This window comes from Malaya genurostris, chromosome 1 (genome assembly GCF_030247185.1).
Source record: "Malaya genurostris strain Urasoe2022 chromosome 1, Malgen_1.1, whole genome shotgun sequence".
NCBI classification, from domain to species: Eukaryota; Metazoa; Arthropoda; class Insecta; order Diptera; family Culicidae; genus Malaya; species Malaya genurostris.
The window spans coordinates 113,168,996-113,313,174 of NC_080570.1; the positions used below are offsets into that span (position 1 = coordinate 113,168,996).

The 144,179-nt window shown below is 38.6% G+C and overlaps 2 protein-coding genes across 2 annotated transcripts; both read right to left on the bottom strand.

Annotated features, from left to right (window-relative positions):
- Window positions 1-4,651: 4,651 nt before the first annotated feature.
- Window positions 4,652-73,578, bottom strand: LOC131425433 (zinc finger protein 1). The gene is made up of 5 exons (XM_058587351.1): window positions 72,233-73,578; window positions 42,435-42,541; window positions 41,800-42,357; window positions 8,723-11,177; window positions 4,652-8,013 (listed from the first exon to the last, which is right to left on the bottom strand). The coding sequence occupies exons 1-5, from the start codon at window positions 72,306-72,308 to the stop codon at window positions 7,814-7,816; spliced, it is 3,396 nt and encodes a 1,131-aa protein (XP_058443334.1). The 5' UTR covers window positions 72,309-73,578; the 3' UTR covers window positions 4,652-7,813.
- Window positions 73,579-129,527: 55,949 nt separating this feature from the next.
- LOC131427516 (uncharacterized) lies at window positions 129,528-134,108 on the bottom strand. Its single transcript, XM_058590781.1, has one exon. The coding sequence runs from the start codon at window positions 134,106-134,108 to the stop codon at window positions 129,528-129,530; it is 4,581 nt and encodes a 1,526-aa protein (XP_058446764.1).
- Between the last annotated feature and the right edge of the window lie 10,071 nt (window positions 134,109-144,179).

The window sequence follows — 144,179 nt, forward strand, 5'->3', positions numbered from 1 at the left end:
GTTGTTTTCGTATTCACGACATCCAGTTATGTCTCTGACATTACCCACCCGCCTTTTTTATTGATTCATCTAAATCAATTTCATCCCCTTCAAAGTAATCCCTTCCTGACAAAATTCTTTTATTTCAACGTTTTTTAAGTTCTCGAAGCATGTCAAATAGTCCTCCTGTGGTATGGCTTTCAGCGCCTTCTTCGATTCGGCGATTATCTCATCAATCGAATCGAAACGCGTTCCCCGATGTAGTCTTGAGCTCGGAGAACAACCAGAAGTCACACGGAGCCATATCGGGCGGGTATGGTGGTTATTGAACAATATTTATTGATTTTTTTTTGCGAAAAGCTCACAAGTGAAAACAACACGATAGATCTTTCCTCGATTTGTTTAACGGCCTGTCAGTTGATGTTGATGGCCTACCGGAACGCTATTTGTTTTCAACGCAGTTTTTGCCTTCTTTGAACATTTCGTACCAATTAAATGTTGTTGTTTTTGATAGGGCTTGGTCTCCGTAAGTCTTCAGGAAGATGTTCAGGTTTATTAACCTAAATATTTATTCATAGCAAATGGTGGAGATTTTGGGTTTAGAACAAAGATTTTCCGTTAAAATCACCTGTCAAAGCACACCCATGGACCCTTACTCCCCCTTTTTTTTCAAGGTCAAGGCCAACAGAACATTATCGGTGTAATCTTAATAAAACCTAATCAAAGATCCAAGTAAAGAGATTGTGACCCTTATTATCGGTATCACTTAATGGCAGAAATCAAATGAAATTAATGTAGGCCCTTATTACGGAAGTCACCCCACGCTATCAACATTTCGTCGAAAAAAAGTTTTTTTTTCACTATTAGGCTTTCTGACAGCCCACTTACAACCACAAATGCAAATGAGATTGGTTTATTTTCATCAGGAAACGCATACATTAAACACGATTCAGACGATCAATCAACTTCGGTCGACGTCCAGATTAATTTTAGCCGAATATCGCTCACGTATCCGACGTTAAAATGTTCCGTGAACTTGACTAGTTTTCCTTTAGTCTTTTCATATGAATTGCTTACAATTAATGTTGTTGTTCCGTATTTAGGTGATAGTTGCTTGATGCTGCGTGTGAATCGCTTTTACATATTGTTTTGTTTTCATCAGGAAATGTGTTGGCCATCCATTTTTCAGTAGGGCTGCCATTCAATTTTCACCGGGCATAGAAACCTCAATAGGAATCGTTACGCTGTACATCATACTGGTAATAGGTAAAATCAAGAGCAGGGTTGCTGAAATTCGCCTCACGCAACTCATTAACGTTCATCGCCTGCGAACGATTCAAGAACGGAGACAGCAAAGCATGTAATGCCGGACGAGGCAAAAGCTATGCTCAATATGTGACTGCCTGAGCGACTCGCAAGAGAGAAGAGATCTTGCTTCTTCATGCTGGTTGCTATTCCGCCGTGAGCCATTCTCTACCATTTCAAGAGCAGGTATCATCAGGCACGAGTAGCGCTTACATTGAGTCAATTTTTGACTCACTGTGAGTCAAAATGCCAGCAATCATGAATGCAAGTGTACGAAAAAAATTGAAGACAAAAATTAGCGATGCGATGGAAGCAATTTTTTATTTTGCTTAGTTTAATTGTCTCGTAGATATTGCCCTGATAAAAAGTGTGCGTTGAACATCACAAATTAGCTTGGAAAACTTAAAACGTAATATCATTACTTTTTATTGGAAGATGGCGAAACGATTGGGTTGGATAGAAATTAAACTGATAAATAAAACTAATAGTCCACTTCAAAACGTCGTTTAAAATCGTATACTAATGTACATATAATGTACTTCCTACTGCAATAAAACTAATGAAACAGTTGATTCAGATATCACCGAATACTATTCTCACGTTCGTACTCCGTGCTGTTGAAATTTTGCGGCAAGTAATGGCAGATAGATTTTAAAAAAGCTGGAGTTGAATCACCTGAGGACAATCACTTTTGTAAAGTGAAAATTTTGCAGTTTATATGGCTTATATAAGAAATAAAATAAAAGGAATTATTTTCCACATATAACTGTAGCAACACTTTTGATTCTCTTTCGGGTTGGTTTGATATTTATTTTATTTATGATTTTGAAAATGGACTGAAATATTTACAGTGATATTTTTTGAAATCACATATGATTATGAATGATCAAGTCCAATACGCAATATCAATATGCAATGCAAATAGAGTGACAAAAATACAGTCTGAATATTGATTATAGAGGCAAGTCTAATCTTTTAATTCCAGGAATGATTTATTTTCTCATGGTTTTATTATATTAAACACAATTTAACACTTCTTCGCATAGATTTGATTTATAGAAGTAATAGGAGTGCAGGGTTTTCCATCAACGCTTGATCCTGCTGAGAAGCCATGTTACTGTGGCAAGCATGCTTCTGCAAAAACCAAAGCAATTAAGAAGAATAGCTAACAAAGAAATAATAATTACTAACTAAATACTCATTCAGCATCTTTTACCATACATCTACGCAAATTATCGATTAGAATAACTGTACTACGATCAGGAAAGTAAGACTTTTAAATTAAGAATCACGGTTGTGGTTCCGGCCAACTGCCACAGGATGTCGAAGCATTTTGTAAAACGCAACATAAAATTGAAGGAATAGATGTTCCATTGAAATTTGCTTTTGCATTTTTGTATCGCCTTATTAACTTAGTCCTATTTTAATGCATTCATAAATTTTTGCATTTAATATTATCATTTTTGGAGTTTCACAAAACTTTTGCCTCATAAGTTTTTTTTTCCAAAAGCAAACAGCAAAATAATAACGTAATGTGATATCAGTTGAGAAATTGATGAGCTGAAATCAAATTAATTTAAAATCTGATATTGCTGTCAAAAATGTATTGAAAATAAATTATTCTACAATTGACTCCCGAAGTGATCGGTTTAGCTTTTTTTTTTAAAAAAAAAGAACCTCCGCTAGAAGAAATTGTAAATTCAACTTCATAACATTTTACAATATTCATATTACAGAGGAAACGATTTCAATTTGAAAAATAGCACAATCCGCGTGGTTTATCGATTTGTCTGATAGTGCGATTTAGAATTTTTGTTATCACACATTCAGTTTTGAAACTACTCATTGTATTATTTACCTTAAAACTATGTTGAGCAAAAAAATTTTTACGTGTATACTTCAAGGATCACATACAAAGAGTCCAAATGAAATATAATTCTGTTATCACATAATCAGGAGATAATAGGAGAATATAGGATCAAGAAAAAAAAATTATGCATTTAATTCCACTTTATTTAACTTCACTAATGTCACGAGACAGATAATTTTGTTGTGTTTGATTGTATGATACTTGATTTTTAGATATTTATTTCGTTATTGGAAACTGCGGAAGGTCTTCATTGCACGATTATCCATGACACAGTTTCCAACATAATAGAAATATCATTCTTCAGTAAAATCTTATGTTGGCCTCCAAATTAGTGCCTTATACAAAATTATAGAAGTTCTATTTCGGTTTTAGTTTCTATTATATTGTAGCTCTAACGCCCTGTATATTGAATGTGACGGAATTATTTGGTGTTTATGGTTCTTCTAGTATTTGTACGAACTAATAGTGTTTATCATCAAAGTTGGTCTCAATCTTTTTGGTAGTTGACTTGGTTCGACACAACTTGTCTCGAAGTCAATACAAATACTATTAGTTTATTATGAATGATTAACATGAAATTAAAAGCAATTATTAGTGTCATCACATATGTTTATAATTATTAAGGTAACGATCGTCGAATGGCTTTGTAATCGGTATATAAGTAGTTTCACGATCATGAGAAACAATAATAATTGACAAAAACTTGGGACTATTACATCTCAGGCATAATAAACAACCCTACATTCGACCGAATGAAAAATACCAATTTGTCATTTCGAATGAGGTATAATTTGTTTGAAAATGTCGAACTCGTTTGAAACACAAAATGAATTTATTATAGAACTACGGAATAGGAGTGAAAGTTACATATTTACGACACACAAAAACGCTCCATTAATAACCCTTTACAGTTTGATGATTAATCAATAACATATTCTGGCAGGTATCAAAGTTGTCCCTAATGCTACAAATCACGATTGAAGTATAGCAAACACCGAAGAAATGTGCAGTGAAGACAATTCAAAAAGATTCGACATCTTTCTTATAAGCTTTATACAGGAATAAAATTTTATCCTGGGCGGTCATTCAGTTGTACCGCCATACGTCGCAGAGAACGAATCACCGTGAGTAGAAAATTCGACTCAACGCGAGTCATCATCACCACCGAATAGCTTTCTACCTAAATGCTTCGAAACGAACTCACTGCGAGCGAACAGAGTGCATATATGATGCTTGCTTGCTTTGCCAAGCGGTTCAATTCTCTGAGTGGAAGGAAAGAATGAATAAGGCAGACACGGAATATATACAAACTGATCGCCGCACGGGTAGAGCATCGCCGGTGAAGAGAATAGTTCACGAGTAATGTTTCATTGATAGGATCAGCAACCTTGATCAAGAGAAGTGAAATGTAAGTGAAGTGGAAGTGAGAACGATTGTAAGGGCCAATTATTGTAAGGTATTTACACATTTTCGGATTCATGAATAAAACCAGAAAAATTTTCATAATTATTTTATATTTGTATATATATAATATATTTTTTAATTTTTTCATATACTTAGGGACATACTTTTTGTTCTCCGGTCTCCTCTTTCTTCAGAGTTACATTTACCGTCATATTGGCAAAACACGTGAAAAACTTGAATGTGTTGCTTCGTTTCCGCATTTTACCGTTCTTGTTTCTAGTGGCGTGTTTGGTTTTACTCTGAGTTTCACAAGAATAATAGTTCTTTTCTTTTCATTTTGGGAAACGCTACCTCCTCTTATTTTTTGGCACAAATTGCACACTAATTAGTAAGTGAACTAATCTTTGGAAGAATGAAATAATAAAACTCTTTATAAAGTTAATACAAGTTTTCAACGGGATGCTATGAACTAAAAAAAATATTACATGTACAGTCAAAATAAATCTTAGGCTAAACTAGAATTACAGTTGAATTTTTGGCTTTGGTTCTACCTTCTAGTAGGCTCTTATTTTTCTGTACAGAGAATTTTGAAAACAATGGTCAAAATCATATTAAGAGCACTAAAAATTTCTTTGGATTGCTAGCTTTAGGTCCGAAAACTGTGTTTTTGTTTTTTGTACAAACAATTTACTCGGCTGAAACTTAAATGTATGGATGCTTAAGGTCTAACTAACTACAGTAGAAATGAATTAAAACATGCTTAAAAAGAAGCATCCATCAAAGTGAGCGCTGAAGTTCGGGAGAAATTCGTTGTTTAGGAAACCCGGTTTAGCTGATATTCAGTTGTAAAAAAACATGGATAAACGCTTGAGCAAACTTGTTAAATAAGGCAAAGCTAACTACGATTGGTACAATAACTGATACTTCCACCACTACCAGCACAGCAGGTGTGCTGTCGGACGTTTCGCTGCACGGTGAAACGGCTCGCGTTGTTAAGCGTTTGCGTTAGGTTCGTATCTTGGCTGCACAATATTTTTTTGTCGGAGTTTTGACCCAAGCCGCGTTTTCGTCGTTTCGAATTTATTTTGTATATTTATTGTCTGGTAACAAGATTTCTTTCTGTTGCTGTTTCATTCAACAGCTATAAGAATGCGTATTGTAATTTGTCTAAAGTAGTTCGATACTTTTGGCTCGCGGAAAAAATTTTCTTGCTCGAGAGTTTTTCTCCGTCAATCAGCTCCATTGAATCTATCTTCTTTTTTAATGGAATGGTTATCTGTTATTTTTCTTGCTTTGACAGTAGTTTTTTTTTAATTTTACGATTATTCGTAGAAATATTTAACAGTACATTATCTTTAAATATAATATTTTGTGAGTTTTCATCTTTTGCCTTTTCTTAAGTCATAGTTCAATAACTAAATAATGTTCAATAATAGTATTTAGTAGTAATAATAAAAATAGCAATTCAAGTTAATGTTAATTTAAAAGACACTTGTTTTACACCCGCCAGTTTTCCGCACGGGACGAACCTTGGGCAATACGTTTGCTAAATTAACAGTTTCGTTGTTCGCTCGGTTAGGCTATTTCTTAATTTTGTAGTCTGCACATTGTAAAAAAGATTTCAATATAACTCGATGTATTATTTTCCATGTTCTCAACCAGCTTTTCACGACGAATACGCCTTACAAATGTATAATACAGCTTAAGATGATACTTTACATTACTCTTGTTGTGTTGTTTGTTCTTTGCGCACATATTTACAAACATACGGTATGACAGAAACATAATAAATTTGCATTGTATTTTTTTACACTTGCTTGAAAAAAGTTCAAACGTGTTGTTGTTGTTTTTTCCTAATTTTCGCCAGCGCCAAGACCTGCTTTGATTTGTGAGCATATCTGAAACCATAATGTGATGTCGATCGAAGTCTGACTTTTGCCGACTAGTTTTGAACTATTTTCTACAATAGTTTGATGTAATTCTCGATGATTTTCATAAATTTTGCATTTGTCGAAGGAAAGTTGCTATAGGATGAAATTTTAGATTTAGGAATTGTGAAGTAGGGATCGATTAATAATTTGGAAGAAAAAGTTTGGGAAAGAATGTTTACTTTGTGTTAGCGTTCTGGAAAGTTTGAAAATTTAATTATTAATACATTTTAAAGGTTAAATTTACTTTATTGTATTGTCTTGTTAACACCGTGTGGTCCAAAATGCGTATATGTTTGTCTGGTTTTCTACTAGTTCACTTAGGGATAGTTGCGTAGGTTGCGTAGACATAAAATAAAATTAATCAAACGAAAATTGCTAGACCCAGCCTTTGATGACGCGTTTTATTTGAATTTTGTAAAATAACTTCCTTTTGCTCTCTGGTATGGCAACAGAATTCACTTGAGTATTTTACAGGTTGCATGCACTACTAGTACACCTGCTGCGGTGTAATATAATGCGATGCAGCTTACTGACTACATTACTTAAATGTTACTAAAAAATAAGTAATCCGGAAATTGTAACAGATTAAGTTTTATACGCTACACGAAATCCTTACCGAAGGGAATGAGATTCAAGTTGCTTGCTTAAGAGTTTTCCTTCTTTTTTTAAATTATAAAACTGATCTTGTGCAGATCTGCTTTTAAGAAACGCTAGGTAAAGGAATTAAATGCACAGCTTCTCTAAAACGTTCGACGCAAAACATCGCCTAGTCGTTCATGATACTAACGAAATAATTGTAACTGGGATCAGTTCACTGCTGATTGTTTTGTTTTCGTATTTTCAAATTTTAAGTACGATGATTCGTTGACTTCTGCTGAGAATCGCGCCAAAAATACCTCGAAAATCTTATTAACCAATATTCAACACTAACTATTCGAAGACCTTGTTGATAAGGATTCTTCTGTGGAGCTATTACAGTAGATATATACAGCTTTGTTCAGTGCACGCCACCAAGCCCGCTTCCGTAGCCTAGAAAATTTGGGTTTAGATAACTGTCTACAAGTAGGCGCCGATCAAAGTATGATACTGGTGGAAATGGTACAGTTGGCGGTCCAGTACCCAACGCAGGAGGCGGCGGTGGAGGTGGAGGTGGCGGTGGTGGCCCTGGAAAGCCTAACGAAACAACTGATCCGGCACGACGTCCACGTCGTCCAGGTCGGTGCTGCTGTGGAAGCTGATGTTGCGCGAGGCCCGATGGAACGCCCATCGTCGAGTACACACCGTTCATGGCCGGGGACGGAACTTCCCGTCCCTGGTCCTCATCTTATTTACCTTCCCTGTACGGTTTGCAGTACGAGTATCGGTGGTTCATATGCTGGCTGTACGAGCCAGAATGGGAGAACCGCTTGAGACACTTACAGCATTGGAAGGGTTTCTCGCCGCTGTGCAGCCGTTTGTGTTCCGTCAGATGGTGCTTGTGCTTGAACGCCTTCGGACATTCCACGCACTTATACGGGCGTTGCCCTGTAATAATAGATGGAAAGGGAAAATATGTTATAATTTTGAAAGACTATTTTGGGCAAATAAAATTTTGTTTAGATAAATGAAAAACATATTGAAAAAATCATTTAAAAACATATTAAGCAAATTGTGGAACGGATTCTAAGATGTTTCCCACACTGTCGAACATTGCGGTCGTAATCGCGTGCACCGACGTGAATCCGAAAGTATCGTTCCGAAGGACGGAAATAATATCAATGAAACATACTCTGAATACGTCGTCGAAAGAATCACTAATCGCGCGAAGCTTGTTTACAACCTCGCAAACGACGGTGACGTCGACGGAATGCTGTTGTTAGTAAGTGACATGTTCAGGTCAGCTTCTTATCAGTAGTCAGAGGTTGTGCTCCAGTTTCTACACATCCCAATAAATATTTGCTCCGTGACTACCCAATTTGAGAAAGGCATTAGTATTTTAATTTGGCGATTGGAAAAAAAGAAGCAATTTTCAATCGTAATATTAAAAATGTAATGACTACTTGATAAATTTAAGAACTCCGGGAGATTTGTTAACATCCTCGAGAAATTTAGATTCTTAGATTTAGAAAGACGCCAAAACAGTATGTCATGTCATCGGACAGTTTCTGATAGGATTCAACAAGTCTTATTAGAATTACAAATTTCATTCCAATCTCATCAAAAGAATAGAAAATTTAAACCAAACTACACCTACCTGAATGTTCATATTTATGCCGCTGTAGTGAGCTGTGCTTGCTGAATGCCTTATCGCACTGATCGCACACGTACTGTCCTTCGGCATCCGGTTGCTCTTTGGGACCATGGTTTGCCGTCGAATAGAGCACACGTTTCGGGACGTTCAGCATCGATTGCATCTGGAGAAGCTTCTGTTCGTCGTAGGGGGTTTGCTGGTTGTGCAGCTTAACGGCCGCTTCGTATTGCTCCAGATCACGCCATGCTCGCTTTTCCGCTCCGGGACTTAGACTTTCGGCGCGTACCGGAGCTCGGGCAATTTCCGGTGAAAATTGCTGCAGAAGTCTATCCATTCCGGCGAAACCACTTGCCGTTGGGGTCAGTGGCGGGTAGTTGGGAATAGCCGGTGGTCGAATCTGTTGCTGACGTGGATGAACAGCTGCTTCGTTTGGAGAGGGAGTTTGACGAATCCGAATTTCGGTGGAAAATTGATTGTACGGATAGAATCCTTTGTATGGCGTTGAGCTACGGGAAGATTTTACGCTGAGATTCATTGCTTCGTCTAGTAGCGCTGCACTGTCCGGTTGAGTCAATGGAGCTGTTCCATAGCGAGGAGAATTTGATGGAATAGAGTCTGCTTTCTTAATCGACAAATCCAGCGGTTGCTCGGCTTCAGCTGGCTGTCCAAGCGTTTGAATTCCTGCAGGATAGAGCATAGATCCTTCGGCTTCCGTCGCTACTGGAGGTCGCACATTGATCAGATTACCCATTTTTCGTTCTCGCGATCGGTTGTTTTGGAACCACACCTGCACAACCCGTGCTTCCATACCGACTCTTTTGGCAATCATCTGGAACTCTTCCCTATTGGGTTTGTTGTTCAAAGCGTAATATTTTTTCAATTCATTCTGTTGTTCCTCGGAAATTGCTGTGCGCACACGAACTTTCCCACTTCGTTCGGAAGCCAACTTGGAACCGTCGAAATCACCATCGTCTTCACTGCCGCTGTTCATCGGTAGATAGTTATTCGCTGCTACGGCCGCCGCTGCCGCCATCTGGTTATGGAACATCAAAGACTGACACAAGACTTGCTCATGCTGCACTAACTCCGCTTGGTGGTTGAATGTGGCTTTACATTGTTGGCACTGAAGTACTGGAGCCTCACATTTTGCGTTCTTTTCAGTCTCTGTTGGTTCTTTAGATTCTTGCTTAACTGCAAACACCGGCGACGGTGGATTAACCATACACGGACTCGGATTGTCCGTGTCAATGTTGAGCTCTGGGGAAGCGGTTTCAGGACGTTCGACCTTGATCTGATCGTTTGCTACGGTGGCAGATGTGATCGGTGGTCGGTGAGTGATTTGATCTCCAGCGGACATACGATGAGCAACATCGAGAATTTTCTGTTTCATATCATCGAGAATATTCCGGTAATCGTTGTCACGTGCTGCCATCTGCGGGAATTGCGATTGTTGCCGTTCTTCTCTTTCATCAGGTGAATTCCGAATCGAATGTAAATTGCTAGAAGCAACAGTGTTCTCGTTCCCATCGTCTTCATCGTCATCGTCTTCGTCCACTTTGATGTCCTTCCTGTCGGACTCATCCGGCAGCTCTTCGTGAGTATATTCATCGTCATCAACATCCATCACTAATTTGGGCTCTTCCTCCTCAGTTCCATCTTCTACTATTTCGTCAATCATATCTTCCGCATCGGAATGAGCACTGGGAGATTTAGTAGTCCGTTGAACATCCTGACTTAGGCCAGCGTTCAGTTGTTGCTGGGTTTTCAGAAGCAGTGACTCCATCGATTCCGCTTTGGGAGCTGATCCTGCGGCACCGGCTGCCGAGAGCTCCAGCAAACGCTGTATACTATAGGGACTGAATGCTGGATTGCTCGGGTTTAGGGCGGCCATCGGATAGAACGGATTGTGGAAGGAAGCTAGGAAAGCAGCGTTCATAGCTTCGTAGTTTGGCGGGTACTTCGGTAGCATGGGAAGAAAATTGTTGACATTTGCGTTGCTGTTGCTGCTGCTTGGATTGTGCCCGTTCGAAAGTTGACCGTTGCTTAATCCAGCCGCTGCTGGACTACCTCCAGGCAAATACGATCCGGATCGGCGGTTATGTTTTTCCGATTTTCCGCCTACTGTGCCATTGTTGTTGTTACTATGATTATTGTTATTGTTGTTGGCAACAGTGGCACTATTATTGTTCAGTTTGAGTCCCATGCTAATACACTTCTTTGAGGTCATGTGACTCGAGTAGGAACCCGAGTGCGAGAAACGCTTGCCGCAGTTTGTACACGCGAACGGCTTCTCCCCAGAATGTATACGAACGTGTTCCTTCAGGTGATGTTTGAACTTGAATGCCTTATCACAGTCGGTGCATTTGAATTTTCGAAGTAGTGTCGATTCGTCGTGGGAGATCATGTGACGCTGGAGCCGGTACACGTTGGCGAACTGCTTGTGGCATACTTTGCAGCTCTATAGAGGGAGGGGAAGAGAAAGAGAAAGAGAATCGAAAGAAAAAAAAAGTTGGTAAGTGAATTTGGTTAGCTGTCAGAAATGTCTAAAAACGTTTTTGATTTATAAACCGCTATCTTCACATGCTTTTAAAAAGAGGCCGGCTGGAGGAAGACCAGATCGTTTAATCGTCGCTACACGGATGAAAAAACCTGCTCTAATTTCCTGCCAAGGCCCTGATTAGCAGTAGGGTTTATGCAAGGAAAGAAACGGTGAGAACAAGTACCTACTAGGCGTGGATGTGCGGTATTTGAGAGCAGTAGAGTGAGGTCGGTTTATTTATAAAAAAGCGATTTGTTTTGAAAGATTCCGAGAGGTGCGAGAGAAGGAATATATTGTGCGCGTTGTACGCGGTAATTTTGAACTGTGGCTGTAAAGAGGATGCGGTATACAGCGAAAAAAAAATACCTCGAACGCGAACTGATTGATTGGTTTATGATGGAAATTTTATATGAACCAAGCGATAGTAATATTACCGGACCGCTTTCAAGCACGCGTGAAATGCACCCATGTGTGTACGACGCTTGGTTGACCGGGTTGATTCAGGGTGTCGATGATAGGCCCACAACGCACAGCGCTACGGGATTGTGTGCTCAGATCGATGATCAAATGGACGGGAAAATGTAATAAAATTCATACAATAAAAAAAATCCGAGAGGAAAAATACTTTTTACGAATATCTGGTGCGCAAACTACCGCAACGCAGCAATGCGCCAGTAATTTCCGTTTGCAATCAAAATATTTTTGTTTTTACACGTTCGATTTTTGTATGTTGTAAATTAAACAAGCTGGTCCCGTTGGTTGTTGGTCCATCAACCGACACCGTACAGGAAGGAGGTGGAGGAAGCGAACACAAAATGAATGGAGCGGCCATTATTCTCGATAAAGTGCCACGATGAACCGGCGACGAGTGACTTCAATCAAACCATCATCCATCGGGCAATGTTTGAGGGGAAAAAAAGGGTGCAAGAACCTGTAAGGTAAAAATATGTTCCAGTCAGCGTCTGCGAGACAAAGCAGATGTGAGTCGTTTTTCTTAAATGCTTTTTATTCTTTGCTCGGCCGTCTTGTTTTGCTCTTCAAGAACTTTTTTTTATAAATAAATATCCATGATATATGGAACATGGCGTGAGCACGGTTGCTGCCGGTGCTCGTGTTCGTGTCGCACCTTTTTCTTATGCTGATTTCGTCCGAAACGGTGTTACGGAACAGTTAGCTTTCATAAATGCTCCAGACCGAAGTAGCACAGCACGAACAGTGTTGCCATGTTTTCGTGCTTGTGTCATATTTTTCGAGTGCTGTTCTAATTATGGTTCACGCCGTAGACAACTGCTAGTTTTGCCATGTCAGATTTCGATGTTTGGCCTCCGATAGATTCTGGATACTAGGAATCAAAAGCAAACAAAAAATCATCCAGAAAGAAAGTGACATTCTTAGAATTTTTGTTTGGTTTGTAGTATTCCAGTGGCTTTATCCGTTATGAGTGACTAGTCACTCAATTTCATAAAAAATGCAATATTAAATAATATTACATCAAAACAGAAAAATGTGCATTACCTAAAACATTGAGGGATCTCAACTCGAAATTTCAGTTCTTTGAAATTTAATTTTAATAACGTATTTTCACTTATATTTGAGTACATTTCACTAAACATTAAGTTCTTGAAACCCAAAATATACTGTTTCGCAAATTGTATTAGAATAGAAAAAAATCGTTCAATGTTTTGTCTCATACCAGGCCGTGTTTATAGATTTATTGGACGTTAGACCAAAATGTTCCAACAATCCATAATAAAGTGATCTGTGTGGGACTAAAATTAAACGGGTTTGAAACATTCCTGATTGACTTCTTACTGGATATAATTGAAAACTTTCATACCCATAAGAATCACATTTTTGATTAAAATGGCGAACAATGTGGTTAGGTTTTTTTCACTCAAATATTTGAAAACTCAACGTTTACTCTATAACGCATGAGTAAATGTGAGAGAACTCATAACTCAAGTTAATTTCAATCAAATCCGAACTCAAATGTTGACAGATTGCTTCAGTTTATGTATTTGAATAATCGCAACTCAAATTTTAAATTATGTCCAATGAGCGTGCGGTAGCTTGGGATAGCGCCTACTCTTTTTTTTAATAAATATAACCAGTTTATCTTCTATTTGAAGTATAAATTACATCACTGCAATGTTTCTTAATGCTGGATCTTTTCGATAATCTTTTCCGTGAGAAACAGTTTTGTTTATCATCCAGCGAGGCTTGGAAGATTATTGGTTCACTAATCGTTCTTTTGTCCTTCAATTCATGTTTTTTTTGTGAGTTATTTTTGTTTTTAGTCGATGTTTTATTGACACAAATGTAGTATTTTATTATAATCAAATATTGTTTCTGAAGCTATCGTAGTATTTTTCATCAATTTTTATCCCAAAATTTCAAACAGTAATCTCATTGACTTTTATAAGGAGTGTATCGAAAAGTAGTTAGCAACATTGATTATTGAATAAAAAAGCGAAAAAAAAACATATTTTGACATCAGTTTTCGATATATTGTAGAATAATTACATTTTTATGCATTACACTGATTATATTGAAGAAAATCCTAGTTTTTGTGAAACGCTCGCACTTTGGACTTGACATTCTTCATTAAATTCTGCACAGTTACTTTTGTGACTTTCCTGGTGGCAGCTGTCCAGTTTTTTTCGAACTCCTGCATGTTTTGGGACACTTTATCTTCCTTCCGCAAGTGCCGCTTGACAATTGCCCAATACCTTTCAATTGGCAGAAGATCCGGGCAGTTCGGTGGGTTGATGTCCTTTTCCACGAATTGTACATTATTTTTTGACAATCACTGTAGAACGGAGTTGGTGTAGTGGGCTGAAGTCAAATCCGGCAGAAGACAGGAGGAGCCTTATGCTTTCTGTACAGTAGCAGCATTCTCTTCTTCAAACATTCTTCCTCGTACACCTTTCACCCGTTTTGCAATTTCGTTGTACGTGACACCACTTTCTGAGCACCAAGTGTGCAGAATTTTCTTTCGCGTTTCCGGATCAATTCGACTCATCATTGAAACGATCAACCGTACCGAAACCAATCGATTGCGCAGCTGTTATTGACATGTAAACAAACATGTCACCGCAAAACACGCTGCAAAAAATTAAGCCATTTCCGAGTAATAAACAGTTATGTTAGAATGTTGCTAACTACTTATCGATACACTCCTTACCACCCAATGAAGGTATTTTATTTTCATAAAAGCAAAGCCTTGGTATTACATTCCTGTAGTGGAATTTGACCTTCTGTTTCAACAGACTTCGCAGCCGATTCAGAGTGTACAGAACCATTGCATCGCTGAAATGTATTTAAAAAAACACACTTGAAAAATGTGTCGATTTTTAGCAGTGCATGATTGCGTTCTGAACAAAATTTACACTAACCTTGTGTATCGTTAGTGCTAAAGAATGAAGAGATACGAAAACAAAGGAGCACTAATCAGTGAGTTAAGCTCACCTGCTAAACATTTTCAGTAGCATCACTGAGCGAGTTGAGTAACTGGACAACCATTTGGAAAGAGAAAACATCGCAGTGTCAAGCAATCAGTATATGAGCGCTGAGCGCACGTCAAATATTAGAACCCACTGAGAGATGGTTTGTGAGTTGTGATTAGATGTGTTTATACATCAACAAATACTTTGGATTGACAATAATATTATCACGCATTTTGTTTTCATAAATCTACTGCATTTGGAAATATGACGTCAAAGTCAAGTTCTTTATGTCTAATGTTCTACTTCAGCTAATTTCTGTTCATTTTTGCTAGCTTAGTTGTACAAAATATTGCCTGTACATTTTTCATAAGGCGCAGAATGGTTATTATAAGCCATTCATGTTTTCAAGAGTCTCGTCCTCTACCGATGAAATCCGTAGCGGCATGTCCTTCGATGCAGTAGCCCTATGTGTCAATATACTATATAGTATATAGTATATTGACACATATCTCCAACCCTACCTCTCCGGAACTACCGTTAGGTATTACTTCGGGGTATATACTTAATGGTGTGGTGATCGAAAGATGGGAGAGCGCAAGCTTGCAGATCTCACGAAGATTAGAATTGAGTGCACGCATCATATTTTGAGTAAGATTTTGCAGAAAAAAACACCGGACAAAAAACATGAACGCGAGCGCACGTTGGAAACGTGTTACGGCATGCTGATGCGGATTCGGGTAGCCTTGTGGTGTTGGTTTGGAACTTTTGAATTATTCACTATTACACTCCAGACATCAGGCTTGGATCAATGATTACATGCCAGAGTACAAAATGAGTTCCCGTCAATGGACTGAAGCTAGTACGAGTGCTTCCAAGTGGACTAGGAAGGTTCAATGGGTCGGAAAAAATCAAGAACAAAATCAAAATGTGAGCGGTTGTAGCACAAAATCTTCTCGAAACGGCCTTACATGAAGCAAAAAAAATCTTTTAAAACAATGTACCGGTGCACCGCTATCAAAAATAAAATCAACGATTTAAGGGCTCCAATTGCTTCGCCATCCATCGCATTCGCCAGATTTGGCTCTCTCGGATTATAATCTGTTCGTAAAAAAATCATCTGCGCAAGGAGAGTTTCGACGTCTCGAAGGAATATTATGTAGATCTTTCTAAAACTTTACTTTTCGTACGGGATCAACAAGTTGAAAAATTGCTGGAGAAATGTTTTGAAATAAATTTTCTTTTCACTCCAACCTAATACTTCTTATCCACGTTTTGTTTACCTTTCTTTATAGAAAGGTAATAGAATTGCCTGAAAAAAAAAACAACTTTCGACTCGGATACCGTTATATACCATTCGACTCAGCTCGACGAGATCGGAAAATATCTGTATGTATGTGTGTGCGCCCTTTTTAAAGGTATTTTTACCTCTTCATGCTGATTTTATGCTAGTTCGAAAGCTACTATTGGATCATTGATCAAGTTTGAACATCAAATGGCTGTCACTTTTGGTACCAGAGCTATAATGGTATAAGTGACGTAGCCGACAAAACGCTTTGTTTTTTTACCGCCCAATTTAAACTTTAGCCAATTTTGGCTTAACCGATTTTAATAAGTCTAGGCTCTTTTGAAAGCTACTATTGAATGGTTGTTACTTCCGATCTGAAGATATAATAGTTTAAGTGATGTAACCGACTAACCGCACATTTAGCATCAGCTAAATGTTCTCGAAGATGACTCAATGAATTTCGATAAACTTAGGCTTATTTGAAAGCCAACAATGTTGATCAAATTTGGAAGGGTTATGGCGAACAATTCCGGTTCGAGAGATGTAATGATTTATGTGACGTAACCAACAACTACCAGTATTTTTAATGCACCAAAATTTTTCGGAGATGGAAGAATCGATTTCGAAAGACTCGGACTGGTTTGAAAACTACCATTAGGTTATTAGATAAGCTCACAATACTAATGATCGCAGTATAATCTTATAAATGTTTTAATGAGAGTATTCAATAGTAAGAGAAAGGCATTTTAATACCACTAGGTAAATTTAAATGGTTTTTTATCATCAGTTCTAAATTTTGGGTGATTTTAAATGTTTCGCTAAAGTAATGTTTGCATGTCGTATGATGGAGTTATCCATCCTTTTTTTCAATCTCTAGATCTCTAGTCTGCAGTATGAAAAATAGCTCCAAATCACCAGAGTGTAGCATAAAAATCCAGACCTTGGGGCACTCCAGAGATGTACTTGAAACTGAATGGAACTTTTGACGGGTTCTTATTTATGTGCAATTAAACTGATCAAATTTAAAAAAGACCGAATAAATATATGAGCATAATATAAAAAATTGCCGTTCCTACACACTTAAAAAAATCCTTGTGATTTTACATCTTATTAGATGCACATAAATGGAGCGTCGCAGTTCACGCAAATTCACGTGGAAGAACATTTGATATTGTGTCTAAAACTCCATGACATGAATTTCGTTGAAATAAAAAAAAGAATACTGATAGCAACCGCCGCGACTTGAACCGAAAACCATTGGATCCCATGTACGTCTGTTAATCGACTGAACCACATAATGCAAGTTACAGTCGAAACCAGCAAAATTCAAGCTAATCTAACATTAAGTCAATACAAATGAAATTTTCCGTCATTTGACAAATTAGGTCTATATGAATTATATCGTATGAGGAATTAGGTCACCTGTATTATTAAAATTTTTTTGATGTGTAATCTGAGACAAGTTTGGCTTGGGCTTTACTTGAACGAAGGACGTTATGATGGCACTTTTCAAAACCAATGTTTCTCTCGCGGCAGTCGATTGCCCAGATATTGAACGGATTATAATCATGTAATATTGATAAATGATTATCCAACTAATGTCATATATCACAATCAATTTCACATCAGACCAGATATAGAATTATATTAGTGATTGCATTATATGGTGTGTTCTCTTGCAAGAAGGATGCCACAGGGGTATGAATGCTGAATTGAACGTATAATTTCTACCTAATGGTATACGAATTACGATAATTCAGATGGTTACAAATACTGATGATTCATTGTTTATCATACCAATAAAACTTAGTCATTTCGTTTGTCGAAGTCCATTTCTAGATATTATTCCTTTGTTCCGTAATATTTTTTCACGTTCTACTTTAATTTTTTTTGTTCAGCACCTGTGAACAAACATTTTGAGACTAGAACGAATTTTATGCTAGCTGAGCACTCAAATTTACATTTTGGACTGACTGTTCCGGTAGTGATCAACAAAATCTGCGATCAAAATTGAGTAAGCGAAGCACATTTAGACTATCTGCTCATCACAACGTCCATTTTGGAACCAGAAGAAACATATTACGAGTTTATCTTTCCAACTTATTTTCTTGTTCTGTAGCATATGAAAACCGGTTTACCAAAAAAATACTCATCATGGCTGGAAATACACACTTTCCATTCACTCCGAATGCTCCATATTTTTTGGTTGTGACTGGTTATTAATATTCGCCCTTTTCCCCATGCATCGCACCAGGAATCATTTCCGTCCAGTTCATTGCGCACCTGCAATCGAGTCTACTGCCTTCCATTCAACCGAAACCGAAGGAGACGAGGGTAATATTTTTTTCCAATACGACTTTATGGAAGCAGCAAAAAAAAAAGAAATGGAAAAGAAAATGAAGCGTTTCAAAATAAACTTCGATCGTTCCCCGGTAAACGGTGATGTTTCGTAAGATTTTCCCTACGTATTGGAAGTCTTCATATTTTCATCGTTTTTCAACAAAAAAAATATACATTCTCTGCAGGAGGGTACTAGTATAAGGAATTAACTAGTGAGTCTTACAGATCCGCTAACAACTTTGATAAAAATTCAAATTCAAATAAAATTCTATCCGAATGTATTTATTATTTTTTAACACACATCTTTTTGCTCTGAATGTTTCCAGTTTGACAAGGTCTAACGGGGCAAGGCCATGTCGCCGATTCTACATTGTGACAGCTTTAGTGCATAATATGTTGACTGGACTGACAAACTTAGGTGTTTTCGAATTTCCATTGCAGTGGGCCGAACGATGTCAGATTCCCACGCTCCGGGTTTTCTATTTATGAAATGATTTATACGTCCCCCGGAACGTCCACCGGACGTCACTTCACTGGCTCGGCTCGGAGTTGCATTGAACTAAGCCCTTAAATCAATAAAAATCAGAAATGCAAGATCACACGAATGAAATTTGTGGAACTCACGTGTCCCCTCTGGCCGTTTTCTGTCATGCTCGGTAAAAACTCTAGACGGCCCCATTCCTCGCCCCGCGAAACCTTTCGGTGTGGGGAGGCCACCGGTATAATAGTTTTCCGCAAATGATTTAAGCGTTTTACCACCACTCGAAGCACCCGGTGTCAATTATTTTTCGCTGCCTAATTTCCCACCCAGCCAGGGAGAAGGAAAAATGGAGTCCGCCTGTCATAAATAATGCGATATTTTGTAAATAATCGTAGCACATAATCATAATTAAGTAAATATTAGGCAAATAAATTTGTTTTTGTTTCCTCCTTCGATGCTCTCGGGGTGTCCACGAGCGCAGCACACGGCGTTAGGTAACCGATGACAGGAGAGCGCCGACGAGCTGCAAACGACTATAAAAATATTCCGAGAAAAAATCCTTTTCTTCCGTCCGACTCGCATCTATCGCAGTCTATCAGTTGCTGTTTGCTGCCGTGTGTGTGTGCGTTTTAGAAAAAAAAAAGAAAATGAGATAGGGAAAGTTACGAGCTGGATTTTTTTCACAGCTTACACCAAGCTCGTCATTATAAATCAATGCTTCCTTCTCGGTTCCACTGCAGTCGTTGGCCACAGCAAAACACCTGTCCGCGGTTGGTGAAATAAGGTTAGCCAACCACAACCGTTGCTTTTTAAGTTTATGCCCAATTTTTCGTCTGAGTTGAATTAAAAGATGGTTGAATAATGTTCCCAGGCGAATTTTATAGTTTGAGGCAAAATCAGAAACTAGTGTTTGAAGTAAAGATAATAATCCATATTGGGGTCGACTCAAAACAGCGTCTGATCCGGAGAGGACAGCTCTGATCTACTACTTCAGCGTTCAACACTATTTTGATTGATTAGCTCTTCGCATTTACATTTCCTGGAAATCTATCTTGTTCGAAGTGACAATTAGTTTAAATCACTGACTGATTACACCCTGAATAATCGGTTGATTCACAGAATTGTGTTTCGCCAAACGATCCATTTTATTGAATAAGTTAATTATTGAAAATATCAATTCCAAACAAACCATTTTCAAGGCATATTCAGCAGCTCTTTGGGGGATTATTAGTAAAACTGATCCTGTAAAAAACGTTTAAGTTTTATTTATTCGAGCAATCTTTATGTTAAATTTTAAACTATCTAAACTATCTAATCTATCTATAATCATACTATTTTTCCTATATTTGAAACGACAGTTTCTGTTATAATTCCCAGATTCAAATTCTCAAACTGTCATAAATTAGGCTTCTAGAGCAAGATCGCTATAGAACTAAAACTATAACGATCCATAATAGAACTAAAACTGAAACAAACGTATCCCCAGCTAGCCATTCTAGTTTTATTTATTCGAACAGTTCTGCTGTTAAATTTAAAACTGGTATACGTTGCCGTTCTATTTTTGTATTTTTGAAACAAGATTAAAACGCTTCTGGGGCTGCCAGTTTTTCTTGTTATAATTTCTAGATGTAAACTTTAAAACTGACATAAATTATGCCCTTAGGGCATATTCAGTAGTGTTCTAGTTCTAGATGCATAATTTATGTCAGTTTTAAAATTTAAATCTGGATATTATAACAAGAAAAACTGGCAGCCCCAGCAGTGTTTCACTCGTGTTTCAAGTATAGAAAAAAAAGAATGACAGCGTATGTCAGTTTTCGATTTGACAGTAGAACTGTTCAAATAAATGACACTAAAATGGCTTGCTGGGGATACGTTTGTTCCACAGTTTCAGTTTGATTATAAATCTCGCATATGAAACTTACAGTTGCTGAATTTGCTCTAAGAATTCAACAGCCTAAAATTTTAGATGGGAGAAGCAAAAGAGAATTGGAATTGGAACAAATCCCAGCAAGCCTTTTCGCTTGTATTTATTCGAACAGTTCTAAAGTCAAATTCAAAACTCATAGCTGATATACACTACTGTCCTTTTTTGTCAGTATTTCAAAGCTGCTGGAATTGCTAATTTTTTTTTGCTTGATACCGAACCTAATCCAATTTCCACTCTAATTGCTATAGAGCCGTTGCTTTGAACCTAGTTTCGAACAGTACTGAACAGAAAGTCGGATAAATTTTGAAACAGATTTTTATATCGGTTTCGCTCACTCCGCCGCAGTTTAGTGCGAACCCAACTCAGTTTTGTGAAAAAATATTTGTTCGAAGGAACTACTCGAGGTAGACTTCATACGAAGTAGTGAAAAATGGTACACTGATACAAATGTGCACGATCGATTCATATGTAAACAGCACTTCAATTCAATATGCTTTTTCATTTCAATACATAATCAAAGCGATTTGTTTCAAGATATCATGTGCAAATTTACTAAGATGCGAGATTAGATTATTTTCCACTTAGCTTTGATGTGTTTTTCTAGTGAAAATGAGTATAGCACAAATGCATGTGCAAAACACTTGTTTCAATTGAAATCTAAGTGAAAAGCAATGTGATATTCGTATGAAATTCATATAGAATTTAGAAGTAACGATATATCTTATCGTTTTGATGTGCATTTCAGATAAAAATAGCACGATTTCCTCCAAATATCAACAGTTCTTACACTCATTTTATGAGTTAAGTGTATATTTTCATGACTTTCAAGTGTTTTACAAGTAGTGATAGTTCAAATGCTTTGCACATGATGCTAGCGTGCAAATTATTTTCAGTGTAGCTATTGTGGAGCTGACTTGAAACCACCAAGTTATTTTTGAAAAAGGATCAGGAAATTGAAGTAGAAAGCGATCGATTGTATTTGAAAGAAAAAAAAATCATGATTAAATTTGAACCTGTAACCTTCTCCAAATTGTTCTGCCAACTGAATTGGATAAAATACAACGTTGAAAGCAAACCGAGGGAACAGAACTCCGTACAGGATAATACGCAGTATCAGTCATGCCATATCATGTCAGTAAGTTTTCGCTGGGAAGTGAAAAAAATAGGCTCTCAAAGTTATTCGTTTGTAAGTTTATTCACTTCTTCGAATTTGAATAAGACAGATTCGATTGCTAGCTCAAGCTTAACCGGAATAAATAAGAGCTTTACCTAATTAGAGCCTAGTTTATCTAATACAAACCTGAATCAAGTCGCCATTGCCACTCTATCTCTCTTTCGCTCTGAAAAAAAAAGAACCGGAAACAACGCGTTCTTTCCTAGTCGCTTGGTATCGACAGTGTCAAGATAAACAAAACCGAGGTGAGACCACTGTTTTTTTGCTATGTAGGCGTATCGAAACCCGTCAATCGCAGCAAGCCTGGCTGAGGGGAAAACGATAACAAGCTGATAACGTTGTCCAGTGACCAAGCCGGCCATGTATACACCGTAAGTGGTGGCGTGTAAATAATAAACACACAAAAAAAGCCAATTGACTGCCGACCACGCTCAAAATCAGGGGGCGGAGAGAAACTCACTTGCACTGAAGCGTAAGCGGTTTTTTTTCTCGATGCCTGCTTCGATAAAGAAAATCTCCTACTACCAACGAAGGTTGGAACAGCAGAACTCCCTCAGGTTGGGGTTTAGTGCCGGTTGCGTCCCTTGCCGATGGTTTAGAAACGTAACCGGTCACGGTTATCATCATAAACCATTTCACCGAAAATAGAGGGCCGGGGTGGTCTGCAAATTGTGTGCGGGTGAATTTTGACAGCCAGACGTATCGCAGTTGAATGACAGTTTGCCCTGGTTGTTGTAAATCATACGGTCTAGCAAGCTGGACTGTCCGAGAACAAAATTATCGCACGACATTAGAACGACCGCGCAAGAGTTTCCGAGAGAACAAGCTTCATGAAAAAGAGAAAATGATAATCATAACAATAATCGTAAAAAATATTTATTAATATATAAACAATCCGTTACGTCCCTTTATTCACGTCAACGTTTTTTTTTTCTCTCGTGGTGCACAGACTCACTGTTTGTGTATCATGGGACGGTGATCTGCCTGGAGGACAAAATATTGTTGCGACCCCTTCCTTCGCGTGGACTCACTGTACAAATAAAGAGTCGCCACCGCCGGTCATAGTCGTCAGCTTCAATGAAATGTGAAGGTGAAATGGCCAGACCGAAGTTCTTCTCTGGACGAAACGATATGAGAATTCGTCAATAAAAAAATAACACACACACCATCTCCAGTCAATTGCTCGAGGCGTTACGGCTATTTGGATTTCTTATCCGAATTCACCGTTAGGCGTTTGGGCTATTTGCTGTTTATTTTAGTGGATTTGGGATCATTTGTGTTGGGGATTTTCACCCGCAACTGATCAATTCAGCAATTGCTTCTAAACATCATTCTTGGAAGGATGATATGTGTGTTGATATCCAGAAACGAATTTTCCATAAACAAAGCGAACATTAATAATTGTTCGTGTCTATCGAATCAACCGAGCGCAGTATGTCATGACCACGCAGAAGTACATAACATACAAACGGCTTATGCATGACAACATGTTTCCGTGGTTACGTGGGGATAGTACTAGATTCACAGTACCAACCACAAACTTGGCTCTCCGTGGGGATTCGGAAATGGCTTCGTTTCCAGCCGGCCCCGACAGTAATCGTCAATTAAAAACTCATTCGTCTAATTAACTGAAACCCCATCATGGCGGGTATATATTTTTTTTCGTTTGTGTTTGTCATACTGCGATTCTTTGTTTGCCACCGGGCGGTAACGCGGGCGCGGTCATCACAATCCTCGCTGGCCGCCAAGATGGGGGGTACCTTCGAGGAAGCTTTCCGTTGCTTGCTGCCGCACACATACCAAGCTTTTGATTGAATTAAATTGCTACCAGTTAACGGACGCGTTTTAATTGAGCAGAATTTCGTTCGGTGACCTCATCGCGGTGGAACAGCACAGCAAGAATTGCGAGGTACATAATGATTCGTTGTCGGTCAGTTCTTCATCGATGGTCGCATTCCAACAACTCGGTGCGATCAATCTTCTGCACGGGAGTCGAGTAAAAACTGACGCAGCAGCACAGCAAAGGGTGATTTAGAATGGCTTCCAGACTTCCAGACATGATCAAATGCTTGCTTTTCTCCTGACTTAATTAATTTTAATTATGGTTCTCATCCTCCTGCAACATAACTCGTTTTTTTTTAATTCTCGCTAGCGTACCCGCAATGCTGGTCAGTGGTCAGCATTAATTTAATCGCTCGTAGCTGTTCAGCTACGTTTGTATCTTGTCGGGATCGACGCCACCATTGATCGGACACGGCTGCAAATCGCTGGATTTTACCCGACCGGCGTGGTCTGATCGTATTTCAACCCATGAGGGTCGCACACCGCACTCGCGGGACCGACCACACATCAGCGAAAGAAGCACGAAAAACACACACACACACAACCATCCACGGAGAAGTTAATGAATTTTCATTTTTAATTTATTATTGAGTGATTTATTTATCGCTTCGCTTCTCTTCATTCTTCATCACGAAAACCTTTGCCCAATGTGTACGAAGTCTCTTCTTCGGTGCTGTTTCACGGCGCAGACATAACCTCGCAAGTAACAGGGGAAAAGATGGCCATTCAGACACATATGGCTGCTTGCCGTGTTCGTCGCTCTGTGTTGGTGTCTATCGTTCTGAAAGATGTCTGATAAATAAGAGCACACAAGAAAAGGTCTGATTCACTTTCAAGGATACATTAATCTTCGTTTTTTCGCCTTCTCCGCTCACCACAAGCCAACAAACCTGAGCCCTCTGACTCATGTGGCCGTGTTTTGCCGTGTCGGTCGGCCATCTTGAATGGTGTATTTTGCTTAAGGTGATCTTTCCGGATTCGGGACCACCCACGGCCATTGTTTGTTGTTTGCTTCGGTGGTGATAAGAGAACCCGAAACTTCAGGCTAATATGTTTCCGATGAATCATCGGTGATTTGCCTAGCAAATCAAGAAAAATTACGCATTCATCCCTACCGACCGTGCGATAAACAGAACAAAATGCTTATTGATGAGAAAGTTGTAAACAAAAGGCCCGAGAACGATCGAATCGAAAGTCAACAGACAGCTCAAATGAGGTTATCTCGGTGCTCGGTTCTTCGGTACAGCGACCGTTCATGGCCACCTTTTCCGTACTTACCCAGAGAAGTTGATCGACTGATATGACGTCGCTTACGTTGCCCGAAAATGTTTGTTTCCCGTTTCAGCTGGGTCAGTGTTTGGGTATTTATAAACAAGAGTGAATCAATTGCGCCGGTGAAACGTGGTGTGGCACAGTACGGCTCTTATCTTATCGAAGTTCGTAAATTTCCCTGAAAATCCCATCACACCGCGAAACAAAGATGCACTTGACAAGTAATATTCCCTGCATCGGAAAATGTATGAAACAACGCCGCAAGGCAAGGCAAGGCAAGCAAACCGAACATCAGATGCTAATGAAAAAATTCCTTCGCGATCTTATACCGACCGCAAAACTGGATCGTGATGGGGCGGTTCCGAGACAGCGAGTGGACGGCAGCAAACTGAGTGTCGACATGAGTCGAGCTGGGCTCCCGCATTCCTGGTTCTCGTTCGCGTTTCTGTTTTGTAATTAGACAGTCGCATTCCGGGGCTGTACAACTACTTGAACTAAACGACAGCCTGCGGCCAACCGAACCGAGCGCATCGCCGTACTGAAGAAGATAAAAAATCGTGGAAAAATGGTTTTCCGCGCGCGCTCTGTCCACGGGAATAGAAAATATAGGAATTCTTCGGATTCCGTTCAAGTCAATGAGAAACCCCATAACGGTAGCGATTAGTATGGAACTTTCAAATTTACCAGCGCATATTTAGACAGCGTCGGAAATCACTCGACGCGGTGCGAATATTTTCCTGACCGCCCAATCTGCTGCAACGTCAAAGCTTTCAAACTAATCACCCCAGTTTATCTGGTTCTGTCAATTTATCAGAAATTCGTACTGAACTAGGGAGAAAACAAACGAACAATCGTAATACATATAGGATTGCATCAAATGTTACAAAGGAATACGGTGCGTGGCATGCCAAAAGACGGTACACGGTTCAGCCAAAATGCTCACTTTTCCTGAAAATAGGAATGCACCCGATGGCGTTGTGCGTGCGTGCGCGCGAAAGGTACAACGCGACCGACTGTGTACCTATCGTAAATATTTTTAGATCGATTACGGTTTGTCTCTAATCCAAGCTACGGTTCGACGAAGACGACGACGACGACGAGGTGCGACGAGAAATGTGGGCCAATAAAAAGCAACAAATTTCAATCTCCCAATTTAGTTTAATTCATTACTGCGCCTACTGCGCTCTGCGGACTGATAGGGATAGGTGACGACGGCGCACGGTCGGGCAAAGAACGGTCGTCACGAGCGTCGATAAAGCCACAGCGCAACGGTAGACAGTTTTTGGTGGGTAGAATCGAGCACTGATGGGAATGTATCGGGAATCAGAACGCGTTTGGTGTATTCCGATTTCGGGGAAAGAATTCGAACAGGATAGAAGAAACTGTGGAAAGCTGCGGTTTGTAGAAGCGGCGGAAACCTGGGGAGATGATGTTCAGATATGCGTAGAGAACCTATAATTAGCCTCGAGAGTGTCTCTATTGGAGAAATAGTCTAGAAAGAAATTCTTCTTCTAGAAGCAAAGAAAGAAACAGTCAAACAAAGGATTAAATCCGATTTACCAGTAGCACTTCGGGAACTTGGGTTGAGCATATTTTCGTTACAAAGTATCTTCAGGACAGCGAGCAATGCGTGAACCGCTTAGACAATCTCACGATTGTCTTTTGTTTTGATTCGATCGTATCCGAAGATGATCCGAGAAAAACAAGCTTAGAATTCTTTGTCGATTGCCACCCACTTAGACAATCTCATCTCATTCACGAATTACCGCGGCTATCAGTGTTCCGTTGGACGTGTTACACACTCGTTGACACTGACATCTTACACCGGGCGTCATTGTACCACCTGTCATATTCGTCATGACGAGCAGGCGATCACTTTCGTAGGTTACGGTTGCGTGAGCCGGCTAAACGTTTATCCCCAATTTATAATTCAGCAGATTTCACCACCTGCTAGGGAACTTTCACTCTCGCACAGTTTCAATCTATTCACTGGCCCCGTCATTCGTACGCTGTATATCTCACCAGCCCCCTCCCGCCCGGGGTAAGCATAAAACGCCTCGTATGGGTGCTCTTTTTTCACTTCACACCTCGCGCTAATTATTACCACTTTTAATTATAAACAGACCCAGCGAGGATTCCACGCGGCCGACTGTGGCGGCGGAACAGCGCCACATGCGACACTACGGTCGATCAAACGCTGCACTGCACACTAGGGAAGCTCCAAAATACAGCTAAGTGAAAAGTGTTAACAAAAATATGAACACTTTCCGTACAGAGCCGCGATCGTCAACCCACAAGGTGTGACGGTACAAATGAGCTCGATGAAGTAAACTTTGATTAATCAGCCGCCGGAAAAAGACCCGGCTTGAACTTCAACTTCAGTGTTTTTTCTCGTTCCGTCCACCCCTTGGGAATACGATCACTGTTTGCACCGGCCGGTCCGCCAGCAAATGGGACGTTTGATGAAAAATTGATTACGCGAGAAAATTGTTATAATGAGCTGCAACCGGGGATGGATTGTTTACATCGACTCACACACACCAGGTGCGGTAGCTTTTGTTTCTACTACATACGAATCGTGATTGGGGCATTGTTGTTGTTGTTGGGGGTGACAGATGGCTTAAATCCGGCGTCAACGATGTATCGAAACTGCGGGTCATGGCCCACACCGAACCGAGAATAATATCGTTGAATGATAAATAGGACAAATTTTTTAGAGTCTATTTAAAGACAGCCTCTATGGAACACAACCCAGTAGTCCGGTAATTAAAATATAGATGCTCATTTTGAAATTTGATTTGAGCTGCAGCTGCTTTCTGGTTCACTTAAATTTTGAACTTAATTTTAGGTTTAAAAAAAATAGTTTCAGAACTTGGATTCAGACTATAGTTCCAGAATACAGATTTAATAGTTAACACTAATACCGTTTTCGTTTATTGATCAGAGCAGCCCGAAAGCTGACCCAGAGTCGCCCAAACAAGGTTTGATATGTTTCGGACAACCGATTTTCCAATCGCGTAGTTTCGCTCTGAAAATTTTCTCGGGTCGCACCACGCATTCATGCAAGTTTGTTTATTTTTTCTTTTTTTCATGAGTTGTTGTTTAGGGCGCGTACCACGTGTTGGTTTTACTCGGAGTCAGAGTCGCCGGCGTCTAGGTTCAAAAGCGAAAACGGTATAAAACTCTGGAACAGAATCGTAACTCTGGAACTTGATTTTTGTAATTGGTTTCTTGACTAGATTATGGAACTAAATTTAGTGTTTTGATTTAAGTTTAGGATTCGTATACAGATTTCTTGAATTTATATCTTAAAACAGAACTCAAGATATAATTTCTAGATCGATATTTTAGATCTGAATTCCGAACCAGAATTTTGAAACTGACTTCTGAACCAGAATTTAATTCCTGAAAGTTCAAAATTTATTTCTTAAATTCAGTTTCTGAGCTCCTTTCCAGAGTTTAGATTCAGCATGCTGGAATTGAATTCGGAAACTGGATTCCGGAGCTTGATGTTTACTGAACTGAATTCAGTTCTAAAATTAAATTCGGAACCATTATTATTATATCGTTTATTTATCCCCGGTTTTAACCTAATTCTGGTCGTTCACCGGGTTGCTTTTCGGAACCAGAATTTGTCGGATTCAGAAAATGAGTTCAGTTCCAGAATTTCAAACTTAAATTATAAACTGAATTCTAGATCTGGATTCCCAACCTGAATTTTGCTAATGAATTCGATGGCTTTGCAGATTCCGAATTTTGTTCTTTAATTTAGTTCCAGTCATAATTTAGTATAGATGCACCGTTACAATTCTGGAAGTGGAGCAGAAGAACTTGCAAAATTCGCGCAATCAATCAACTAATTCGAATAATTATTGATATTCGGTAGTGTGAAAGAAGCATGTTAGTTTTGTTCGTACTCACGTTCTCCAGTTATGATACTGACATTACCCAGGTAACCAGTAAGCACTAATAATGGCATTGAAATAGCCTTTTATAAGCACCAAAAATGTTTATAGTTCTATATCTGCAATCTGAAAGCTTATTTGTTGTAATTCAATAAGAATTCAGCTTTCAGAATGCACACCAGCCATAAATAAGCATTATCTATGAATAGCCGTATATTCAGCCAAAGTTGATCTTACTTCAGCCTCTAGTGCGATTGAAATGCCAATTAGCGATTATTTGCTGTTATAATTTGGCATTAGTATGTGCTTATTGGTTACCGGAGTATGCACGGCTCTTTTTTTGGTGCGTTTTCATTTACGAAATAAAAATCATTGCCGCCTTTCTTGAATTATGATTCATCAATCATTGATCGTTTGGATAGAAATTTATGGTTTTTTAAAGATGTCAAATGCAAAATCCAACAAGACTGTTTCAAAACCGTTCAATGTTGATTCTAAAACGATTCTAATTCTCATAAAATCAATCGGATCGGATACAACAGTTTTGCTTCAGCTCTAAGAAGTAATACCACAAGTAGTTCAAAAAATTGTTCAATACTGCTGTTATAGCGACGCGAAAGCTCGAAGCGATCTATTCTGATCTTACCTTTAAAGTCAATCTATCGAACGGAGACAGCAGAGCTCACTCTAAATTATGGTTTTCGCATATGAGATGACTAGTGGAACTGAGCCAAATGGGGGAACCGTTATCCTAATCAAATCTCGTACGAAACCTTTTGTTGCACTACCTATGGAAGCTCTAAATATGCTCAAATATGAGTGTTTATCAAAATTGGTTGAGTGATCTTCGAGACCGTTCAGCCGATAAAAATTTGTGGTTAGTCAGTTACGTCACTATATTGCTATATTAGAGATCCTTCTGCCTTCCTGAAACTTTCAATGCGGTATTGCGTTCACAAGAATTCATCGGAACGCATTAAAAACCACATGACTTTGGTGACATTAGAACCCGTATAACTCCGAAAATACCCTTAAAACAATTTTCTAAGTTTTTTGACACAAATCACATAGCTTTATGAATCCACTCAAAAAAGCGTAACTATTGATAACCGAATAAAATAAATACTGTACTACTACTGTGATGGTGACGTATTTTTATACAGGGATCACAGAAGAAGATCACATGAAGAAAAACGCATTAAAAACTTCGATCCTTTTTAGGGTCAAATTGGTCCCGAAGAACTGGTTCCGATATTTTCCGATATATTATTATAACTGCACTCTTAACGTAACAACGATAATTTTCACTTTAAACTTGTCTTCGTTCATTGCAGAATTCACTTTTTTAAGAATGACCCGTTCGGCATTTACATCCACTTGGTTCCGAGAAGTTTTTAGAATATTAAGCATCATAAAATGCAATTCATGTATTTCAGACATGTAACACAAACCGGATAGCAATCTGATGTTCTAAGTCAGTTGTCGTATGTTCGAGCCCCGACCTGGAAGGATTCTTAGTGTCAGTAGGAAATGCAATGGTTCCGGGTTGCGAAATCTGTTGCAACAGAAAGTCAAATTCCACAAAAGGCTTTGCTGATAATACAGGCAGACTTTTTTTGATTCTAGTGTATAGGAAAAATATGGAGTGTGGGCACCATTTGATTTGTTTCAAAAGTTTTTCTTGAAAATTCTTCTACGCAACGTTTTAGTTAATCAGTGTTATCGATTTCTGATTTTTTTTTTTGAAAATGCTCATCGAAAGCTTTTCCGTCGAATGGGTTATTTCGTCAAATAGGTTATTTAGCCGAATATATCATTTAACCGAATAGATTATTCCGTTGATGTTCATTGAACTCAAAATTTCTGGATAACCATAAAAACTGATTGTAACTTTTCATCGGTGTTTAACTGGCTCGTTTATCCGTTCTACTTATAGCTAGGTTTCTTTGCTTTGTTAAGTTCGAATAAGTGGCAGTGAAGTTGGACGCATTCTTATATTTTTCCCTTGCGTTCAGTTAACGGAAAAGTGCCGTCAAATTTGCCTGGTTAAAACATCAAACCAAATGCTTTCGAGAGAGCCCACTTTTCGAAAAAAAATTCTATCGCCCCACGACCAAAGGGCCTAACTACAAATGACAGTCTCTCTTTCGCGAATTACCGGATTTTATATTTGATACTCGACTGTTCGCATGATTTTCAAGTCAAAACCAAGAGATTTCGATTAATATTGGAGACTTTTGAAGAAATTTCTATCGTGGCTTCGTAATAAGCGAAAGAGAAAGTAAACAACGAAAGGCTTTCGTTAGACGGAATAATAGATTGTATTCTATATTTAAAACTAATATATATTTCAGATGTACGAATGAGGGTCAATAAAGTGGTGTGAGAACCATCATCCTCCATTTGTCTCTATATGAAAACAATTTCAATGCGAATTTGAGAAGATTGCGTGCTTCGGCGGAAATACCCTTTCGACAAAATGGCTCTTCCGAAGAAAATGTGTTTTTGATGAAATGGCTTTTGGTGAAATGACCCTGACCGTTTTTGCTCGTTTTTGAAAGCAGGCTTCTTCCATGAAACTCTTGTCTAATCTTCAGTTGCCACTAGTACTCAAACTTGAATTCTTAGTGAATTAGAAACTAGATCCTATACAGAAGTTAAAATTTGATAATATGGCGGCCATATGCCAAATTACGATTGGATTATACATGTATTTATATGTTATAGTTCCACGAAATTCACGAAACACTTAGTCTAACTTTTGGTTGACATGCGAGACATCATTCACAACAAATTGAACGTTCATAGGTAATAAATTAGGAATTTTCGAATACTCGAAACACAACAGAATTACATAACTCACCATGACGTCACCTCGATGATGCCGGCTTGGAGTTTACCGCTGAACCCTGTCGGGTTGGTGACATACTTCCACCAGAACATTTTTCCACGGAGTAGTCAAACCCCGGCATGAAATAATGCAGCATCGCGTCGTAAAACTTGATTTACACGACAAACGGATTGTTTTCCGTCACGGTAGCCGCTGGTAGCGCGCTGTTTTGGCATCCGAAATTCGGACGAGCTGCCGAAATGTTTGGCTTTCTCGAAGATGTATTTATCAAAACAAACACGCGACTACGGATATGAAATTAAAGTTTATATAAAAAGAACGCCCATCGCAATAAAGGTTTAAAATTGTACAGAGACAGCGGAGGACTGTAGAGGTGTTGGTGGTGGTTCTGATGATGGCGGCGGTTAGACCGTTTGACGGGTAGCTCACTGGATAGTTTGCGAAAAACTCGCGGTGGAATCCGACGGTGATGGAAAAAATGGCATCGCCGGAAATCCTGATTAACTTTAGCTTTCGGTTTTTGTTTCGTTTGATTGTGCGACTTGGACCAAAACCAGATACCCAAGCGAGACGACCGAGGACGAAACGAGATGTGCGCCTGCCATTTTTATGGGATTTTTATTGAAATGTTTCGGCCAATTCTTCCGTTGCGATAATTATTCAGTCCTTTGCAGTGAACTTTGCCTCATTGTTGGCTGGTCTGAAGCAAGCAAATCAACCGACAAGCGGAAGTGTTTCCAGCTTGGTCGGAAAACACAAGCACCGGGGAGAACGAGCGAAGCTTCCTCTTATTTATGATACAGTATTAAGCTGACAAACGATTAGGTCGTACGCGATTCAGCACAATTATTTTCCTTTGATCAATCTGTGTGCGTAATCAGACGAATTTCGGTCAGAAACGCGCAATCTGGCAGCTTCGGGAATATAACTAAGAAACCGCAACACCGTTGGATAAACCGAAACATTCTATTTTGACTGCAAAAAAATAATCACTTGCTTGAATCTGAAGATACCGAAATTACGATATCCGAATTGTGTTCGAAAAACGTTGTGAACTCTTTAATGAATTTTAAACAGTTGCGCAAGCTGATGTCAATAATCGAAACCACTAGGATAGAACCTAAACCTAATGAATCTGTAGCTTGATCAGCTACGTTTGTGAAATACGAGCTTTATTTATAAACCCAATATCGATAACCGTCGTACACGGAATACTGTTGGTTATGGAAACCGAAGGTGAAGGAGTAAGATGCCACCAAAAAGAACTTAACGAAACTCGTTGCCAACGGACCGATTCGATTGCTGTCCGGTCCGGTCCGGTGTGTCGTTCCACAAGCCAGCCACACCCAGTATGGGGAACTGACGCGAAACTGGCGGTTCTTCCATGTTACACATCACAGTAGGCGACGATATGTGACAGGTCAACCAGTAGTGATCGAACGGGTGGCCATTTATACCTACGACGTGCAAATATACATGCAGAATCGGTAATTCGTTGACCCGGTTCTGTCAGAGATGAAACGAGAGGGCCCAGTAGCAGGAAGGTAATGCAAAATTAAACAAGATGGAAGAAAGGTGATTTGTGATCATCATCAACCTATCGGCGAAGGAATTTCCTCTCCGATGCTGACTAATCGTACTCGTTTCGTGGAAATCGAGTGCCCCAAAACAAAAACAACTATTGATGGAAGCGGATCGCGGACATTGTGCGTGACTATTGCTTGCCTTCGTTGAACACAACGAAGTGGCGTTTCGGGCGGAGTGGAAGCACTTAAAAGTGTTTATTAAAAATTAAATTAGACCATTCTCAGACTACGCGGGGTGTAGTAACCGTCGGCCATTTATGTTTGGGACCCCGGCACACGGAGGTAATGCTGGCAGCATCGATGGGCGGACGGGCGATGAGCGGACTGGAAATAATCATCATAAAGGCAGTAAAATATTTTTCCATCTCCTCAAAATGATTATTGTTCTTGTGCGATGGAAAGAGCACGGAAACTTATATGAAGCGCGAAATGTTGAATGCGTTTTCTGACGTTCATCTTCGAAAAACTTCTCTGCGCTTCACTCGGGGGGCCATCAATTTTTAAGGGATTTTTATGTGAATCAAACTGTTTGTTCTCGTTCGGGTTACGGTGAAGTGTGCCTTTCGATCTTGGGAAAGAAAATGCAGGCAAAAAAAAAAACTTGGAGAAGCAATGATGCCGAAGAAAAATATGGCCTTAACGAATCGAGCGAACGATCTTTTTGGTCGGCCATAATCGACCTCTGGTTTGGTTATTCGGACGGACTGGAAAGGAAATTTAAATCATTTTTAACAGTAATCGTCCTGAACTGGCCTCGCCAGCTGCCTCATTGAGCGATTAGAGATGAACGATTGCCTGCCACGGTGGTGATACTTTGTTTCGTCTAGTTTTGGTGGATCTCACGTTAATGTCCACCGATGTTGAACAACGGCAGTTAAAAGGCCACTTCGGAGTTCGAGATAGAATCAAGCTACCGAACAAGAAAAACTGAAACATTCCAGCAAACTTTTTTTGTTTGTTAGGGAAGTTTGCCGAGTAGCGTCGACCACACAAATTATGGCAAATAGTAATAAATCTTTATATCGTTATCGCTTGGAAGATGCTAGGTCGGTTTTTTACTCCGCATTCGGGTGTCGCAGTGTGTCCCCGCCATTGCCAACGGGCTACTGCGTATAGGTAGTTGAAGAATGCCGTTTGTTTTTGTCACGAATTGTAACATGAGCTGTACGAGTGGCGGTTCGTTTTCTGAAGACGTTGTTGTTTATGGTAACGGTATCCATACTCGTCTGTGGTCCTTCATTCATCTTATAACGTGAGTTCGCTAGCTCGAGTGAAATTTACTATCTTCTTTAAAGCGTTTAAATGGCAAGATGATGATGAGTTTGTTCGAAGTTTTTGTGGTACCAAACTCAGGAGTTTCGAATTTTTTACACCTTTTATGCAAATAGCATACTGACATCGATTACAGCGCAATCCATCGATTGTAGGTCGAGAAATTGATAAAACTCTCGACTCTTCATATGAGATATGTGCCTTCACTTATAATTCATGTCAACAAGTCGAAACAGGCTTGTCACGTGTTGTTTTAATTCAGTAATCATTTGCCTATCTGTGCGTACAGTAAACAATATCAGCGATAATCGTCACTTCCGCCAGTTGTAAAGCTAAGATTTTTGTGTGCAAAAAATTTACTTACTCCCATGAAAATTAATCATGGTTCGAAAATGCGTCGTATTTCTTTCAAAGCTCGTAACTCCAATTTTCTACCCGGTTATCACTTCGAACCCTCTGCCTCAAGTGATGTGATAGATTGCTTAATAGATTAATGGTAAGGCAAAAATCAGACATTGAAAAGCAAAACCTACTGAAAATGTTTACTTGATCCTGAAGCATGTTCATTTAATAATCGTGTTGTTTTACCCACCAGCTGATAGAGAATTAAACATAACATAAAAATAAAGATAATGAGCCGAAAATTGACATCATAAGAGACTAAGCACGGCTACGCCTTTCATTTGACAAACATCAATGTTACATTTTGTTTGAATGTATTCTTACATATTTGATGTGACCGTTGTTGCTAGAATAATATTCCAAGAGCTAGCGTAAACCAAAAAATAAATTCGATTGTGAATTTGGAGGTAGAGAGAGGTTTTTAAGAGATTTGATTCACACGTGTTTTTTCATGCAGTTCGTTTAGGTGTTTAAATTCTTTTCACAAATTCAAAACTGGAGCAATGAACGCAAGTAAACACGTTATTTTAGGCGTCGTCGTTTTTCAAAACCTTAATATTTTAATTGTTAATGATTCTGATTAGAAGAAGTTCGTCGTGCTTTTCACTGAATTTATGTTGCAAAAATTAACATCGTTGCAGAAACACACCTGAAGTTATACCCAACAACGTCAAGTGCGTTACGTTTATATTTCAGCGAAATCAGTCCAAATAGATCATGATCCGAGAAGTTTTATTCATGGTGTATTATCATAAAATGAAAATATATTATTTTCCCTTAAATCATGACTCGTTTTGCTCATTTTTAGAATCTGAATTTCACCCGTGTTATACAGTAAGCTATGACTTGAACGAAGTAGTATAATTTTTTTTCCTGAGAATTATATATTTATCTGGTTGAGTTCAATCAAGAGAGTAAATTTCGTATAAAAAACATGGCTTTCGAAAAAAGGTCTTCCGATGATATGGCTCTGACTGAGGCATACGTGTGAAAAACCACATACATTTTTGTTCATTTTCAATTACAAATTTTATACCATCCGCGCTAGTATCACAATGAAATCTATAATTTAGATAGGAAACAAAGACTATCCATTTGATTAGGGTTGTATTGAAAGCAGGTTTTAAAACTCATTGAAACAGTCAGAAACTTCATCATTTAATGTTATTATCAGAAGTAAAAAACGTTAAAAAAATTGACCTCATATAACAAATAACATTTAAAAGTTTTTATCCAGTCATCGATCTCCAGACGGACTATGATCCATCGGATTACTTTTGAGATGTGACTTACTCCATCTCCAGAATAGCTAAAGACAGGATAGTTTCATGGTTTTGGGAAAAAAGAGAGAGAGCAGATTGAATTTCTACTTCTAGGGGAAGAATTTTTCGCAAACTTCATTTTCACCGGTGTTCGGTAGTAATTTCAGTTTTATCTTCGATTTACAACGTGTGAGCTAATCAAATTTGGTTTATTTACAATTTGGTTTCATCTACACACTTAAATTTTATAGCTGAATCTCGGCGAAAAATGTCGAGATTTCCACTGCCGTGTGCTCGTTAATCGTCTCGGTGAAACGTATAATTACTTAGAATCTCGGCAAACCCAGATTTCGTAATTGTCGGTAATTGCCGAAATTGTCAGTAATTTCCGAAATTGTCAGAATAAAATTTAATATCAGCTCGGCAAAAACGCACAGAAAAAGAAATCATAAATTTGCCGAGATTTGAATAGCCGAGTACTCGGCAAACATTAAAACAACTGAAATTCTCGGTATTTTTCATTTGACAGATAATTTGCGTTTATCGAGACTTTAGGATTCGGAAAGACTATAAATTACCGAGATCTTCGTCGCTTTTGAAAGAAATTACCGAAATTATCGGTGTTCATGCATGCGAGTTATTGCTGAGATTTTAGGGAAATAATTCCACTTAAAACTCGTCATCATAGATTTATTGATTTCAACATTATGTTGGCAGTTGAGCTGATAGGCTCGGAAATGTAAAAAAATAACATATCAGATGAAGAAAATACTGTAAAGCATGAACACAGTATAATGGATACACTTTCATTTGAATTCTCCCAGAAAATCAGACTCCGGCTACAACGAAAGTAATGGCTCAATAAAACATTGAATATTAAAGGAAATAAATCATACCGGAATCCAATCAATTTCATGCAGTAGATTAGCGTTATGAGAATTTTTATCCCGTGTTTTTAATATCACAAAACATATCGCTATATTCGAATTCAATTTTTAGTTTCAGCTGATTCCACATATGAACACAAGCACTTATTCGCATCGTTCAGTTTTGAACTGCAGAAAAATGACTGATGGTCTAATGAATCACCGACTGTAGGTTGTCTGAAAGCTGTTTACCGAGATTTCGGTAAGTTGATATTATTAATTTGCTGATTTCGGTAAAACGACCGATTGCTGGTAAACACGGTAATTTACTAAACCTAATAGGATAACATTTTGAATTGCCGAGATTTCGGAAATAGTACCCATTTTTTTGGAAAAAGCTATCTTTGCCGAAATATCTGTAAAACATCAATTCGTCGTTTGTTCAAATCACACAATCTGTATATTTTCCCGTTTCGCAAGAAATTGAGGTACGATGCAAAATCGATTAGTGACATTAAATGACAAGTGTTCTGCCGAATTTCGGTAAAAGAAAGTTCTCCGTTCGAAATCTCGGCAAATGCATTTGCTGATCCCGGTGTATTTTATATTTACTGATAAGTTCAGCAAATTATGATACCAAACATCGGCAAAAAGATACGAGATATTAGAATATAATTTTGACGAATTTTGGAAAAAAGCATTTGCATTACCGACTAATCAGTATGAAATCGTTTTGCCGATCAAATTCGGCATTTCACTAACCGAGCTCGTGAATCGGTTTTAAGTGTGTAACTCTTTGAATTCGATTATTGTTGGGTACTAAACACAAATCAAATGTTACGAGTCGGTAGTTGAAGCCACAATTCCAACTATCTTTATGTATTTTTATATTGTTGAATATATTTTATATCGACTTCGACTAAACAATACACACTTAAAACCAAATTTCGAGCTCGGAATAGTAAAATGCCGACACAGATTTGCCAGCACAAATTTGCTGATTGCTCAGTAATCAATATTATGTTTTCCGAGATTTCCGTTTAGTAGTTTTAATGATCTCTCGGCAAAGTGCATCTTTTTGCAGAGATTTGGTACAATTTTGTGCTGAACTCTTCGGTGATTAACAATTATTCCGAAATCAGCAAATGCATTTGCCGAAATTCGGCTAAACAACTGTCATTCACGTTCTACATTTTCGCTTGGCATTACGGAATTATTTTCTGACGAAATATTACGGAGAAAATTTCCGGTGGTCATTGGAAATAATGGAATTAGTCCAAAATAAGCCGTAAGAATCTTCGATCTATCCAGTAAGTATAATAACTACAAATGCTCAAATTCATCCTAAGCTACTTGCGCTTGCTGGTCGATTACAGCCAAAGGATTTTTTCATATCACATTACCGTAAACAATACGTGACGCTCTGAACTCAAGCACTTTGTCTTGTGCACCGAAATTGCGTGTATTTAGGCACGGATGTATATGAATCCAACTTAATATTGGAAGTAACTCTTGTCGCTGTATTAGTGTCTTTTCCGTGCACATGAGTTAATGTACAGATTCAAGTAGAGAAGGAATTACTCAGCTCAGCTCAACGATTTGTTGGTCTCTGTGTCGTTTGTCTCTGTGAGAACTTGTATGCATACCTTCAGGAGAGGCTTCAGTGGCTCATGCTTATGGTAGTTGAAAACAAATTGCTGTCTTAAGTTGCAACTTCGAGACGGTTTTATTGATGAAGTTATTGACAAAGTTGCTTGAAGTGCAGAATTCTTATTTGTATCATGATACGAAATAAGTTTAATAAAAAATTCCCATCCAGAAATATATCGTTTTCTCGTTGTATCGAAGAACACAATCAAATATCCATTCCTCAGTCTTTAGTTTTCACTTACGACGAACTGTTACATCTGATATACCACAAAAGCAGTGCACAACTCGTGAATACTTTTGGTTACTAAAGGCTTTTGTCGAATATTCGGTAAAGGTTATGCCGAACAGTCAGTAAACTTTATGCTGGCAATTTCGGGAATAGCTGACATTTGTCAAATTTGAGATTGGTGAGACTTCGAAATTTTAGCTTTTGACGAGACCTAGTGAAAAATAAGCGAAGTTAGTACAATGAAATTCATTTCTTCGCATGTCAAAAACACAAACAGTTTATCGGATTGCATGTAAATCAAATAACATTTTTGGATCTCAACCTGAATTGGTTACGAATTCAGTGTACTATGAAGTCTATCTCTGATTCAGATTACCAATTATTAAAATGGATTCAAAACCGTAAAAAAAAAGTTTGAAAATAACAAAACTGTCAGAATTACATTTTGCGAATGCGATTCAATTCAAGAACAAATAGATTCGACTTATATTTGTACAAATCTAAACAAACAGTCGAATGACGCAGTGGACACCAAATTACGCGCTATTCTGCACAGAATGTTGTTCTCAATTAAATTGATCGATAAGCGATTGGGTATTAAATGGGACCACGGTGATCAATCGAACTGCCATTCAATCAAATGCCTACGAGAGAGCACAATATTTTCAATACTATTCTGACGGTGATCTCGACTGATTCTCGGTGGGTGTGTGTGACTGTGAATTCGTCGTAAATCATCGGCTACCTTCAGTGATACGAGTGAAATAAAATTGGTCGTTTCTAGTCGATTCGTATCGCACCGCTGATTGCCTATCTTCCAGGCGGTCGGGGTTTGGGTTGGGTCGGTGACGAACGAGGGGTGGCGTCAATGAAGCACTGATGTACGCTGTACGCTCCAAGCCATATAAGCGTGACAAACGATTAGCGCCCAATCGAGCGTACACAGCCACGCGCCTGTTGTTGTGGTAGCATGAGTGGACCCCAAATGTGGCGTTTGAAACAATATGGCGCCGTGCGGGTGGTGTAATGATATCCTCTATCTACCGTTGGACAGCAACCTTGTCGATATGCTATTGATACGGATTCATTAAATTAAAATGAAATTAAATTAGTAGCAATAATCCAGCGCCACAAACAAGACCCCGTTCGGGTTGCCGATGGTAATGAAACGCCTTGCTGGTGTGTAAATAAAGTCAAATTGAATGTTAATTGCTGAAAGTGTACTTCGCGGTGACAGATGCCGCCCGGCGTAGTGTAGTAATAGTCGTGGTTTGTTTGACGGTTAATTTGGCCTGTTTATGCGCTGACCATCATCACCACGCAGGTTTCACCCGGTCGGAACTCAGGTACGGAGGCACCGGTGTCAAGAGCCATTAAAGGCTGTCCGCATTAGGCCGATCCGACCGATCCGAGCTCTCCGGCGTGTACTTTTTCTCTGGTTCGGCTATGGCTGAGCTGCACATGCAGCTGTGTGCATGTGCAGCTCAGCCATAGCCGAAGCAGAGAAAAAGTAAACGCCGGAGAGCTCGGATCGGTCGGATCGGCCTAATGCGGATAGCCGTTTAGAGTACTGCTCTGTCGGACTTTTCGAACGGTGGTTGGTTCGAGCGCGTTTCGGCAATTAACTAATGATCGGTATCAATTTTGCCAACCCAACCACAAAGCCTCGTCTCGGATCTGTCAACAAAATATTTGTCACCGAGAGTGCGTCGGTTGGCGGCTCCATCTCACGATAAAACCCCATTGTTCGGTCCGCGAGAAATTAGTTGTTGAAATTAATTTATCTTACATGGAAATGTTTAATTAATTTCCTTGTCCCAAGCCGGTATTCTCCCTGCCCAACCGATGCACTTGTAAGCATACACATCGCGCTCGACTGACTGCACATCCATCTAACGGCGACTTCACGGGAATCCGGACGACGCAAGTATCTCTCCCCGCGCGTCAAGGGTCTGACGGTTAGCAAACTCAGTTCTGAGGCTGTGGCTGTGTGTGTATGCATATTTCAAAAAATTCCCATCATCATTCTCATTTTGTTTTTTTCTTTCTTGTCTGTTTTATCTTTCTTTCTGTTCTACACTGTATTTGTGTTCCATCTTCGTTTACGGGTGCGTTTCACCATCATCTCGGAGATAGATGGAACAGCAGCAGACAGAGGAGATTCACTTACGAAAGGTGGTTTTCTCTTGCTTGGTGCATCCCGCGATGCAGCTGCGACAGTGTTTCATTTTGCTTTCAAGGGAGTGTGAAAAAATGTAAAAGCACCAGCTCAATTGGCTATTGTTAGTTCGGTCGGTACGGGAGAAGACACCGCGTTTTTTTTGCTTGCTAACGAAATTAAGCACTCTTGCGTTTTAATTTGCTATGGTCCTTCGCTAATGTATATATTCAGGAACTACCTCAAGGTGTATAGGTGAGGTGGATGAGAGCAGTAAAATCCGAAACACCGTATATAGCATTAACGGGCTTGCTATTCGAGTGTGAGCAACTCTGAGAGTCTGTCTGAGAACCTGCGGCAAGAGTACGAGAGAAGATAACGCAATTGGATTCGTAGCCTCTTCGCGGTGCGATTTCTCGAGTTGATAAAGAAACCGTATGGAAAAAAAGGTTTAAAAAAACTGGTCTCTCAGCAGTAGGTACTCTAGTGGCAGTGTACTTGTTCTCGCTCGACACGTTTTGTTAAATAAATATTCCACTGCCGTGTAGCGGCGGACGGCAGAGGTAACGAAAAAGAGAAAAAAAACTTACCACCAGAGCATTAGGTACGTGCATCAGCTCATGTTTCTCAAGTAAGTCACGATTTGGGAATGAGGCGGAGCATTGTAAGCATGCGTAGGGTTCTCCGCAGTTGTTGCTGCTGCCGATGCCGTGAACACCTCCGCCAACTCCGATACTGCTTCTACCACCAATACTGCTGCTGTTGCTATTCGCTGGACTAATAGACCGCCCACCTTCTTCGCCAGCAATTACGGCAACGGTGGCGGCACTGAGACCACCACCTGCCGAGGTACTTCTGCTGCTACTACCGCTACTACTACTACTACTGCTGCTGCTGCTGCTGTGGCTGCTACTGCTGATGTTACTACTGTTACTGTTACTACTACTACTTCTGCCATTCGTCGCCAGCGATGTTGGCTCGTTACAGCTGCTGTCCAGCGCAGAAGAAGAAACCGGTGGAGATGGCAGGGAAGCACCTATTGATTGGAACGATTGCTGATAGAAGGCGGACAGCGGCGGGGATGGTGTTGCCGAGTCATGCTCTTGTTTAATCATGGAATGCACAGTTTCGAGATGTTCCTTCAGTGCCTGTCGGGTGGAGAAGACGTTTTTTTTTACTGTTAAATTTTTCTGTTTCACTCCCACCACCACGAGATATTACTCACCTGAAAACCCTGCAGAGTCGAGTGACAATGCGGACATTGTATGTAGCAATCAGTTTGCGGTGTGTTACTTTCATCGTCTTTCGGAAGCCCTGACGCCAGTGGTGGAACTGTAAGGAAAGCAAAACAAAAGTGTCATAAGTAACAAAATTTCAGCTGTTGTGCACTGTCGCAAGCATGGATAATCAAAGAACTTGAAACCGACGGTTGGTTGTTGATGATCTCATCAACCATCAACTTTACTACTGTTTTCTCTGTCTATGCTCAGGAATCACACTCGATTCCACGGTGCACCGACGCACACGGAGCACACTGTAGGAAATCCGCACACTGGCTGGCGTGTGATGATGAGGATGATGATGATGATGATAGCAATCATATAATATAATGATAATCTCATATTTTTCCTTCTCGCATCAGCGACATCAAACGAACGTGGATGCACGGTTACGAGAAGGGCTCTTGAATTTTTTTTTTCGTTCTCCATCTCTCTCTGTCGCGAGATTTTCCGCCTGTCTATTGAAATTCCACGACCCACTTGCTGTTGTAGTGCTCTCGTCTGATCCCGGGACCGCCTTCTCCCGGTTCTCCGCAGGAATGAATGAGTCACACGCAACCACCTTAATTTATATCAATTAACTGGACCGCAACAAGAACCGGGTCCCATCATTGCCGCACTCGTGTATGCTGGTTTGTATGATGATGATGAGGGTACCCCATCTGAAGCAGCAACGTCTTCGTTTTCATTTATTGTTTCACTTTCCGATTTTCCTTAGCCCCCTACCGACGACGAGGACGACGACGACGACGACCGAGGGGGAGTTCAGTCTCGGGAACAATCTGTTTGTTTACTGTTGCTGGCTGGTTGCTAGGTTGAACTTGTTGATTGCAGATAGATTGAGCCAAACAAAAAAAAAAGTATAAAAACTATCAAATCGTTTGAACATTTCTACAGTAATGTGGTTGAAGACAAATCTTTCTCCTTGGATGGTTCGGTTTCAATTGGATTGAAAAACTTCCCGTGTGTTCCGAATGTTCGGCCAAATCAAACAGAATTCGGTCTTGATTCGTAGCATCATTTATTTCCATAAATTTTCATATACGGGTATCTTGCTGTGCTTCCGTCAACCTTGAAACTGCGTTCGCTGCTACATGTTTCTACCACGCAACGAAAGCCTATTTTGACAGTTTGGATTACATCCTCACCGCTGGGAATTCATGCAAGTGATGGCTGGCCTCCCGTATAGATGTCGCTCTTTTGGGGAGACAGTGTTTCGCTGCTAGCTAGCTGCTACTGTGTTATTGTTTTCCCTTGAGACATCAACAGCCGATTAAATCTGTTGTCTTCAGCACAGACATCAACCGATTTGTTCGGCTTTCCGCTGCCACCGTGAACCAAAGGTGGACCAATCTTCGCGAAACAGTAGAGAGAGAGACAGTAAGTTGAATAATGAAGCTCATTATTTACTGATTTCCGTACGCCCCCTCGAACAAACTTGATCGCAGTTTCTACAACAGGAATGAAAGCATCTGTCAACCCGTGGCCAACAGCGGCAGGAGTAGAAAGTTTTGTTTGGACAGGCACTCTCTCCGGTAGATTTTTCAATATTCTAATAAAACTTTGTAATAATATTTCATTGCTGCTTTGCTCGCTGCTTTCCCTGCATGCCAGTGCTGGGTGCTAGGCAAATCGGTAGACCAGACCAGAATGAAAGCGGTAATATACACACACGGTTGAAGCCAATTTAAAAATACGCCTGTCAAGCTGTTCATTTCTCTCTTTGTTTTCCCTTCCCGGCGACGGAACCGGTTTCAAGGCTACGTGGATCCGCTGCCGTTTCGTTTTAGAAATACCTGTCTGTCAGTTTACTGTTCTGCCTAATTGACCACACTGCTCTTCGCTGTATACAGTTTCCTCCTCGGAAAGTCAATTTTGGCAGCAATTTTTCAGCCTAAATGAATGTCTACCGTGGAACCCCTTTTCCTGGCGTGACGTCATCGGTTACGAAGACGAAAAAAAACTCATTTGTTATCAGTGTGTCTTCGGTTTCGGACCGTGCTAATGTGTCGAACGATGACCTCCAAATCTGGTTCCACGCCAGATGCTCACGGGGAACGCTTCTTCGACGGGCGCGACAAATAGACGTAATGTGGTCTGATTGACGATTATGAAGTTCGTTGGTTCTGTCGGGAGGGGGGTGGGGGGGATTCGGGAAGTTGGTTGTCGCGATGGCACAGTTATGATGCGACGAACACCGCCATGATGGCCGATGGCAGTTGACAATACTGACGAAAATGATTACACGTATCTGTGGCGTAAATTTCTGCCGCCGGGTGGTGAAGTTTTATGATGAATGAGCTGCTCTGCTTCATGCTTTTTTTTGCTCTCTCGTTTTCACTGATGGCCATCAGTGTTCGGCAGGGCCAGAAATAGACGCGACTTCGCGTGGAGTGATCAATGGGAAAATTAATTGGCTGCGGTGATGTAGCTACTGACTATCGTTCGACAGAGATCGAGACTATAAATCTAAAATGGTTAGTTTGAAAAAAATTTTACCCGCCTGTTTCTGGTGCTGTTCGAATTCCTGCCACTACTCGCCTGAAATTTCGACTCGGCGCGCATCCGGAGGAGTACGGCATGAAATGGCACGAGATTAAGTTACATTCTTTATGCGCCGGACTGCGATGATACGTGCCGGTATGGGCGTCTGACCGTCCAACAAAGTAGGCCAAACGAGCGATATTTGGAAGAATTTTCACTTTAGCGCTATATATTTTTTTTATGATTTCAATACAATGCGACACGCTTAAATGTGAATTTTCCAAGAATTTGTAGCCTATTTGGAAGCACATTTTAAGAAATTCGATGAATTCAGTCACCAACTTTCACTTATAAGCATTGTAAATCGATATAACAACACTTTCGATTATTCGATTCGATTTCGGAATAATCATTCAATTGTTCATGACCAAAATTATTTTCATCGTATTCCTTTCAATTCAAACCATCAAGTTTATTCAATGTTCACTCTTATTTATCGTACACTTTGCTTCTCAGAAACTTACGGTGATGCTGCTCTGAGTAAAAGAACGTGTCGGGAGTGGTTTCAACGTTTTAAAAATGGTGATTTCGATGTCGAAGACAAACATGGTGGTGGAAGAGAAAAAACCTTGTATTTGGTGGGATCAGCTCGGTGTGATTTACTACGAGCTATTAAAACCGGGTGATACCATCACATGAGATCGCTACCGAACGCAACTGATGCGCCTTATTAGCGAGCTAAAAGAAAAGCGGCCACAATATGAAGAGCGACATCACAAAGTCATCCTCTTACACGACAATGCTCGGCCTCACGTCGCAAATGTGATCGAAAAGTACTTGGAAATGCTGAAATGGGAAGTCTTGCCCTACTCGCCATATTCCCCAGATGTCGCCCCTTCTGACTTCCACATATTCCGTTCGATGGCACACGGCCTGGCAGATCAACATTTTCAATCTTTCGAAGAGTTGGAAAAATGGATTGCTTCATGGATAGCGTCAGAAGAGGACTCCCTTTTTCGAGCCGGCATCCGAAAATTGCCGGAAAGATGGGAGAAAGTTGTCACTAGCGACGGACAATACTTTCAATAATACATCTGTAAGCACTTTTTCGCAAAAAAGCTTTTAATTAAAATAAAAAACGGCGGAAGCAAAGTTGTACACCTGACATAAAATTGCATAAAATCCCCAAAGATTCTAAAGATATTACTTAGAAAATAAACCCTTAAAAATAACTCGCGCATCGAGCATTTCTCACATAATGAAAATAAAATAATACATTATCGGCGCCCATTCTTTCCTTATACAGACCTGTTTAATAAGCAAACAATCCATTGAAATTGAGCTGACTTTTTAGTGCGTGGATTGACTTTCTTTCAATGTACGCTCTCTAGAAACTCTTTATTTTAAGGGTGGGTTTTTTGGTAAAAAGTTTCGTTGCAAAATGTTTATTTTGTGTTAGTGGTCGACGTTTCGAAGGAATGTAGCATCATCTTCATGGTTACAAATATGAAGTCGTACCATTTTTATTATTCCAAATCCCACATACCATATATATTTTCCCTCTACAAATCTTAATGAGACAAATCAACGTTATGGATGTTCAAGTTTTCATTGTGGTATATGATGGCTAACATAACAGCAAAACACTTCTGGTGACGCCATCTTTAGTGAAACGTTGAAAACTAACTGCTCGACTCAATTTTAATATTTTTAAAATATAACTAGAGTTAGAGTTTGAGGCACTGGTCTTTGCAAGTCAGTCTTCATACGTTCGAGCCTCGACCTCAAGGATGCTTAGGGCCAAAGGGATTGTAGTACTAGCTAAGTCATTATCCTACGCAAATATATTAATCGGTTACGAAGTCTGTTGTAATTAAAAGTCAAGTTTCGCATCAGAATTTAGATTCCAAATTATCTGTTCGTAGATTAAGGAACATCGTACGATTCAATGAAACGCAACTAATTGTGACAAAGCATGACGTTTAGGCGTCATGCACAAATTACGATACGCTCAAAAGGGGGGTTGTGGGGATTTCGAATATTGTGACAAGAGGGGGAGGGGGGACTTAGTAAAACGTTAAATCACGGAAGTTTTATTTTGACTACTAAAGTAAAGTGTTTTTGATTCGAAATTTCGGTTTTCATTTGTGACGTGGTATTCGAAAATGGTGCTAACGTGTGAAAACAATCAAATTAATTATCAAAATAAATTAATCAAAAATATTTTGATAATGTAATATTTTTATTTCGAAGTGGAATGAATCATGCACAGTTGAAATTCTCAGAACGGTTGTTAATCAATTTGAAACCAATCGAATCCCTAATCTTACCTCGAAGCACGACATCAATGACAATTGTTTTATAAGAATAATTTACAAACATGGAAATGACGAGTTATTCACAATAGGCGTTGGATTTATAACAGTCGAAATGCATTGGTAAATTTCTAACGAAATGTTAGCTCTTGAACCTATAGTTTTTCCTTTATCTCTAGACAGCCGGATGCTGAGAGATAAATATGGAATCTTTTCAATTGAAGGTCCATTAGTACTAAGCTAATGTGCTATGATAATGATAGAATAAGACAATGATTAGCTTATTTGAATTTATATTTTATTATTTGCGAATGAGCCGATTTCTTACGAACAACTATTGCTTTAGTTTAGTGGTACTCGATTTGTTCCACAATGAAGCTTTATGTTCTGTAGCTACTCTTATCCAAACAGTTTCAAGATAGATTTTGAGCTTGTCTTGTCCTGATCTCCTATATAATATCTGACTATCACAGTACATGCGCAGACAGTTCAACTATTCCAACTACATGGATAAGAATCTATTTCCGGTACCATGATTTTTTAATCATGAAATCATGAAATTTCATGAGCAGAATGATTGATATCATTAAAATTTTCATGTAAGTTGTGTTATTGTTCATGATATCAATCATTTTGCTCATGAAATCATGACTTATTATTCATGATAGACATTATTCATGATTTCATGATTTTTAATCAATGGTACCGGCAATGGATTTTTATCCGTGTAAAAATATTTAAGACAACCAACCGAAGGATCCTCCTACTCAGACCATACAACTCACACTGGAACTTCTGGACAGATTCGTAGTTAGTTATACACATACTAAATAAAACATTAAAACAGTACGTTTGGTAAAAAAATGTGTGCTGATTAAAGTTAAGTTAGTGAAAAAAGCGAAAAAAGAGAAAGTACTCAAAAAAAGACGAAAAACTTTCAATAAAATCTCTGCTAACGAATTATCACATGAGAATAAGTGATGAGAAACGCGTATGAATTAAGCTCACGAACGAAAAATAACTTAAAAGAAGACAAATATTTTAGATTAGACTATCCCTATTAGGTCGAGGAAATAGATAAAAAATTCTCTCAAAATGTTCGGATAATTTGGTAGGAAAAGAGAAACTCCTTGTTGTTGTGGCCTTTTACAACATGGAAGCAGGAACCCAGTGGATCTATACTTGGCTATATTTTTTGCAGCCGGATTCCATTCAGCCTCTAGGTTGGTCCTAGCCGGAAAATGATAGTAGGTACTTTTTATTACCTATTGGACCTCAGTCCCCTCAATTGAAAGGTCCTAGAAAAAAATCGCCCCCTCAATTGAAAGGATCTAGAAAAAAATCGTGTAAATTTACGTCGTCTGAAACCAACATATACGAGCGTCAAAAATGACTAATTTTTACAGTAGATCTAACACATATTTAATGCATTATGACATACTTTTGGCTGCAGATATATATATAAATTTAAACGCCTGCTTGAAAAACGGTTTTTTTTACACATATTCAAATCACTCTTGTAAAACTCAGTCATTTTACAAATTACCTCCTCATGAATTGAGTCACATGTGGATTTGCGTCACCTGCAAATTTCATAATTTTTTACTGTGTAGTATATTGGGCAGAACAATAACTGCTATTGTTTTTCTTATTCCGGAGAAGGAAACTTAAATGTGTACTAAATGTATCATTTGGATGATTGTAATATTGATTCAAAAGATGAGGAGGTTTTATGCCTTTTGGAGAGCTACTTTGTCAGAAACTAACTCCAATGGACTGATTGGATTAAACCATGTGACACTCGATCGTCAAGTGTCAAGATGAAGCGGTTGGAGTGCAGAGCGATTAGTGATCTAGTGTTCATTGTCTATCATTAAGAATACTGCTACACTAAAATGTTAAGAAATCATAAGTAAATTCCAACTTAGCTGTGTTAGGCCCATTACTAAAATGTTAAGAATTCTTAAGCGAGCTCCATCTTAGATTTGTTAGAAATATCATTCTGTTCAGCGACTAGATAAATTTTTTTTTCGGAAACCTGCCTGAAATCTATCGCGACATTCACGAGAAAGCAACCTACTTACTGCAACGAAACAAACGTCCTGAAATAACATCTGGCCGTAGTATAGAAGAAATACCACAGAAGCATTCCTCGATGGTCTGCGGCGAATTATTTGCAATTGAAATTGAACGAATTTGTAATAAAATGACTTTGTTTATATGTTTGTTTTAATGTTTCAAATCCGTCGAACATTGATGCAAATCCCGATAAGTTTTCTCTACTATAAAGCATCATTTTAATTTCATTCCGACTTAGTCTCGAAGAGTACAACAAAACAAATCGGCCTACCTTTGAACACTAACATCAAAATCACTTAACTGGCTACAATCCAATCTATTATATTTACATAAATCACCGTTTCCGTTTTACCGGATACCGACATCATCTCGCACTTCTCATCTTCGCACCTTTCATCACACGTGGTAATAAATTTCTTTCACGATTTACATTAATAAAATGGTTCATATACAATCTTTTTTTTACCTACAAAGAGATTTGTTTTCCTCGCCTGGGGCAAGATACCGGAACCAGGTCTCTATAAAGCACCCATCAAATTATTACCGTCCTAGAGACCACCACAAAGTTGGCAGTTTCCCTAACACATTAATTTTATGCGTTTTTAAATCGTTTTTTTAGCTAAACACTAATCAGGCTTTGCGCATCGATCGGTCACGTCTGGTCGTTAAGTGGTTGTGTGACCACAGCACCGTATCGCCATTGTGGCAGGTGCGGCGGCTACCGAGCGTGGGCGCCAACTTTCCTAGACTCTACGCGTAACAGTGGAACCGACTATGCATGCACTCTTCTGGTACTTCCGAGCAATCACCAGCAATTTTGCCTATGCTACCCCCAGTGGCGATCGCCCCAATGACCACCGGAGCGGGTTGACCCCACGGCGAGAGCACGAGGCAAAGAACAAAAAAATAGCAAAGAAACTTACAACAATAAACACAATTGTTAATGGCTGGCCCGGATGTCATCGGTAATAAGCGTCAAACGATGCGAGAGGACTATTTACTTAGCCTGGTCCGGTGGAATACATGGCCGGTTTGTCAGTCAGCACCGTAATGGCCGTGTCGCTACCGATGCCGATTCTTCTCTACATTCCGTGTCATGTTGCGGGTGGTGAAATGGATTTTTAATACTCACGTCAATTTCCTCCAAGCCAATTTTCTATCACGGCGCGTGAGTGGAACCAAGTCCGGTCACCGAAACACGACGATCAGGTGGCGGATGAGGAGGAGGAGGAGGAGGAAGGATACATAATTAGTCGAAATGAGACGACCTCGGAGGGGCAGACTTGCCAGTTCGCGCACATCAATCAGTCGAACCGGTGCGTACCTTGATGCGTTCTTTCGCGATGGATCGACGCGGTGTGGAAAGGTGAAAACACAAACTTCAATTTACGTACGGGGCCACGGTGGGTGCCCCAGGAACGGCAGCGATCGACATTTGATTGAGGTGACTGACACGCAGATGTGCGCGGGAACGTTCGAAGAACTAATGGCGCTTTGGCTTGGCGGGTGGTGTAGGACTTTGCGCACGCATATGAACCCTGAAGAGAGACGACAGTCGTTGAACGTTGAACGGAACGCGAACGCGGCAAGGTAAACATGAATACCTCAGAAAAACTAGACTATTTCTGGGGGCAATCGCTGTGGTGAAAGAGTTTGATGTTGTTTTTTCTTCTCTAGACCGTTTCGTCCCCTTCACTCGCTACGCGCAAATCTCGAGAGGAAAACCGATCGTAAAATAAGACAGGAAAATGTGGTAAGAACGTTGTTTTCTTGCTTGTTATTCTTTTTCCAAACAAATATCGAGAGGACAGACCGTGGATATTAAATCGGTGTGTTGGTCTCCGAGGCAGTAGGTGGAAACCGGAGAAAACTCCGTCAAGCGCGGAAAAATTACGTTTGTTTACACAAGTGGTGGACAACGAGATTGGCTATGGAAACGAGACGGAACAGTGCGAAAGGCGGCGCTTGGAGCGGTATCTCAATTCCAAAAGTTCTGTTTTTTTGCGTTCTCTAACTTGTGGTAAAGTGGTTAGACCGTGGTTAGGAAATAGGCCGAATACCGGTCTGCCGAATTGCGTCATACGACGGAAGCTTCGTTTTTATTATTTCCCGTGAGTGATATGAAAATTCTCTGCAAAGGTTCTCTCGAATCAAAATTAAATTATTTTCACTAGCAGCTGTACGAACCGTAGAACACGTGGATTAACACATTTGACAGTTTGAGGTTTCCACCACCCGCTGCACTCGGCAATAATATTGAGAGGTACGGCACAGCATGCTAGACGTGAACTGTAAACAATCTGCTGCCTGATGCACCACCGACGTCGCTAGTCGTAGAGGTACATACGTCACAACTTTGTAGATTTTCCCAGTAGTAGCTTTGGCGGAAGAGAGATATGCTGCGCCGGTGTGTTCGCCAGCCGTCAGTTCTGTGAATGCGGTGATTAATCAGGGACTGGGCCCTCTCCTCGTAATTGGGTTGCATCGACTCACACGGAACATATTTTCGTAAATGATTATAGACAGAGAGCCACAAACAGCCGAAGTGGTAAGATTTATGTGGTTGCTTTTCGCGATCCCGCGTTTTGTTTTCGTCCCACAGCAGAGAAACTGGGAATCAGATACTGGTGGGCTTACCCCGTTCTGTGACATAGGTAAATAAATTTCCACTCAACTGTTTCTGCTAGTGTGAGAGATGATAAACAAATAAATTTTGCACCGTGCGCGCCACAACGCGGACACAGAGGTCAGACGAACGATTTATCGTCGCGCTGCGCTCAAAGGCAGCAACAACAAAAACAGTTCAATTACATGCTGCTTCTTATTTCTTTTTGTGAACTCCACCATGGCCGTAACTCGAACTCTGGCGGTGCAGGTGGTGGTGATAGGGCCGTTTAATTAACCTTAATAATGGGAATCCGATAGGCGAGAAATTATGACATTAGCGAAGATTTACAAAACTACACAGTTAAAATTTAAATCAATTTAAAATCGAACCATAAAATGTTTGGCATGTGATTATAAAGTTAGAAGAAGAAACAAAGTTTTTCGCTGCCTTCTATTTCGTTGTAGTTATCTGGTAAATAAGGTGACATATTACTTAATAAGTCGTACGGCTGACACGCAGATGGCGCTACCATTGTCAAATTCATATTGCGTTTATGAAATATCAACTTTCAAAAGACTATGTGTGAAATTTTATGACTGTACGATTAGTCAGAACAAAATGACAGTCATTTAAGGGAAGCCACTTTTTTTCATTTTCGAAACAATAGATTCATAACAAATTCGCGTGTTGAATAATAATTGGTTTTTAATGAATAAAAATACTGTGCAAGCTCAGTAATGACTTCAAAAGTGTTATAATGACACTGCTCCATCGGAAAGAACCATTTGTTATTGGTTTGCTAAACTTAAACGGGTCGTACAGACGCCGATGATGGTGAATGTTTTGATCGTCCAATTGAGAATCACCTCAATTGGACGAGCAAAACAGTAATCACACTCCAGAAAACATAAAAAACTGCAACAATTTAATCGAAAATTGAAATAGATTGAAATAACTGATGCAGTAAGGGTGTCAGAAGGCAGTGTGTATACAATTTTGCATGAGCTTTTGACTACGAAAAGCTTTTTTTTCAAAGCGGATGCCGTGTTTACTCACAGTTGACCGAAAACAACATGTTGATGATTTAGAGCAATATTTGGTCACGTTTACAGGTAGTGAACTCGATTTTTTGCGTCGATATGTGACAATGAATGAAACATGGATCCATCTGAATTGTTGTAAAATCTAATTTATGGCAATGCTACATCGCAGGATCCTAGTTGCTACGACACGAATTGCATACGATTGTACGGATTTAAATTACAGTGATCACGTCCAAGAAAATATCAATCTGAATTAAGAGGGTAATAAAAATGAGGACTGTAATTAGAGCAAAAGTGTACACAGAATCGGTAAATCCAAAAGAATCATGTCTAAGTGGGAGCCTAGCTGAACGAATAGAAATACTCCTACACTGATTTGCTTTCCCCATGCCAAAGCCAGCCTTCAACTCGGCTCAGCTTCTTGCTTTTATCCTGACAGAGGTCATGTACAGTGTCTGTCGAACCACAAAAAATAGAGCACATGATGCGTGAAAATCAAATAAATTCTTGTACGGAATATTATATTTGATAGATAACGTCATAAAACAGACACTAATACAATATCACTTACGAGTCACTCTGACAGTGTACCTCTGAGCGAAAACGTATCCTAGAAAATTCATCAGAGCATTCCGATTATAATTTGTATTTGGTTGTTAGACCGTTTGAATGCAAAAATCGAGAAAAAAGGGCGAAATATTTCGAAGAATTGCCTCTATTTCACCAAGACAATGCATCGATTCACAAGTTGATGGAATCGATAATTAAATTGAACGCATTCCACTTCGAATTGCTTCCTAATCCACCGTATAGTCCAGATCTGGCCCCCAGTGACTAGTGGCACTTCCGTGATCTAAAAAATGCTCCCCAGTACGAAATTCAACTTATTTGACGGAGCAATTGCTGAATGTGAGGACAAATACTTCTACAAGCACGGTATCGAGAGGTTTGAGAAGCGTTAGAATGATTTTATTGCTCTGTAATATTCGATTCTTCTGGCAAAAAAAGTGTCACACGACTTATTGAGTGATGTGTAGGAACTCACTTAGCCTCATTAGACAAGGTACTACAGTCAACTTCCACCACGGAGCCTGTCAATCCTTACCGAATTGTAGATGTTGTAATCAAATAATATTCATTCTTATTTTGTTGTCGATATTTTCAGTAAATAATTCTCTATTAAGTTCAATTCGACTGTTGCAGGGTGTTACATGTAAGTGTAATTCGTACAATTAATCAAGGTAAGTTACTAAAGTGACACTTCTGAATACCAAATAACGGATTCAAAAAAGTAACATCACAAAAAAAGTTCTCATGTTTCGGTGAAATTGGATTGAATTTAGTTTTTTGTTAGATACTCACTTGCAATGATTACATCTCACATTTTATACAAAAAAATAAATGGTTGTTTCGAGATTTCTGAAAATCATTCTTAAAGCTGCTGAAGTAAATTAAGTAATAACAATTGCTAAACTCATTAGAATTGGCTTAAGTGACTAAGCTCGTTATACTTGGCTTAAATAGCCCAAGTTTCTGTTAACGGAGTGTCCACCGCAAAAATTTCAAGAGAACGTGTTTTAATCAGGCATACTTGCATTTTACGTGTAGTGTTTACCGTAGAGGTTGTTCGCAAAAATTAACATATAAATCTGATTCTGGTAGGTTACTGGTGGTTTACAATGATATCTCTTGTCCTGACTAAATGTCATGTAAGACAGAATCGTCTTGTATTGTCGCATACGTAACACACGCACGTCACCAGGAAAAAAAGTTCTATAACACGCACCAGGAAAAAAAGTTCTATAACACTTTCCTTTCGATGGTAATAATCAACGTACTATATACTGCAAAATGTCTCTTCATGTTTAAACTGGACATAGACTGAGCTACAAGTTTTGTTAAATTGTATCTCCGATACATCCTTTACGTTGAGGTGCATTCGTTCCTGTAGTAAAATTTCAATTTCATTTGCTTTAGATCTATAAGAAGAAAACAAAATAAGGTTCTCCTTAAGTGACTTATTTGTACAATTGATACAATCAATTCGAGGCTCATTTTTATGTATTTTTAAGTATTTGAAACTGTCATTTTTCATTCAAGTTTAATTGGTTGAGAGTATTTACTACATATACAAGTTTCGATTCAACTGATGTCTATTTCATATTTCTATTGTTTTCATTATATTTTTCTGTGAATTATGTTTGCGATTAAAGCTAACTCCGTATTATTGAGCCCGGGGGTAAAATGTATTTGTGTACCTTTAACTAACTGAATGAGCTTTTTTTGTTTTTTTTTCAAAGATAATTTTTTATTCAGGCCTACATAGCTTTTTGACAATACTGACATGTGGCCATCTGATTGTCATAGGTAACAAGTGATTTGCACGGAATTCTTGTATCTTGACCGAATATCACATAAGAAGGTATAGGCTTCTTCAAGTGTATGCGTAATACACGTACGCCATTTAGAATACCGGGGAAAAAATTCTTCCACTTTTCTTTTTCGATAGAGAGAATCTCTCCGTATTGGGACATAGTTTTGCGAATATAATAATCGGTGACGCTTGAGTGAAGATCATGCACACGCACTTCTATAGCACTATTTCCCATATATACTGGAATGTTGTACTTAATGTTCTCGTGCTCCACATAGTGCACATTGTTATTGTCTTTTGCGAATTGAATTGCATCCAACTCTTTATAAAATTGGATGTAAACAACATTATTCGTCTTATTGCATTGAAGTAAATGCACACGTTTAATGTCCAGCTGCATTTGCTCCTTAAGCAAACCTTCAAGTTCTCGCATCGAAGATCGAATTTTGCACTGCCTGAAGTCAACAACAATTGTATTCTTTCGTGTCGGCGGTAGCTTTTGTTCTTTTGGTTCACTCATTTTCGAGGTCTAATGTTCACTACACAATACTGTACTTGGTTTCTTCTGTTTCCAACGTAAGCGGTTTTGTTTTATCGACTGACTTGGATGAGATGTAAAACCGAACTGAGCTTTTTTTGTTCAGTGCGGCTCTGCTCCTAGATAACTTTTTGGAATAGAAGACGGGTATGGCGAGATGAATTGAAGTCGATGCATTTCAGGTAACTAGTCTGAGTTTGAGTCCCAACTGCACATGACATTCCCTTTGCGAATGACCCCAAAGTTTAGAGCTTTTTATATACTCTGAGCTTTAAAACATGTACACTGTTTCAAGAAATTTAAGGTAAGAACAAATATAAATTCAACATGTGATTGGCTTGTAGTCTTAAAAAAAAGTAATGGTTCATAGTAAAAGGATGGGTCTCACGAGTCAGTTATCGTACGCAAGAACCCCAACCAGAAAAGATTTTTTATAGTAAAAAGGATCGTCTTGCATAGCCATACCCTTACACTACACTTACGAATCGGCAGCGAAATCTGTTAAAGGTTTAAAGTTCCGCTTTGAAATGTTGAACACTAATTCAAAATGGACAAATTTTATAGAGCTACGCAGAATAAATTATGGGTACAATTACGAATCAATTATTATATGCATAAATATTGCTTGGATCGAAATTTTGAAAAATTATCATAATTGGTGTCAAAATGAATTGAAATGTGCTGGATTTTCAGTGTAAGGGAATAAATTCAATAATACCATATTGTACTCCCAATATATGCCCGAAAATAGAGATTAAATCACAAAAACTTTGTGTCGATCGAAGGCGGCCGAATTTTTCTAGCTATGAGTTCCCGCAAGGCTTTTTGGTTATCGGGACAGCCATGGCCACCAGACGGCTACCAAAATTGATTCGGTGACGGCTTTCAAATCGCCTGTATCTTAGTTAGCCGGGCGTTTTCATCTTTTCACCTTCGCTGAAAATGTCAAAGAAAAATGCCGGAAAAGATTTTTTGGAGTCGCCGGGGAACGACCGTAACTAGGTTAAAGCCGGGTATAAATGAACGACATAAAATAATTGAGAAAAGTTGTTGGAGTCCAAAGGATCGTAGTGCCAGCTTTGCCATACCCTGTACATTTACGAATCGGCAGCGAAATCTGTTGACAGTTGAAAGTTCCGCTTTAAAATGTTGTAGTTTAATTCAGGAAGGACAAATTTTATACGCAGAACAAATTGTGGGTACAAATATACGAATCATTTATGTTATTCATAACTAATTGGTGTCAAAATGAATTGAAATGGGTTAAATTATCAGTTTGAGGGAATAAATTCAATTACAATATACTCCATTTCGTACCCCTGATATATATTTGAAAATAGAAAAAAAATCACCAAAAAAATTCAACGGATTGTATTATAATGTTTGATTTATTCATCAATTCATTTGCAAATGCATACAGAATTTTTTAGACTAATGTCGTTTTTGCTTGAGAAAACTGAAACTGAACCAGGGTAGTTTCATAAAACAAAGGTTTGAGCAAACCTGATATAAAAACCAAATTCAGTTCAACAACGTTGAAACTAGGTTCAAAACTGACTTCAAATAAACGGTTTGACAGCAGTTAGAGTTGAAACTGGGTTAGGTTTGGCATCAAGCAAAAACGATTTAAACAACATTGTGTCGATCGAAGGTGGCCGAATTTTTCAAGCAAAGAGTTCTTTCCAAGTACAAACTCGTCGCAACATTGTTGCCAGATGAAAACATAAATCGAACCAAAACCGTGTCGAATTTCAATCGAAATGTAATACAACTTTCAAGATAAATTTGCGTAGTGGCAGCACGGATTTAACTTCAATAATCCAGCAAAACTCGCCTAGTTGAGCAAGAAAAAGAAAACAAAAATTCTTTCCAATTGTGTCGATTCTGTGCCGTGAATTGAATCATGTGAAATTCCAAAGATCCTCTTCGGGGGCAAAACAAATCTACGGCGTCAGTTTGATTATGTCGGTGTGTGTGCGTATGCTTCACACCGTCTTTTTGCCCTGTTTATGGTCTCCGTACATTTACCCGATACGGCGATCGAGCGAGATGACACATTCGTTAAGATCGCACAGAGAATCAAATGGGAACCTCATACCTGTCACGCTCGGCAACATTCGAACCGACTACGGACTACGGTGGGTTCATTGCAGTACATAGTCATATGGCGTATGAGGATGATGATGGTGTGTGAGTGAGTATTCCACCGGAAATAGGAGGGTGTGAAACGGTGTACATATGCGAGGGTCATCCCAATCACACTGATCAACTGACAGCTGCATGGGCGTAGTGAGGGATGCTGTCAAGTGTTTGCACGGAATGTACGCCTCTCTTTGCTACGGCCGTGTTCTTCGGTACATCTGCATTTCTTTGTTTTCGTTAATGCGAGGTAGATGTACACGTGAAGAGGCAAAAAATGCCGTATTCGGTTACCTACACATGCCCAGGGCAGAGGAGTCAGTCAAAAGAAATACGGTCCAGCCAATTGCATCCTATTAAGCCGTTGTAGATGCGCAGACGACGCGACACGCTGTGGCGTGCTCACCGAGAAAAAAGCATTAAACAAATTCATGTTTATGGCAATGTTATTGTTGTTGTTGTTACTGTTGTTATTATGCTTATGATTGAAAACGATGAAAGGGTAAATAACAATTTGGAATACGTATAATATTTCGCTTGCGATAGCTCTTCGCGCATACCTGCTGACTGCCAGGGACCGGCAGGGACGTGATGTTTACGAGCTACAGTTTCTCCGCGGGCTGGATGCATACGGTAGCTCACCTCAAGTGCAGGGAAAATCATCGTGCATGTGTTTATAGAAACTTGCTCTTCTCGGAAGTCAGCAGTGGCAAGAGTTTATGAATGCAGTTCTTTCATGAAAGGAGAATCAGCAAATAGAAGAAGAAAAAGGAGAAGAAACGGCTAAAGTAATTTCTCGAATAAATAAATACTGAAAAAGCGCTCCTAGCTGGAGTACTACTAGAAGAATCGTACTTTCTGACATGTGCCTCTGCAACGGAGGAGGAGGTAGCGACAAAAGAAAAAAATTAACAGTTAATAAGTGTCTGCCATATTGTTGATTAGTTCTTCGATTGTTTGTTTTCATTCTCCAAGATAAAAAAAAACGGCAAGCCAGCAAAAGGAGTTTAGGTGAAGAAACTCATTTTTCTTTCTTGGACTAAAATCGTGCGTTTGTTCGAGTACCTTCTTGAAGACGGACAGCATATGGCAGCTGCAACCGATTCCATCGAGGTGTAATATAGAAAACCGAGAAATACGACGCCACTGGTAAACACACATGGAAAGCAAGGTGCGCGATGCAAGTGTGAACAATTTCAAGGTAATTCAACTCCTCGTAAACAGCGAAGGGTTCAGAATAGGTGAACCCCCTTTTGTTATTCAAACTGTGTTCTTTGTTTATATTGGCGCAACTAAACGACGATAAGCTTTGAAACGGGGGAGCGTCGCGACAGCTGCTGACTGAAGCTGCCAATAAATTTCTTATGGTTTGCACAAAAATCCATAAACAAAAGGTACACTCTACGGTGGCAAACTTTTTAATTAAACCGATGACAGATGATCGTAGTAGCCGAAACAAAAGAGGTACACCGAAGATACCGACGCAAAGCCGAACGAACACAGGAGTCCTTGAAATTTAATTAAACCAATTTCGCACTCTCATGCACACAGCATTAATCACAGGTTACTCATCCCAGTAGAGCAGAAAATCAAAATGTTAACCTATGGTTCTCCTGAGGTTAACCCCGTCCCCCAGAGACCACGGAGTATCATGGTTCCGGAGAACAAATCCGGCATAATATGTGTTCCGGATTTTTTTCCTAGTCGAACCGAAACGAACCTGTTTCCTGATTGAAGTTGGGGATAATTAATTACGTGAACCTTCCTATTCTCTATCTCGTTTGCCACTCAAAGCCACCCGGACGCTAGTGAGCTAGGCCACAGGTTAAAGGTAGCTTACGGTCAGGGGGAAAGACAGAGAGAGAGAAAAAAAAACGACAAACGAAAAAGGTTTGACCAAGTCTAATTGCTTCCACTCCACAAGCAGTGGAATCGTTTGGCAGACGCCGGATCACTGCCGGGTGTGAAAAGGTATTATTTGACCGCAAAAGAAAATAAACAATCTCTCCAGGGGTACCTGGGATAGTCAGTGAGCTGTAGCCGTACCTGACTTAATTTTGCCTACCATTCAATGACCTGTCGACTCCTTGTCTCTTTAGCAGACTCCCAACTGGTCATTCCGGTTGTACCCTAATGTGACAGCTCTCTTCGCACTCAATTATCTTAGGACAACACACCTCTTCACTCCCATTCTCCAGTCCAGGATGGTTTGCGTTATTTTTTTCATCTTCTTCTTCTTCTTCTTCTGTTCCTTCGATTGAGGTAATGTTAAAAAAGCAACCGCACTCGAAACCTGACCTGAATGACAGACGCCGAAGTGACTCACAGGTTGTCCGCAATCAGGCAGCCCGGCGCCCTAATTCTTCAGTATTCAGTCTATCTCCTCTGGAAGCTGGAATACGCAAATTGGAGAACCATTTATTTTCCCCCTTACGGTGGTAGACCTTTGTGTCAGATTCGACGACTGCCTGGTACGATTCTTAGATGTTGTACCTTCAGACTTACGTCATCCATTCTTCGTTTTCCAACGGAAGGGAATGATTTTTCTCGGTGCGTTTCGGCTGGAGGGAGAATTCCAGATTCGTGTGTGCGGGAATAAAATTCGGCCGGGGAAAGTCGTGCTGTCGTAGAGAGTTGGAGGATGGGTCTAATTTTCGGAGGGTTACCTTGATATCTTGGCTTGCTTTGATAGACCGACGAGGCGACATGTTGGCGACGTATTTCGGTTGAGATTGCGAGTGTCTGCCGTGGCGTAAGGGAAGGCAAGTGTTTTCCCGAATTCTACGACGCAGACAGGTGAACAACGGTTTAACTTAGGGAAAGGGTGTTTTTCGATGCATTATTGGACGGTAAAGTTATCCGCAAAACGGTGGCAAGGGATGACATTCAAACAGGTTTATGGCATCTGAAACAACTTGGTACCGGGGATGGGTTGATTTGCTGCTTGCTGTTCATGAGCATGATGACGATGATGCGATAGCGATTATTGCGCGTAGTCATTGCCTGCCATTAGGTACAGGAGCTTTATTTTTGTATTTAAATCTACTTTAATGCCGCAATAGAAAAAGGGGATTTCTTTACTCTCCTGTGACGCGTGTCCTCATCTGACTGGCTGGCCGGCCACCACGTGAATCAATGGAAGGGCGATAATTTAAATCCACACGCATACGTGTGCAACTTTGGCACGCACCTTCAGCCTAGTTTGCATAGGTGGTACACCCCTTGGTCGAATTCGGATTTTAATTTCGGACCGGGAGGGTGAATTGCGCGTATGCAAGAACAAAAGGTATTTCTTCGATGCGATTAGAATAGAGATTTAATGAATTCGGTTTCGGTTGAGCGCAACGTTGCCGGAGTAAATTTGATTCCGATCCAAGATAAGTCGAACGTAAAATGCAATGGCAACCCTATGGCCTGGCTGTGACGTGCGCTTTTGGTGAATTTTTGACAGCCCCAGCTGCATACTGTCTCCAGAAATCGCCAAAGGAGACCATAATTTACGCTCTCGTACCAAAACTAAACTTCCCACATAGAACACATCGGCTAGGTAATTGGCGTTGAATGCAAGCCAAGCTCCTCCCACTACTGGTTGAAAAACTGGTTTTACGTAATCACCGACCACCATTCACAGCTTACCTGTTAGCAGTGAACGACACCGTTGTCCATCCCAATAAAATTACCACTTCCTCAATTGATTGTAGCCACCATCGTCAGACAGTGTAGGACAGAACTAGAAAATGAACAAACTCTCTCATGCATACTCACACACTCACACTCGCCGGTCAACCGGAACGATTGTCAGTACACAATGCTGCTGACGCACACGCACGCACATTACTACTTTTGAAACTTCTTTCGTGATGTTGCCATACTTTACGAGAAGCATGACAACAAAAGAAAACATAGGGTGGAACCGAAAGTCATGCGGATTATATCAATGATCGACTCACCACGGACAGTGTGTGCGACATAAAATGGACGACTCTTCTGACGTGTTCGTACCTGTTCCATTCCTTTCCCTATCGTTGATTGGTTATCTTGGGATTCTATTTTTAAAGCACCTTATCGCCGGCATCCAGGAAATATTTGAAATGCGATCATCGCTTATCATCTATTCCAGAAGGCCTGCTGTGGACGGACGGGTAACGCGCAAGCATACCTTTTGCCTCGCTTATCGCCAGTCAGTGTCACTAAGCGTAACCCCTATGCTAGATGGAAGCTGACATCAGCCAGGCCGAGTTCCTGGAAGCCATGCCATATTCTCTTCGCTCAATCAAGCCTAATTGATCGCGTAAAACCACGATGATGATGATGTTCTACACCGCGTCGACTGGGGAATCATCCGCCAAGTGTTTTGTCTCGGTAAAATAAAAACTAAATTTTATTACCTTTCGGCACTGGCATGCTATGCGGCCGCGTGCGTGGTAAGTACCTTGCCCGCGATCCAAGATGGCGTTTGGTGAAAATTTTATTGCTGTCATGGCGAGCGATCGGGTAAAACGGTGTGATCAAAGGTTAGTAGACGGGTGCGCGCCTACGTGTTTGAAGTCCGTTCCGCTGCGGAACGTAGGTTTTTGCCGTCCCGATAATCGATCAGAGCGTGTTTTTGAACGTTGATGGTATTTTCCCCTCTCTCTCCCTCTATTGCGGGGCATTTTGACGTTCTCAAGAGGCTAGATCATCGGGAACAAACACTCACTGTACACACAGTAAATGACACGGGCATACAGACAGACAGGCAGGCAGGCAGGCGTCAATAATTACAGCATAGCGCTAGGAGATCAAATTTCTGCGGAAATCATCCAGGCTGTCATGCGCGTGATACCGGGAGGCGTCAAACACGGCCGGCGTCGGTTTTGGCTGTGTCTGATTAGGTGATGCTAGGAATGTTCTGATCAGTTAGAGGAAAATTTATAGTTTTGTTCGGGAGAAGAATTGTCTGCAAAATGTTTAATTAGGTTTTGCACCAACATAACATAACTTCACAAAAATGAACAGAATGAACTTTTTTTGACAGTCGTCGTTTACAGTTCACAGAGGTTCATCATTTGAATTTAATAATTGCAAGTCGTCTCACACTAAACAGATTTATACAAATATCGCTCCTTGATGCTGGAAACGCATACAGAGCAATCTTTTTAGTTCTTTTCACTGTGGAACACGTTTTTAACGGGCACTTTTTCGTCATTTTTCAATTTTTAATTTGCAGTCGCAAAACAAAACAAACACACGGCAGCTGTCAAAGATGAACTTGATTCATCGGCAGTTCATTCGTGTCGTCATCGTGTAAAACCTAGTAGAGTAGTTGCCTAAGAGCAAATTCAGCAGCTAGAAATTTAATAAGTCAGAAGTCATAGAACTAAAACTGGAACAAACGCATCCCCAGCAAGGAGTTCTAGTTTTATTTTTTAGAACAGTTCTTCTGTCAAATTTTTAAACTGGCACACGCTACCGTTCTATTTTTTTCTATATTTCAAACACGAGTAAGGGCACATTCAGTAGTGTTCTAGTTCTAGATACATAATTTATTTCAGTTTTAAAATTTTAATCTGAATTTTATAACAAAAAAAACTGGCAGCCGCAGCACTGTTTTAGTCGTGTTTCAAATATAAAGAAGTAGAACGGCATCGTATGCCAGTTTTAAATTTGACAGAAGAACTGTTCTAAAAAATAAAACTAGAACGGCTTGCTGGGGATGCGTTTGTTCCAGTTTCAGTTCTATGACTTCTGACTTATAAAACAGTTTTTTCTAGCTGCTGAATTTGCTCTAAAGCACTACTGGGGCTGCCAGTTTTTCTGGTTATAAAATCCTGATTTAAATTTTAAAACTGACATAAATTATGCATCTAGAACTAGAACACTACTGAGCATGCCCTAAATTGACATTGTATTATTAAAAGATTGTTTTTACATGATCAAAATAAGAAGCCAAATTATCAATTTGAATAAGTGAAATATCAATGAGTGCAATCGAATTTAGAATGTATATTCTGAATTGTCATTCCCTAGAAATTAGATTTTACTAATGTTCGCTAAGTAATACGTTGAAAAAAAAATTTGTGTCCTTTTTATTGAGCCCATCTTCGTACATAAAACCTAAGATAGCTTGGTTGAAAGCCTTTCAATAAACAATTCAATATACGATAATAATCAGATGGATTTAGTGAAATTTTATTTTCGAAATTAAAAATACTTTGTTGTACAGAAACAGAAAAAGGCAAGAACTTTCAGTTTAAAAAAATTATAAAAAAAATCAAAATGATGGACATATTGAGAATCACCCGAGAAAGTAAAGCCTTCACAGATAAAAATATTTTGTGAATTTACATCTATTTTCATGCACATATTTGGAACAGGTAATTAAACATAAAGTTACTTTACAATTCTGTAGGTTTCAATATAATTTAATTGCAAACTAAGCGTTGATTGAACGATGTGGTTATATTGGTTGAAAATTCAATCAGTTTTGTATCGATGAAAGTTTTCAATCAAAATTTCGATTCAACCCATGTTTATTCCATGTTACTATTGATTTACATGTCGTGTAAATTTCATTATTTTTTTCTGTGTTGGTATTACATTCCTGTAGTGGGAGTTCGACAATTCTGTTTCAACAGACTTCGAGCCGATTCACAGTGTATGGCTGGTGCTACGATTCTACTGACACTACGAACCCTTCCAGGTCAGGGCTGATATTAAAAATGTCGTCTTTTCCATCACAAGATAGCGTTCGAAGTTGAGTTTTTATACATCCAAATCGTACACACCTAGAAAAAATTGTAAATTTACGTCTTTTGAGACCGTCATATTCGAGCATCAAACATGACTCATTTTTACAGTTAATCGAACACAAGTTAAAAGCATTTCGATATATTTTTAACTGTTGAAAAATGTAAGTTTACACATCTGCTTGAAAAGTGGGGTAAGTTTGACGTACATTTAAGTCATTATTGTGAATCTAAATCGTTTTACGAATTACGTTCTTCTGAATTGTGTCATATATGGATTTAAGTCACCTGTAAATTTCATATTTTTTTACTGTTTATATTAAATTGTTCAGAAGACTTTTCTCAAGTGTGTTAAGATAAGATACTAAGCATACAAACGCATATAAAGGGTGATTTTTTGCTGGTATCTTTTTGGCAACACCGTTTTTTGACAGATCACGCGTGAATCGTGTCTTGTGTCTTTGTCAAATCTGTTCAGTTTGGTCTATAGTTGAATAACGAATCTTTGATTTGGTCTATAATTTAAACGACGAAGCTCGTTTCTGGCAAAGTTGGAAGAAGATCCACTTTTTTATCTAAAAATTTTATTAAGCGAAGAAGCTCATTTCTGGTTGAATGGATAAGTCAACAAGCAAAATTGTTGCATCTGGAGTGAAGACCAGCCAGAGGCATTGCAAGAGCTACCAATGCACCCCAGAAAAGTCACTGTTTGGTATGGATTATAGGCCGGTGGCATTATTCGTTGCCGTAATGTTGGACAGAGTGTGCCAAAATTGGCCACCTAAAGCGAAACCGCGGCCAACACCATCTTCAAACATTAAATTATATTGATCATTCTATCGTTTCTAATAAACATTTAATCATTTTTTTTAAATTTTTGTGTTTTTTTTTAAATTATAACCTATATCTCTTAAAAAATCACCCTTTACTAAGCATACAAACACATATACCAGAAAAACAGAAATTCTTCTTTTTTTAGTAACAAATAAAATATTTTAAGCAAACTTTTTTTTTGCATTTTAGAGTTTTAGGCATTACTCTGTACAAAAAGAAAGGAGATTCGTGTCGATTGGTTCAATAGTTTTGTTTTCATAGTGTGAATGGTCGGTTTCGAGAAATCACGCTTCAAAGTTTAGGCACTTCTAAGGAACGACTTGACGCGAATAAGTTCAAAGAACTGTATCTTCGAAAATATTTGTAGTTCGGATTCGAAACTTTGCAATTGTGTTCTTGGATTACATATCTATCAACTAAAGCAATAAACCCCTCAACTTGACAACAGAAACGGTAACGAAATCAAGATCGGCTTGCTTCGATTTGGATGGAACTGCGCACACGTCTTTAGTATGATATATTATTCGTTTTGCACTGATGAAGGGACAAATTCGACTCAAGTCTAATGTGTAAAAAAGATGTGTCTATTTTTGTATGCACGAATTGTTATAACTCGGAAACTGTTATTTGCACAAAAATGATGCCAAAAAGAAATGGTAGATTATCGATTTTATGCTCGAAAAAGAAATTAAAAGGTGCACTGAAATTTAATATTTTTTTAAGAACTAGAAAACCAACCGAGCACAGATAAAAATGTTATGTGAATTTACATCTATTTTCATGCACATATTTGGAGCAGGAAGTTAAACATACGGTTACTTTACAATTCTGTACGTTTCAATATAATTTAATCGCAAAACTAAGCGTTAATGGAAAGAAACAGATATATTCATTGGAAATTCAATATAATCCAATTTAGCTTTGCATCGACGATGGTTTTTAATCAAGTTTTCGATTCAATCCACGTCTATTCCATGCTACTATTGATTTACATGTCGTGTTAATTTCATTATTTCTTTCTGTGAGAAAGTAAAATACAAAAAAAACCGCCTCTCAAGTTTCTTACAATATTTTTATTCCGAGCTTATTATCAAAACCAATACTTGACCCTAAAGCGATTAGTGTCTTTCTAAAAATAACGAAATTGCACAGAAACAATAATAAAATTTACACGACATGTGAATCAATAGTACTATGACATCAATTGAATCGAAAATATGATTTAAAAACATTATCGATGTAAAATTTAATTAGAATGCATTGATTTTTCAATGCACAAGACGGTATATTTCAGAAAACGTCAAGTTTTGCTTCTGAAGTATATTGAAAATGAGGAACTGTAAGGTGTAACTTAAAATGACTCACTTTCCATTCAATTACCTGCTTCAAATATGTGTATGAGAATTGATGTAAATTCACAAAACACCTAGAAAAAATCTTGTAAATTCACGTCTTCTGAGTCCGACATATTCGAACTTAAAATGACTCATTGTTACAGTTGATTTAACACAACTTTAATGCGTTATGACATGATGAAACATGTAAGTTTACATACCTGCTTGAAAGGTATGTAAACTTACTTACTTTTGACGCATATTATAGTCATTCTTGTAAAATTCAGTCATTATAAGAATTACGTTTTTATGAATTGTGCTCTTCCTATGTAGATTTACATCCCCTGTAAATTTCATATTTTTTTGCTGTGTAGTCATTTAAACCCTTGAATATGATTCTGAGGTTTGGAAACACCTAATTTGCTTATAGTGACCTGCCTCATAGAACAAGTCGTTCTAGAAATATTTGTACATGAAATTAAAATAGCACAGATTTTTGTTCAAGTGCGCACATTTATCCATCTCAATTTCAAGAATGATTTGAATATAGTACATTTTTTACAGTACATACTACCTTTTTGAAAACCAGTCTTGAGTTTGCCATACTGAAGACGTGTCCGTCGTTCTATAACTGAAATTGCGGTTTTACAGGTCTTGTTGATGTTTAATATAAAAAACACTAATATTTAGAAATTTAACAATATTTTATAAACACTAAATTTAGACCATACCATTTCCTTTCGTTTCGTGTAAAACAGCCATCTCCAGTTTGTAATGCATAATAAATTGCTAAGTAGACTTAAAGCTCAAACTATGGATGTTTGGTAAGCCAGTTAAGGCAATGCTCTTCCGTGCATTTCATATAAAGCTGCAGTTCATGTTGAGTTTATGTATTACGTCTGCTCAGTGGTTTAGGTTGAGCTACTAAGTAGCGCAACAGTTCAATATAAACTGTTTTGCACTGACGAGTTGGAGACGAAACGTAAACTGAAACATTTTTGCCATTTCAACGTCATCAAATAATCCAGTCACCTTAAACTGTTGATGGATGTTAGTTAATATCATTTTATGCATAAGAGATTCTAGAGTCGGTAATTTCATTGCATAAAGCGCGGGTCTAACAATTAATTTGTGATATATTCGACCTCGATCTGGAAAGATTCGTAGTATCAGTTGGATCATAACAATTTTCCTATGAACAAGGATTTGCTACGAAGTCTTTTAAAACATAAGGTTAAATTTCGCATCGGAATGTAGTTTTTTTTGCTATCACATAAAGAGTTCAATTGACTCATCTTGTGCTTACCCGTTTTCTCGGGGAAGAGGTGTTTCCATTTACCACGCCATTACAGTCGCTAAGTTCGACAGTTTGGGTTTTGGTTCAAACGTGCTGCGCTGGTTTCACTGGTGCCCATATCTTAATAATCACCGATTACCAATCAACATATGACTCTGTATCCAAACAGTTCATCGCTTTATCTGGAATTCCAAAAGGTAGCCATCTTGGACCCCTGATATTTCTCCTGTTCTTCAATTATATGAATCTTTCTTTGGTATGTCCACGATTATCTTAAGCTTTTCCAACTAGATCGAAGCATCGAGGATACTATTTTTCTCCAACATCAACTAGAGATTTTTTCAAAGTGGTGCAAGCTAAAATGGAATGGTTTTGAACATTGACATAGCTCAGTTATCATGTTAAGCAAAAAAGTTTCTGTTAGTCAACAGAACTACATGTGTTAGGGATCTTGTAATTCTAGACAGCTAATTGTCTTTTAAGCATTATAGCAGCTTTATTGTAGCAAATACATCTTGTTGTTGCATCTAACAAAGAAAAAGTTGATTTTTTACCGTGAACACTTATTTATTCTTCAGTATAATCTCCATCTAGAGCGATACACTCAACCCATCGGTTCTCCAACATTTTGATACCTTTCGTAACAAAAAAATATTTGTCAAGGCCTTCAAAATAGGCTTCTGTTTTTGCAATGAGGTCCTTCGACGAAAATGTCTCTGCCTGGAGAAACATTTTCTGGTTTGAGAATAGGTAATAGTCGCTGGGGGCCAGGTCTAGAGAATACGGAGGATGGTGCACCAATCCGTATCACAAATCATTCAATTTCACCGCTGCTTTTATGCTGAAAGCTGAAACTCGTCTTTTTCCATAGCTTGATGAAAACTAGAACTCGTCTGACACGATCAGCTGTTATTCAAACACTAGTGGATAGATTGTCATGAAATTTGTTATTGGGCCTTCTAGAGGCTTGTTCTCAACAAAAACGTGTATATGTATTCGAAACTATTCACATCTTTTCTGTGAGAAAAGCTAAACATTTTACATACATTTGGTGCTTAAAGTCTCTATACTGCTCACTCATTCGTAAAACGCTCTATGCTTTTGGCATTTTATTTAACAAACTAAAGATTTTCGCAGCTATTTTGAATCAAATGACAAAGCAAAGCCACACAATTGTCTGTATATTTGAAAATAAAGTTTTTGATAACAGAACATTTAATGCGAAGATAAATTTTTAATAAAAAGTGCACTTTTCGAAGGTTTTTACCTTTTTTTTTGAAGAAGTTTATAACACAGGTTGAAATCTCAATGATTTTACTGCTAATGTGGCTGATCAAAACAAACACTTGTTTGTCCTGTTGTTCGTTATAATATACTGTAACTAAACATAATAATTAACACAGCATTGCGACTCGACTCAGTAAAAAATCTACTTGAATAATTCGAATACGCTTTAATAAGTACCGTGATTCAATTGGTTCGCAATAAAAAATAACTAAGAGCGATTTTCAAGTTGAGCATAAAAGAATTGACATTTCATTTCAAATATCTAGCATTTTTCTTCCCAACTATGCTTCGTTTTGGATTTTCAAACTCTGAAATTTTTAAATGATTTTTTCTGGCTATACTGAGAATGAATCAAATCTGATTTATTCGCTAAACAAAATTTCAAGCTCTTATATGAAAGAAAATAAAAATTGTCAGTTGTATTTATTCAAATAAATTACTACTTAGTTCTTTGTCCGATGGTAAGATATTACACTGAATAACTTTTCGATCTACTGATCAATGAGTTTTGGCTTTTGTTACACTGAAATAAGAAAGCAACAAAGACATTTGACAAGAAGGTTTTTAACTTTTTCCGTTGAAATTGCTGAGCTCAAAGAAAGTAAACGATATTTTAATGTAGTTTTGATCATGTTATTATTGGGACTCTACATAGAAATAATGAGGATATTTACACGACATGTAAGTCAAAGGTGTTATAATATTAGCCTCACTTTAATGCAAAATGTGAATAGTAAACATTAGTGTAATTATTATTGATAAGAAAAACCAAATAGGAATGCGATGGTTCATGAATTAATGAGACTGTTGTTTTAAGTCAACGCTTAAAGTTGTTGACATAATAAATTGAAAAATAAAGAACTCTGCAATTATTTTTATACATTCATTTTTGTGTTCCAAATATGGGTATTGAAATAGCCGAGCCTCTCAATTTATAACGAGAAATGTTAGACCGTTTCTAGATTTTGGGTACAGCTAGAAACTGGAAAGGTATGAGCAGCAAATAATATAAATTTAATAGAAATATTACCGATGTGGTTTTCCCCTTTTTCAAGATAAGATTTCAGAAATTTCCACGATTTTTCATATCAAGTAAAAATCATAGAAAATTACTGATTTTCAAGTTTTTTCCCAGGAATTGACGCTCTGCAGTAACTTAATTTGTACGTTTTCTTGTTCTCGACCATATGACAGGTGAGTTTACAATTATTCCTGTTACAAGAATCGCAGAATTGCGAAATGCCAAAAATAGCTTTGGAAAGTCACAACTTGTGATTGAACACTCAATTTAAATCTTAACAATGTGAAATCAAATCGTTATTCAATAAATTAGTCCTCAAATTTCATTTGACTGTTAGATCACTTGTTACTAAACACCTTATTACTGTACGAACAATCTAGTCCAATTGCAACTCATTTACCGGCATGAATAATATGCATTTTTGTTTTTGGAAAAGTTCGAAGTCTTCTTACGTGTTGTTGGAAAACTCCTAAGTCTGACAGATTACATTGCTACGATTGCCACGTTTCAGATTGGTCACTAAATCTCATATCGAATTTATTCACATTGCGATCGTTTAAAAAAAACAAAATAACCGGTGAAAAACTTGTTATCATTCCGATTCTTAACTGAAGATAACACGATGATCAGTATCCACATTCAAAACCACAACCAGTGAAGCTGGCTAGCACCATTTGTGTTTACAGCCTACTATTTTACAAACAAAACTTTCTTTCCGTGCGAGTGCTGTAGTATAACAATTCTACCGAATAGTGTGCTGTGATCAAAACGTTTAACAAAAACGACATTCTTTTATATAAAAGCAGAAATTGTCCAAATTATTTGAATAATTTTCACTAGGGTCCATTTTCAATTGTATTCGACTTCGATTCAACAGTGCATAGCAGTTCAAATCGGAATGATTTTTGTGCAGAAATGAGATATGCGTAAAGAAAGAAAAGGGCCGAATAGTTTGTTAGTGGTTTAAAATAATCATTCCTCGCGTTTTTCAATAACCGTCGAAAAAACAACCTGTAAATATTCACTTTGAACGGTGATTTCTGGCGAACAACGACGAAAAAGAACACCGGTTAATTTTTCTCTATGATTTACTATATGACTAACTTTCAACTAGCACCGAATCCTTTGGAATCCCGTTTCAAAGTCAATGTTGACAGAAGATTTATTAAGGTCATTATAAAAAATGTATGGTTTTTTGATTTTTTTCGAGTGGGATTTTCGACTCATCAGAGATTTTCAAGTGGGATCACCAGTGGAATTTTCGATCTCGGATCACCTTTATCCCAGACTACAATTTGTGGGGATAAAATATTTATCTTACTTGATAATAAAGGGAAATTTATCGATTGTTTCAACAATTAAAATGTGTTTAAACTGTTTCAGATGAAAAAGTGAATGTGGATAATATCTCAATAACACTAAAAAGCATGTAATTTGAAGTTTGATGAACCAAACAAGTTGTTGGTTGATCTAGAAGTCAGATTAACAATCTGGCTATGGAATTAACAATTTATATGATTGAAAGAAACTCTCGTTACATGAAAACGTTTTTTTCTTTCAAAATCGAAACCCGGATAATCGGGTTGGTGATTCTTTTGAGGAAACCTCAATTGAGAAACGAGTTTCTATTGCAAAAAAAGATGAAGATCAATTAATACATACATTGTAGAGCGTACTTGGCCGATGATGGCATGATGTCTTCTTGTCCAAAACGGGGCGGCACCAGGCAAGACAACATTTGGAATCACTTATTTTTGCTTCTTCTAGGGGCTGCCCTATGCCGTTGCCAGTTGCGTTTTGGCACCTTTCACAAGATTCTTGCAATTTTTTTTGTCGCTTTCTCACTGCTTTCTTAGCACTAATTGTAGTAGACAAATAACCGCTTTTCTGAAGGTCAATCACAATTCACTGCTGCCTTCCGGCAATGGGTTTGTAGCGGGGGAAGGCTGGCTGCTACTGTCTTGTCATCGAGACAACAGACAACCTTGCGATCAGTTTCCCTGTCACAATCATAAATAAAATCGAAACCATTCACTAGGGTCCAAGTTCAGCGGTTCACTGCTGGTAGATTCCATTTTGTTATATTTTATCCTAAGTAGTTACTAGATATTCCACAACACACACTTCGACTGTCTATTCTGTTTGTCGTTCCGTGTGGTGCAACAAAATCATTGTACACTTTGGGACCGTGTCGAAAATCACCTATTCGTTGTTTTGTTATCGTTGTGTTAAACAGGACTTTGTCATTAGACGGCAAAACTTCGTTGTCAACTTGTGTGTTGGATTTCTGCTCTTCCTCTACATGCTAGCTACTTCCACTGAAATACCATCGAGCTTCTACTTTTTTTTACTCTGTATTCCTTTGTTTCAAGTGTAGAAACCAGCAAAGGTACGATTCTTTGTTAAATCAACTAATGTTTTACACAGTTAACTCTTTCACGTCTTCCCTCGACTGGTTGACTGGGATTCTAACGTCTAACGCGTCGCGAACCTTCGACTGGATCAAGTCAACTCAATAACCGGAAACGGATTATTCGAGGTGTATTCACCTAGTACCCGAGACCGCTAGTGCACCGCCTTGGTTTCCACGGATCTGTTGTGTTCTATGTATATTCACACCCGAGACACTACACCTAAGATTTTCTACGTGCCTTTCGTGGAAGACCGGTAATCTCGTGTTTACGCTGCGACGTTTCAGTCGCTACTAAATTGTATGTACGATAGGTAGGACACACCGCACCAACGCCAGCAGCTAGAGCACAGCAGGCATATATCTCACACGACGACGACGACGACGAAGCGACCATCAAACCGTCCTCTCCTGCTGCGCGCCTCTTCATACGCCTCAAAAACACGTTTCCGACGAGATTGTATACAGTCCACCGTTGCGCCAGTGTGTATGTGGCTGTGTGGAAGCAGCACCGGTGTGTAGCAGCACCCTCATCTTTTGCGATTCCGCCTGAGTATACAGGCGAAAGAAAAGTAATTTACCAGATGATGCCGTTGCCTGCCCGGAGTCCGACTGAGCCGAGCCGCATTGTACAATGTAGAATCAATGTGTGGCTCTCAACGTCGCAGCACCCAGGAAAACGACGACACTCAATTCATTGAGTGTTCATTCATCGATTCATCCGATACTACACAGCAAACACAGTAACGCACACTACGATGTGGCGTTTCGAGAACCCTTCTACGTTTACTACGTTGAGCCTTCTGAACAACGTACAGGACGTTACGGCGAGTGAACTTTCATTCAACATTTCCGACTGTGTGTGCCCGCGTTGATTGCCGTGCAAAAAGTTTCTCCCGTTCTCTCTTCATACAGTGTTTAAGAAAGAAAGAAAGGTGGAGTTTTGCTGCTGTGTGTAAGTGATCTTCTCCGCTTTTCTTGCTGTGGTAAGTTTCTTATACGTACACAGCCTGTCGGTACACCGAAAGGAGGAGAAGTTGCGCGCTTCTTTGTGCTCGAGAATGCCAATCTTTCTTTGCCTTGGCTAAGGTGCACGGGTGTGCATTTTGTTTGTTACTTTATTTTATTCTGGACCAGGTGGTGGTATGCGTGGCATTAGAAGAAAAATGAGACTGCGAACATGCTGTACTATCATCGCACGTCTTGAGGCTGAAGCTGTTCCATGATTCTGCTCCTCGGAACTGCAGAAAGCTTTTCGTTTACGCAGAGAAAAATACGGTACTCTGAGCTTCCGCTATGAAAGCTTCGCACGAAACTCTCAATTTTTTAATAGCCAAAATTACGGTTTTTCTATTCTGGCAGTGGTCTACGAAACTTAGATTTTTAATTTGAAAAGAATATTTTGCCAGGATAGTCTATAATCATTTAAAAATAAATATTAGAGTAATAATTGTTCGCTCATCTGAATAATAAGCAAATCAATCATATTCGAAATGTTCTTTTTAATATTTTTATTTTTATAAAAAATGAAATAAAATAAAAAAAAATAAATGTTCGCTTATATGTTTCCAAATCGAAAAGTCGCAACTCGCTTAAACTGTAGTTATTTCGGGTGTTGATTTTATTCTGTAGTGCATTTGCCTATTTGCGCGTACAGTGAACAAAGTTCGTGATAATTATTGCTCCTGCCAGTGAACAGTGAAGTTCGCGATGTTTGTGTGCGAACAGATTTTTTGTTGTAGAAATTCGCACATTTCACGCCTAGGTTGACAATGATTTCATCAGGCCCGTACCCAGGATTTTATTTCGGGAAGCACAGGAAAAAGCGGTCAAAAATGTCGAAATGGAACTCAAATTGATTTCTCAGATATTGCTATATTCACGAACTTATATTCAAATGAAAGGTGTTATTATTCCATACAATATTTAATTTAATGGACTTCTAGGTCCGGAAATACAGAGTGATGTGTGTTGAAAATTTAAATCGTCATTAGAAGTAACGATGCAACAAAAATAGAGAAATTTTCTTTACTTGTCTGAAAACGGTTTCAATTTCAAAATTTTAAAAGTTGGTTATTATACAAACTTGACCTGAACGGTTTTCGGTTTCGGACATAGATTTACCTGAGATACAAACACAGATTTACCTGATATGACCTGGCCGATTTTCATGATGATGGGATGGATTCAAAAGAAAAGTTTCATCCGAATCCGGCTACTGGTTCCAGAAATACAGAATCTCAAACTGTTATACACTAAGGCCTTTCTTATGTGGTTTTTATGCGCCTTTTTATGCGAATTTTCAGAGTTATGCGGTTTTTTATGCGGGTTTTTATGCGGTACATAAACTCGCATAAAAAAGACTTCAGTGTACACGTTTATGATCTCGCGATAGAATGATACTTATGTTTTGAGCAGGCAGAACTTTTCCATTCGGTAGTGTCATTATTGAGGAATTATTATTGGGAACAGATAATAGTTCTCGGAAGCCAAAACAGGTAAACGAGGTGGATCTTTCCGACGCATTGAGCCTCATTTAAGGCACTCGTGCTGCTGCAAAGCAAAGCCTTGGTATTACATTCCTGTAGTGGAATTGGACCTTCTGTTTCAACAGACTTGGCAGTCGATTCAGAGTGTACAGAACCATTGCATGGCGATTCTACTGACACTACGAATCCTTCCAGATCGGGACTCGAACATACGACAACTGGTTTATAAAACAAGCGCCTCGTGCTGCTGCACTCATGCCGAATTCAGTCCATTGTCGGGTAATCATTATTTTCTCTGGTGTATAACAATGAATCCAGTCAAACATGTCTTCGAAGTGGGCTTGCGTGCGTCTTTTTAGTTTTAAATAGGTGCGGGATATCTTTTTTATTTGCAGAATCTTTCCGTTCATCTAGTACAATTCTATGTGTTATTACCATTGTTGTTTTGTCGTGAATACTACTTACTTTACTATGGGGCGCCTTTTCAAAATTCACCCTGTCAAGAATGGGCAGAACTTTATCGCGAACCCAACAACATATTTTTTTCAACAAGCAAACGGAAATATGATCAGGAATTTGTGATTAAATTTTCAACAGCGTGAGAAAACCACAAATAACTGAATAACAAAGTTTTCTGAAACTTTTGGAAATAATAAGGAAAATTAATCACGCTTGCTTGCCTTTTTCGCACCCTGACGACGATTTTGTGGTAGTCTATGGAGAAGCGGTATAAAGTTTTAAACGCTCAGGTTGCGCTATCATTCGCTTGTAATTCCTCCTTTGAATTGTATTTTGGAACTGAATTTGGGATCTAAATTCCACCTAAATTTTGAACTCAATTTTTGATTTACAATGTAGTTTTCAAATTCAGTTTCAGAATTTAGTTCCATAATACGGTTTCAAAAGTTAAAACATGGACTCCGAAACTGAATCCTAATTCTAGATTTTTGGAACTGGTTCGTTGACTAGATGTGGAACTACATTTAGTGTCTTAATTTGAGTTCAGAATTCATATCCAGAATTCTCATTCTAGAACAAAAATTTAAAATTCCGGAACAAAATGATGTATATGAGGTTCAATCTGAATTATGGAACAAAATTTCAAATTTGAATCAGAATTTTTAAACTGACCTCAGGACCTGAATTTAATTCCCGATTGTAGTTTTTGAGTTCTTATTCAGATAAAGCATGCTGGAATTGAATTTAGGAATTTTGGAACTGGATTCAGTGCTTCAAGTCAGATTCGGAATTCAATTTCAGTATTCAGTGCTAGAATTGAATTTAAATCCAGAATTGTGAAAATGAGTTCGGGCCTAGAGTTCTAAAACAAAATTAATCAACTGAATTCTTGATCTGGATTCCGAACCAGAATTTTTCAAATGAATTCGGATTAGTCCCTTGTTCCGAATTCAGTTCCAGTCATACTTCAATATAGATGCTCCGTTATATTTCTAGAAACCAAGCATTAAAAGATATGCAATTCAAACAATCAATTAATTAAAACTCGGAGGTGTGAAAGAAGCATGTTAGTTTTGTTCGTGTTCACGTCGTCACGAATTCTGAAACATAAGCCCATCCGAACATGTTAACAATGCAATTTGTGTGAAGTGCAACATGTTAAGAGGTGATTTAAAATTTTAGTTGGCCTACAGTTTGAATTGAAAAATCAATCGTTCTCATCTGAAATTCTATCAAATATTTCATTCAAGTAAGGTACACACCGGAAAAAGTTATCGCTAACACTCAAATGACTAGATTTCACAAGAATGGAGTAATTCTGTGACAAACATAAGCTTTTCGCGTGGTGGCTTGAAATTACATATATGAACACTTGAAAATACATCAGAATGTATAAATGATATATTAAATCAACTGTGGAAATATGACAATTTTTACACATGAATATGTCGGTCTCGAAAGGCGTAAATTTACAGGTTTTTTTTCTCTATCACAAATCATGCTTGTCGTTAAAATTTCGTATATTTTTACGTAAGCGTTTTATTGGTATCGTTGCTGGAGTTGAGAATTATAAAACCTCTACCTCTAGCAGGCATAAAACCTCCTCGTCTTTTGTACCAACAAAAAATTTACATCCAAATGATAATTAATACTACAGAGATATTCCTACGAACAGGTATTTCTAAGTCATGGTTCAAACCCTCTGGTATGCAATCAATCAAGATGTGTACCAGAACGAATGTTTGAAGAAAATTTTGATCCCGTTTCTTCAAAAACATCATGCTGATGGACAATACGTGTTTTGGTCGGATAAAACGTCACCGCACTACTCCAAAAAAACACAATCGTTCCTAAATACCCATTCGATCCCATTTGTACCCAAAAACCACAACACGACAAATCTTCCTCAGTGTCGCTCAATCGAAGATTTCTTCGGGGTTTTGAGCTCCTTGCTGTACAAAAATAACTGGAGAGCCACGAATTGCAAACAGTTGATTGGTAGAATCAAGAGATGCATTCGCAAAGTTGACATGAAGGCCGTACAACGCTCCTGTTCCGACATCAAACGGAAGCTTCGCCGAACATCCGATTACAGAACGTTTTGAAATGTTCACTAATTTTTTTTTAACAGTGGACAATCTATCATTAATTACAATAAATCAGATCTTCTTTGTATATGTTTGTCTGTTTTAGACAGCTTGAGAAAGAAATTCCAAAATTTTAGTTACCACCCGTTACGCAGCCAAGCATTATTGCTTCAGCAACATCAATGCATTGAGCTCAAAAGAGTTGGAGCCTTATAAATGACAGTTACTTAGAAAATAAACGATTTCTTACAATACCCATTTTATTGTATTCAACTCGTTTTCATTTCAACACAAAACCCAATGCTGCATAAATTCGCGTTATTATTGGATATGTAATTTTTGCTCACGATATAATGCCACTGAGTCCACCGTGCATTTCTCACACCACCACTACTTTTCAGTTCTAAAACCATCCCCGTGGAATGGAACAGTAACCGTTTATACATTTCAGAAACCAATTACGGCTCGGCAAAGCAAAATTTCAAAATTCTAAGAATACTTGGTTGTGATAAATTTGATTTCGAAAACTTAAGTGTTTTTGGTTTTCCGAAAATCGGACTAGTTTTTGAATAATTGATCAAAAATGCGATTCGCGCATTCCACTACATTTCACCTTAATAGGTTATATATAAAATCTATTGCCGGTACCATGATTTTTCAATCATGAAATCATGAACCAGGTCTTTTCATGAAATCTCATTAGCAAAATGATTGATATCATGAAAATTTTCATGAAAGATGTGTTATTGTTCATGATATCAATCGTTTTGATCATGAAATCATGACTTATTATTCATGATAGACCTGATTCATGATTTCATGATTTTTAATCATGATTCCGGCATTAGATTTTTATCCGTGTAGGAGAAGCGAAAACGATTTCATTTCGTTGCATCAAGAACCATCTAATAGTACTTGCTTAGTTTTGTTTGTGAGATTTTTTTTCTGTATTATGTGGTAAAATGCGGATTGTACGGCTTATGCCCCAATGTGATTTAATGTTGAAATTCATTTACTTAAAAGCCATTTTCAATCTACCTGTAGGTACATTTCTTATAATGTCTTGGATGGGATTCTTCAGAGAATTTGTATTTAACTCTTGAATTGAAACTGATTTTGAACCACACCTGACATATAACTTCTGTTGGTATTTGGTTAGTCACCAACGGAGCAAGAAATTCACATATTTTTATATATTTCCCTTTCCACATTTTGTCTCAAATGGTAGATTTCTAGTCAATCGCACTCCACAATCCGCAATACTGTGCTGAATCCAAATAACATATGTTAGTTTTATTGTTATATTTGAAAAACTCTTGGCCACTTTTGAATACCAATGAGCACAATAACACTTAAGTCATTCACCAATCTTCAAAATCAACAAAATAAAGCAGTTGAATGCATTTTTAGATTTATATTCTTTTTGTGACTGGAACCCGAAGTTGGATTTTAGCAAATTTCAATGGCCCATAATTTGACCCATATACAATATCCGATCTTCTCCAAGAAATCTTTTCCTGCTGAAATTTTCGGAACCGGGCATTAGAAACCATTTTGGCAATTAGCACTCCGGTTAGTAACCGTTCTACTCAAATATCTATTATTCCGGAACCAGAACGCAGATTCATATGAAAATCGATCGGAAACGATTTTTCATGAACAATTTGAATATTTCTTAAGGTTGTTTATTTGTTAAGGTACTCTGTCTTAACTCTAAGATGTCGAGGATATATGCTTTCGATTCATCGAAATAGAATCATTTTTGCGTCTCCTAGAATAATCGAAAGGTATGAATTTGTTTTTCCACATCGGAAGCTAAAATGGTCGGAACGGTCAAAATTACGTACACAGATAAATATATTTTGTGAATTTACATCTATTTTGATGCACATATTTGGAGCAGGCAATTAAACATAAAGTTACATTACAATTCTGTACATTTCAGTATACTTCAAACGCAAAACTAAGCATTAATTGAAAGATACGATTATATTCATTGAAAAATCAATGCAATCCAATTCAGTTTTGCATCGATGAAAGTTTTCAATCAAATTTTTAATTCAACTCATATCTATTCCATGTTACTAATGATTTACATGTCGTGTAAATTTCATTATTTCTTTCTGTGTAGTATGTTTTTTATATACCGATAAAGTCTATTAGAACTTCTTCCACCTTGAAATTCCTCATATAATTGACTTTAAAAATCCAATTCTATTTGAAGAAGCGGTATCGAAAAAAAAACTCTTACTAGAGTAATTGTACTCTTATTCATCTCAGCTTTGATTCTAAGTTCGCGAAAATTTGTTTAGCCAAGTTAAACATTTCCGGATTACAGTAAACCAAGTTATAATGTCAAATTTATGAGTGATTGAAGGACATATCCAATAGAAAAAAAACTAGCTAGTCTGATGAAAAGCGTTCTATTTTAGCAGGATGCCGAACATTACCAAGGAATTGAGAAATCGCAAATCCGGTTGCTTCAATGCTAAAATAAACAAATTCATGTGACCTCTGGAGAAACACAGTTTGCATCCATGTGGCCAGCATATGCGTGATCCTTGGTTCGGCAAACGACGAAACGATCGAAAAGGTTGTCAAAACAAAAAAAACTGGTGAAAAAAGACAACGAAGGAAACACGCCGCACAACCTTGAAATTAGTGAATGGATTTTCTTCAGCATCTTGTTAGCATACTGTGCCCGCAAGAGGTGTGAACTAGGTAATTGGCTTTAAGATTACTGTTGATCCTGCTATAAGGCGCTTCGAAGCGCCTTTTCTACCTGAGTAGGCGCTGTTTGTTTATGGCATCTTGATTTCTAAGGTCAACATTTACGATGGCCCCATTCAAATTAGGTGTGTTTTGCTAGGCAAAATTGACTTTTCCCAATGTTTCATTCCACGATGGGATCTAGTAGGCAAAGCAACTAACGCCGGGTGGCTGTCAACATCTGCCGCATGGAACTACCGATGAATCAAGCCGTAATAACAAAGGGAAACTGTACTCAATCTGCGTTTTACGTTTCTGGGTTTTGAATGATAAGCGCTTCGTCACGCTTGTCGTAGATTGGTTTGGACGGCGAAGCCTGTCTTCATTTTGGCTCTCAACTGGCCACCCAGAACAGAATTTTCGAAATTTTAGCTAACACAATGCTCACCGCACCGCTGTAGCACACTCACACTGAAACGTTTTCACAGTGGTACAGTTAAGGGATAGGAACACACGCAAAGCGAACGAGTTGAAAAAGTCCCGGTTGGCTGGTTCCGCCTCTCGCTTTTTCAGACGAGCACTGATAAGAGCTGTTCGGCCACGAGGGAAATGTTGATAAGCCAGTCGCTGTCAATCTCGAACACGGAATGTACGACGACCGAAAGAAGAGGAATTTATTTCAGACGACCGAGCGATTTTAGCTGCTTCCAGCAAGTTGGTTGGTCGGACACCGCTGATAAATTTGTGGTTACTGATAACTCGACTGAAGCAGTGCACCTCCAGTCTTTACGGTGCTCGATCTCGGAACAACCATAGTACCGATAGTCGTATATAAATGACTAGTTTCGTTTTAGGTAAATCGTATAATGGTACGGATTATGCTGTAAGCCATTAATATATTTCGTCATCATTGATGAAACAAGATGGCATGCACACGAAAGGTCGTGTAGTTCCCCTGTTCGATGGATACCTGTAAATTTCCATGACGAAAGATATAGGTATATAAATTACATGAATAACGAAAAAAATACCGGTGACTTGAATCGAGAGTAATTATGTAGATCACAAAGAGCGTCCGGATATCGACTGAGCTATAGAAGCTTACATCTGCTTGTCACAGAGATGCCAGTTAAAAATATCTGTAAAGGATGGAGCACGAAATTGGTTTAGCGAGTAAAAAAGTGCTTAGCCCACCTAACAGTGAGATGATACCTTTTGACGTAGGACAACGCCCAAGTAGCACCTGTAACTTGTTCATAAAAAAATAAAATAAAACAGATGCTGCATAATGGTCGCATGACATACAAGACGAAACAAGTCGTATTATGATAGTCGTATTACGATGAAGTCAAAATAATGTTACGAATTCACATCTCATTATACTAAGTTACAATAAGTTCCGACGTAACATTTCTGTAATCTAACTCTTACGACGTGTTCGCATTTACTGTTTTTGTTCGCCAACTAGTCACCGTAACAAAATGTGACACACTACAAGACAAAGTTAAGTTAAGCACATTTCGACTTTTTAGCTTAGTTTCATGTGACGTGAATAAAAATATGAATATTATTTTGTATGTCGATGTTGTAAAACTCTAAATATTGAAGGCGCGCACGTTTTCAATATGTACAATGATCAACTATACCATAAATATCGAATAGCATGTAGATTTGAGTAGATATAGTAAGTTTAAACAAGATTGAATTCTATATTTTAGTTCTGAGTATCGGATGCCAATCTTTGGTCATGAATGTTGAATGGGAAAAAAACATCAACAAATTGTAACTTGACACAAACTTATATTTTCTGTTTCGTTGTGACTAATGTGCGCGGTGGATCAATTCAAATATTCGTTACTGAGAACTTGTTTGGCAACCCTCGGTAAGTCGCACAAGCTCTGCCTGTTACGCTTGTCAGGCTACTTAGCAGTTATAATGCACGTTGCAATGTCTTCAACTTGTTCTTTGAATTTGTTTCATATAAGTTACTGTCATTGAAGTGTAATAACGTGTGCTACTTGGGACGACTTTCTTTACTATGCTCACCTGAGTATATTTTCTAAATTTCACAACCCGAAAGTGTAACGAAATTACTCCAGATTTGATTTCTTAATAACTTTTTCCCTGTTTGAGTATTTTCTTTAATTACTCCACGAAACCAATGGAAGAAGGTGTAAGATTTTTTTTAATATCGTTTATTTTACCCCGGCTTTAACCACTTTGGTCGTTCACCGGGGAGGGTGTAAGATTATTGTTAATACCACAATTATTACGTAAACATTGTTTAAATAGCGAAAACATAGGTCCAAAAACAAAACATGAAAACTGTTGGACGTCTGCTAGCTTCAATCTGTGATAATCCATGGACGGAGACACATCGAGTACACAGGCTGCTATCAATGCCAAGACAGTCGAAACAAACCCGTTATTATTAAACTGACTCTTCAGTCAATGACAAATATGAGGCTCCATTTCTAAAGCCTAAATGCAGAAAAACAATTAGTTCTTCTGTGAGCATATCTACTGTTGGACATTCGCAGTGTGAGTTTCGCTTCAAACAAGAGCGATCGCTTCATCCAGCTGCTGCTCGTTTGTATTGGAGAAAAAGCTAACTCTAAGTTATCTAAAGAACTGTTTTAATTACTTCTTTGAAGATCGAAGGTAAAAATCATCAGTTTAGTGCGAATCTAGAAAAATTTGATTAGTTTTGTGACCTTTTGCTGTGCGAAAATCGCGTTTGAGAAAAATGTTCCGAACAGTGTTTATTATCGTAGAGAAGGAATGAAAGGAATGAATTCTATATAGCATATCTTTCACTGAAATATGCAAATCCGAAATGAAAAAATCGACATTAAAATGTTGCTATTTTTGTGACCGTTGGGACCGCCCATTTGTGAAAAAGCTACAATCGGAATCACGTAAAAAGAAAGCTTTTAACCAAAATTGATTCAGTTGGAATCTACCGACCCTGTGAGCTGCTCGAGTAATTGCGTCATCCTGTTGCTGGTCGTTTGCTTTGGAGAAAAAGATCGCATTGCATTGGAGAAAAAGATAATAGCTTCAAATTTCATCTAAATTCAACATACCGCTGTGTGATGGAGTCAAAAGAAGGTTGACGCAACGTAAGCCGAGTTACCTACGCGAAAAACTGCGGGAAATAGAGAATCTCCTTCCAACAGTATGATCCAAGAGATTACATAATGAATTCAAGCTTTCCACGACATGGTTTGCTCAAGAAGGGCGCGTCAAATATTTTACAACTGTTGGAACGAAATGTGTCAGTAGTGGTCTACTAAAACTTTTCCTCCCTGACTCCGATTGGTACTCAAATTCATTGTCCAGTTGTAACTACATTCATATACTTCATATAATACAATGTAATATAACATATGTGATATAATTTAATTTAATATAATATAATATAACAATTTTGAAATGCAGTGTTTTCTTGCGCTTTGAATATTCAGTAGCGTCCTTATTTTAAAGTAGAATACAACTAAGGTCTTCTTGAAACTTCATAAAACATTCGTGTTTTTGAAACTTTTTTGTTATTTCGCATTCTGGTCCGAAAGGGTTTGAGCTCAATCCAGCATTTGTTTTTACTATTTTGGAGTTGTTTGAAAAGCTTTGGGATTCGAGAAAATCTAGCGGAGCAGAATATTTATCGTGTCTGCTATTTCTAACACACCCCACTTTAGGACAAAATTCACATCGTTAAAGTAGAGCAAAAATATTAGTGGTCCTAGATGCCGCAGAACTCATCAGGTACATAATAACCTATTCTGACGGCAAGACGTCGGTCGGCCAATTTATTTTATCGAAGGCTGCTAAGAGATCCGTGTAAATGACACCTGTTTGATAACCAACGGGCATAACATTTGTAACGTAATTCGTCAGCGATTTGTAAGAGTAGAACGGCATTAATCCATGTTGAGGCTGGACAATATACTGCTTACAATGGTTGAAAATAGGCTCTAGAACGATAATTTCAAAAAGCTTTGGAACGGCGCTAAGAAATGCAGTAGCTGGCGACAAGCTTTTCATTTCCTTTCCTATCTACTGGAAAAATAAAAAAGGTCTTCCACAGATCGGGAAATATTCCGATATGTCGAACAAAGACCTAAGAGATATTGCAAGACGGGCAGAGCATTCTCGCAGAACAATCGTTTTCGTCTGAATTCTTAAAACAGTAAGTTGCGTATAGATTTTGTATCGACCACTTGGCTCCCTCAATTTCGGATAGGACTAGACTTCAGTGTGTCAAATACAAAGAACATGAAAGGCAGGGGCTCGAGAGAAGATAATATTAACCACCCATTAGGACATATTCAGGAGTGTTCTAGTTCTAGTTGCTAATTTATGTTAGGTTTAAAATTTAAATCTAGAAATTATAACAAAATAATCTGAAATGTGACGCATTTGCATTGTGTGAAATTTGGCTAACTTCTGAAATACCCTTAAACTTCCACGATTTTAACATTATTCGTCTGGATCGAGATGATCCCTATGGAGGAGTACTTTTGGGGATCAAAAAGTGCTATTCTTTCTATCGCATTAACCTCCCCTCGATTCCAGGTATTGAAGTTGTCGCATGTCATGTTACAATCAAAGGCAAGGACCTTTGCATTGCTTCCATCTACATTCCCCCAAGAGCCTCGGTTGGGCATCGGCGGCTCAATGATATCATAGAGCTTCTTCCCGCACCGACGTTGATTTTAGGAGACTTTAACTCACACGGTACAGGATGGGGCTGTCTTCACGACGATAACAGATCAACTATGATCCATGATATATGCGACAACTTCAATATGACAATCTTGAATACGGGAGAAATGACACGAATTCCTGCACCACCAGCAAGACCAAGTGCGCTGGATTTATCCCTTTGCTCGACATCGCTACGGTTGGATTGCACGTGGAAGGTAATCCCTGATCCCCACGGTAGCGATCATCTGCCTATCGTAATTTCAATCGCCACCGGATTAAGACCATCGGAAACAATCAATGTTTCGTATGACCTCACACGAAACATTGATTGGAAATGCTACGCAAATTCGATATCTGAGAAACTAGAAACAACACAAGAACTTCCTCCGGAGGAAGAGTACAAGTTTTTGGCTGGCTTGATTCTCGACACCGCGAGTCAAGCTCAGACGAAACGTGTACCCGGCGTGAAAACTAACATCCGTCCTCCCAATCCGTGGTGGGACAAAGAGTGCTCATCACTAAACGTGGAAGGAACTTCAGCGTTCAAAAAGTTTAGAAAAAATGGAACACCTGATAATTATCGGAGTTACGCGGCGTTAAACTTGCAAATGAAGAACTTAATTAAAGCAAAGAAACGAGGTTACTGGCGCCAATTTGTTGATGGATTAACAAAAGAAACATCGATGAGCACTCTTTGGAACACAGCCCGACGAATGCGCAACAAAAACACCACTAATGAAAGCGAAGAATATTCAAACCGCTGGATATTCGATTTCGCTAAAAAAGTTTGTCCAGACTCTGTTCCGGAACAGAAGATCTCTCGCGTCACGACATTGAATACAAACGAAACACCGTTTTCGATGGTAGAGTTCTCACTTGCACTCTTGTCGTGTAACAATAAAGCCCCGGGGCTAGACAGAATTAAATTCAACTTGCTGAAAAATCTGCCTGACCCTGCCAAAAGACGTTTGTTGAATTTATTCAACAAGTTCCTTGAGGGTAATATTGTCCCACATGACTGGAGACAAGTGAGAGTGATCGCCATTCAAAAACCAGGAAAACCAGCTTCCAATCACAACTCGTATCGGCCGATTGCTATGCTTTCCTGTATCCGGAAATTGTTCGAAAAAATGATTCTGTTTCGTCTAGACAATTGGGTCGAGACTAATGGCTTCCTTTCAGATACACAATTCGGCTTCCGCAGGGGCAAAGGAACGAACGATTGTCTTGCGCTGCTCTCAACCGAAATTCAAATGGCATTTGCTCGTAAAGAACAAATGGCGTCAGTTTTCCTAGACATCAAGGGGGCTTTTGATTCAGTTTCCATAAACATCTTATCAGAGAAGTTGCATCAGCATGGTCTTTCACCAATTTTGAATAACTTTTTGTATAATCTGTTGTCCGAGAAATACATGTATTTCGCGCATGGTGATTTGTCGACAATACGATTCAGTTACATGGGTCTTCCTCAGGGCTCATGCTTAAGCCCCCTATTATACAATTTTTACGTAAACAACATTGATGAATGTATCAACACATCTTGCACGCTAAGACAACTTGCCGACGACAGCGTTGTGTCTATTATAGGACCCAAAGCTGCCGATCTCCAAGGACCATTGCAAGATACCCTCGACAACTTGTCGACATGGGCTCTTCAGATGGGTATCGAGTTCTCTACGGAGAAAACTGAACTGGTTGTATTTTCAAGGAAGCGAGAACCAGCACAATTACAGCTTCAACTAGGGGGTGAAACCATAGCTCAGATCTTCACATTTAAATATCTCGGGGTCTGGTTCGACTCCAAAGGCACCTGGGGTTGTCACATTAGATATCTGAAACGAAAATGCCAACAGAGAATCAACTTTCTTCGTACAATAACCGGATCGTGGTGGGGTGCCCACCCAGGAGACCTGATAAGGCTGTATCAAACAACGATATTGTCCGTAATGGAATATGGATGCTTCTGCTTCCGATCCGCCGCGAACACCCATTTCATTAAACTGGAAAGAATTCAGTATCGTTGTTTACGTATTGCCTTAGGTTGCATGCAGTCGACTCATACGATGAGTCTTGAAGTACTAGCGGGCGTCTTACCGTTGAAAAATCGATTCTGGGATCTCTCATATCGATTGCTAATCCGATGCGACATCCTGAATCCGATGGTGATTGAAAATTTCGAAAGGCTTGTCGAGCTCAATTCTCAAACCCGTTTTATGTCCTTGTATTTTGATTACATGGCTCAGAATATTAATCCTTCTTCGTTTGTTTCCAACCGTGCTCATTTCTTGGATACTTCTGATTCTACTGTGTTTTTCGACACATCCATGAGAGAAGAAATTCGTGGAATTCCGGATCACGTGCGCCCTCAAGTGGCCCCAAATATTTTTTATAATAAATTTAGAACAGTCAACTGTGAAAAGGTGGTTTACACTGACGGATCAAACATCAACCAGTCCACAGGCTTCGGCATCTTCAATCAGAACATCACCGCTTCTTACAAACTCAATGATCCGGCTTCAGTTTACGTCGCAGAATTAGCTGCTATTCAGTACACCCTCGAGATCATTGAAACCTTGCCCAAAGACCATTACTTCATTGTCACGGACAGTCTAAGCTCAATAGAAGCTCTCTGGGCAATGAAGCCAGGAAAGTATCCCCCATATTTCCTGGGGAAAATACGGGAACATTTGAGAACTTTATCTGAACGGTCTTATTTAATATCGTTAGTCTGGGTCCCTTCGCATTGTTCCATTCCGGGCAATGAAAAGGCAGACTCATTGGCTAAAGTGGACGCATTGGAAGGTGATATTTATGAAAGACCAATCTGCTTCAATGAATTTTTCAGTATTTCTCGTCAGAAAACTCTCGAAAGTTGGCGAACTTCATGGACGAATGACGAACTGGGACGATGGCTACACTCCATTATCCCTAAGGTATCGACGAAACCTTGGTTCAAGGGGATGAACGTGAGTCGTGATTTCATTCGCGTTATGTTACGGCTCATGTCAAATCACTACACTTTTAACTCACATCTCCGGCGTATTGGACTCGTGGAGAGCAGTCTCTGCACCTGTGGCGACGGTTATCAGGACATCGAGCATGTCGTGTGGTCGTGCGTAGAGTATCGTGACGCCAGGTCGGAGCTTCTGGAATCCCTTAGGGCCCGAGGTAGACCGCCTGAGGTTCCGGTTCGGGATGTGTTGGCGAGTCGGGATAGTTCCTATATGCTTCTCATTTACCAATACCTTAAACACATTAATATACAAGTGTGATCCGTTGTATTTGGCATAGAAAGTTTTCCTTACTCTTTTCGAGACTAAGAATACTCTTCACCTATAGGTTCGACACTAACATCCGCCCGATTCTCCCAATCCCCGGTCTGTCTACCATCTTTATCGATACTAACAAGATCTTTTTGCTGTTACTAACTTTTCGCTCCCCTTTCCCCAGTCTCTTCACCATCTCGATGTCAACTAACTAAATATTTGTAGTTATTAGTTATTTCGTTCCCATACCCCCCTTTAACAATCCGTTTTCCACAACAATTACTTCTCTATTTTTTTTTTCTTCATACCATTCGGCAACATCACCATCATTGCCACGGAAAGCCGCTCCAGTCGATGATTCACATGCGGGCCACCCGCCAGGTCTTTGCAGCCTGGGGGTGTTTTCCGCGGACCCACTGAAGGATGCAGCAATTTTTGATACATTTTCACGTCACCTGGCTGATTCCAAGAACGGAGGACCACTCCTGTCGACTAGCACGCGGGCCACTGGCCGGGTCTTTGACTCGGGGGTGTCTTCCGTGGACCCATACGGACAAGCATACGGCCACTACCATTGAGTAGAAACGTCACCAGAAAAACATGAGAGGCCAGCACCTACACAATTCTTATTATTACAAAATGCCTTTGGCATAATAGAGCTAACGCATTGTGCCTTAATAAATATATTATATGAAAAAAAAAAACTAGCAGCCCCAGCAGCGTTTTATCTGTGTTTCAAATATAGAGCAAATAGAACGGCAGTGTATACCAGTTTTAAATTTGACAGTAGAACTGGTCGAATAAATAAAACTAAAACGGATTGCTGGGGATACGTTTGTTTCAGTTTCATTATAGACCACCCATATGAATCTGGCAGATGCTGAATTTGCTCTTACGAGTTCTGATTGGCGGTGATGAAATCAAAATGGTCGACGAGTTCGTGTACTTGGGCTCACTGGTGACTGCCAATAATGACACAAGCAGAGAAATTCAGTGACGTATATTGTCAGGAAATCGTGCTTACGCTTCGATCGAGCAAAATTCGCCGTCGTACGAAGGTAACTATCTACAAAACGCTGATTAGACCGGTTATCCTTTACGAGCACGAGTCCTGGACAATGCTTGTGGAGGATCAACGTGCACTGGGTGCTTTTGAACGGAAGGTGTTGTGAACCATCTTTGGCGAAGTGCGGATAGAAGACGGTACGTGGAGAAGGCTAATGAACCATGAACTGCATCAGTTGCTGGGAGGATAAAACCCTCATCCAAATGACCAAGATCGGGCGGTTACGGTGGGCCGGGCATGTTGTTAGAATGTCGGAGAACAACCCGGCTAATGATCCGACCTCGATAATGATCCGACCGGTATAAGAAGAGGCGCGCAGCGGGCAAGATGGATCAATCAAATTGAGGACGACCTGCGGATTCTTCGCAGCTACCGAGGCTGGCGGCGAACAGCCATGAACAGTAAGTAAGTAAGTAAGTAAGTGTTGTAGATGATGGAACGGGTGTATCCGGCGTCCCACAAAGGGCCGCACAATGTCCGTTTACGACGCGGCGGGGTGCCGTTCATTGAACGCACATACTTCTGAACGGAGTTGCTTCACTGTTTTTGCCATCATGGTTAGAGTTCGGCGATAGAGCTGTCAAATTTTGTCTGCTGACTCAAGGGTTACTATGATAGATACTGCATGGGTAGTTTCGGGTAGTGCGAGCCGACAATTTTTGTCAATGTTCGTTAAATGCAAACGTTATTTATCGGAATGGTGATAGAACGTATAAATTGGAATGGAAAATATAAAAAAACTAACGTCTGAAACGTTCTGTCATCAGCCTTCAAGGACAGATACTAGATGCGGCAACAACTTTTGATCAGCAAACCCCTGAAAAACTACTGGGTAAATAGTTGACAAATTTCCCGCGGAAACGAACCTGTGAGTTCTCTGTAACGCATTGACGAGGGTAGCTCAGATTCCTTCCTTTGCTCGTTAACATAGCTGCAGAATTTCTTAGGATCCGATTTAGTTTACGTTGTAAGATCCGTAATGAATTATTATGACAGTGCTTAACCCAGCAACTGGGTCGGAAAGCAACCAAACCGAATTGACAATCCGCGTTTAAAAACAATAAAACGGATTTGTCCCACGGTAAAATTACGTGCAGATTAACCAAAGGTACAAAAGGACCGTACGTTTGATTTATATGCACATAATTTTAATGTAGGGCAGATCCTTTTGACCTTTTTTTTTATATATATAAAAAATAGGTATAGAATTCGCTCAAACTTTAGAAAATTTTTCCGAGGCCCGGACGGCCGAATGACATATACCAATCGATTCAGCTCGACGAACTGAGCAAATGTCCGTGTGTGTATGTGTGTGTCTGTATGTGTGTTGTCAACTAAGAGGTCGAGATCTCAGAGATGGCTGGACCGATTTTGATCAAACTAGTCGCAAATGAAAGGTCTCCCCGTCACCCAAAACGCTATTGAATGGTTTTGAGATCGGATGTTTACTTTTTGAGTTATACGAAGTTTTATGTCAAAATTTTCAGTTTTTTGACAGTATCTGTCACAATTGACTTTGAAAACAGAATATGTTTTCAGACTTAGATTCCGCACGGTAATACCTATCCAACGAGCCATAGATTGTTAAAATCCGTCGATCTTTAACGGAGATATTTAAATTTTTGTGTAAACGACTTTTCCCCCTATTCCAGCAGTAGGAGTTTTGAGCGCTGTATGACAAAGAAATGCTTGGGAGCAACGGAAAACACGATTTTTATACTGTTACATAGAATTGTTTCTAAGTACCAAAAAGGCTGTGTACGGCATCTTTTTTCATGGCATTTAGCCTCGGACCGATTTTAGCTCGTTTTTGGCAACATAATCGTTTGAATATGACATATGTAAACCAGATGATGGCAGAATTTTTTTTAATTATATTGTTTTAAACTACTTACAGCAATAAATGCTGGAAGAACATAACATCCATATACCATTCGAATCAGTTCGTCGAGATCAGCAAATGCGTGTGTGACAAATAATTTCACTCCATTTTCTCGGAAAATTTCTTTTCTACAAATTCAGATTCATACGAAAAGTCGTATGCTCCCAAATAAAATTCCTGAATTATGTTTGGTTCCGACCTCTGGTTCCGGAACTTCAGGATGATATGTGAAACGAAATCAAAATTGTGTAACTCATTCTTCTCGTAGATGGCTGAACCGATCTAAGATTCAAATGAAATCTAAGAATCATCTAAGATTCAAATGAAATCTAAGAATCATCTTAGATTCAAATGAAAATTTTTAAAGATTCTATAAAACATCTTGCTCTTCAGTCAGATCCAACTTCCGGTTTCGGGGATACAGGGTTATTGGTATAAAAATGTCTATTCCACATAAATTAATCAGCTTTATCGGGTTAGCAGATTTGGATAGTCGATAAAAAAAATTAACTTTTTTCAGTTTTAGTGGTATTCAGTTTTCGATTCAGAAGGCACCTCAAAATTTAATTCGTGCTATGATTTCTCAAAGATGTCTTCACTGATTTTCAAATATTTTGAAACAATTGTAAACTATACAGCTACTCAGGTGAATTTATCTGACTTCGGCCATACCGATTTTAGAATTCCGGTTCCAGTATAAAATCGTTTCTCAAAGCTCAATCGTTTTCTCAAAAAAAGCCTAATCAAATTTTGGAAACAAAAATTCAAATTAAAATAAACTTATATAGAAAATTAATCAATTTTATACATACATATAACAATTAATTAATTTTATCCAATTATGACTTCCGTTTCTCGAATTACATGATGATGAATTTTTAAAATTCAAACCGATATAGAAGATGACAATCCCGAAAAGCTCCAAAGTTGGACTAAAAACTGTTGTAATTTATTCGTCATATGGCCATACGAATCGGTTTGGGTTATGCTGGTTCCTGAATACCGGCTCTGGAATTACCTTAAATTACCGTAAACTCTAAAGTGGAACTTACTTCGACATATCAAGGAACGTTAAATCGATTATCACACTTTTAGATTCAAATTCGATCCGATTTGCAGTTTCGACAGAGTAATGAGTGATTAAAATCTCAAATTGTCGCTTAAAACGACGGTCATTAAAATAATGTCATGAAAACTTAAACACCGAAGAATATTCATGCAAAAAACACATGCGGATTGATAAAAAAGGTATCATCTCACTGCTAGGTGGATTAAACACGTTTTTTTTTTTCAATTCGGTTTGGTTGCTTTCCGATTGGATTGCTTAGGCACGTTAATGTTAGAAAAAGTGATGACATCGCATCAGAATTTCAAAATATTACAAAGTGAGAAATGAGAACAATCTCTCTTAAAAGTGCTATTTTTGAAATCTGCTAATGTATGTTAGTTTTCAGTAGAATGGTTTTGGTCTTCATAATTGTTGTAATATATGTTAGTAAGCCTTGGCAAATAAAAAGACTTTTGTTCTTTGCCTTAATGAACAAACGTTTATGGAATATAAAATCCTATCCGAATAAACAAGTTAGGGACATTGTGAGGACACGTGCCCCCGGGCCCACGGTCTTAGAGTACCCTTGACGGGTCCTACCGAACAAAAAAGTAATTTAGTTAGTTTTGGGCATACAAATAAATCTTGCCCCCGGGCCCATTAATTCGTAAAAGCGGCACTGGTTCATCATCGTTATTAATATACAGTTGTTATCAAAGATTGTGTCATTACCTCTAAGGAAATTATTCACTTTATTCGTAGACTCTCCACATCTCTTGATCCAGTCCAAAGGGAAAACATTTTCCAATTGCTGAGCAAAATTCGATTCGAATAATGGGGCTGGGGGAAATCGCTAGCAACACAAACGGCTCTTTGATTGGTAATCGGTCGTTGAATTGGCCATCGGGCGTTTTAAAATTAATTAAAGGCAATGAACATGTGAGTATTAATAGCCAATTACGTGCAGAAGGAACCACGCAGCTTTCAGCAATGTCATTAGAGAAGCCTGGTTGGTCTGGTTAGGCACTGAAAGATGCATCTCAAAATGTTTGCAATAACGCACGGGGGGAAAATGTCCGAACCCGGGAGAAGACCTTCTCTGCATGCTTGAGCAAAAGATGTTCGGTGCCGTTGTGGACGGAGAGACAGATTCCAGTGTCACTGCGCGTTGTTCCTCTGTTGGTGTTGGTTGATATCATCGTTGTTTAACGCATTTAACGTGTCGATTTCCCTGGTCACACGCCTGGTGAACCTCGCCAAATCACACGCGAGACTTTATGCGGCCGAACGTTCATGTCCTGTGAAAACCTTCTCAGCCCAACCATCTGAGGTCAGCAGCAGTGGACCGGCTCGGTAGCTACCGAGAATAAAGACGTAAATTTAAATTTATGAGCGACTATAAAATTAATTGTTATTCTATTACACACTCATCTCTAGCTTGCTCCGTTTGTGGGTGTTCACTTCTCCGGTTAGTTTCCGTTGCTGATGAAATCCAGATTAGAGGATCGAATTGCTTGGCTCTGTTCGTCTCGGTAGTTCCTATTGCGTTCCAGGTTCAGATTCAATCCTGTGCTAGCAGCATTCATTCACGAAGTAATTTTCTTCCTGTTGTCAGGGCTTGGCCGGTTCTGCCAGCGATGACAGTGCAGCTTGTACGCAGGTTAGTTTAATTGGTCAGTAGTTTCATTCTCTGGCATCGTACAATAGAAGGAAAGTGGAAACTTGATCGAAGCCGCCGAGTTCCATTTTCATCCCGATGCTTGCGTGTACGATACGACAGCGGTTTTGAATTTCACGCAACGAACGATGCGTCCGCATATCATAAAATGACCACGAAAGGTTTTTATCTAAAGTGATAATCATGGTGGTCATTCCAGAGACTATCTTTAATGTATCCAATTAACGGGGACGCCAGAGCATGTGTGCCAGGGTGGGATAAGTATTTTACCGAAGATGTTCGAATTATAGGAAGTTTCTTGTGACTACGAAGATAGTGGTGACAATGGCATCCTCTGGGAGGTATAAATTTACTTCTTGCGGTTTGAAATGATGCTACTAATATGAAATTAATTCACAAAATATTGGATTTTCGAACAGCAGTTCCATTGGAATTATTTAAAAGGTGCCTTTGCAACAAGCCATAGAACTTCTGACACTCAACCTTTGGGCGGTTAGCGAGTAGGCAGAGGATGACAGAAATATGTTGAAAACTGAGACGGATTTTCGACACACAAAATAAAACAAAATTAATTTCTTCGTTCTGTTATATTTCACCTGAAGAAAAATATCGAATGGTTCTATGGGGTCGATCGAACGACTGGTTCTTAAAAAGACCGAATGGTAGAATTTAGTCCATGTCGAGAGCTTTTTCACAGGTTCACATTAAGTTTAAACAGTTTCATTGTCAAAGTTCCCCAAAAAGTACTTGATTTAGCAAGCGATTCGCACCTGGAAGTTTTTTGAAACGGAATTTTCATGACAATTGGCATGCGATATTCGTGTAATAGAATGTGTAAAAATTTGCCGGAGCAACACCCAGTTCAAAAGTCCAGGACAACCTTAGGGCTAAATAAAAAAAGGTTTTAATTCATCTAGTGTAATCTCATATGAATCAGGGTCATTTCGCCGAAAGCCATTTTGCCGAAAGCCGTTTCGCCGAAAGCCGTTTCGCCGAAAGCCATTTCGCCGAAAGCCATTTCGCCGAAAGGGTTATTTCGCCAAATGACATTTCGCCGAACGGGCCACTTCGCCGAATGCCATTTCGCCGAAAGCCATTTCGCCGAAAGGGTCAATTCGCCGAATCCTGAAATCGTATTAAAATCGTAATTAGAATTGATGAAGACAAATGAAATATGATAGCGTTAACGCCCGTTTTGTTGACCTACAATTGTACTTCTTGAATAAAGATTGATTCTTGTACTCTTGAATAAAGATTGATTCATGAACCTTAGAACGGAGTTCCCAAGAAAATTTGTTGACTATTAGCTACTAAGCATCGAAGCAACTGCATAGGTGTATCTACCAGGCAAATGTATGTGGTATTTTCCGTTTATTAAATGAAAATGAAAAAATATTTAATGCGGCTACACCACGCTTGTGCCGAGCCATCTTGGCTTCGGTTATGTGGCTGCGCCACATCAGTTATACAGGAGGCATAACATACAGGAGACATAACCCTTTCGGCGAAATTACCCTTTCGGCAAAATGACCCTTTCGGCGAAATAACTCTTTCGGCGAAATGACCATTTCGGCGAAACGATTTTCGGCGAAATGACCATTTCGGCGAAATGAACTTTGGCGAAACGACTTTCGGCGAAATGGCATTCGGCGAAGTGGCCCGTTCGGCGAAATGGCATTCGGCGAAACGACTTTCGGCGAAATGGCTTTCGGCGAAATGACCCACTCCCATCTCATATGTATATATATTACTGTGGGATTCATCTAAAACTGCTAGTTAAAGTAGTTTAAGAACTAGTTTTGATAACGTTTCTTACGTTTTTGCAAACCTATCAAACTAAATAGTGATTATAAGAGAAGAAAGAATATGAGCCATAGTAATCGGAGAGCATAGACGTGAAGATAAAGTGCGAAAAAGTGAGACGTGACAAGGGTCATCTAAGTAAGCAAAAAGCTTCTCGCAGCTAAACTTCGAACTTAGGCATCTCATCAGTGCAAATCATCCGAGTGTATGTCAAAAAGATCCGCTTCGAATAGTAAACGGTAAACGACCTTTGCCAAACTTTTTTTAATAGTTCTTTTTGCAAAAGGTTTTAGTCAAAAAATGACGAATCCTACAAAGATGTGTTGTACAAGTGACTTTCTCAAAATTAGTCAAATTTTTAATAAAAATATCTAAAAAATTTAGAATTATTCTTACACTGAAAAATAAAACCGTTTCAAAAATTCAAAGTTGATTTACTAAACTAAACTGAAAATCTTAATCATCCAAAAAACCAACGAAACACAAGTTGTGAGGGGATTTCACAAAATAATTTATGGCTAGTTGCCTGATATTTGGAAAAAGGTTTATTGGCTTTTATTAAAGCATATGGTACTCATGAAAAAAAAAACATTGTTGCAACCGATATTTTTACACTAATTACCCAGTATTTTCGGATATTTCGCTGTTGAATTTTCACTACGCTTCAGTTCGGCATCGAAGCGATTCGTGCATAAATTTAATTATTATATTTTCATCAACGATAAAATTCCTACTGAATAATTTCGCAACTGAGAAATAATGACTGCAATATTTTCGATGTACATAAGGTGGTCAATAGGAACAACAATATTTTTTCACATTACAAATAGCGATTATAGCGACAAAAGGTTGTTTTAATTTAAGCAGCACTGTTTAGATTAAACCCAAAAAACGCTATTTAGAATTAATTTGGTTTATAAAAGTAACAGGAGCGCAGCATCTTTCAAGTATCGACACAGCATGCGCAGCGTTTGAATTGGCGTAGCGATAACCGGTGCTCCTATTAGTTCTATGTATGATGTTATAGCTAAATTAGGTAATAGTTTTAATCAGCAGCATAACATGCGTTGTTATGGGTTTTTATTAAGGTTTTTACTATCATTATAACTATTATTATTTATAGCACTTGCTGCTTTTATTGATGATATTACTCCACCACTACGATATTGCTGAATGAATTTCGAATACATCACCACTATTGATCCATTTATTAACAGAGCATCAAATTGCAAGAGAAAAATGTAGCATTTTTTTCTTTTCATTTCAATCACCATCTGCGCACTAAACATTTTTAGAATGGTTCAGTTTGTGTTTCATCGGCGAATTTATTCATCATGTATTCTGCGAAGAGGTGACTTATAACGGCTATGAAAATTCATTTTCCAAACATTTTCTATTCGAGAATCATATCAGATATATTCAATGTGCCTTTTCTTTTCTCAGATATTATCGAAGAGAATGCGAACTTATCACAACTGCTTTTTTACAATGTGAGATTAGTTTCAGTGAGAATTGCGTTTGCGAAAAATTAGTAGTGAACTTTCTTCAGTGAGTTTCCTTATTGATGAATTTTTGTCTGAAAATCACTTGCGAAAAACTTCCGTCGCGTTCGTTAACTTTACGAAATTTTGATTTATTCTCAACACTGATCATTCTGACGAAAATTTGGAGGAAAATTCCAAACTGACTTTGAAACAGATGTGGTGATTGTTTTACATTTATCAAATAAATGGTCATGATTTTCATTTTCATGTTTGTCTGTTAAAATGAAACAAATTTGCTGTTAATTCAATTCAAGATGCTTTGTTTATTCATTCATTTGTGCATTATGAGTCATCTTATAATTAATAACAGAAGAATGAATGAAAAATCTACAAACTTTTGAATTTCCTCTAGTCATGAGAGTACAAGCATCTTTGAAAAAATACGGTCCAATGATTCCACCAGCGTACAAACCACACCAAACAGTGCATTTTTCGGGATGCATGGGCAGTTCTTGAACGGCTTCTGGTTGCTCTTCACTCCAAATGCGGCAATTTTGCTTATTTACGTAGCCATTCAACCAGAAATGAGCCTCATCGCTGAACAAAATTTGTCGATAAAAAAGCGGATTTTCCGAATGGACCACCTAAGACGCAGCCGCGGTCAACATTTAAATGAAATTATCTTCAAAAAGTAAATGTCATGTACCAATCTAACGTTTAAAATAAAGAACCGATGAGATTTTGCAAATTTTATGCGTTTTATTGTTTAAAAAAGTTCTCAAGCTCTTAAAAAATCACCCTGTAGTTGCTTTTTCCCAATACCGCTCGCAACTTTAGGCAGTTAAGTAAATTCGCCTCTTTCGGTATAACATGGACTCCATTCGCTTTATACCATTCCAAAACCACTTTGGCATAGTGACAAGATACCAAATCTTACCAGAAGAGCGAGTGAGTGCCATGGCTGAGTAAGAATGGTAACAAACGTAACCTTAGGCATTCTTCACGGTATCTTTCCTTGTTTACCGATTCGGTAGTGATGAATCTTCGGCATGCTCGACCACAGCTGCATATTAACTGCCAAACCAACAAATTTTGGGAAACTTGGAATTTTTCTTTGTCCCGAAATGCTCCTCTACGTCGTTCCGTTACATGGCAGTGTGTTGTGTTGTGTATGTGTTCTAACTGTTCTCATAGATGGCGCGACCGATTTTCACAAACTTAGGTTCAAATGAAAAGTCCTGTGGTATCGAATACGTAATTTCTGAATTTTATCCGGATCCGACTTCCGGATCCGGAAATATAGGGCAAAGTGTATTAAAAATTTTATACCATTACTGGAAAGGGCGAAAAACCGTAAAAAGTTTCCTAAATCGACCTCAAATCTTCTTCAATTGACATTTTTTAATAAGAAGACGGTCAAACAAACAGATTTCAGTTATTCTTTCAAGAATCGAAGAAAATTATTTTAAATAATACCACAGTATTACATATGATAGTATGATTGATATGAGAAAGGCATTACACCACTAGGTGTATTAAAACAGGTTTTTGCATGTTTTCTTACTTACAGATCCGGCTTTTCATTGCGACCGCACACAATTGCTTTTCACACTTGCTTTTCTTTTGATGCCATCTATGATCTTAAAACTTGTATAATCACCAAAAATTGATTTTACACAATGAACAGACATATGTTTATTAGTCTGTGAAATATTTCACTCGTTGATGAATATTTTCACAGATATTTCTGATTGGTTTACAACAGATAAGCTTTCATATTGCAGATATAGAGCTAAAAGCATTTTTGGTGCTCATAAAAGGCTATTTTAATGCCACTATTAGTGCTTACTGGTTACTTGGGTACTTTTGTCAATTTCAGAACTATAGATTCAACATAAATTCGTTTGTTAATTTATCATTGCTTTTTGAGGACAAAGGTTTATTGTACAAGCTTAAAAATGGGTTCAAAAGTGTTTTTAAGACTCTACTCAATCGAAAAGATCCATTTGTTATTGGTCGTACAGACATCGATGATGGTGAACGTTCTGGTCTTCCACCTCAATTGTTTACTCCAGAAAACTCGACAAATTGATTATATCCAAATTGTAAATTGAAATTACCTTAGATAACTGAGGCTGTATAGATTTCAAAAAGCGGTGTATTTACAATTATACATGAACATTTAACCATGAAAAAACTCTTTTCAGAGCAGTGTTCGACCATGTTTAGAAGTAATAAATCAGATTTTTCGCGTCCATATGTGACAATGGTTGAACCATGGATCCATCACTTCACTCCGGAATCAAAACGATTATCATATGAGCGGACTGCAGCCGGTGAACAACGTCCGAGGTGTCCAAGGGCACAACGGTCAGCTGGGAAGGTTATGGCTTCAGTATTATGGGATGCACATGGTATAATCTTCATCCATTTTCTTGAGAAAGGAAACATAATCAATAACGTTGTTGTCAGTTAGCTTTCACATCTCATCCAAGTCAGTCGATAAAACAAAACCGCTTACGTTCGGGACGGAAAAAATCTCGACCTCGAAATGAGTGAACCAAACGAACAAAAGCTACCGCCGACACGAAAGAATACAATTGTTGTTGACTTCAGGCAGTGCAGAATTCGACCTTCGATACGAGAACTAGGAGGTTTACTTAAGTAGCAAATGCATCTTGACATTAAACGTGTGCATTTACTTTAATGCAATAAGACAAATAATGTTGTTTACATCCAGTTTTATAAAGAGTTGGATGAAATTCAATTCGCAAAAGACAATAACAATGTGCACTATGTGGAGCACGAGAACATTAGGTACAACATTCCAGTATATATTGGAAGATAGTGCTATAGAAGTGCGTGTGCATGATCTTCCCTCAAGCGTCACCGATTCTTATATTCGCAAAACTATGTCCCAATACGGAGAAATTCTCTCTATCGAAAAAGAAAAGTGGAAGAACTTTTTCCCCGGTATTCTAAATGGCGTACGTTTGTTACGCATTACGGTCAGGATACAAGAATCCCGTGCAAATCACTTGTTACCTATGATAATCAGATGGCCACATGTCAATATTGCCATAAAGCTGTTCACTACGGCGAGCCATGTGATAAACTGGACAAGGAGACAACCACAGCAAAGGACAACGGTGCTTCCTTCACACCAACCTCAAGCAACCCCAGTACACCTGTGACAGCCACCAACAACAATTAAGCATCCTCCTCAACGAAACCATCAGTATCCCCTATAGAACAGCAACTCTTAACGAGCTCAAGACTACGATCAACAAGGAAAACGGAAATCACACACAACACCGACGAAGAAGCAATGGATGATGAGATAAGCCGCGGAAAAAGTGACCCCCGATCCTCGTTGGATGGAAATGGAAACTCATCTCCCCCTAGAAAAAGGGTGACAACGAGATCCAATAGCAAACACAAAAATTTTAAGTAACAAAAATGTAAGCCAATCGGCCACGTAAAGCTTTTACGCAAATAGTCCGGAATAAAAATTCTATTATAAAAAAAATAACGTTGTTGAATCATTTGAAAGGAAAAATAACCTAATCTAATCACCAAGACAATGCACCGATTCACAAGTCGATAGATTGAACTAATTACACTTCGAATTGTTTCCTCCTCCACCATATAGTCCAGATCTTGAATATCAAGGGGAACGTGCCATTTGAGCCAATTTGTTCTGAACCAATTGAAATATCCTTTAAATAATTTTATGCTTTTCGGACGAGAGATGCGCCCAAGGTGGTATTTGCTCAATGGTCGACACTATGTATATTTTGAAGCTCGGTATCAAAAGTTGAAATAGCTAAATACCAAACTATAAGCTTTGTTTAATTGTATTTATACTACTTTCGATGCTTCGAGTTTCAGTCACTCTGTAAAAATAAAATTTCATTCATTGTAAGTGCATTATGACATTACACGAAATCTATGGTGATTGGAATAGATCGCGAATACACAAAAGATTTAAGGTCGTTGAATTTGTTCATTTCAAAATCGGTACACTCTTCACTACATTATTTTATTCGATACAATTGTTCTTTTATTATAGTCGTCTCGACTGTAACGAACGAGATACTAAAGTGAACCAAAGCATAAATCAAATAAACATAGATTTCTCACTGTACGGTGACACTAACAGCACCTCTAGTGACAAACGGGTGTACTTTTTTCCATTAGCTACTGTGGTTGTGTTAAATGCGCAGGCAACTTTTTGCATGCATTTTAGGAGCATTTACGCACCCATTCTCCACCAGACGGTGCTTTTGGTGTCACGGGTTGCTCAACTACATTACTATTACACTGGGAAATCTATGTTTATTTGATTTATGACCAAAGGTAGAACATTGTTTTGGTGTATGATGTAAAGTAACGCCAGCGAAAGTGATGTGGAGTCAGACTTACTTTGTAACTTTGTAACAAAAGCACTAAATTAGTTTTTTTTCCAAGACATTTGATGATGCATTTGACATAATAAACGTAGTCCAAACCAAGGCTTTTCAATACACAAAGTGCACCCCATGACTCAGGCAATCATACAAATCGGAGAAATGAAATTTTCCTGGAAATGTGAAACAGAACCGTAGTTTACTGATAAAGAAACCTTGTACACTTCATACTGTATGTTTGGCCCGTTGTGTACCTCGACTCGGCTACTGGAATCGGTCCGAACGGGTGTAATCAACCTCCTCAGCACAATCTTATATTAATGAGATGCCAGGAGCATTGTTCCTTTCCGTCATGTACGTTTTTTTTACTTGTTTTGATAGCGCAGCGAAATAAGGGAAAGAGTGTAATGGACTACACCGCAATCGTTGTATTTGTTGTTGCACTAAAAAGAATGAATAAAAGTAAACAACCCTGTAGCGGAAGTGTTGGCGCGATAAGACGTGAAAGAATAAGAACGAGGCTTTGCGCGTCAAAATAAGCACAGCGCGTAAGGAGTAAACATCTGCACAACACCCGACGAGCGATACGACGCATGAAGGACCGGACCGGTGACTGGTGACCGGTGCGGTAAAATGGAATGCATTTCTACTCGCCGAAAGCCAAAGCGGCTTGCAACTATTGCGACGGCTTTCTTATCAGGGAAACAGGAAAATAAAAAGAAGGCGGTTCTAACATACGTGAATAGCAGAAGCTTTCTTCGGATGCGTTTGCCGCACATCAATCAAGGCTCGACTTTGTACCGCACCGACAGAGCATTCGGGTTAGATTGCATACATTTTTGCATATTACGTACTTCCTATGTCATCATTTATCTTCCGTTTTTTCAAAAAAAAAAAGCAACCATCAACTGCATCCAACCTGCGCCGAAAACCGCAGCCAGCAGCACCCTCAATCCTGACAGATGGCTAAGAAGTCATCGGTAAACTTGTAATTTTGGTAAATTCATTCGTAAACACCAGCCGGCCGTGACGAAGCCGATGAATAGAAATTGAATCGTTTCTGATACCGGTGCGTTGTTTGGTGCGCAGAGCAAACGACGGACATCGGGGTGCATCGCAGCAGCCCAAGGTGGAAAACCCATAAACGTCATCTGTTCAATTTCCACGTATGAATGAACAGCAGCCAACTCCGGTGAGTTTGCTTCGCGCTTTTGACGCTACCGAGATTGTAGTTTGGCTCTGGCCGAGCAAGTAATTGGATTTCCCCTCTCTCTCACACTGTTTTCGCTGTACAGAGTTTATTCACGTGAATCTTTTATTCCGGCGATTAGAGTGCAATTCGAACGGACTGCTGGGTCGGGGACTTGCGTAGATTGAACATTTGTGTGTACTTTAGATTTAGACCGGAAAGGGGGAAACAAAGTGTTACGTACTGAGGTGTTTAGTCAAACTGTCTTCTTTCACGTCCAAATGTGCTGCTTCGGAGGAGTCGGATTCGAACGGAACCGACCGACTGATGCTGCAAATCCCTTGCAACGAGGATGAGGGTGAGTAAAGGTACAAAGTTTCCCTCGATTGGAACTACCCAAACGCTCTAGCCGAGCAGGAGGGTCAGGTACAGTCACTGTAATGAGGGTGTAGCACATTAAGGTACGTGAGTACAAATTTCATTATCGCGATTACGCACATGTGTCACGATTGTAATTGCTGTGTGGAAGCGGTTTGACTAGATTGGAAATTTAAAATCCCATTTCGCTGAGTATTTGTGCAACATTTAGAAATCATTTTTGTTGCAGATGACAGTAAATTTCTTAAATGAGAATGAGTTGTTCACGAACTGGACATGTTGTCAGACAGCCATACTACACCTCAGTAAAAATCTTGACGCAAGTTTCGTAATTACTAGTACAATGGAAGAATTCAGTGAGCATGGAATTGAGTCGAAGTAGGCTTATCGAAAATTTCAGATAAGCAATGCTTCTTTCATCACTCATTCAAGCGCTTACATTTCTTTGCCAAAACGTCCAACAAATGTAGACAAAACAAACGTTAGAATTGTTGATTTTAATTTAAATAAAAGTAGTTGTTTCCTGGACATAGTTAAATCGATCGCATCATTTGATTGACAAGATTAGTTTTTGGCATAATTTGTATCATATTTTCTCTGACAATATTTGACGATTTATAACGTACAGTCTTGTTGAAATCACATGTCAGACATGTCCAATTCTTTCAGTTTTTCAAAAAAAAAAGTCGTCAATCATCAAACGGTTGCGCTCACCATTTGCAGTTACGTTCCGCCCATCATCGGTTTTGAAGAAGTACAACCCGATGATGCCACCGGCCCATAATCCACACCAAACAGTGACTTTTTTGGGATGCATTGATAGCTCTTGCAATACTTCTGGCTGGTTTTCACTCCAGATGCAGCAATTTTTCTTGTTGATGTATCCATTCAACAAGAAATGAATTTTTTCGCCGAACACAATTTTTCGATAAAAATGTGGATCTTCCTTCAATTTTGCCAGCGCCCATTCACCAAATGACAGACGACCATCTTGCAAGGTTAAGGTTTTTAAGTGCAGTGCAAATGTCTTGCTACGAAAATTGATAGACACTAATGTCATTCAAGAATTCCGGTATGAAGGAAACGGTCTATTTTAGCATGTGGAGTATATATTACATGAAATAAATTGCCAAATCAGTCATAATTTTCAGGACCATTACTTTTGAATTTTGTTTTTTAGAGTAAGTAAGTTGTTCACTGCAGTTAATGCACTTTGTTCTATAGGGGTTACGTTGGATGGTTTCGTTGAAGTGGATGCTTCACTGTTGTTGGTGACTGTCACAGGTGTACTGGGATTGCTTTGAGTTGGTGTGACGGAAGCACTGTTGTCCTTTGGTGTAGTTGTCTCCTTGTCCAGTTTATCACATGGCTTACCGTAGTGAACAGCTTTTTGACAATACTGACATGTGGCCATCTGATTGTCATAGGTAACAAGTGATTTGCACGGAACTCTAGTATCTTGACCGAAAATCACATAAGAAGGTATAGGCTTCTTCAAGTGTATGCGTAATACACGTACGCCATTTAGAACACCGGGAAAAAAATTCTTCCACTTTTCTTTTTCGATAGAGAGAATCTCTCCGTATTGGGACATAGTTTTGCGAATATAATAATCGGTGACGCTCGAGTGAAGATCATGCACACGTACTTCTATAGCACTTTCCTCCATATATACTGGAATGTTGTACCTAATGTTCTCGTGTTCCACATAGTGCACATTGTTATGGTCTTTTGCGAATTGAATTGCATCCAACTCTTTATAAAACTGGATGTAAACAACATTATTCGTCTTATTGCATTGAAGTAAATGCACACGTTTAATGTCCAGCTGCATTTGCTCCTTAAGCAAACCTTTAAGTTCTCGTATCGAAGGTCGAATTTTGCACTGCCTGAAGTCAACAACAATTGTATTCTTTCGTGTCGGCGGTAGTTTTTGTTCGTTTGGTTCACTCATTTTCGAGGTCTATCGTTCACTACACAATACTGTACTTGGTTTCTTCTGTTTCCAACGTAAGCGGTTTTGTTTTATCGACTGACTTGGAGGAGATGTAAAACCGAACTGAAGCAGTTTGATTTAATCTTGTTATAAATATGTTTTAAATTTGAAAAAAATACCTTTGAAAAATTGTTTATTTTTTCTTTGTATTTTTTCACAATACTTGTTCGGCATCATCTCGTATCGGGACTGTTTGAATCGGAGGGTTTGAATGGATCTTATTTTCTTTCTAACTTTGACAAAGGTTTCACCTAATGGCTGAAATTTTTAAACTCTCAGAGTTACGATTCATGATACGTGGACCACACCTAACAGTGGCTTCTATGTATGATACATGTAATTCTTGTTTTAGATTGCAGTGTACAATTATGGATTGTGAAACACTTTGTACTTTCTTATTCATGAATTACATCGAAGTCTCCGATATACTTATATAACTTAGAATATCAAAGTAGTATGCATTGTCTCTTCTCTTTTTCAACTACTTCTTTCTCAAGGCGAATATGTGTCCCATAGTTTACATCATATTCCTCTAAAAGGACCGAAAAAAATAATCCAGTAGACATTTTTTTTCGATTTTATCCAATGACTGGTGAGCAGGGCCGGTGAAAGAGATGGATACGGTGGGTAGTACTACCCACCCGAAAATTCCAAAGATGGGTAATTACCCACCTGAAGTTTCAAGCGGAAAACAATGGTAATATTAGTATTGTTTATACAAATAAGAATATTTTTATTGCAACTCGAAATAATAAATGAAATCAAAATTATAGAATGCTAGTACTCAAGGTAGAGTAAGGATGTGAAGATATACAACAGTAAGCTGAGACGTGACAAGGTTCATTTGAGCTAGCAGATGTCCAGATTATGTTGATCCGCGACGTGGCATTAGCAGATCAACCTAATCTGCTAATGCACTGATGAACTGAATGCGAAACGTAAAAATAAAAATAAAAAAACTGTTTTAATCCACCTAGTGGTGTAATGATGGCTTTCTCATATCAATTATACTATCATATATAATACTGTTATATTCTTCAAAATAATTTTCTTCGTTTCTTAAAAGAATAACCGAAATCGGTTTGTTCGACCGTCTACTGATAAAAACGATCGATTGGAGAAGATTTGAGGTCGATTTAGAAAACTTTTTACGGTTTTTCGCCCTTTTCAGTGATAAAAGTGATTTAAAATTTTTAACACACTCTACCCTATATTTCCGGATCCGGATGAAATTCAGGAATGACGTATGGGACCACAGGACCTTTCATTTGAACCTAAGTTTGTGAAAATCGGTCGCACCATCTATAAGAAAAGTTAGAACACATATTTTCATTTTTTTTGCATTTTTACCCCATAACTCCGGAACCGAAATTCGGATCCAAATAATATGCAGGAATAGGACCAAAAGACCTTTCATTTGAATCTAAGTTTGTGAGAATCGATTCAGCCATCTCTGAGAAAAGTTAGTGCACTTATTTTCACAATTTTTTGCACATTTTACCCCATAATTCCTAAACCGGAAGTAGGATCCAAACAATATTCAGGAATTTTGTATGGGACTACAAGACCTCATATGAATCCAAGTTTGTGAAAATCGGCTCAGCCATCTCCGAGAAAAGTTAATGCAAAAAACGTTACATACACACATACGCACATACACACACAGACATTTTGCGTACTCGACGAACTGAGTCGAATGGTATATGACAATCGGCCTTCCGGGCCTCGGTTCAAAAGTCCGTTTTCACAGAGATTGCATAACCTTCCGATATGAGAAAGGCAAAATGCAGAAGTCGTTTGATAACTTAACATTCACCTTCTAGTAGAGGAGTCAAGCTTGAGCATCTCATCAATGGAAATGAAACCGTACTCAACCATTTTTAACTGATTTTCGATATCATTACACATACTGCTTGGAAATGCATTGATATTGATATTATATAGATATAAAAACTTCAATTAATAACGAACCATGTCTAATTTTCTCTGTTTCCCAAACCATTGTCATGGTTTCCGCTAACAGATACGACAGATTCGTATACACAAGTTCACGGTTTCCAGAAGATTTCTGCTCTTCAATGTGCGCGCTCGCATTTAAGAAAATCACTCACACAAATCAAGATTCAGTATCGAGTCGACTTGCACTCTGTGCGGTTCGATATTACTGTATTATTATTAAAAGTCTAGGAACTAACTAGGAACATCACAATTCATATGTAAAGTTTTTTTTACAGATCGACGCCCAATTCGTTCAATTTGGCCATTGTTTTCATTGACTTGTGACACGGTGAATTGTCTTGGTTAAAGATTTCATTTTCTTTTTCATATGAGGCTGTTTGTTGGATTTTGCTCTTCAAATGCATCAGTAATTCAATATTATAATCACTTTTGATGGTACTTTCCTTTTTAAAATAGTCGATGTTAATTATACTCGAGCATCGAAGAACTGACGCCATGATTGTCCCAACTACCTGTTGCGTTTTCGGATGACTTTCTCCGCCTGAATGCAGATATGACCCCCCGAAAAATGTTGGATCCATGTTTCGTTCATTGTATCATGCCAACGCAAGAAATCTTTTCTATTGCGATTCTGCGCAAGAAATCTTTTCTATTTCTAAATTTCTAAATTGCGTTCGCTTGACATCACAAATGTCATCTTTGGGTCAGTCCCGGGACTCTTTGAACAATGTGTTATGCGGCTGGGCTGGACTGTTTATGGATTTGTTTCGTGCGCCGCTCGATACGCACGAGACACATTTTGATCGAAAATCAGCTGTTTCTTCTTATTTGAGGAAATTCTCGGTGGTTTCGATCATGGGTTGGCGGTTCAATGCATAGGGCGCTGGTTTTACAAGCCAGTTGTCGTATGTTCTAGTCCCGACCTGGAAGGATTCTTATGGCGTTATCCATTGAAAAACACTGATGGCCAGAGTTGACAGTTTATTTTTTCAAAAATCTGTCGCTGATCTACTATGTACAAGGAAATTTTGACCGGGCTTCATTTTCAGCGAACAAAAAAAAGACCCACCACCTATTGTATAGAGGCCAAAACCCGTAAAGAACTGGGAAATCTGACACAATTTGGGAAAATCTGGCAAAAGATCTGGTTAGTTAGAGTGTCTGACGAAGCGAGAAAAATCTGGCGAGAACGCCAATAGAAATGTAATACCAAGGCATTACTTTTCGATTATGAAGTACTGAATGAACGAGTACAGCACTTTCCATCAGTGATTTTGAAACTAGTTAAGTAGTCCTACGTCAACAGCTCGAACAACCCCACAGTAGCTTTATGTCATATGCACAATTTTGTTTCAAGACAAAATACCAAAAACACTTCAGATTTCGAATTTTCGCGTCTCATGCAAAATTCTACCGAAACAAAATTGTAATAAATTAATACTGGGGGTCGTTCCCCCCGGTACAAAAAACTACCCACCTGGGTTTAACATGTTTCACCGGCCCTGCTGGTGAGAGTAGTAACAAACTAGTTTCGTCTTTGGACAGTGTGCTTAGTATATGTCATGATCTTTTTACAAAGTTTGTAATATGTAAGATGTATGTAAAATGTACATTCAATTAATAAAAATTAATTAATTGTCATTAACTTAATTTAATCATAATTTCATTAGTATGATAAGTATTACCAATTTTGTGTAAATATTGGTTGCTTATGTATTCACTGATATATTCTAATGCTTAACATCAGATAGAAAAATGAGTGCAGATTAGAAAGGTTAGTTTTAGTAGACAAAACTTTTCCTTATTTAAGTACATTAAATTAATAACCGCTTCCGACATGGACGACTGTATAGGAAAGCAGGGTTAAGACCGAAGCAGATACAACACGTAATTTTCATACGTAGGTTTCACTTATGACCGATGAAGCAGTCAGTAGTATGATAAAGTACTAAATCAATTGACAACACTGACGGACGTTTGAACGATTCAGACGCAGTTACCAATGATTGACAGGTGACCGGGTGAAGTACTTTTCCTTTCCAAGTGTCAAATTATCTGGTGAATTTGCTATGGAAGATACTCGTATCCTTCGTTGCAAATTGGTTACCGTAAAGGAATCTGTCGCTTGGGTTACACGCTATCCTATCATTTCGATAGCAGGGTTACATTGCGATGATGACCTCGGTGTCTTCAGCGTTATTGGTGTTCATTTGGGCATCATAGCCTAGTTTGTCCGGTATGGAAGCCATCTCCGAGCAAACCTAGTGAGATTATTTGACACATACACACATACACACATACATTTCTCAGTAAGACGAACTGAGTCGAATGGTTTATGACACTTGGCTTTCCTGGCCAATTTTTACTAGTCGATTTTCAAACGATTGTGATAGACCTTTTTTGGCTTATCTCGGAACTGCAAATTCTGGTATAGAAGTTTGTATAATTCAAAAAGTAATCATCATTTATTTATTTTATTTATTTGAAGCAAGGAAAAATCTGATGGAGCTGATATATCACAATCTTTTACTCCAGTAGGCATAAAACCACCTCATCGTTCATATATCAACAGATTACAATAATCCAACAGAAAACAAAAACAGATTTATATTCACTTGCGATTAGTTTAGTCAGAATCGGTCCAGTCATCTCTGAGACCCACCCCTCTTTGTTCTGCCCATATATATAGACACAAACGCGCGCAAACAAACACACACACACACATTTGTTCAGTTCGTAAAGTTGAATCAAATGGTATATGATATTCGGCCCTCCGGGACTCGGAACATTTTATCAAAGCTTATTTTTATATCGTTTATTTATACCCGGCTTTAACCTAATTTTGGTCGTTCGCTGGATTTGTATCCAAAAGTGAGGAGTGTGTGAAATCATGGGGAGAGGGGGAGAGAAGATATTTGTAAATTACAATGTGTTATTTTACAATTAATATTTATCAAAGTTTCTAAAGTTTTGATGGCCGCGGAGGAACATCCTCGTGGATTTATCAAAGCTTGAGCGAATTATATACCTGGTTCATCTTTATGTCTTTTTATGAAGGTAATAGAATTATATTAGTGTTATATACCATTCGAATCAGGTCGATGAGATTGGAAAATTGGCTGTGTGTGCACAAACGTGCTAACGTGTATGTGGCTCGTTTGAAAGCTACTGTTGAATTGTGGATCAAGTTTGATATTTAAATGGCTGACACCTTCGGCTCCGGATATATGATTGTATAAGAGACGTAACGCGCTTTTTTTTCTATACGCTCACTTTTCTCGGAGATGGCATAACCGATTTCAACCAACTTAGGCTTATTTGAATGCTACTGTTAGATTATTGATCAAGTTCGATGATTATATCACCAACTCTTCCGATTCTGTACATAAAATAGTAAAAGTGACGCAACCGACAAATAGCACTATTTTCTATCGGTACAATTTTATCATATTTTACCAATGATTAGGCTAAATGTATTATTTTCCAAACATTTGGTTTGAATTATTTTATATCAAAAATGAGCTGAATTTCGTGTAATGATACCTTTCGCATTAACGTTAATGCGACGGATGAGTGGTCGAAGTAAAAAAATTAATGATAAATATTTGTTTCAGTTGAATATATCGCAGGGCTAAATCAAGCAATGTACAAAACAAGATCTAAAAGTACAAACATCGAGAACCTCTAAACATTCAATCGCAACAGGACTGGACTCAACCGACTGCCGATTTATAACGAATACTTTCTCAAATATCTGCTTCTAAATAAACTCGAAATCTGAAACCGGTCCACTCATCCGTTGCTGGCGGGTTCACCCTCTAACTAAACACGGCGATGAACGAGAACGATTTAGCTATACATATGCGAATGGTTTCACCGGTAGTGCAGTATCACCTTACCCGCTCCTGGCTGATGCATGGATTTATGCTCAATGCACAAACAGAGAGAGAGAGAGAAGCAAAAAACTTCCAACAGCTTTCGACCCTCATCTGGCCGCCCGGATGGTGTGCCAATCGACAACATAACGCACGGGACCAATTCAATACGATTTATCGCCAATTTACCTACACACTTTTTGGCCGCACGAAACGAGAGGCTAGGAATATTTTCGGCTGGCCGTTTTACCTTTGTAGATTGCGAGGGTATCGGAGCAACAATAACCTGTGTTCTCGACCACGGGCACATCCGTAGGGATGTCTAGCTGCCAACTTGGTTTTGTAACGAATTTTTCATTCTTTGGAAAGTTCCTAATTTGAGATAGCCGGTCTAGTTGACGAGTAGTACCTTGAATCAATATTGATTTTTTCACACGAGAAATGACGATATGACAAAGGCGAATTCAGGGGACGTATCACGCGAATGTCTCAACGAACATCCCTAGCCGATCAAGCACCCCTCCTCACCAGAAATGCGACCCGCAGAATACGATGAGCAACTATTTGAAAAGGAATAAATCATCCCTATTGCTGTAAGGTAGGGTGCAGAAGTGATACGGCGGCGGCGGGTGAACGACTTTCGTTTCGCTACCGTGTGATAGTGCTGTGTTGTGTGCCACCACACCGCCGCCCGCCTGGTACACCGTCGAAGCCGACGCTTTTTGTGAGGGATGATGGGATTTAAATTTTTACCGGTTTTAACGACCACGATGCGCTCAAGGGGGTTTGGGAGGACGTGGAGGAGAGCAAAAAATAGCAATGCCGATCAACAACAATGAGTATTCATTCAGATGTGGCAAATCAGGCATTCAGCGGCAAAGTCGACAACGGTATGTTGGGCACAAGTTGACGGTTTGGTTTTTAATCGGATGGTTCTCCTGTGTTAGTATGATTGTGTGTATGTGTGTGTGCGCGCATTTAAAAGGTAACCGTTGTGCACAATGCCAATAAATGTAAACTGCAGAAGTACGTACTGCCAACCATGACACGGGGGAAGGTGCATCTAGTAGGCCGTATATGAGGGTGAACAAACGAGTGAGATATTGGAAATTGATGGGATTGTTGGCTGAGATTTGTCTGCCAAATGCGATCAGCGCACGGTGTGAAAGGTATTGTCGAATTTTTTTTTTGTTCGTTGTTGCATTCGGACGACGAGGGACCGTTTTCGAAATTATAATGCTTCCGATTCGCATTGTTCCGCTTCATGTGGCTGCGTATGTGTGTGTGTGGGTAAGACAAATTGGTTTGTGTTCGCTTTTGTTCAGCGAAGAGCACGTGCCACATCCGTGTAGCGAATTGATTGCTCTTTGAGCTGCGTGATAATATGGGAAAAGATTTCACTTTCATCGATAGACCGAAGTGAATACGGAATAGATCTTATTGTCGCTATATACTACAATCACAGAGCTTCAAAAAAGGTGACATTGAAATATTAACAATCTCACATGAGAATCACATTTTTCTATGATCTCTGGCTGATTGGTATTATTTTAGGGCATAACCAGCTCGACCTATTCATGCTTCCAAGTGACATGATAGCCTTTGACAAGGCTTGGTTTTGATTCTGTAGTTTAGGATAGCGATTCGCCATGGTAAGGCTGTCTCTTTTTGTTTTCTCGCCTAAATTTCACCCAAAATACTAGATGTCAGAGATATATGCATTTGGAGACAAACTGACGTTCTGCTGTGAGGAAAGTAACCAAGCAGGCTGTGAAAAGCTTGACAAAAGGTCCGGCAATTTCAGCAAGCAGGATTAGGGGTAGATGGGGTAAAATGTACCCCCTAAGAAAATGTAGCTATATTCTAACTATAGAGAATAGCACGGAAGAGTTTCATGCATGACTATCTTCCGTAATCATTATTTCTCAAAATTACGTACTGGTCAATGGAAATATATGCGGGGCATGACGCCCGATAGTGGAAAACATGAAAAATATACATTCTAAATTACGCGAAGTGACGATTATCTGAACATAGAGGCAGGATGATCTTAAACAACGGGTAAACATCCATCAAAACAACGGATTAAAGCTCATGGCAACCACGGGGCAATATGCACCCTAATAAAGCTTCTTCTTCTTCTTTAAAGAAAGCTTTAGACTTTTCGTTGAAGAAACATTTGCCAGGTGGAAGATTGTTCACTATTATTCATTAAATTGATAACTTATGAAAAATTGTAAGCGAATTCTTGAGCATTTTGCCTCACACAATTCGGGTCGTTTTGCCCCCAAAAATATGAGACGATAAATTTGACGATTTTTCTATAAAATTGCAAATACATCGTCTGTATTAGAACTAATTTTAGAAACCCGAATAATTGGCAAAGAAGTTCACTGGTTACAAAATTAAAATCGTCTTCCTCACCCTTGAAAATGACTATGGAACGAACATAAAAAATTACTTATAACAGAGACATAATTGTTTTTTTTTTTATTTTTCCAGATATGATTGAACCATCGTTACCAAAATTTTATAGTAATCTGTTGTTATGGCAGACTTTCAGTTTCATTAAAATTTCAGTGAAAAAAATTGGTAGCTTTTGAGAAAAGCAAAATGTGCATTATGCCTCGGGGGTGCGTTTTACCCCATCTTCCTCTACATTTTACAAAAAGTTGAAACCAAAAGACAATCCATTCGAACATGGTACCATTTTCTTCGCGCTCATTTAGGGATCTTGAGATTTGACACCTTACTGTATTCGTAATATAGTTTTGTGTGAATATGTTGAGCCCCACAGAGTGTCCGGTTTAGCCCCTTGGTTCCTGAAATTTTGGATTTTTGATTGGTCACCTCACTTGGTACAAAAACTAATGCATGTTCTCCAAAATTACAAATTGGGAACGGTATAGATAACTTGGATGAAACCCTAATTGTAAGTATTTGTAGTATTTTTCAATTCTCAAAAAGTTTCCGGTTCAGATCCGTTCTCCCATACTCAAAATACGCAACTTTTATCTGAAGAAAGCAATTTGATTGGGTAAACATGAAAATTTGTTTGAATAATTTTATGAGGTGTTTTTTGCGCCACAAAAATGTACCGGGGATAAGAGACACCTACAATAATCCACTAGAAGTTTTTTAAACATTTAGAAGAATCAACTTAAAAGTACTAAATATTAAGTAAAGTATAACACATGGGTTGAAAAGTCCCGGGCCTAATACACAGATGGCGCTAATTATATTTCAGCCATCTTTTTTCAGTTAATACTAACCTTTAGAAGACAACTGTTAAAATTTCATGATATTCTGATCATTAGTTTGTGAGTGATTGCGCTAAGAATGACGCTACTTTTGTTAATTTCAAAACAATGGATCAAAAACAATTTCGTGTTTTAATTTAGCACTATTTCTTGATCGGAAAATATACTGTTCAAGCGAAGCAATGAGTTGAAAAGCATTTTGGAGATTTCGCTCAATCAGACACAACAATAAAACGTTGGTTGGCTAACTTCAAACGTGGTCGTAGAGATACCGATGATACAGGACGCAGTGGATGACCAAATGAGGCGGAAACTCCCGAAAATTTAAATTTGAATGATCGAAAAGTGAAGTTGTGTGAGTTAGCTGACATCGTAATGATATCAAAAGAACGTATTGGCTTTATATTGCGTGAGCATTTGACTATGAGAAAGCTCTGTTCAAAATGGGTGCCCAAAAACGGTTGACCAAAAACGAGAACGTGTTGATGATTCTGAGCAGGGTTTGGCTATGTTTAAACGTAACAAACCGAAATTTTTGCGTCGACATGTGACAATGGATGAAACATGGATTCATCACCTCACTCCGGTATCGAAACGATCGTCATCTGAGTCGACAGCAACTGGTGAATCTCGTCTATTATGGTCTCGGTATCTTGGGATGTACGCGGTGAAATATTTATCGACTATCTTGAGAAAGGAAACACTATTAACAGTGAATATTATATAGCGTTATTGAAGCGTTTTAAGGCAGAAATTGCAAATAAACCACCGCATATGGCAAATAAAAAAAATTGTTTCATCAAAACAACGGGTCACAAGTCAATCAAAACAATTGCAAAACTACATGAACTGAATTTCGAATTGCTCCCACATCCACCGTATTCGCCAGATTTGACTCCCAGCGACTACTGGCTGTTTGCAGACCTGAGACCTATTTTAAGGCAAAAGATAAATCATTCTACAAAAGTACTGAAATGTTAGTATTGAAATGTTAGAGCGGCGCTGGAATGATTGCGTCGCTCTTGATGGAGATTACGTTGATTTATTCATCAACCTTAAATTTAAACCCAAAAAAATCGTGTTCTTTGACCAGTTCTTTTCAGCCCATGTGTTACAATAATCCACTAAAAGTTTGTAAAACGTTCAGAAGAATCAATTTAACATTAGAAAATATTAAGTAAAATATACATATCGATATTTTTCTGTCGTTCTCATAATATTCCATTGTGGTATTAATATTGCAAACAACCTCTGCTGAGCTGAGCTCCATAAAATGTTTGTCAATTTCAGCTGAACTAGCTGTGAAGCTTATTTATTTATTTATTTGGGAGCAGGGGTAAGCTTTCTGGAGATGAAAATTATAATCTCTTTCTCCAAAAGGCATAAAACCTCCTCATCTTGTATACCAACAGATTTACAATATCCAAATGGTAAAATTTAAGGTTTAGATTAAACTAAATTACCAATTAGATGTATAGTATTTGCTTGTAAAGAAGAATCACGGAACAATTGCTTTATTGCATTTCGGGAGTGATGAAAATCAAAACCATCAGAAATTGAGCAACGTCAAAAAAAAAAAATGCAAGACAATTTTGATTTGGAGAAAATGTAAAATGTAGGGAGAGTAAATTACGCAAAGAATATGACTTGATTAGAACATTCGATGATCTTTTCTTGTGAGTCTGAACTTTCTCGAGTTTAGTTTTCATCAGGCGCGTATACAAGGGGGATTTTTTGGGGGTTCAAACGCTTCTCGAATTCTAAAAAAAAAATAATTATCTTATGAAAACTCTTCTCTATATATATATATGAAAAATTTCGCAAAGTGCCGAGTGTCATATACCATTCGACTCAGTTCGTCGAGCACGCAAAATGTCTGTATTTGACATTTTTTTGCACTCACTTTTCTCGGAGATGTCTGAACCAATTTTCATGAACTTAGATTTAAATGAAAGGTCTTGTAACCCCACACAAAGTTCCTGAATTTTATTCGCATCCGACTTCTGGTTCCGGAATTACAGGGTGATATATGCGAAAAAATGAAAATAAGTGCACTCACTTTCCTCAGAGACGGCTGAACCGATTCTCACAAACTTAGATTCTGATGAAAGACACAATTATCCTATACAAAGTTCCTGAATTTTATTTTGATCCGACTTCCGGTTCCGGAGTTACAGGGTGATTAGTGAAAAAAATCTTGTCATCTTACATCCTAACTTTTCTCAGAGATGGCGTGACCGATTTAAACAAATTTAGATTCAAATGAAAGGTATCATAGTCTCATACAAAACTGCTAAACTTTATCCGGATCCGACATCCGATTCCGGAATTATATGGTGATGTGTGTTAACAATTGGATACCGTCACTTGAAGCGGCGAAACAAAACAGGTAAAACAATATCTTAACTTGCCTCTAAACTATTCCAATCGGTAGCCATTGTCAATAGATAACCAAACAACTCGATTCCGACTATGCTGATTCTCGATTTCTGATTCCGGAAGCACCGGAAATAAAAAATAAAATAATTTCTAAACTTGCCTCAAAACTATTCCAATCGGTAGTCATTGTCAGTAGACGGCCAAACATTAATGTGGCTTTCATGTTTGTTCTTGGGTTTTTTGATGAATGACCGAAGATTGTAGTCATAGACTCAAAAATGGATCTCAGCCACTTGTCTCGAACCAACTTCGATTATACCAGTTCCCAGATTCCTGTAAAAATTGATTTTAAACACTTAAAATCGATTTACAAAACAAAACCCTTATAGATTTTGATAAAATTTCGTCACAAGAAAGTTGATTAACTTCCCTACCAACCGATCATACATTGCAAGATGGGCAAATTCAAGTAAAAAATGTAAAAAAAAAACTTTTTCTAGCCCAAACTGAATTTTTTATCTAGTGTCTTTTTAAACTAAGGAAACCTGAAAGTCATAATCGTCCAAGATTCCAATGAATCCAAATTTGTGAGAAAATTTCATCGAATACCCTATTGCTCGATATTTGCAGAAAGTATCACTGCTGGATAAAAAAAAGTTTTTTTTTAGAAAAAACGCCCATCTTACAATATATGATAGGTGGCAGGGAATTTAACTATCGAAATTGGAACATTCAGACATGAAATCCATTCAAATAAAGAATAGCGTCTTTTTGTAATTTGACTTCAAATTTTCAAGATCGATTTTTTTCAGTGGAAAATCCGGTTAGTAATTTTTTCATTATTTTCATTCCAAAATAAGACTATTCAACAGCACAATAATGTTTTGTAGGATTTGTCATTTTTCTACTTTAATTATTTGCAAAAAATGGTAAAAATGTCTAGTCAATTTTGGAAAAATAAAGTGAGCAAAGTGGCTTTTCGTGATAAAGTCTATATGCTGCCAACTCTTAAGGGCTGAGGCCAGTAGGTCGCGTATAATCACGTGGCTCGCTCTGCGTATTACATTTCCTTCAACGCTCTCTCGCAAATGTGCAAAATAACTCTCGATGTGGCCGAGTGGCCAAGAAAGTTTTGATATTTTCGGTTACAAGTTTGACTACATCACATAAAATCCAAGAAAGCTGCCGCTTGTTGGGCAGCCTTCCTGAGCCGATTTTATTTCTCTCTCATGTTTCGTTACGTTACCAGGATACAAGAGCAGAAAAGAACGGTGCCGCCATAGAAATAGACTTACCTTTACAAAAATAACATTCCCTTAATTTATATCGCGACAACATATATGTTTTTATGCACTAATCTCATATAAACTAAATTATCTAGACATTGTCAGGATAGATTTTTGATCCATGTTTTTGAGGGCGAGATATTCAATGAACAAGTTGAAAGACGGTGTTTTCAGCTAAGCAATTCTTTTATCAGAAAAAAGACTTTCCCGAAAGCTAATGTCAATGAATCATTCTGAAATTTTCACTGGATAATCTGAACTAATTTTCTAAGAGATTGTCAGTTGGGTTTTTTTATATTCGTCCCCATTTCTGAGAAAATCAGATTTGAAGCGTGAAAATAGCCCTCTAAAACGCCCTAAAGCACACTGGCCTCAGCCCTTAATACGATTTTGCGCGAAGATTCTCTATTTGATTCCTACACAGAAAACAAATCGGTTTTCAACACTGTCTATTTAAAAAAAAAAAAAAAACAACGCCACTTTCGAATTCAACGAAACATTGTCCCGAGGTAGGTTGTTATATCTCCTTCAATCGTTCGGGTATTGTAAGGCGGGCAGTTTTAGGAAAAAAAACCTTGAACTAATACTTACTTATACTATTTGCAAATATCGGACAATATCGGCAATATATTCTGTGAAATATCCTCTTAAATTGAGATTCATTGAGTGTTTGGACGATAATGACTTTCAGTTTAGTTTAGTTTTACCAGGTGAAAGACCGTAGCTTGGCTTAAGTCGGGTATAAATAAACCAATATTAATAATAATAAAAGTTTAGTTGTCGACACAAAACCACTGTAAGCTTGTTTTTTTTTGTAAATTGATTTTAAATTTTTAGTCAATTCGATCACAAAATCACAAAATCAGTCAAATTTTCCAACAAATATACTGAAAACCCTCTTTTCTCAGTATTTTTTTTGGAAAAGTTAACTGATTTTGTAAAAATCGCTAGTATAAGAGTTTTTGAAGACTTCGTTTTTTCGACAATTATTTAACAAAATTTAGTCTTTTTCAAAACAATGTTTGCTATGTGACATTTTAGGACAAAGTCTACATGTCCAGAAAGTTTCATTCGAATCTGAGAAAATTCTGCCAACTGCGAATATGATTTAGCGCCAAATTCATCATATTTAGGTAAGGTATAAAATGAAAAACTATCAACAAATGACTTTATCTAAAATATTTTGAAGTAATTATACACATATTTGCGTATGCGTATGCGTATAGAAATTAATCATCATGTTCTGAAACCCCTCCGAAAAAAATTTCTGGGTTCGCGCCTGATTTTCATGATAATTTTTTGGGCAGGTCAGATGTGGGCAATTCTAAATATTGTTTCAAAAGGAGAAGGTAAAGCACGGTTATTTTGGTCATTGACATAAAACTATTAATTTGATCAATTCCTGGACTATGCTCTTGAATGGAAGGTGCTGCTAGTCATCTAAGACAAATGGATACGGATGAAAGTAGACTGAATAGCTGCGTTGACAACGAACGGCTGCACATCGAGTTACGATGAAATATTCAATGACTCCTGAATTATTGAAACTATTCAATTTTCTAAAATTAAACAATAAATAGAACTGTTAAATTTAATTTTCAAAAACTAATACATTATAGAAGAAAAAACACAGACTGGAAGAGAACTGATCAAACGTATAATAGTAATGAAAATTCACGAAAAAGTTCCGCAGAGACAGGACTCGAACCTGTAACTGATGCTGATAAAGTTAAACTAAGCTTACTTAACACACTCATTTAAAATTTTAAAACATTCTTTCTGTACTTCACATATTTACGTAAATAAATAAATAATTGAATATTATGGCTCAATTTTACCTTTCCTTCAGACTTTAATTTTATTCATTTGAGTATAATCAATAGAGTTTGTTAGTCATTATTGATTATTACCAAAACAAACTTTTTAAAGTTTTGTTGTAGACCTTACGTTATCTACAATAATAGTGCCACATTTAAAAGTTTCTCTTTATAGTGGGATAATCGCCGTCACTCGATTAGGTCTGTAAAGTGTTGACCCGATGTCTAAAGGTACAGCTCTGCTTATACTGCACTCAAACCAAACAAAACAATCGAGCAGATGACGATGATAACTTCCATTTCTTTTCTTACCGACTATCACCGGTTGCTTGCGGAGAACGCGGCTGACGATGTTTGCTGGTTTAGCCAGGAACGACGACAACGGCGGCCTGCTGTTTATGTTGGTGTCGGAAAATGTATGCTGCTGGTACTGTGGTTCTGCAAGCATCCCCGAGATGCTGGCCGCATGGAACGTGAAAGTGGAAGTTAATTAAATTCAATTAAAATCAATTTAGTACTAAATGAAGGTATACTCGTAATCATCAATAACCATTCCCGACGAACGAAGGCAGTTTGAAGGGAATCCCTTTTTCAGGCAAACAGTTTTCCTCTTCCATTGAAGGTTAGAACGGATCGGACGGTCATTGGCACCGTCACTAAACTACAGCCCGGCATTCTCATGTGAGAACGGTGAACCCGGTGCTGCTGGTTTAATTGGCAATGTGGGGTCGTCCGTGACGTTGTTACTCTGGCTGAATGATGGAATCAACGACGGAGCTTTTCTTGCGTGTTGTTTGTTAAATGTTTATTGAAAGATGAGGGACGTTCTGCTAAGCGTTTATTGACACAAATTTTAAACGCGGAAAAAAGGTTCAATAAGGCAAACGAAATCGAGTGCCAAAAATAACGCATTATATCACACGGAACAAACTTCGTTTCTGGTTTTGTCATTTAGCTTGTTGATCTTTACATAATACATTTCATTCACAGCGATGGTGTCAATTTACAGTGAACTCTTCCGTTGTGTCGTGTAAGGAAATATAGAATGGTAAACAGTTTTACCAAGAAGGTAATAGACGAAGAATGAAATACCGTTGTCATCCATTTAGTTTTATTTTGTACTAGCTGACCTATCGAACTTCGTCTCGCCGAATTTTTTCTTTTGAATTCATGTTTTCGGACAGTAGGATTGTCAAACGTCTTATGCTGTTAAGGAGCAAGCGTATGAGTAATGTCAACAATGTGTGCGTAAAAACAAATTCCGGCGCTTCTTTTCCTGATTTTAATAAATAAATCTTCCATATGCTTGAAAAATAAACCAATCAGTTCATTCTGCTTAAAATTGCAGTTTAAGAAAAGCGAAAATCTTAGTCCAAAACTCTTTCGTATTCCTTAAAACTACTCGAAATTATTTCAGTTTCAGCTTACTTCCACTAACACATTTGATTAGCAACAAACACATTCCTAGATGGATTTCCTCTTGCAGAAATTATAGCGATATAAAGATTTACGTACCTTCTATAAGTAAACCCGCAGAATAGGAACCTTTAATTTAACACGCGAAAGGCAATAGATATGGAATGTTGTCGTAAAACTATTTATTTTTCCGGAAAACTGCTTTTGTTACAGAAATGCGATGAATTCATAAAAAAAATGTAAATATGTTAAACGCTATTGTTACGCAAAAATTAAGCGAATGCACCGATCGCCATATTATCTTTTGAGTCAGTGCATCGAATAGCGATTGTAGATCTCTCTCAAACTATAGTATATAAAAAGTGAACTATAGGAATAAAAAGTGAAGCAAAAATAACTAAGATAACTACTTTAAATTGATTCCACAAATTTACAAAAGCTGCCCTCGCGACTTGTAGTTCGTCACTTCTCGCTAGTCTGGTGATATTATTTAGTCGTGTTTGATGAATGTTCGTAGCGTGACAATCACAGGAACAATTTTCGATTGACAATTTAGCGATAAAACTTTGCTTTTACTTTTAATTTATGAATTCTGGTCAGTCAGTAATTATTTAGTAAATTTCTGACATATCAGAGACTCGGATGATTCGCATCGCTAAGTTCGACTCCTCTGGTAGAAGGTAGAAGTTTAGATGCCTTCTTCTTACTTAAATGAACCTTGTAACATAACGTCGAATTTTTCCGCGCTTTATCTTCAAATCCTTACTCTTCCTTGAGTGCTAAGGCTCTACATTTCACATATTCTTTCTCCTCTCACAATCTCTAGTTAGTTTGATATTGTTAAAAAAAACGAAAGATAAAATGAGTAATTCTTGGACATTCAAAAGTTCAAATTACCATTCTTTTAAATATTGTGTCCATTAACTTTTACATGAACACTGCATTCGTTTAATAGTTGTGTTAATAGTCGTCTCATTTGTCGACAACTCATCATTTTTGTTAGTACCCCACCTACAATTAACGAATGGTAGAGTTCGGTACTGAGAATCTATATTAGAAAGTTTTATATGAAAATAATGTGCAATTCTTCTGTTATAGTGGAGTGAGCATTAGGAGTGATTGTACCAGTTTTCAATTTATCGTTCGAGGCAATGCATAAAATCTCACAACTAATGGGTTTCAAGAATTTACCCGACGCGAACGAACTTCAGCATGCTAATTGCAAGGCAAACCTCTGTGTTTGATCTCCATATTTAAATAGCAGAATCCTACCATTGAATCCTACAAAAATCGTTCTATAATGTGATTTGTTCAACTCACGCCTACGATGGCCAACATTAATCATCTAATTGATTACATTGCACACAATGCATCTTCTGGTAAACAATATCAGAAGTTTTGATCCTATTTACGGTATAGCTAGAACACTAATATACGTTCCATCATTAAATCATTTGGCAAACAGTTTTCTAGATACTCAATTAAGCACGTGTGAAAAACCACATGAATCCAGTGTGCGTGTGAAATATCTACACAACACAGCTCGTTGCGCGCCAAACACTTTTCCGGCAATTTTTCCTAAATTTTTTGATGTACGAACCCGGTGGGGGTAAAAACTGATCAAACAAAAAAATAATCATGTAAATCCGTCCATCCGTTCTTACGTGATGCGATTACAAAGAATGATCTCTGCATTTTTATATATATAGATGAACATACATCGACAGAATAATATAGTTTTGTAAAAATATTCAATCCATAGAACTGTTCTGTCAATTGTGTTATCGTGAAGGAGAGGAACTAGAACAGATTGAAGAAAGCGCCGTACATGTACACTGTGCACTGAAAATTAACAAAGTTAGCCTGTTTCCCGTCATGATTATTATTGCTGAGCTCCATTTCAAAGAACAAATAATTGGATGCTATTCGAAGTGAACGTAATCACATTGAATGATCAGCTCAACAAACACGGACATGCTTGGTATCACAGGAAGAATCAATGTGATTCAAAAGAATAGCAACAAAGTTGATCGTACTGCTACTATAAGTCACGTTTAAAATATCTGCGTAGTGTTCATTTCGATCGAAAACTGCTCATGAGTATATTGAGTTAATGTTTTAACATTTCAAACATTTAATTTAGTTATTTAAATATATATCATTGATCTAAAAGTGCCACTAAGACAGTTTTACTAAATTTCGTAAACACGTCAAATTGATTCCAATTCTCACTTTGGTTTATGTATGCGGATTCCGAGCGGACACCAAACTGAATGCAATGCTATGAAAACCTAACCCACTAGGAAGCAAATTGTACGGCTTGCAGTATTAAACAGGTGTTCGCCAATTACTCTCTGAACAATAATTTGTCAATAGAGGTATTTTTCTCATATAGAAAAAATGTGAAAAATAGCAAATAGGAATAGCGGCCAAAAAGGTTCAAATTCAAATTTATCTCTTGGAATCTATGGGACTTAGAAGCTTGAAAGTTTCTTGTGAAAATGGTAGACTTTTGAATTTTAATGTGAAATCATTCGTTTTGTTTACTATATCATGTTTCAATAGGTATTACGATCAAAAGTTAGCCAAACAAGAATTTGAGTAAATCGGTAAAACATTTTATTAGAAAATCAAATGATGTTACTTTCTTAAGTACAATTCATATAGAATAAAGAAATTATATATTCAATCAAGCTTAAGGGGCAATTTACAATTTTAGGAAAACAGCTATTATTGCAAAACGCAAAAAGTTTTTTTAGATGTCGTTGACAAGAAGCTGAAAGGAAAATAACGGTTTGTTTGGAACGTTTTTATAAATAAACTAAGGTTTTCTTGACGGTTCATCTAGCAGCAACAGAAAAAACTGCTATTGTGCTTTTCAACAATGGCTGTTTTCCTAAAAATGTAAGTAGAACCTTAAAAGAATGCGAATTACTCGGCCTTCTGTTTGACTCCTTCCATCCAGAGTCCTTGTTGTAATAAAAGTACAGAGTGAAGCTAAAATGAATAAATCAAACCTTTAGAGGAGCACCAAGCGAGCAAAGTAAGAATACGTACAATGTTTAAAAGGCACCGAATCGCAATGATCAGCAGAATACAGTGTGAAAATCGTGTACACCGAAGCTCTATATCCAGATTCCGACATAATCGCATTAACACATAACGACGAGACGTACGTGAAAGGAGACTTTCGGCAGCATCATAAGACTTTAGAAAGCAGACGAAAAAAAAAACAAAATTTGTCAAAAAATACATGATTTGGCAGATAATGAAAGTGGACCGCTCCATTTGTGACAACCGGGAGGGACACATTGAGGTATACAACAAGAAATGTCTCCAAATACGTCTACTTGTGAAAGTTTTCAAAAAAAAAAAAAAACTATTATGAAACAGGTGCTTCGGCAACAACCTAAGGAAGCGATATCGCAAGAAAATATAAAACAAGTAGTATTAAGAGAAAGCAGAATGCCAGTTTGTTTCGATAATATTTAATATTTGGTGATATTTGCCGAAATTTTTTATATTGAGTGGAGCTCAGGCGTGTTATTGGGAAACACTTGAACCCTGGTCGTAGTACACAACTTGACTGGATTTTCCATTATGTCAAGATGTCAAATCCGGCAAAAATAGAACGAAATAGTTGTATTGCTTGAGAAAAATTCCACAAATGTATTTCCAGGGTGTTCATTCAGCCGATTCGGTTAGGTTATGTCATGATCGCGTGGAATTTAATATATATCGCGTGGAGATGAATTGTTCCGGATTGGCGGTTTCGATGCATTTGGCTTTGGTCTTATGTTCGAGCATCGATCTGGATGGTTCTTAATGTCAGTAGAATCATTGGGCTCCCAGTTCGTGCTCGCATCTCACCCAACACAGTCGAAAATCGTTTGCGGTCGAAGCAAAAGAAACAAAGACAATACAGTGCAGTGAACAATAGAGTGTACGGAATGGTCAAATGCGATTTAACAAAGCCTGAAAACTGGCCAACAAGACCAAATTCAATTTGTATAGATTTCAAGCGTTGCAAAGTTAGACCAGCAGCAAATGAAATTGAAATCTTACTTAAAGAACGAATGCATCTAGACGCTAATAATGTAACTGAGATTCAATTCAACAAGGCGTCTAACTGTGTGTATATTATGTTTAAACGTGAAAGCAATGCAATTGCATTCGCTTCGGTTAACAACGAGGTGCACAGCGTTGAGTGTGACAACATTAAATACAAAACTCCTGTGCACATGGTGGACAATGCCATACAAGTACGCGTGCATGACCTTCCCCCGCAGTCCAGCGATCAGTCCGTTCGGGAAATCATGTCGCAGTACGGTGAAGTTCTTTCCATCGAAAGAGAAGTATGGCGGAATTTTTCCCCGGCATCCGGAATGGCGTACGAGTGGTACGTATGCAACTACGTAAGGCAATTCCATCTTACATCATTTGTGGCCGAGGAGGGACACATCCGTGTAAAACGCTGATTACTTATGAAAATCAGCTGGGGACATGTCAGTTTTGTGAACAACCTGCACACTACGGTAAACCTTGCACTGAAACTGTGAAAAGAACATCTTCAACCAAAGACAAGGTCAACCGTTCAACAACGAAAACTAGTGAGTGTAGTACTCCTGTTTTACCATCAAACCAACCAACAACAGCAACCAATGTACAACAAGGCGCTTCTACAGCAACTAGCAACGAGCTCAAGACTGCGAACAACAAGGAAAACGAAAAGAAGACGGAAATCAACAACACAACCACCGATGCGTCAATGGAGGACGAGACGAGCCACGAACAAAGTGCCCCTCAGCCCTCGCAGGAGGGAAATGGAAGAAAAAGAGTGACAACGAGATCCACTTCAAAAAACTTGTTATTTAAAAAATCGGCTAATTCGGCCACGTAAAGCTTGTACGCAAATAGGCCTGAATAAAAAATATCTTTTTATTTGCGATTAAAAAAAATCATTGGGCTTGTCATGCAATGGTTATTATGTACGCTAAGAATGGGCTCCGAAATCTGTTGAAACAGAATGGTCAAATTTCCCAATAAGGAATATAATACCAAGATTATGCTGTAACAAATTTCGGATCATGTATTCTAAAAAATCTTCAGCAAAAATAAATATTTTGCATCGGAGATGCATAAATAACTGACGGAAGCAGTTCTAGGAAATAACATCATCAGACTGGACCTTCTCCGATTTGGATCAAAATTTGCACATGGCTTCAGTATGGCAAACCATAAGTTTTGAACCGATGGAGAGGTCAATCCGACTCACGACTGATTTTTAAAAAGGGCGTATGTATTTTTGTATTTCACAAAAATTGCCTTTTTCAAATCGTTGTAACTCAGAAACCGTTCTGGCGTTCAGGAAGAAATTGTAGGGAATCGATTGGGCACTCTAAAAAATATAAACACTGAAAAATAGTTTGATTTTTTTTCTCAATAATTACAAAGTAATCCGAAAAAGTTAAATAAAAAAAAATCAGGGTTTTAGTTTTTTTTATAACTTTTGTTTTAAAGCTGTTATTAAAACCTACGTATTGATGGCTATCCCATCCGTGCCTTTTGAAAAATGAAGAAGTTACAGCTAAAACAATTTACAGATATATTCGAAATTTCAAATTCTCGTTGAAAAATAATCATTTAAACAGTAGAACTAACGTAACTACGTCAAAACGAATAAACACATGTAGAATCAAAGAGGTGTGCCAGTTGACTACCTACTGTTTACAACCAACGTACGTACCGGCGAATTGCTTACCTAAATTCTACCTGTTTCACATACAAATAGCTATGCATCTTAGAACAGATCTCTGTCTCTCAGTTGTACTTATTAACTAGAAAATTACCGTAAATTAAAAGAAAATCACTTGACATGTAACAGAACAGAAATGTAAACAAAGAAAAACAACAAATATTTTATGTAAAAAATATGTAGAACAGATATCAGTTTATAACAAATCTCACAGAAACAGTTGCAATATTACAATATGGTTTTCCCAAAGTGTTGTAAACCTTTTCCTGGTTTTGTGTATTCAGGAAAATTTTTCCAAATCACAGAAACCATAAATGGGAAATTAGAAATTCAAAAGTGCAAGGTTAAATTGAATATCACGTTAAGCATTTGTGATCGCTGTCGTAGACGGGCTTATGAGGAAAGTCATACGATTGTAATGTAATAATTGTAGATATAGCAAGCTAATAAACAATTCATGGAAATATAAAAAATGGTGTTATAATTAAATATCTAATTATCTCAAGAACAGCTACTTTTATAAGAAAGTATATCAAGAACAAATTTATTGCCTTTAACCTGTAGAATAATCTTCTACTGTTTAAATGATTATCTTTCAACAAGAACTTGAAATTTCGAATATATCTGCAAATTGTTTTAGCTGTAACTTCTTCATTTTTCAAAAGGCACGGATGGGATAGCCATCAATCTGTAGGTTTTATTAAGAGCTTTAAAAAAAAATTATCAAAAAAAAACGAAACCCTGATTTTTTACCTTTTTTATAATATAATTTTTTTTAATAAATTTTGAAATTATTGAGAAAAAAAATCAATTTTTTTTCAGTGTATATATTCTTTAGAGTGTCCTATTGATTCCCTACAACTTCTTCCTGAACGCTATTTTTGTACAATTAACGGTTTCCGAGTTTTGAAAAAAGCAATTTTTGTGAAATGCAAAAATACATACGCCTTTTTTAAAAATCAGTCGTGACTCGGACCTCTCCATCGGTTCAAAACTTATAGTTTGCCATATTAAAGCCATGTGCAAAGTATCATCCAAATCGGAGGAAGTCGATTTTGATTTTGTCGCTTTTTTAAATTGCGCTGGTTTTTTTTTCAATAGTCTGTTTCTGTTGGATGGGTTTCCATAGAGATAGGACTATAACTGAATGCTGTAGCGGCCAATTAAAGCGAAGCATGCTTGGTTCTTCTGGTCAATTAGGCTAGTATTTTCATATGCAGGGTAGTTTAATTGGCAAAATAATTTCCTCGGTTAGGGGCTTGTTACAGGTTTGAGTCCCGTCTATGCGGTAACATTTTCGCGGTTTTCATTTCATAGTTGCATTCGCATGTTATTTAGCATGCTTGGTTCTTCTGGTCAATTAGGCTAGTATTTTCATATGCAGGGTAGTTTAATTGGCAAAATAATTTCCTCGGTTAGGGGCTTGTTACAGGTTCGAGTCCCGTCTATGCGGTAACATTTCATAGTTGCATTCGCATGTTATTTTTCCAATCAGTTTCCCTCGTTAGATGCTGATCAAATTTGAAATAAGCTTCTACGACTTAACAAGACTAAAAACAAATTATTATTAGAAAATAGTTTTACATCGATGATGGTTGTTGGGGCAGGATTTCACTTCGGGAACTTTTCTTTGCAGGAGTATCTTCGAGACGATAATCAATATGCGATTGAAAACAGTTCGGGTTTATTATGCCAATCTCAGTGGCACACGGAGCGGACAGGCGGGTTATCAAAGTGCGTTTCACTTAAAACCACTTAATTATTTTAACAAACAAAACGTGCGATTTTTATCTAAGAGTTTATTCAACAACTGAAACTTCTTCATTGCCGATTGGCGGTATTTATCAATTTCTAAGCGGAAACAGTAAGAATATAATAACTACTACTAATTGAGAAGAGAGAAATCTGTATCCGAAAGTAAACAATTAATTTTCTCCCAAGCTATCTATATGTCGCAACTGAGGTAGGAAACAAAGAGCAAGCGATTTCTAAAATCACGGTGGATTGATTATTGATAACTGCTACACTGAACCGAACATAACCGGCCACCTTGAAATCTAATTTCAATTAAATTACTACTGATTACTAAACTACCGCTAATATTCAAAGTTAACATAAATCAAATTAATTCAAGTTTCATTAGTGCTGCCTTATTTGGAAACTGATTCTGGGACAAAGTCCTCCAGATTCGATGTGCAAGGCAGAGGGCATATCTTCGATACAGATCGCTTCAGTGTGCCAGATGAAGTGCGCAACGTCACGACACGGGTGACATGATCGGGACCTGGATGTATTTCCACAATGCGGCCGAGCGGCCAACGTGCCGGAGAAAGTGATTCGTCCTTGATTATCACTACAGATCCAACATCAAGATTAAACGGTCGAGGGTTGACTGTGTACTGCAATTGAAGTTGCTTTAAATATTCATTTCTCCATCTGTACCAAAATCTTTGAGCATAGGCTTGAATTCGCTGATATTGAGTTAGTCGATTAAGTGGAACGTGTCGGATGTCTGGTTCTGGCAATGGACGAATCATATTCTTAACGAGGAAGTGTGCCGGAGTTAAAGCTGATAGGTCGCTAGGGTCATCCGATAATGGGGTGAGAGGTCGCGAGTTCATACAGCCTTCGATCATTGTCAGTACAGTGGCGAGTTCTTCATAGGAGAGTGTACTGCTACCAAGCTGCCGAACTAGATGCGTTTTAGCCACTTTAACCGCTGCTTCCCATAGCCCCCCGAAGTTAGGGGAACGTGGAGGGATCAGATGCCACTGGATGCCGTCCTCTGCAAGTTGCTTGGAGATGCGATTCTGTTCGGGTCCTGGTTGGAGCATATTGTACAGTTGGTGAAGACTGTTCTTTGCACCGATGAAATTTGTACCGTTGTCCGAGTACATATGGTACGGTTTGTTTCGTCGCCAAATGAAACGGTTGAGCGCCATGAGAAAAGTATTGGTAGATAAATCGCCAACTAATTCCAAATGAACGGCCTTCGTCGTAAGGCAAATGAACACGGCCACGTAACATTTCCTTGCTGCTGCTCTACGATGCGTTGGTTTCAGGTACAGAGGGCCACAATAATCAACACCAGTATGGGTGAAAGCTTCATTGGGGGTTACTCGTCCAATCGGTAGTTGTCCTGTTGGCTGTTGAATGGGGCGGGGGTTTGATCTAACGCATCTAAAGCATCTACGAATGACACTGCGAACTGCTCTTCGACCAGTGAGAGGCCAAAATTCATCTCGAACTACAGCCAGAGTCATAGTAATACCACCGTGAAGCATCTTGCGATGGTAAAAGTTGATGAGTGATTTGGTGAAAGGATGAAAACCAGGGATAACGATTTGATGTTTTATTCCGTACGGCTCGTCAGCAAAACGCAACCGGCCACCAACACGAATTAAACCTCGTTCATCTATGAATGGGTTTAATAAACGAAGAAGAGATTTCTTGTGCACATTTTTATTTTGTTGCAATAATTTCAGGTCCTCTGGGAACGATTCCAGTTGTACTAATTTAAGCAAAACTAATTTAGCGGCATCCACTTCTTTGACGGAAAGCACTTGGTCGGTTATTCTGTTAATCTTACTGCGAGCGTTTCGAGCAAATCTAAGACAGAAACCAGTAACATTCAAAAGACGTTGATACGATGAGTATCTCAAAAATAACGAGTCGGTTATTCTTTGTTCGACAACGAGAATAGTAGTCGGTTTCATTTCCATTTCTTCTGGACTTGTAGAGAAGCCAGAAAGGATTGATGAAGGCCACGCCACTTTCGCTTTAGACAGCCAACTCGGTCCAGCTGTCCAATGCTCACTACTCATTAGCTGATCGGGTGTAAGTCCGCGGGATACCAAATCTGCAGGGTTGTCTGCACCAGCCACATGGCGCCATCTTAATCCGTGAGTAGTTGATTGAATCTCCGCTATACGATTCGCGACAAACGTTTTCCATGTTCGGGGCGGAGACTTCATCCACTGCAGCACTATAGTCGAATCGGTCCAAAAATAGCACGCTTCGAACTTCATATCCAAGGCTGTTACTATCTTTGCATACAATCTAGAACTGATCAATGCAGCGCAAAGCTCTAATCGTGGAATGCTCATTCGCTTTAACGGCGAAACCTTAGACTTAGAGGCTAATAGGACTACCTTGATTGTACCATCTGCTGCCTCCGATCGAACGTAAAGGCAGGCTCCATAGGCCATTTCAGACGCGTCAGAAAAACAGTGCAATTCAGCACTGCATAGCCTTGATGTAAATACGTATCGATCAATGCGGTAATTGCTTAAATTGGGAAGCTGCTCACAAAACTGTAACCATTGCAGCCGAAAATTTGGAGTTACTTCATCGTCCCAATCTAAAGCCAACAACCAAAGATGTTGCAATAATATTTTTGCCCGAACAATAACGGGAGCCACTAGACCTAGTGGATCATATAGCTGCGCTATAACAGATAGGACACTGCGCTTCGTCACCGGCTCATCCCTCAATGTTATGGATACATCAAACCGAAATTTATCGGATGCTGGTTCCCAATTGACACCTAAAGTTTTGATCGTCTCATCTGGTGCAAAATTTCGAGCGGTATCCGTCCAAAGGAGTTGTTTAGGCAAATCGCTCAAAACATCCGGTGAGTTGGAGCTCCACTTTCGAAGACAAAAACCACCCTTGTATAAAAGTTCGTTTAGTTCATTGCGTAACTGGATCGCTTCTTCGACGGAATGTTCTCCGCCGATGAAATCGTCGACATATAAACAGTTTTTCAATGCTCTTGTGGCTTTAGGAAACGGTGCACCATCATCGTCGGCAAGTTGTTTTAAGGTCCTTGTAGCTAGAAACGACGACGGAGCGAGACCATACGTAACGGTACCAAGCTCATATGTAGCTATGGGTTGTGAATCATGGAATCTCCAAAAAATTCGTTGCAAACGACGGTCTTCTGGATGCATCGAAACCTGGCGGTACATTTTTTCGATGTCCGCCACCAACGCAATCGGGAATTTACGGAATCGTAATACATTAGTAATCAATTCGTCCTGTACGACGGGCCCAACCAATAGGGCATCATTCAGTGAATGACCGGTTCTTGTTTTCGCAGAACCGTCAAAGACGACACGCATCTTTGTGGTAGAGCTTGCAGTCTTTATTACGGGATGGTGCGGTAGATAGCAGGCGTCAGGACCATCAAGGTTGTCTTCAGAAATTTCGTTCATGTGACCCAACCGAATGTATTCCGACATAAAGTCGTGATATTGCTGTTTTAAATCACGGTCCTTTTCTAATTTTTTCTCCAACCACTTGAATCGCTTGAAAGCATTTAGCTTCGATGCTCCGAGTAGTTGCGTGAAATTTTCCTTTTTCGGCAAGCGTACAATATAACGCCCATCAGAATCACGTGTTGTGCTTTCATTGAATAAGTCCTCACATTGCTGTTCAGCAAGCGAATAATTAGATGAACTACATTCTTCCACTGACCAAAACCGTTCTAGCAACTCATCTACGGGCATAACTGTCGCCATATGACAAGTTATTGGTGCTTGATGAGTATTTTCTTCGCCGAGGCCCATCTTTCCTGTGACTAGCCAGCCGAACATAGTATCAACTAGCATAAGACCTTTATTAGCTAAACGGAATCGGCCCTCAAGTAGCAGTGAATAAAAATGACCGGCTCCGATGATCATATCGACTCTCCTTTTTACGTTGAACTCGGGGTCAGCAAACTGAAAATGTTCGGGTATTTCCCAGTTGGGTGTGATAATTGAAAACGGTGGGGTGTCGTTGGTAACTTTCCGTAGTACGAGGAAATCTAACACTTCCTTATATGGAGATACTCTAGAGCGTATTTCAGCGCGTATTTGGTACTTCGAATTGGTAATAGTACCATCCACTCCAGCGATTGGAACATTTACGATTTTTCGGGGAAGATGCAGTTGTTGACACAGGCGCTCGCTGATAGCGTTTGGCTGTGATCCTGTGTCTAACAGAGCTCGGGCAATATGTTCCTGACCATAGGCGTCGACGACCAGCAGGACGACAGTCGACAGAATAACGTTTCCACTTTCCACATATACAGGCTTAGATAGATTGAATTTTCCAGCCGGTTGAGTGGCAATAGTTGAAATAATCTGAGATGAGCTAGTAGAAGTGTTACTATTAGCTTGACTATTACTGGGCAACTGATTAGTGGTAAACGGTCCGGGATGAATCATTGAGTGGTGGCGCTTGTTGCAGTGCTTACAGTGGTATTTTGATCGGCATACACGAGCGAAATGATCGCTCCGAAAACAGTTGCTGCAAAGTCCTTTGTCTGCTACTACTTTCAAACGTCCCTTCACGTCAAATCCGTTAAAGATAGGACAATCCATTATTGAATGCTTGTCCTTTTCGCAGGCAGGGCATAACGGAAATGCTTTGGGAACAGCTGCTGCCATGGCATTGGAGTTGATTCGGGGTTGAAAAGATTTTTTGTTTCCGGTATTGTAATTAGTACATCTAGCGTTAGAATGTTGTGGGCGGTTGATGAGAATTGTTTCTAGCACACGGGTTCTCTTCTGAAGGAATTCTATCATTTTAGTATAGGTTGGCTGATCATCTGCTGATACGGATTCCTCCCATGCTTGTAACGATGCATCATCCAGCTTGTCCTCCAGTAGTTCCATCAGTATAAAGTCTAAATGTTCAACAGATTCACCAAGTTGCTGCAGCACTTTCGTATGGTGCTTAGTCATCAATTATTTTGTGCAAAGCATTAACCGAATTATTTGGGATTTTAGGGTATTTGAGCAGAGCGCGAATGTGCTTCTTTCTAAGAATAACCTTGTTTGAATAGCGTTTGACAAGTGTCTCCCAAGCTATTGCATAGTTTGCTGCAGTAATAATAATTGATTGAATCAAACTCGATGCTTCTCCTTTCAACGACGCTCGAAGATAATGAAATTTCTGGACGCAGGAAATTTCCGTTGAAGAATGGATCATGGAGACAAATGTGTCATGGAATGTCAGCCAGTTGTTGAAATCTCCATCAAACTCGGGTAGAGTAATCGTTGGCAACTTTACATTTGTCAAGTTAGATGAGATGGGACAGGCATCAGCAGTCGAACTTTTAGCTACTGGTACAGGAACGGTTTGTGGTGATTTAGATAACAACCCAGCTTTTAAACGAAAATATTGTTCCTCTATAGCCGCTCTACACTCAAGATTCGCGGTTACGAATTTTTCGCTGTCGTCGAATGCCTCATATTCAGATTGGATCATCTCAAACGTCTCGATAAGCTTATCCAAACGTTCGAGCCGGATGGGAACCTCGTGTTGATGTTGGGTTGGATCAAAATTCATCAAAAATTCATCCATTCGCTTCAGAGCTTCGATGATGTTCCTTCGTTTTATCTCTTTCGCCTTCATTTTCTTCTCGCTCGGTGCTTTAGCCGCCTGCATCACTCGGAGACAATGAGATCTCGTATCGCTAGAATCAGATGAGACCCAGGAAGTACCGCAAATAAACTTGTAATGAGATTGGAATGGTACTCACCTGGTACCCCTTCCAAAGAGGCCTTGTATATTATAAAAAAACTCAGCAACACCAGAGCTAAGCAGATCATGCAGTTATAGTGGCAGCAGCAATGAACTAGTGACGTTGTTCGTGTTTTGAGGTTACGTGTATCCGTGTGATTGGTGATTCCAATGAGGCCTTGTAATCGTTTCAGTGATACTGGCACCGAAACCGATAGCAGTGATCGCAACGTGGTTGAGGTTAAGTCAATTTAACGGGTCGGGACGGGTGCTGTAGAAATCCTGGTCACGGCACCAAAATGTTGGGGCAGGATTTCACTTCGGGAACTTTTCTTTGCAGGAGTATCTTCGAGACGATAATCAATATGCGATTGAAAACAGTTCGGGTTTATTATGCCAATCTCAGTGGCACACGGAGCGGACAGGCGGGTTATCAAAGTGCGTTTCACTTAAAACCACTTAATTATTTTAACAAACAAAACGTGCGATTTTTATCTAAGAGTTTATTCAACAACTGAAACTTCTTCATTGTCGATTGGCGGTATTTATCAATTTCTAAGCGGAAACAGTAAGAATATAATAACTACTACTAATTGAGAAGAGAGAAATCTGTATCCGAAAGTAAACAATTAATTTTCTCCCAAGCTATCTATATGTCGCAACTGAGGTAGGAAACAAAGAGCAAGCGATTTCTAAAATCACGGTGGATTGATTATTGATAACTGCTACACTGAACCGAACAATGGTTTTCAATCAAATTGGGTTTCTTGCATCGAATTGCATTTGGCGATGGAAAATAAATATATTTTGAAAATAATCATTAAAATCTATGTGGGAGGTTGGATCAGTAGGAAATAGTGTACTGTCTACTGCACTGGCTGAGTAATACTTTCAAACTTTCGGGGATGTTCGAAAACGGCTCGGATTTCTTATGAGATTCATAAATTTCCAAAGATACAGAGAAAATGTATTCGAAGCGATAACCAACACTCTGAATACAAAATATTTCGCTATCGTTCTTGAAAACTCCGTTGTTTTTGATGATTTAAACATTACACCTGGCTAAATCTTGAAATGTGCAACTTGAAATCATTCAGAATTGATTTTGTAGTTATACTTGATTTCGACTGGGGTTATCATCGTGGAAAAGTGGAAAACTGCTGTCCCAGTCTTATAATACAAACGAATGTTGTTTACTGTCCGACGTTTCGGCCTTTGGTGTAGGCCTTTTTCACTTCAGACTTTATTTTCCATGAAAATAAATAAAAAAAAAAAGTTGCGAAAATGGTCTACACCAATCCACCTACTGTTGTTTTGTACGAAGAAACTTTGAAAGTCAGTTGAAATTGGCAATATCTGGTAATAGATCTGATTTGTAGGAGTGTCTTTCCAAATACGAAAATTTCTGAAACATTGGCAACTCTGGCTTTAAGTTTCAAGTAGAGATGAGAAATACGTTCACGAAAGAGGGCTTTCTAATCTTACCTAAAGAGGTAGAAGTAATTGAATTGTACAAGAGAGTGTATTAATAAACGGTTACAGAATTTTAGCAAATAGTAGAAGTTGAACATGTTTGTGATCTCTGAAAATGTACACAAAAGTACAAATCGGACAAAAGAAAAAGAACTAACTATATTATTGAGTTTGTTTTCAACGAAATATAATTAGTTGCTCTTAAATGTTATTCGTGGAATTGTATAACTGTCTAAAAACGATTCGTTTGGTAGAACTCTCAATTTCTGAACGATTCTTTGAAATGAGCTGAACTGCCCATCTCTAGATTCAAGCATTTGAAGTTTGCATGTGAGTAGTATAATACTTTTTGAAAGTTTACGACCGTATTATTACAATTGCAAAGATAAATGTAGTCCTCACTGTAAGCGGGCAATGGGCGTAAGTTACCAAAACCACTGCTCACTCATCGAAATACGGCGTACAGCAGCTTCTTCCTTATGGCAGAAGACCCAGAAATGGAACATCAAAATAAACAACTGACACTTTTCTTCGTTCTCGATTCGACAATTAACCGAGCAGTAAGACACGAAACTGAACTAGTCAAGACGCGCACCAATTTGGTGACACTTTCCCACACGCAAACGCGTTGCCGGAACCCTCGGCCGGTGATAGTTACGAAACCGTATTCAAAAATGGTGCTGTATGTTTTATTAATTATCGAATATATCTTCCTAGAGTGACGTTTCATAATCTATACTTTTCGATACGTCGTCGCTTGGCAAAGAGATGCAGATCGAGGTGGTGATTGTTGTATTTGGTTGTATTGTGGAAGCAGCAACAACAAAGCAACCCTTAGCCGCTTGCTGAGGTTTAATTGAATTGCTCTGTCCACGAGGTGGCACGCGACGCAACAAAAGGATGCTGATTCCAGTGTCGTTTTTTTTCCTGCCGGCAAGAAGACTGAAAACCTAGGAATAATATTTACCCTAATTTTATTGTTTGTGTGCCACGACGGAGGTAGCTAGCACGTGATATAAAAAGATGTGCAACAATACGGTGTTTTATCTCCCGAGAGCGAAGGTACAGTTTCGCAGCCCACGGACAATAGCGTCAATAATTGCAATAATCTGTCGTAAAGCCAAACCGTCACAGCAGGAGCACGAGCTAGAGTTGGTGGGCATTATTCATTTGAGACTGTCAGTCAGGATGGTACGTAGTAGGGGTACGTTGTTTTACCTCCACAAAGCCATGGGAAATATGCAGCCGCACGAGGACACCGGGGAAACTTAGAACTTTACCCTCTTTTCGTAGATATTTAAGGTAGGTTTAACGCACACATACACACACAAACGTACGCATAAAGAACGGTACATCATAGCAGCAAGGTGACTGCTAGGAATCCGAATGTCACCCTTTACTTTGGTTTAAAGCTAATGGAAGGACACGGTAAATAGCATTCTCTGAATTGTTTGCCTCTTGAAAGCCGATGCCACGCTGCCTGTGTAGTGAAGGGTGAAGGGAATCTGTCCCTTTAAACGCGCCTCCATTTGTCATCTCTTGAGAACAGGATCACACGGCACTTCAGGAGTAGATCAAAAGAATACGACTAACGATTTGAAACTTTTCGAAACGGTATTGGCTCATTTTTTGAAAAAAAAGTCATCACTGTTAGTTGCAGAGAACTCATATGTTCGGGAGCAGTTTTTACATTAACGAGTGTCAATCATCCGTGGGTGATTGGTGCGCGCTGGGCATCTCTTGGGAATGTACTTTAACATACTTGGCCAGAAACAATTTCATTCCGGAATGTAAGACTAACTACATAACCGGAAAACAAATTGTTTGGCATTTGTTCATCTTGTTTTGCGCCGCTCTCATGATTGACAGTTTAGCTGTTGCACTGCCAGACCAAACGGAAAGGAAGTGTTCGCATGTAATTATCGGGAATCGTACCACGATGCTGGCTGACAAGGTTTCTGATAAAAACAATTCTTGCAAACAATTTAAACGACATGACAGCTCTTCCCGGAAGTATGATTTTGTGGACAGCTGGCAGTTGGTGTAACCGGGACAGCTGACCTGTTATCAAGTCATTTTTTTTGAAAATGGCTAAACCTTGGATTCCGACGACTCAGAATCAAAGCTTCAATCCATCAAATAACCTGGTGCCATATGTGCAGTTTCGTACACCCCCCGAGGGATCTCGCCCTATTGTTCGTATTCACGAAATCTTTATCAGCCTGGCTTTCGTGCGGGAAAGAAACGGGTCCCGCTTGCCTTTGACAGTTTTTCGGACCTTCATCCCTTCGGTGAGCTGGGAATAAGAGTGAAAAGGTGTTCAATCATCTATCCCGCGGGCGTCACGTGCCACTGTTGATTACTAACCTGGAGGGTTTCAAGAACCTGAATAATTTCAGTGATAATTAACACCGACGTGTGCGGCTCACGTCCATTAGCTGTCAGAACTGGATCGACGTCGACGAGCATTAAATTGAGAGTCTGACACGGTGACAAGATCTGCTGGTTCCAACAGGGTTCAGTGTGATAGTGAGTAGGAAATCTTGCTTTGCTTTGCAAGGGGACCGTAATTGAATAATGATCCCACCGCCACGACGCTGCACTGCTAGATTGGACAAAGGTTCTTCTTTTTTATTTTGCTGGTGGCACTTGGGTCTGACAGATGAGGTGATGCTGGTCCGGCCGACCGTACCTGTTTCCCTCCGGTGGATTATGACACCGTCACACAGCTTCATAAGACAGCTCTGTCGTTATGGCGGAGGCAATCTTGATAAGTCTGCGACGACATGCGGGTGGTGGCTACGGCTCCGTGAAATATTGTTATAGACGAACGAGGGACAGAGTAACATAAAAAAAGGTAAATTAGATCACACGAAGAATATGCGGGATCCGCCTGGGTCACCCTGTAAGGATGCTTAAATACCTTTAATTGATTTCAATTAAGATTCACGCATCGCTGAAGCGCACAGGCAACCATAGGGTACTCGTGAGTGAGTGTTGTTGAATATCTTTTCGGAAGGTGCTGCATCATTGAAAGTAAATCAATGAGAATGAATTATTTTGTTTGTCGGTGCTATCAGCGTTCATTGAACCTATTTATGCAATTAAGTCATACTTAGAGCATGCTCATCAGCTCGAAGTTTTTTTTATGAGAGATCGATAATCGAACCGCATCTGAAACAGATCTCTTCCCAGCAAGCCGTTTTAGTTATATTTATTTGAACAATTCTACTGTCAAATTCAAAACTGATATAAGCTGCACATATTTTTGTTTTTCTTGATAAGAAACAAGAATAAAACGATGTTGCGGTTTCCATTTTTATTAAAGATTTCGTCACAAACACCGATTTGTATAGTTTGTTGCTTTTTTCAAAATTGATTGTGTTGTTTTTGTTTTCAAAATTAATTTGATTTGATTTAATTGATTTCACATATCTTTTGGAAAAGAATTGTATAGGATACTTTTACAAAATCAATCATATTGTTGAATGAAGATAAATCGATTTGAAAAATTAAAAGAAGATGATCCCGCGTTGGTAGCTCAATGCATAGGACACAGGTCTTACAAGTCAGTTGTCATAAGTTCCTATATGGAAGGGTCAGTAGGATCGTTGCAAAATTCTTGCAAAGGTTCAGTACACTATGAATTGGTTTCGAAATCTATTGAAACAGAAGGTCAAATTTAACAAGAGGAATGTAATATGGAGGCTTTGCTTTGCCAACTGTCCATATATTAAGGGATGGGCTTTTCTAAGAAAAACGTGATTAATCCACCTACCAGTGAGATGATACCTTTTTTTATCAATACGCATGTGTTTTTGCATGGATATTCTTAGGTGTTTTAGTTCTCATGACATTATTTTAATTATCGTCGTTTTAAACGACAAATTGAGATTTTAATCACTCATTACCCTGTAATACCGAAACTGCAATACATATCGAATTACAATCTTAGCGTGTGACAATCGATTGAACATTCCATGAGATGTCGAAGTAAGTTCCACTTTAGAGTTTTTCGTCATTATTTATGGTACTTCCAGAGCCGGTATTCAGGAATTAGCATAGCCCAAAATGATGCGAATGGCCATAAATTATTACGCTAAACAATTTACATGAAATTTATAAACTCATCATCTGTACTTTCAGAATCGGATAAAATTCACCAATTTTGTATGGGACCTTAAGTCCTGTAATATTTGTTTTTGAAGTTCGATTTGGTCTTTTTTGAGAAAATGATTGAGCTTTGAGAATCGATTCGATACTGGAACCGGAATTCTAAAATCGGTGTAGCCGAAATCTGTTAAATTCACCTGAGGAGTGTGTAGACATCTTTGAGAAATTGTAGTGCGAATTATAATTTGGGGGTACATTCCGAATCCAAAAACGAATACCGCTCAAACTGAAATAAATTTATTTGGTAATCGACTATCCAAATCTGCAAACCCGATAAACCTGATTAATTTATGTGAAATGGACATGTTTATACTAATCACCCTGCATTTTCTAAACCAGAAGTCAGATCTGACTAAAAAGTAAGAGGTTTTATAGGATTTTAAGACCTCTCATTTGAATCATAGATGATTCTTAGATTTCATTTGAATCTTAGATCGGTTCAGCCATCTACGAGAAAAATTAATTGCATTTTTTTAATTTCGTTTCACATATCATCCTGTGGTTCCGCAATCAGAAGTCGGATCCAAACGTAATTCAGGAACCTTGTTTGGGAGTATACGACTTTTCATATGAATCTGAGTTTGTAGAAAACGGTTTAACCATCTCCGAGAAAATTGAGTGAAATTATTGTCACACATGCATTTGCTGATCTCGACGAACTGAGTCGTATGGTATATGGAAGTCATGTTCTTCCAGCATTTATTGCTGTAAATAGTTTAAATCAATTTAATTATGGAATTACTTCCAACTCGATAATGCTGGTATCATCTGGTTTACATATGCCATATTCGAAAGATTATGTTGCCAAAAATGAACCGTGCTAAAATTGGTCCGAGGCAAATTGTCATAAAAAAGGATGCTGTACACAGTCTTTTTGGTACTTAAAAACAATTATATGTAACAGTATAAAAAATCGTGTTTCATGTTGCTCCCAAGCATTGCTTTTTCATACAGCGCTCAAAATTCCTTCCACTGGAATAAGGCTTACACAAAAATATCGATATCTCCGTTAAAAATGGACGGATTTTAACAATCTATGGCTTGTTGGATAGGTATTACCGAGCGAAATCTAAGTCTGGAAACATATTCTGTTTTCAAGGTCAAATGTGACAGATACTGTCAAAAAACTGAAAATTTTGACATAAAACTTCGTATAACTCAAAAAGGAAACATCCGATCTCAAAACCATTCAATAGCGTTCTGGGTGACGGGGAGACCTTTCATTTGCGACTAGTTTGATCAAAATCGGTCCAGCCATCTCTGAGATCTCGACCTCTTAGTTGACAACACACATACAGACACACACACATACACACACACACACACACACACACACACACACACACACACAGACAATTGCTCAGTTCGTCGAGCTGAATCGATTGGTATATGACATTCGGCCCTCCGGGCCTCGGAAAATTTTTCGAAAGTTTGAGCGAATTCTATACCTATTTTTTATATATATAAAAAAAGGTAAAAAATAAGGTCTAGGTCGGATCTCTGGTTCCAGAATCACAGGACATTCAGTGAAAAAATTTCATCAAGTGTGTTTTTGACAAGTGACGTTATCAAAACAGTCAATTTATTAAAACTGTCTGGTAAATTCTTCCAGTTTACAGATTTCGTTGATTGGTAGCTATTGGAATTTATTTCCGAATTTCCGGATTCCAGTTACGGAAGCGTAAGAGAAAGTCGTGGCGAAATGCTTCAAAATGGAACTTCGATTTCCCAGTGTTTAAATTTCGGTATAAAGTTCTAAAGTCGTTGTGAAATTGTATTAAGATCTGTCTTTCGGATTCAGAATCACCATCATATATAAATTGACGAAGCGAAACACGCACAAAATCTTCGGAATCGGAATCGGGAAAACTGCTCCACTTCGGAGATCTTTATTTAAAAGATATTTTTATTCAGGCCTATTTGCGTACAACCTTTACGTGGCCGATTGAGCCGATTTTAAAATAATTTTTTTTAGTTGGATTTTGTTGTCATCCTTTTTCTAGGGGGAGAGGAGCTTCCATTTCCCTCCTGTGAGGATTGAGGGGCACTTCGTTCGTGGTTCGTCTCGTCATCCATTGCCGCATCGATTTTATTGTTGTCGATTTCCGTCTTCTTTTCGTTGCTAGTTGCTGTAGATGCACCTTGTACATTGGTTGCAGTTTGCTGATTGGTTGGATGGTAAGTTGTTAACTACAGCTGGTGTACTTTGTTCTATAGGAGATACGTGGGATGGTTTCGTTGAAGGGAATGCTTAATTGTTGTTGGTGGCTGTCACAGGTGTACTGGGATTGCTTGGGGTTGGTGTGAAGGAAGCACCGTTGTCCTTTGGTGTAGTTATCTCCTTGTCCAGTTTATCACATGGCTTACCGTAGTGAACAGCTTTTTGGCATTATTGACATGTGGCCATCTGATTGTCATAGGTAACAAGTGATTTGCACGGAATTCTTGTATCCTGACCGTAATGCGTAACAAACGTACGCCATTTAGAATACCGGAGAAAAAGTTCTTCCACTTTTCTTTTTCGATAGAGAGAATTTCTCCGTATTGGGACATAGTTTTGCGAATATAAGAATCGGTGACGCTTGAGAGAAGATCACGCACACGCACTTCTATAGCACTATCTTCCATATATACTGGAATGTTGTACTTAATGTTCTCGTGCTCCACATAGTGCACATTGTTATTGTCTTTTGCGAATTGAATTGCATCCAACTCTTCATAAAACTGGATGTAAATAACATTATTGCAATAATTGAAGTAAATGCACACGTTTAATGTCAAGATGCATTTGCTCCTTAACCAAACCTTCAAGTTCACGTATAGAAGGTTGAATTTTGCACTGCCTGAAGTCAACAACAGTTGTATTCTTTATTTTAAAATTTTAGATCGATCGATTTGAGAAGAGGCTCTTGAAGTGGGCGCATCGTCTTTAGGCCCTTTCAAACTAGCCATATTATACCTGTAATTGGTTCATCTATTAGAATTGACGCATTCGGTCTAAATAGGTCAACTTCCTTCGAAAAGCTGACTAATAATCACTTGAATCACGTGAATCGCAACATCCAACAATGGCACACCTAGTAGTTTGTGTGCATGATAAATGCAGTTTTCTCTTGTATTGCGTTGTTAAATGCTTCGTATTTTTTGCAATATTCGATGCTATTAGTGGCTCTTTTGAGCGAATAGGAAACAAAGTGAGCCATACTCACGATTGACTGGAAATGAAGTTAGTTTATGCTTTTGCTCCCGGGTTGGCGGTTCAATGCATAGGGCGCTGGTCTTATAAACCAGTTGACGTATGTTCGAGCCCCGACCAGGAAGGATTCTTAGTATCAGTAGAATCGTAGCACCAGCCATGCAATGGTTCTGTACACTCTGAATCGGCTGCGAAGTCTGTTCAAACAGAAGGTCAAATTCCGCTACAGGAATGTAATACAAAGGCTTTTTTATGCTTTTGCTAGGGGAAAAATAATAAAATAAAGTAGTAATGTTATAATTCTTTAAAGATATACATATTTTTCTAACAGAATTTTTCGTTCAAAAGAATTAAGTTTCATAGGATTCCGAGTCGGTTATGATCTTCACTTGATCAGTTTTCGATAAAAAGGCCCTGAACAAATATTCTGTTCGGACAGGAAAAAGTT

Excerpts from the sequence above, each read along its gene's own strand:
- LOC131425433 (XM_058587351.1), bottom strand. The coding sequence starts at position 72,308 with ATGTTGTCTTGCCTGGTGCCGCCCCGTTTTGGACAAGAAGACATCATG. Across the intron at positions 42,358-42,434 it reads CGACTCTGCAGGGTTTTCAG|GCACTGAAGGAACATCTCGA; the intron begins GTGAGTAATATC and ends TCCACCCGACAG. Across the intron at positions 8,014-8,722 it reads GCATAAATATGAACATTCAG|GGCAACGCCCGTATAAGTGC; the intron begins GTAGGTGTAGTT and ends CTATTATTACAG.
- LOC131427516 (XM_058590781.1), bottom strand. The coding sequence starts at position 134,108 with ATGACTAAGCACCATACGAAAGTGCTGCAGCAACTTGGTGAATCTGTT.